The sequence below is a fragment of the Pelophylax lessonae genome (assembly GCF_965119305.1).
Source record: "Pelophylax lessonae genome assembly, chromosome: 1".
Taxonomy (NCBI): Eukaryota; Metazoa; Chordata; class Amphibia; order Anura; family Ranidae; genus Pelophylax; species Pelophylax lessonae.
In genome coordinates this window covers 258,013,303-258,157,481 of record NC_138768.1, presented here as the reverse complement: position 1 = coordinate 258,157,481, position 144,179 = coordinate 258,013,303, and the positions used below count along the sequence as shown (strand labels likewise).

Below are 144,179 nucleotides of genomic sequence, written 5' to 3'. Positions count from 1 at the left end.
GCTTATGCGTTTCGAGGGAGGACCCTCTTCCTCAGATCCAAAATCACCAAGAAATGGGCCCAGAGGAAGCGGACAACCCTTTCAGAGGTCCATCCGTGAGCACAAATAGAGAGTCTGACTTCCTGAAAAACTCCATAGCTGCCAGGTACACCCTTATTGCCCGGACCACATCCAAGGCATGCAAGACAATTTCCTTCAGATGTTTAAGCCTGGGACACAGGGAAGGCAACACAATGTCTTCATTCAAATGAAAATCAGAGACCAACTTAGGAAGGAATGATGGACACCACATAAGGTGAACAAACAGAGCACCTTCTGGGACAGTGTAAGCAGGGGAAACTCCTGAAGATTCTCAAAGGAAGACTGCTGGAGAACCGAAAGTACGAAATTGAGGTCCCAAGGCGGCAAAGGAGACATCACAGGAGGGACCAAGTGCCAAACACCCTGAAGAGAGGTACGCACCAGAGCTGTAGCCAAAGGTCTTTGGAATAAGACCGCCAAGGCCGACACCTGGCCCTTGATAGTACTCAAGGCCAACTTCTGTTCAACCCCCCCCCATTGAGGGAAGGTCAAGATATGAGCCAATAAAAAAGAGCGAGGAGGAACCCCAAGGGATTCACACCAGGCAATGTACATTTTCCATGTACGATGATAGATCTTTCAAAAAGTAGATTTCCTAGCTTTTAACTGTGTAGGAATCACTGATTCAGACAATCCCCTATCCTTCAGCACCTGGCTTTCAACAGCCAAGCCCCCAAAACCAGTGACTGTAAAGCAGGCTGGAAGATTGGCCCTTGGGACAGCAGATCCTCCCTGAGGGGAAGCCTCCAAGGAAACATCAGCAACCAGGTGCACCAGATCGGTGTACCAGGCCCAGCAAGGCCAGTCCAGGGTCACTAAAAAATGACTGGAATCCCTTCTGCCTCGATCCTGTAGAAGTCTTGGCAGAAGTTTGAGAGGAGAGAAAGGCATAAATCCGACGATACTGACCCCAGAGGGTCATCAGCGCATTTGTGGCATCTACCAAAGGACCCAGTGACTGAGCCATGTACCTTTCTGTTGAGCCGAGACGCCAACAGATCCACCTCGGGGGTGCCACACCGGAGACACAACTGATGAAACACTTCTGGATGAAGAGACCATTCCCCCTGGTCCAAGGCCTGCCGACTGAGGTAATCCACTTGCCAATGTTACAACCGGGGAAAGTGAACGACGAAGAGGGCTGGAACAAAACGTTCTGCCCACCTAAGAATGCCGGCTACCTCCAGAGCCGCCAGGACACTTCTTGTGCCCCCTTGGAGATTGACATAAGCCACGCTCGTGGCATTGTCAGACTGAATGCGCACTAGCCAGCCTTGTAGAGGGTCCATCCAATGTTCCAGGCGCAGCCTGATCGCTCATAACTCAGGACATTGATCGGTAGTCTGGATTCTTCCAGGCTCCAGACCCCCTGAGTAGAACTTCTGCCGAGGTCGGCTCCCCACCCAGACAGGCTGGCATCCATTGTGGCCACTGCCCAATACAAGGGTAGGAAGGATTTTGCCCTTGCCGGAGCGCCGGAGAACGAAGCCACCAAATCAGGGACTCTCTCGTACCCCGGCTCAGATGGATTGGGTTGTCCAGAGACGGCAAATTCTTGTCCCATGTGATGTAATGAGAATCTCCCGTTGCAGGGACCTCTTATGGAACTGCACAAACTGGACCGCCTCAAAGGTTGACACCATCAGGCCCAGCATTCACATACAAGGATGACCATCTGCTGACCAGACGAACTGCAACCTGCAGTGTCTGAAGTTTGTCCAGAGGAAGAAATACTCTGGCAAATGGCCAGAGTCCAGAGTCAGTCTACTCTAGGTTTATAGAAGAGACCAAGGCTGTCTTCCAAAGATTAGGAATCGAGCCAAACCCCTTTAGAGTTCATATGGTAAACTCCAGGTTTTCCGCCAGCGCAGCAGAAGACTCTGCTCTCAGAGGAGATCGTATAAATAGCCCAGGACCGCGATCCCCCTCTGGCGTAACAATGCCAGTACCAGGGCCAACACTTTAGTGAAGACCCGGGGAGCGGAGGCGAGACCAAATAGTAACGCCCCAAACTGAATCTTCCTCTCCCAATGCAAAGCGTGGGAAGCGTTAGTGACCTACACATTGTGGAATGTGAAGGTAGGCATCTTTGAGGTCTATGGAGGCAAGAAAATTCCCGCTATAGGGAAGCACCCACTGCGCAAATGGACTCCATCCTGAACTTCTGCACCCGCATAAAGCAGTTCAGCGCCATGAGGTCCAGGATTGGACACATCTTGCCCTTCTTCCTGTGGACTTTAAACAGGTTGAGTAAAACCCCTGAAAATGCTCCACAATCGGAACCGGGACAATCACCCCTTGAAGCAAGAGATCTTGCACCGGCCCAAAGAGGGCCTGTAAGCTAGGTACAGTCGCTATTGTTTGCTGGCTGCAGTGCGGAGAGGACGCCGATAATCGAACATTTCTCATCATCTAGATCGGCGGTACCTTTTTGTTTGACATATACCTGTCTTAAGAGATCGCTCCTGGCTCCTCCAAATTTGAGGACTTCAGATGTCCAGTGACTGTGTGGCACTCACCTGACCTAACAGCTGTAGTCCAGTGATCAGTGTATCTATTCATCATCAGCACTATATTATATATGTCGCCAAAGATACTCGCACCCACCAGATGTTTTTAATTGTGCAGGCTACCTAAGTACAGCTATGATTTAACCCTAGTACCGTTTTGAACCATCCCCTGAAGAAGGAGCAAACTTTTCTGGCTTTGAAACATGTCGGGTTTATAGTTCAAGCGGTCTGTGGTTATTCTGCCTGTCTTTATTTGCTTGCACACTGTTTTTTAACTTGTTCTATGTTGTTATCAAATAAAAATTATTATTTTTTCTAATATCTATTTTTCAAAATTTTATGTGCCTATAAAGTCCCAACCAGGGGAACCCCAACTTTCATGTTGGAAGGAAAGAACCATTCCAGAGGGTAAACACGAAACTGGATCTTGTATCTGGATCGTATGATTTTGTGGACCCACTTGTTTTGTACCAGGGAAGTCCACGGGTCTGGGAACCAGCGAAGATGTCCCCCCACCCCAGATAAGGGTGAGGGCACACCTTCATGCTGAAGGAGCCTTGTCTGAGGGTCTGGAGAAGCCCACCATCGACTTTCCAGACCAAGTTCGCTTGGATCCATCAGAGGAGGCCACGAAAGACTTTGATCCCTTGTCAGTCGATCCTGAGGGACGAAAAAACTTCTTATGAGCCGAAAAGGAGGGCCCACATCTGCGACGAGGTTCGTTGCCCTTAGTAGCCTATGGAAGAAAGGTACTCTTCCCCCCTGTGAGACCCTTAACAATCTCTAGGTCATCTAGGGGGACCTTCAACCAGGCTATCTCCTTGAAAAGGAAGAACAGCCAGGGCTTTTTTCTGGAAGTCTGGTCCGCAGACCAGCATTTTAGCCAAAGGACACACCGAAGGATCACTGCCGAAACAGAGAGCTGAGCAACTAGGGGAGCTGCATCCAAAGATGCAGCACAGATAAACTGCAGCCCCTGGACCAGCTGGTCCGCAAGCTCAGCAACGGTAGGTGGGAGCTGATCTCCCTCCAAGTCACAGCGTAAAAGCTTAGCCCACTAAGTTAGAATTTGTGACATCAGGGCAATGGTGAACACCAGCCTCAATACTGAGCCAGCCAGGGCGAACATATTGCAGGCTACAGCCTCTGCCTTTGTTGTCAGCCAGGTCCTTAAAGGCTGGAGACTCTTCAACCAGAATCATGGTTGCTTTGTTTAACCTGGAAATTGGAGGGACCACCACAGGTGGAACAGACATACTTTTTGAAAAGGGACTCTTCATAGGGGTATTGCCTAGCAAACCCCTTAGGAACCCCTAGGAGACCCTTCGGTCGACCTCACTCTTTCGCAACAATTCTGTCAAATTAGGTGGAGAAAGGGGAACACCTTTTGCCGCTCTGGGTGGTTTGTGAGCGCCAAAGGGAACCTGCGTCCCCATCTTTAGAGGCTCATGCACAAATACAATCAGTGCGTTCACCAGCGCTTTTTCGTGCGCGGTTGCAGACGTGGAGAAATCACCCTCGCTATCTGAGTATCCTCCATTAGCCATCCGGAGGACCCACAAATAAGTGTAAAAACACTATCAAGGGACACCCCTACCGCGCTGGCAGCACCACCAGGTCGCCAGCTACTTTTGCATTGCTGCCATAAAAAAATAGACCGCCCCCACTGTACGACCCCTTCCAAGTGAGGCCACGCTGTGGGGGCGGTCTATTTTTTGATGCCAGCAATGCCAAAGTAGTCTGGCCGCATGGCCCAGAAGGCCGCAAGCCGCGGCCCAAACTTTAGTGGAGGCCCAGCCGCAAGTGCACGGACCCCAGCCAATAGGGCCATCGGAGGAAAAAAGCAGATGCTCAAAGGAAGAGCGGGGGCTTCAGCTAACCTCGCTGGGCCCCCCCCCCCCAATGGAGGCGCCCTACTCGGCCGCATGGCCTAGTAGCCTGCAAGCTGCAGCCTAAATTTTTGTGGACGCCCAGCCGCTTGGGTGCAAGCCCCAGCGGAGCCAACTACACAGGGGCAGTGGAGGGGAGGGCAGATGCCCAAATGGAGGGTAGTAGCTTCAGCCGCCCTCACTGGGACTGCCCCACATAGTTCCTGACCAATAGGCCGCAAAGCCGCAGCCTAAATTATCAGCGCAAAACCCATCCGATCCCCCAGCCCAACAACCGCAGCAAGGAGCCCAGAGGACATCGCTGCCCTAGTCAGGTTGGCAGGAAACCCTGCTCAACCTCCTATTGCGCACCAGGAAAAAACCCGGCCAGCAGCAACCCTAACAAGCCCCCCTTAAGAGCATGTGGCAAAAGCCAGCTCATAACCTCACCCAGGGAGGTGGGGACCAGCAGATCCACAGTGACCACAGAAATTTAGAGGGGCTGGGGGGTAGGAGTGGAACCCAGGGATCCCACCATCCCAGGGAGGGGCCCACATCCACCCCAAAACCCTCCAGTGGAAGAGGGGGGGACATCTACTTACCATACCATGGAAACAGAGTGGGCACCACTCCAGACAGACCATCTCTCCATCAGAAATGGGGGGCTGTTGGCCAGGAGGAACGCTAAAACTCAGGCCGAAGCTAGGTCGTATGCGCCCCCGTCCAGTGGGGCTATGTCGCGGCTGACCTAGCGTGGAGCTGAGGCCTGCGCCAGACTTAGGGTACCCTCTGGATTTTGTAAAAAATGCCCAGTCCGGCAGTTGATTGCAGATTCTCACAGGAAAAAAATAACAATGACAGGAAAAAATTTCATTTAAAAAGGAAAGTATTGCCAAGACCGAAGATCCCAGCAAGGAACTAGGTCCTTACTCCTGACTAGGCAGAAAAAACTGAGTGGCTATAGCAGAAAGAGGGAGTATACTCCCTAGAACTGCCCATGGGTGTAGCCAGAATTTTTTTCTGCCTAGTGTCCTACTCCTGTAGGGGGCAGTATAACCCAATGGTTAAGACTACCAGAAGCTGTGTCCGTCAATGAACAAAAGACAAAAGGGTATCCCTCACTGCCTATGTTATCATAAGGGATGTTGTTCATCCCATGTGATAGCAATAAAGTTGATAAAAAAAAAAAAATATTTAAAGCACCAGTCTTCCCATGCTCATGCGCAAATACAAACACGCATGTAGGTCCTGCACGCATATATGAAAACGATAATAGCACCACACGTGATGTATTGCTGTGAACGTCAGACTGAGAGCAATAATTTTAGTGCCAAACCTACTGTTTAACTCTAAATTGGTAATCTGTTAATGCTTTATTCTTAAAAAAAAAAAAAGTTTTATTCATTTTTAAGTATACAAATAGAGGAAGTTTCATCAGGGTAATACCCAGTAACATCACCACTAAAAAAAGTCAAGAGGTTGACTGACTTCACATCAGCAAGAGGCAATAACAAGAAATCCTGCAAAGCAAAACAATTCTGGGTACACAAGAAAATAGTTAATGTACAACCTTGGTCCAGACCCTGGAACAGGGAGCATGAAAAGATGTTCGTCCAAAGTTACTTGTTGAGTGTGTTGCAGAGGTCTCTGTGTGGGTCTTGATGATAAACAACAGTTAATGGGTGAATGATGGGGGGAAATCCTTTCCCAGGAAGACACTATCAATATAGGAGTAAAATGTTTGTAGCTGAAGGATTATTATAGGAAGAAGATCAAATGGTTTGGGGGGGGCGGGGGCAAGATGGAGAGAGGAAGAAAAGAGGGGGCAAAGAACGACAAGTATAACTGTAAAAAAAAAAAAAATGTGCCTGCACAATGATATATTTACTTACAATCCTTATAATTTGAAATCAGTGGTATGCAAAAATAGGTCACGTGATACAGTGGCCCGAAACATAGGGAGGAGGAGCCGGTGATGTCACACCATAAACGGAAGTAAACAGACTGCCATTTTGTTGGAGGTACAAGGGTACATAAAGACTGCATCTATTTGAAATACAGACACAGGCAAATTTTTTTGTTGATACATTGTGAGTGCATCTATATATGTTTTTAAAAAATAAAGTTTAAAGAGCAGTAAACACTATGGGAATCTTTCTATTTTGGGTAGATTACTGGATAAAGAACACTAAGAGGAACCAGGATAGCACCATTGAGGAATCCTGTACAACAACGAATAGAGATCCATATTTATTAAGAATTAATGAAGTATTAACAACTGAGGCTTCAAATCCATCCTCAAGAGGGGAGGGATGTACCCGCTGCCTCTGACCCGGTGTCATTGCTTCCTTCGGGGCTCCGGCCTGGAGGCAGTGGATGCTACCCCTTTCCTCTTCCAGTTAGAAATGGACATGTGTGATATATTGCTATGACATTACTATGATACATGTATAAAATTCTTGTACCGTATTCGCTAATAACTATATGCACTCTACAAGCTCACCAATGGAAGATGTTCCACGACCCTGTTGTTTCTTATGTTACCTACATCACGTTGGTGTTTTCTTGTTCTCATGTATGTTTTCCTTTTTAAATGCAAATAAAAATGTATTGATTGAAAAAAAAAAAAAGAGATCCATATTTACCTGGAAGGACACATTAAAGAGCACAATAACCCTATGCAAAACAGTAGAAAGCGTGTTTAACCTGGTATATATTGGGTATATCTTGTGAGGTGAGAGCAGTATTATAAAGGTGGAGGGATAAGTGCACTACAAGTACAAGCAAATCTACATCAACCACTGATGGAGAGAAAAAAAATGTCACATGCACAAAAAACTTTTTCATTATCTGCTGCCAAAATACAACACATGAATGAAAATGGACACAGGTTACCGATATATGTACAGTATCTCACAAAACTGAGTACATCTTTCACATTTTTGTAAATATTTATTTATATCTTTTCATGTGACAACACTGAAGAAATGGCACTTTGTTACAATGTAAAGTAGTGAGTTTACAGCTTGTATAACAGTGTAAATTTGCTGTCCCCTCAAAATAACTTAACACATAGCCATTCATGTCTAAACCGCTGTTAACAAAAGTGAGTACACTCCTAAGTGAAATATCCAAGTTGGGCCCAAAGTGTCAATATTTTGTGTGGTCACCCTTATTTTCTAGCACTGCCTTAACCCTCTTGTGAATGGAGTTCACCAGAGCTTCACAGGTTGCCACTGGAGTCCTCTTCCACTCCTCCATGACAACATCACAGAGCTGTTGGATGTTAGAGACCTTGCGCTCTTCCACCTTCCGTTTGAGGGGACCCCACCGATGCTCAATAGGGTTTAGGTCTGGAAACATGCTTTGCCAGTCCACCACCTTTACCCTTAGCTTCCTTATCAAGGCAGTGGTCATCTTGGAGGTATGTTTGGGGTTATGTTGGAATACTGCCCTGCGGCACAGTCTCCGAAGGGAGGGGATCATACTCTGCTTCAGTATGTCACACTACATGTTGGCATTCATGGTTCCCTCAATGAACTGTAGCTCCCCAGTACTGGCAGCACTCATGCAGCCCCAGACCATGACACTCCCACCACCATGCTTGAGTGTAGGCAAGACACGCTTGTCTTCGTATTTCTCACCTGGTTGCCGCCACACACGCTTAACACCACCTGAACCAAATAAGTTCATCTTGGTCTCATAAGTCCACAGGACATAGAAACATAGAATGTGTCGGCAGATAAGAACCATTTGGCCCATCTAGTCTGCCCAATATATCTGAATCCTATGAATAGTCCCTGGCCCTATCTTATATGAAGGATAGCCTTATGCCTATCCCATGCATGCTTAAACTCCTTCACTGTATTTGCAGCTACCACTTCTGCAGGAAGGTTATTCCATGCATCCGCTACTCTCTCAGTAAAGTAATACTTCCTCATATTACTTTTAAACCTTTGCCCCTCTAATTTAAAACTGTGTCCTCTTGTGGTAGTTTTTCTTCTTTTAAATATGCTCTCCTCCTTTACCGAGTTGATTCCCTTTATGTATTTAAAAGTTTCTATCATATCCCCTCTGTCTCTTCTTTCTTCCAAGCTATGGTTCCAGTAATCCATGTCCTTAGTCTGCTTGTCTTCAGCGAACTGTTTGTGGGCTTCCTTCTGGGATGACAGCCATGCAGAACAATTTAAAGCAGTGTGCGGCGTATGGTCTGAGCACTGACAGGCTGACCTCCCACCTTTTCAACCTCTGCAGCAATGCTGGTAGCACTCATACGTCTATTTCCCAAAGACAACCTCTAGATATGATGCTGAGCACGTGCACTCAACTTCTTTGGTTGACCATGGCAAGGCCTGTTCTGAGTGGAGAAAAAGAAGTGATCACAATAGTGATAACTATAGCGCTTGCAGTGTCCCCTAGTGGAAAAAAATATATATATCTTACAATAGTGCTAACTTAATATATATATATATATATGATGCACTCAAATAAATACACTGATAAATAGGTAGTGATTAAATAAGCAGATAAATAAATAAACCACTTATTAAATAATGTCCTTCACAATGTACAGTGATACATAACTTGCAATGTGCAAAAAAGATGATTGGTAATAAATATATGTCATAAAGTCCAAAAGAAGTTGACTAAAGTGCTGGTGCTTGATTTCTTGGTGCTTCCTTCACCGTGAAAAATAAATGAAATGCCCACTCACCAAATGCTGTGGGTTCTATATGTCTTGCGACATTAGAACCATCTGTGCTTAATAGGAGATCCCTCTCGGTTCAGATATCTCTCCCTGGATCAGTGCAGCCACTGCAGGTTAAACTTCCACCTTCGGGTAGGACTCCTCCAGCCACGATCCCAGTCTTGGGATGTGCCCCACCTGCAAGTCACCTCCAGTCACAAGTTCGTGATGGGGAAATAAGAAGCGGATAGCGTGGTATTGTTTCCAATATTTTATTCACACCCCATGCATTGCAACGGTAAAATCCATAAAAATTCCCACAGGTGATTTAAAAAGGTGGCATGCTCATCCAAAGTTCAAAATACACAGCACAAAGTTGTGAGGTAAAACGTGCTCACTCCAAACAGTACAGGCAAACGGATAGGACCGTCATACGTGTAGACTCAGGAAGTGGAGAGCGGTAGTTCCGGTTTGCGTTCCACTCGAGTGCGTATGACGTCACGGCGTGCGTTCCACCTAACGCGTTTCGTCATTGGCTAGACGTCTTCAGAGGCACGTGCATTCAACTTCTTTGGTCGACCATGGCGAGGCCTGTTCTGAGTGCAACCTGTTCTGTTAAATCGCTGTATGGTCTTGGCCACTATGCTGCAGCTCAGTTTCAGGGTCTTGGCAATCTCCTTATAGCCTAGGTTAGCTTTATCTAGAGCAACAATTCTTTTTTTTTCAGATTCTCAGAGAGTTCTTTGCCATGAGGTGCCATTTTGAACTTCCAGTGACCAGTATGAGAGAGAGCGATAGCACCAAATTTAACACACTTGCTCTTCATTCACACCTGAGACCTTGTAACACTAACGACTCACATGACACCAGGGAGGGAAAATGGCTAATTGGCCCCAATTTGGACATTTTCACTTACGGGTGTACTCTCTTTTGTTGCCAGCGGTTTATACATTAATGGCTGTGTGTTGAATTATTTTGAGGGGACAGCTAATTTACACTGTTATACAAGCTGTACACTCACTACTTTACATTGTAGCAAAGTGTCATTTCTTCAGGGTTGTCACATGAAAAGATATAATAAAATATTTACAAAATTAGTTTTTTTATTTGTGACACACAGCTATTGAAAATTACATACAGAGCACAAGAAGCACTTTTATAGGGGTTTAAAAATGGTGGGTATTTTGTTTATTGTGTATTACCAATATTTGGCATTCCACCGATTTCAGTTCATAAGGATTATAAGTAAATATATCATTGCGCAGGAAAAATTTTATTTATAAAGTTGTACTACATAGGTAAGGTGTGAATTCTATTTCTGTGCCAGCAGCAGTAATGGTTTAATTTGAATTGTCTTTAATTGTTTTTATTTCCTGAACGCACACTTGTTAGCAGCAGTAATTTTCAGTTGTCTTTCACTAAACACAAACTTGTTAGCATGGGAGTATCCTACATAATTATTTTCAAAGAACGGCAAGTAGAATAATTAAAGACAGAGGGGGATAAAAACCAGGCATGCAAATAGGAGAGACACTGCTTGAACCTAGCACATGGGGAGTCCCCAATAAAGCAAAAACGGTTTGTAGCTGTGGAGAGTCCGAAAAGAATATCCAGATACACCAAGTGGCCATGGATGTGGAGAATTTGTCATGATATTGTGCTATTAGCGCCTCTACACGTTGTATGGGTGTAAGTTCAGCAATCTATTCTGTGACCATGGCGGTATCAATTGATTTCCAATGCCTGGCAATTACATTCCGGGCTGCAAGAAAAAAATGTATAAGCCCTTTTTTGGCTAAAGAGATAGAGCCTGGAACTAATGAGAGGAGGGCACCTAGGGGTGTGGGAATCTGCAACTACATCATAGATGTGGAATATACCCATCCAAAAACTGTGAATGGGTGTGCATTCCCACCAGATGTGGAGCATGGAGCCCCATGGGTGGTCTCTTTGATGAGGGGATGGGGGGAGTAAATTTTTGTATTTTGTGGATCATCCAGGGGCAATGACACCATCCCGTATTTTATAGCTCTTATCCTGAGCAGCTGTGGATATACAGCATTTAAGCATGAGGATATAAATCTTATTGAGGTAAATTCCTGGGAATTTAACATCCAACTCCCTCACCTATGCTCTGACATAGTACAGCGGCCCAAAGTGTCATTGGTTTAGAATGATGGCGTAGGTTTGTGCAAGAGGACATATGTGCTTTTCATCTTGTACACAAAGGTGCTCGAATGGGGACAGGCCCCCCTCGAGAGTGGCAACTCTTGAGAGGGAGGCAACAACTTTCAGAGTTGGAAGTATTGGCACCATCATCCAGGGCTATGAGGTTTATTCAATAGCATTGTGACCAGTGGTTGAGGTCTATTGTTGTGCATGGCCGAGAAAATGTGTGACATTTTGTTCAGAGACCACCTTAAGAAAGTAGGGTCTGTTTCTCCAAGAGCAAACATGGGGGTACCTAAGGTGTGGAGCAGGGGCCGTATATGTATGGAAAGACACAGGCCTCTAACCCAAGAGTTCCATGTGCATAAGAGAATTGGGATGCAAAATGGCATCAAAGCATAGCTGGCAAATATCCATCCTAAAGAGAGCCATCTGGCCAAGCTATAAGTGCCTTCATTTGGACCATTCCATGAGCCTAGCTAGGAAAGTTCATAAAAGAGGAGAGAGGTTGAGGCCATAAGTCCCATAAGTTCAATGAGATATGGATGTCAAGATATCGTATGGACTTAGTGGTCCAGAGCAATGGGAATGAGCTCCATGGGTGCTGAATTTCATCTGAGGAGAGAGTGATGTTGAGAGTCTTGGACATATGGGTTATTAACTTTGAAGGTACTGGATGCGTGAGATGTGGCGAATTCCTGCAAGAACAAGGGAAGTGCTAACCTAGGGTTGGAAATATACAAATCGTATCTTCGTCTGTGAACAATCCCATTTTGTAGTGAACATTTCGTGTACAAAGCCCCTGAATATTGAGGTTTGCACAAATGGCATGCGCTAGATGCCTTATTGCCAGGAAATATAGGAGTAGTAATAAAGGACAGCCCTGGCATGTCCCATTGCAGATTCATATGGGATGCCAATGGACTTTGTTTACATGAACTCTGGCTGTAGGAGAATTGATTTGTAAAGGATTTTAAATCGAAGCCTATGGAGGTTTTTAGATGCTGTCGTTTTTCGTCATTCCATGGGCTTATACAAGTTTAAAGCATGAAATTTTAGGTATCTATTTACTCGGCTTAACAGCTTTTTTTATTTTATCTTACCAAAAAATAAATAAAAATTGGCAATAAACTGTGTTATTTTCAGGAAAATCTGCGTTTGATACACAGCTGTGCAAATATTGTGTGACATAAAAAATTGCAACAACCACTATTCGATTCTCCAGGGCCTTTGCTTTCAGAAAAAATATAATCGTTGAAGTGTCTAAGTAATTTTCTAGTGAAATAGAAAGTACATTTTTACATGTACAGTGCCTTGAAAAAGTATTCAAACCCCTTGAAATTTTCCACATTTTGTCACATTACAAACAAAAACGTAAATGTATTTTATTAGGATTTTATGTGATAGACCAACATAAAGTGGCACATTTGCAAAAAAGCTATGTGAAATAAATAGAAAAAAAAAATTTTGAAAAAAATATATCCGACAGCCACCACCAGATAGTATTATCCACTTCCACAATATAAGTAATTCAAAACAAACAGATGCTGCGCCAGAAAAATGAATAGTGAATATGTAAAAAAAAAAAAATAATGTGTATAATGACAATATGTGTAAATAATAAGCAAACTCAATGACCTTAAATCATAAGTGCTTCCCAATATCACACAAAAAAAATCAAAAAATAAATGTCAATATCATATACAGTGAAACCTCGGTTCACGAACGCTTCTGTTCACAAACAACTCGGTTCACGAACAGAAAAGTTCATAAAAATATGCTCCGGTTCACGAACTCCGCTTCGGTTCACGAACAGGAGCCTCGGCCATTTTAAAGCTATTTCCAGGCTGTCACATGGTCGTGACTTCCTGTAGGAAGATCGTGGAGAGAAGAAGAGACACAGAAAGAAGTACTGTGAGTACTGTGAAGACACTTTGTGCTTTTTAGCACATACAGTACTGTACTGTTCTACTGTGCTGTACTGTACAATACTGTACAGTACTTCTGTACAATACTGTACTTACTGTTTTGTATTTCACAGCCTCCCACCTGCCTTCCTCCATGCCAGAAGTCATCTCAAGCAAGGTTAGTGTTCTCTCTTTATACTTTACTATACTGTACTAATGTGTATTGTAATATATTTAATATTTTTTTGCTTCAAAAAACTAAAAAAAAAAAGGTCAGAACGGATTAACCGGATTTACATTGAACCCTATGAGAAAATGTGCCTCAGTTCACGACCAATTCGGTTCGCGACCAGAGTCAGTTCATAAATTAAGTTCGTGAACCGAGGTATCACTGTATTGATTTATTGACACTTACTTATTTTTTGATTTTTTGTGTGATATTGGGAAGCACTTATGATTTAAGGTCATTGAGTTTGCTTATTATTTACACATATTGTCATTATACAGATTATTATTATTTTTTTTTTTTTTTACATATTCATTTTTCTGGCGCAGCACCTGCTTGTTTTGAATAAAGTGTCACATAATTGTGAAGTGAAAGGAAAATGATAAATGGTTTTCAAATTTTTTTTTTCAAATATCTGCATTGTATTTAATACGAGTCAATACTTTGTAGAACCACCTTTCACTGCAATTACAGCTGCAAGTATTTTCGGTTATGTCTTCACCAGCTTTGCACATCTAAAGAGTGACATTTTTGCCCATTCTTCTTTGCAAAATAGCTCAGGTTCTGTTAGATTGGATGTAAAGAGTCTGAACAGTAATTTTCAAGTCTTCCCACAGTATCTCAATTAGATTTAGGTCTGGACTTTGACTGGGCCATTCTAACACATGAATATGCTTTAATCTAAACCATTCCATTGTAGGTCTCTCTAGTTGTACAGTATGTTTAGGGTCATTGACCTGCTGGAAGGTTAACCTCTGCTCCAGTCTCACTCTCAAGTCTTTTGCAGACTCTAATTGGTTACATTCGAAGATTGGTCTCATCTGACCAGAGCACCTTCTTCCATGTTTGCTGTGCCCCCCCCCCCCCACATGGCTTTCTTCTTGCCACTCTTCCATAAAGGCCAGATTTGTGGAGAGCACAACTAAAAGAAGTCCTATGGACAGATTATCCCACCTGAGCTGTGGAACTCTGCAGCTCCTCCAGAGTTACCATGGGCCTCTTGGCTGCTTCTCTGATTAATGCTTTCCTTGCCCGGTTCCTGTCAGTTTAGGTGGACAGCCATGTCTTGGTAGGTGTGTAGTTGTGCCATACTCTTTCCATTTTCGGATGATGGATTAAACAGTGCTCCTTTAGATGTTCAAAGCTTGGCATATTTTTTTTTTATAACCTAACCCGGCTTTAAACTTCTCCACAACTTTATCCCTGACCTGTCTGGCATGTTCCTTGCCATTAATGATGCTGTTAGTGCACTATGGTTCTCTAACAAACCTCTGAGGACTTCACAGAACAGCTGTATTCATAGTGAGTTCAAATTAGACACCGGTGGACTCGATTTACTAATTAGGTGACTTTTGAAGGCAATTGGATCCACTAGATTTTAGTTAGGGTTATTAGAGTAAAGGGGGCTGAATACAAATGCATGCCACACTTTTTAGAGATTTGTAAAATTTCAAAGGGTATGAATACTTTTTCAAGGCACTGTAAGTTCACCCATGTAAACAAGGCCTAACGTCTGACTCCTACACTCTGTATGTTAAGAAGTGTCTGTCTTAAAAAAACAAAAAAAAAACCTTTCTGCTAGCTTAGAAAGAGATGGCTCTTGACTAAAAATAGAAACATAGAATGTGTCGGCAGATAAGAACCATTTGGCCCATCTAGTCTGCCCAATATATCTGAATCCTATGAATAGTCCCTGGCCCTATCTTATATGAAGGATAGCCTTATGCCTATCCCATGCATGCTTAAACTCCTTCACTGTATTTGCAGCTACCACTTCTGCAGGAAGGTTATTCCATGCATCCACTACTCTCAGTAAAGTAATACTTCCTCATATTACTTTTAAACCTTTGCCCCTCTAATTTAAAACTGTGTCCTCTTGTGGTAGTTTTTCTTCTTTTAAATATGCTCTCCTCCTTTACCAAGTTGATTCCCTTTATGTATTTAAAAGTTTCTATCATATCCCCTCTGTCTCTTCTTTCTTCCAAGCTATACATGTTAACCACTTGCCTACTGTGCACTTAAACCATCCAGGCCAATTTTCAGCTTTCAGCGCTCTCACACTTTGAATGACAATTGCGCGGTCATTCTACACTGTACCCATATGAAATTTTTATCATTTTTTTCACACAAATAGAGCATTCTTCTGGTGGTATTTAATCATCTCTGGGTTTTTTATTTTTTACAAAAAAAAAGAATAAAGACAGAAAATTTTGAAAATTTTTTTTTCTCCTTCACTGATGTGCGCTGATGAGGCGGCACTGATGGGCACTGATAGGCTGCACTGATGAGGTGGCACTTATGGGCACTGATGATGAGGTACTAATATGCCGCACTGATGAGCACTGATAGGCGGCACTGATGAGCACTGATAGGTGGCACTGCTGGGCACTGAGAGGTGGCACTGAGAGGCGGCACTGACGGGCACTGGCGGATGGCACTGGACACTGACGGGTGGCACTGATGAGCGGCACTGATGGGCAGCACCATCAGTGCCCACACTCAGTGCCCATAGTGCTGCCAGTCAGTGCTCATCAGTGCCTATATGAGCAGGCACTGATGGGCACTGACTGGCAGCACTATGGGCACTGATTGTGGGCATTGATGGGGGCACTGATGGCGGGCACTGTGGGCACTGATGGGGGTGCAATTTGTGTATGTTTTTACCTTTAGTAATCAGGGCACTGGTGATCAGTGCCCTGATTACATTCCTGTGTGTCCCCGGCGGCTAACGGCTCCCCCTCCTTCCTCACACTGCAGGCTCCGTGTGAGGAAGGAGCGCCGGCGATGAGAGATGATCTCATATGTTTACATATGAGATCATCGCTCATTGGACGGCCCGATCACGTGGTGAATGGCCGCTGTGATTGGCCATTCACCACGATCTGTGATCGGCCGTGTCCAAGGGACACGGCCGACACAGATTTTCCCCGCTGCACGCTCGCGGGAGCGCGCGGGGGGCGTGTCACTGGGAGGCCGTATAAAGACGGCCTCCCGAAAATTCAAGTCCGCGCTGCAGCCGTATATAGGCTGTAGCGCGGATGGGGGGAGGTTAAGGTCCTTTAACCTTTCCTGGTAAGTTTTTTCCTGCAATACTTTTAAAGAGTGCCGTGACTGAAAAAAAGATTAAGAAACAGTGGTATAGACTAACACCCTTACAATATATTTGAAGCAAGCAATAAGAAATATAGCCACTCTTAAGCCCCGTACACACGATACGGCCTTTAGCCTTGAGGAAATCTTCAGTCTTTCTTGAACTGCTGTCACACAAGTTCTGTACTGTAGCAGGATAAAAGAAAATCAGATTTGTACTCTGCAATCCAGAGCCTCAAGTAAAGGTTAAATGGTGTTTACTTCTGCTGATTGGGGATGAAAGAATGGAAGAAGTTGTGATCCGAACGGATTACACTGTATCATGGCATTTCAGCACAGGACTGCACCAGGTGACTTTTCCAGTGCCCTGCCTGTGCTTTTACAGTTCTTTGTGCCTGGAAAATAGAGAACGACCATGGCGTCCAAAAAGCGTTTTTTTTCACAAAACCGCTTTTAGACGAACTGGAAAACAGCGACAGCGAAAAGGAGTTACTTGAAAAACTAATCGATAGCGATTCGTGGGAAAATTCGTCCTCAGGTACAGAAAGTGACGACAACGACGATTCTGATGTCTCTTTCTGGCACATAGCTCCATTGGAAATTCTGAAGGATCATTTGATATACTTCCCAATTTTTTTTTTAGTTTTGGTGCAGAATGAGTAGTTTGAAAATAAGGGACAGTGCGCATGCGCGCGGGCACGAGAGAGGACATGTCCTAGACACGCTCCACACATCACCGGCTACAATCCAGCTATCATCAGCGGCGGGGGGACGATGTGTGTGCCTGAGGGTTATCCAAGGAGACAGTAAGTCTGTCATGAAGCGGGGGTCAGCGGGATTGCCCAGAAAGAGACCGTACAAGCAGGGCGGCAAGAGGAAAACTTTGGGGCCTACCTCGGCTGGCAAGCCGCCCTCACCTAAGATAGCGCCGGGCAAACAGACCGCACGAGGCGGCCGGGACCCCACATCTCCCACCTTAGCATCCAATCCCCCCTCTGGGTAGGACATCGGAGACCCCTTCTCCTCACAGGCATCGGGGGAATCAGAGGGGAGTGCGGGTGCCGTGGCGGGATTTCAGCCCCCATCCCCTGCCACCTCCCACAGTAGGCTCCCCGGGCTCATCTATGGACCGGAATATGGCTGATTTAGCGGACTCTCTATTTAGCCAACCTAGCCCTACGGGTGTGGATTTGCCCCCCCCCCTTATTCGGGAGATGCAGTCTTATTTGCACGCTTTTCTACTATGCTGCAGCAGGAATTGTCCAAAGCGTGCTCCATTATCACTGCTGACATCAAACAGGACCTGCAGAGTTTTGGGGCAAGGCTGGACACCATTGAAAGTAAGGTGGATGGCTCCCTGACAAGGGTCAATAAGAATACTAAACTTGTGACTGAACTGCATGAACGGTTGGAGGAGGCCTATTCAAAAATTGAGGATCTTAAAAATAGATTGCGCCGCTATAATGTGCGCATTAGAGGTCTCCCTGAGACACATCAGGATTTGGAGACGGTGGTGCATGACCTCATGAAGGACTTGATACCCGATATCTCCCCGCATCAACTAGAAGTAGATAGGGTCCATAGGGCCCTGACCACACCATGACAAGATGGTCTTCTCTGTGACATGATTTTGAAACCGCACTACTATAAAATTAAAAAGATGTCAGCAGCTAGGAACCGCCAGGACCTTACCCTGTTGGGCTCCCTGATACAGCTGTTCACGGATCTGGCCCCTTCCACGGTCCAGAAGCACCGAACCCTCAAGCCTTTATTGCAACAATTTATGAACCACCATATCAAGTATCAATGGTCCTTCCCTTTCCGGCTTTCGTTCACATATAATGGCAAAAACTATTCATTTTCCAATTTTCATGACGGAGAGGACTTGCTTCTAGAGTTGGGCATCCTATCCAGGGAACCACGCTCTTCACCGCAAGCTGCCCTACCTGATCGTCCTTTGTCCCCGGTTTGGTCCCGTTGGGGTATTCCCTCCACGAAGAAGGGCAAACGCATGACTTGAAGTGTAGTCGAGATCTCATTTCACCTACCTCAATTTTTATTTTACATACCTGCTTTATATATTTTATGTTGTTTTCTCCCGGCCCTGTCAATACTGGCCAGTGTCGCGTTTATGGCGCTGGTTGGGTGGGGGAGGGATGGGTGGTGCAGCTGACGGCCTTCTGTTACTTTTGCCTTGCCCTGGCGGCGTTGATTCAGCTGTCATGGACTAATTAAGCTTAGTTTTTTTTCTCACGTGGTCTCCTTGTTGGGGGGGGGGGGCGGTCGCCCTGGTGGACTCGCCCTCCCTCCTGCTCCCGATGGGGGTGGGGGGGCGCACCTCTGGGGTGTCCGGCCCTTCCTTTATACAAACTTTTTTGGGCTGGGGGGGTCTCGGGCCCCTACGGTTTATAGTTTTTTATTTTTCTCTGTTGTCCAATTCTCAGGTTTTATATATGTTTAGTTAACATGTATGCCATCGGGGGGCCTGGCATTGACCCTGCGCTCCAGGTTTTCGGGAGCGGGGGTGGCTGGGCCTCTTGGCTGTGTACACGTCTCAGGGACTCAGGCGGTCCTGGGGGTGAGTCCCTCCTGACCCTTCGCCTCCTTATGTTTCTCGGGTTGTAGCCCGGGGTGTTACCGTATGCCCTTATGCCCTCGGTGAATTTGCCCTTATCTGGTGATGGGGGCAACCTCACAAAACTTACCCCAGGTATGGAAACTGGGGGAATGCAAATCCCATATGTTTTATATTGTGTTTTACTTAATTGCCTTTTCGGCATGGGGGGGTAACTCCTCCTGCCCTCTTATGTACTCTCTCTAACTCTTTGTTTTCGTTCTTCTGTCCTTGGACCCCGACTCTGCGTACCGGCCCCGATATGATGCTCCCAGACTCTGTGGATGGCTGGAATTTGAATGTTGACCTGCTGAGACCTCCTGTACTGCAACCGGGTGAGTGTACTCTACCAAACCACCATGTCACCTCTGGGCTCCTCTAAATTCTCCCTCATATCACATAATGTCCAAGGTTTTAATTCTCCGATGAAGCACACCAAAGCTTTCCTACACTACAGACGTTTACAAGCAGACATTCTGCTGTTGCAGAAAACGCATTTTTCTAAAACTTCGGCCCCTAGATAGCTCTCCTCCTACTATCCTCAGTTTTTTTTATTCTCTGGCCAGGACAAGAAGCGGGGAGTAGCCATATGCTTTTCTCGCAGGGTTTTTTTCACCCCGGTAACAGTGGTCCGGGATAGGGATGGACGTTACCTTATGGTGGTAGGCCTTATTAATGACCAACTTGTTTCTTTTATTTCCTATTACACCCCTAACTCAGGCCAGCTGGCATTTTTTCATGATATGTTGCGAACGCTGCTTTCCAAGGCGCAGGGCAGGGTGATTCTGGGGGGTGATAGTAATCTTCCCCTTGAACACACACTGGATAAGTTCGTCCCGGGCAAACCCAGATTTAGACATTTGCAAAAGAACGGGCACAAACTGGCCCGCCTTCTTCACAACTGGGACTTACTGGACCTCTGGAGGGAATATAATCCTTCTCAGAGGGACTATACACATTTTTCCCATGTCCATGGTACCTACTCCCGAATAGACCACGTGTTTGCCAGCTCTGCTCTTGCCCCGTGTGTGCTCAGCTCGGATCCTGGCGACCCCTTGGTCTGACCATTCCCCGGTGTTGGTGCAATTCACAGCTCTGTGTTCTAAACCGGGCCCATCCCCGTGGCGGCTCAACGCATCCCTTTTGAACGACCCTGGGGTCCTGGGGGAGATTAAACGGGACATAAAATAGTTTTTTCAAGAAAATGGTCCGGATGATACGTCCCCAACCATTACCTGGGCGGCGCATAAGGCTACGGTCCGCGGTAAGTTGATTCAGATTGTGGCTAGATTAAAGCGTAATCGGGAGAGCACCGTAAAATTACAGGAGCAAACGCTGACTGCTTTACTCCGTGAACAAAAGTTACATCCGCAAGTGGACATTAGACATAAGATAGATGCTGCTAGACTGGCACTGAATCTGAGCCTTACGACCCAAGCTGAGAAATATCTCCGATGGTCCCGTCATCGCTACTATTCCATGGGAGACAAACCGACCACACTATTAGCGAGGAAACTGGCCCCCTGCCCCTTTACGTCTGTCTTACCCAGATTATGATTGCGGACTGGCGAGTTCTCCCGCAATCCTGATCTGCTAACGACGGAATTCACGACGTTCTATACTAAACTCTACCGGGCTCCAGCGAACTATGATTGGGGAATGGCTGATAATTTTTTTACGGATCTGAACCTACCGCCGTTGTCGAAGGCTCATATCGATCTTAAGAATGAGATGATCACAGAATCGGAGGTAGTACGGCCAATCAAGGGCGTACACCCCACCAAGGCCCCCGGGCCTGATGGTTTTTCTGGGGCTTATTATCGTAAGTTTCGAGACATATTATCCCCTCGTCTTTGTGCCTTTTTTAATGCGCTTCGTGACGGAGAGTCCCTCCCGCCTCAGGAAAACATGGCATATATTCATGTTCTTCCTAAACCGGGTAAGGACCATAGTACTTGTGAGAACTATCGCCCGATCTCCTTGATTAACTGAATTTAAAATATTGGCCAAAATCATGGCCACCAGACTTGGCTCTTTTCTTGCCAGCTATATACATCCCGACCAAGCTGGGTTTGTCCCTGGTCGTCAGACCTCGGATCAGACCAGGCAGGTCATAGACATCATCTCAGCTATCCACTCAAACTGGGACAGGGGGGGGGGGATTCTCGCAGGGGCATGCTCCTTTCGTAAGATATCCACAAGGCATTTGATTGGTCGTCATGGGATTATCTCTTCGGTGTGTTGCCCCGGTATGGATTTGGTCCTCCCTTTCTTACTTTGTTGCAGGCCCTGTATAGTACACCCAAGGCCATGCTTAGGTTGAAGAGCTATTCCTCAGGCCAGGGTTGCCCCCTATCTCCTCTCCTTTTTGTCTTAGCACTAGAGCCACTGGTGATCAAAATTTGCAATTCGCCGGACATCCGGGGGGTGGTCAGCAGGGGTATCGAACATAAGTGTGTCCTTTTTGCGGACGATCTTCTGGCCGTAGTTTCCTCACCTATCAAAACCTTACCCAATTTGTTTGCATTGTTAGATACCTTCTCACACGTCAGGATTGCACATTAATCAAGCAAAATCGCAGGCCATGAACGTTTCCCTTGATACAAATTTGTTTGGCACTCTGATTCTTTACCCTACTTGGGCATTAATTTGACTCCATCCCTGCTCACATTATACACGAAAAATTATCCGTCTTTATTTGCCCGTCTGAAGGTTGACATGGACAGGTGGTCGATACATCCCCCCTCGTGGTTTGGTTGACTGCACTCAGTTAAGATGAACGTCCTTCCGAGAGTGCTGTATCTGTTTCGCACTCTACCTGTTGCACTGAGAAGGTCTGACATGCTTAAATTACAGAGCCATGTTCTTTCATTTATCTGGGGGAACAAGAGACCTAGGGTGAACAAGCGAACGCTTTACACTCCTAAAATCAGGGGTGGTCTGGGGGTGCCTGACTTGATGAAATATTATTATACTGCACAGGTGGTGAAATTTCATACTCATCAGTCCCCTGCAGCCTGGATGAGAATGGAGGCTAGCTCCGTCCCTGGTCAGGACATCTCTCATATTAGGTAGTTGCCACCCAGAGATTGCCCTCCCATTCTCTGTCCGGCCTTGTCTCACTCCCTGGCCATATGGGATCGATTGTCCAAATCGCATGGCTTTCGGTCTCTGCATACCCCCTTAGCCCCCATTATCACCAATAGCAGGATCCCCCCCGGGTCTCTCCCCCAGATTGTTTCAGTGGTGGACGAATAAAGGACTGATCCGCATTGCAGACTTCTGTGATCATAGGGGTATCCTTAAGAGACAGCAGTTGATTGACAAATATGCCTTGCCTATTTCGGAATATTTTAGGGTTCACTCAAATTGAACATTTTCGGAGGTCCCTATCTCGCCTCTCTGACCTGACCACTATGACTTCTATGGAATTTTTATGCCGCAGGCATGACAAGTTACAGGGCTATATTTCCATGATCTACAATATGTTGACCGACTCACCCCTGAAACATCCTTATATGGAGCATTGGGAAGCTGATGTCCAGGAAACCATTGACTTGGCGGACTGGCGTGCCATGGCTCAGGAGGCCTCCAGATCGCTAATCAACACCTCAATCATAGAAGCAAATTATAAGGTACTACTGCGTTGGTACATGGTGCCGGCCAGGATAGCATCCTTTGTGCCCGGGGGCGTCTCCCCGGTGTTTTCGTGGCTGTGGTCAGGAAGGTACTATGTTCCACATTTGGTGGCAATGCCCCAAGGTGAGACGCTTCTGGATTAGAGTGTATAACTGCATATACACAGGTTAACCTGACAAAATCACTGCAGCAGGCCCTACTGGGCAGAAAGGTGGACAGGGCGACGAAGGCACAGAGACAGCTCATTTATTTTTACAGCAGCCAAAATTACGATTGCTAGATCCTGGAGGTCTCCTGCCCTGCGGTTTGAGCAGCTTAGGCATAAATTATCCTGGATCATGATGAATGAATGATTGTTGGCTCAACTAGATGATAAGATGCACATATTTGACAAAGTGTGGGAACCATGGCTCAGCTACCTTACTGGGAACGAGTGAGGGGTCCGTTTGGGTCTGGGGGCTTTTCCTTCCTTTTCTCTCTATCCCTTATACCTGTCTTCCTGAAGAATATCTTCCTAAGGTTTTCTCAGTGGTTACATACTGCTGCTTAAAATTTTGTTTTGGTTACAGCACAGTCTTCTAGCAGCAGCCCGTAAGGTTACTTATTTGCAGTAGGCATCAATGTTCGCTTCTAAGGTTGTGGTGCACTAAGGACCGATGTCTCTGAATAACTATTTGTATGGGAGCCTTCGGGTCCATACACTGCACAGCTTCTCTTGTTGAGTGGTGAAGTATGGTCTTTGGTGTATTTATTATGATTGCCTCCCTAAGGCTGTTACAGCCGACCATTGAGAATGTTATACCGATGTTTTCTATTATTGCTTTTTATATTTGTACTCTGAAAATTTTCAATAAAACCATGGAAAAGAAAATAAGGAAGAATTTGATGCAACTACTCATTATGCACAAAAACGAAAAAAAATTTGGGATAACAACTTTGTATCATGTCATTTGGTTTATTTACATTTTTTAAATTGCCACCGGTTCCACCCCCCTGCGTTGCGGCGCTCGCAGGGAAGGGAACCGGAAAAAAAGCGCCGGCGTCGGCTGAGCACACAGTGGGAGGATGGCTGGAGGACAGGCGGAGATCGCAGGGGAAGGTGAGTTTTATTGTGGAGTAATCCTGAGTGTGGCTCGGGGTTACCGCTTTTGGTACTCTATATTAACCCCGAGCCACACTCAGGAATACCACTAGGGAGGTTATTATAATTTATGATTTCGTGTTTCAAACTTTATCATACCCGGGATGTCTACTAGACTCTTGTTTGGACAGATTTAAGTGGGTTATTCCTAAGAATTACAGGCCTAAAATATAAAACAACATATTTCCATGCAAAACAATGTACCGCTTTTAGCACAGAAATTCTGACATAATCAGACCGCCAGGGAGGTTAAAGCACCCTAACTTTGCTAGGCAATTGTATAACTATGCAGAGCAATAAATCAGACATTATCACCCCTACCAGATAGCTGTCTATACCATTACGAATCCCCAATTATGACAAACAGTTGGCATCATATATAGATGGAAGGTATACTTTAGCTTTATTCAAACCTGTCCAGATATAGGAATTAATCACACTAATCCAATTCATATCGGAGGATATGCCCTAGTGGAATTTAGCAATTAGCCAGTTAAGTGTTATCCCCATTGTTGAATTCACTCTTGCAACCAATATACTGCTTTAGTATTGCAGTTTATTTTTACCTGTTTATGCTGTCATTTTTGAAGCCTCCCTTGTACACATGTCAAAAATGTTGTATTGATTTACCTGCAATTCGTGCACAGAGTATTCGGCCTATTTGGAACTATGAAATGAAAATATGCAACTCCACAAAGTGCCATCTGACACATCCCTTTTACAGATCATATATACTGGTAGTTGTCAGCTTAATATCAATCCACTTTGTAGTCAGGCTTAAGATTGTATTAAAAAAAAATATCTATTTTTTTTTTTTAATGTGGGGATTCTGTTAGTTGGTCATACCAGGGGTTGGCAAATATGTAGTAGAAGTGTATATCACTCAGGTTGAGGGGTTCACTGGTTTATTATAGGCTCTCCTACTAAGCTAGCCCTGCTTTGGTGCACTCCAGTGAATCAATTGGCAATGCAAATGAATTACCACACTTCAGACTGCAGCAGACTGAAGCAAACCTTTTGTTTATTTAAACAGCAGTAGTTGCCACATCTGGTATGTTTTGCTCTTCAGGGCAAACATGTCAGAGGTGATCCTTGCAACAATTTAAATAAACAAAAGCATTTCCTGGAGCCTGCACAGTGTGGGGATTCATTTTGGTTGCTGACTGCCATTTAGGGCTACATGGCTTATTTTAATCTCTTGCTACTAAGAGATTAAATCACCACTTGTTGACAGTCATCTAATTAGCAGCCCATGGAATTCAGTGAGCTGCAAATGAGATGACTGCCAACAAGTGGTTAAACCTTTCTAGAGCAAAAGATTAAAATCATCCATTTAACCCTAGCCTTACACTTACTCAGCAAGTTTGTTTACAATTTTAATAGAAATGGAACTATGTATTATAAGCATTTCTGAAACTAGGAATTTCAACAGCGAAATTAAAAAGTAAGGTATCAGAGAGAAAATAAGTAAAAGCAAATCACACCACATACACAGCTGTCCATAAAGTGGACCTTTGGAGTCTTGAAGACACATTCCACAAGCAATAACAATATTCAGCTATGCAGGTCACATACACAGGAACCTCAGTACAGGCAGGATGTTTCTTTTTACTCTAGCCCTTATCATAAAAAGAGAAGTGGATTGATTAAGTCATTATCATGTAACAAATAGTTGTCTATTACTTGAAAAGACCACAAAAGCAGACAGTACTGAAACTGAATAACGTAGCCAAAAAAGTATTATAAATAAGTAAACAAACAATAAGCATCATGTACAACAGTATATTGTTTACCAACATTAGCAATGCACAACAAAAAGCTGTTAAACCATTATGTATTTGCATTTAACTGGAAGAAAGGCATTTTGCATTGCATAAAGATAGCAGTTTTACTGCCTTCAAACCATCATAACTCAACATTTATTAAGGTGACTCCACTCTTGTGCTACAAGCATTTATCAGGAAACGATAAAAGTGTAAGCAGCCCAGCAATGTATCACTTAGAGCTGCAAATTACACCATGAGGTCACAAACTGCTGGCCAGAGGAGGCTCCCATTGCTCTGAGAAGGGACACACTAGGCCAAGGAGACTTTATTCTCTCCAATATCAAATTCTAATTTATTTCCAAGTACTTCAGTTCTTGAATCTTGTTTGTTCACAAATGTGGTTGAATTTCCTAAGAAAAAAAAAAAATACAAAAGCTATTAAACTGCATAATTTATATTTGATTAGTAAAAAAAGGTAAAAATTTTACAATTCTTCTTTGCCTTAAGCTGAAAGTGGTGCTATACTCACCTTCTCTCCAGCAATTGAGGTCCCGAAGCTCTCTTGCCGGCCGCTGACATCTTCAGCCCGACTGCTTCTGGGTATCAATCCCTGTCCATTTTAACTGGCCGCACTAAGACGATGTGCGTGCGCAGTGTACAAGTGTACAAGAGTGGAAAGGTAGGTAAGCAATTTTAATGCAGAAGAGCCATGGTATGTCTCTTTTGCATTAAAAATCCTGTGATAGCAATTTTTTTCCATTAAAAGTTCCACTTGAAACTCTACAGCTACATGCAGGCCCTATTTTACCTGTGAGCACACATTGGGTGAGTAGTGTCAGATGCAGATTTAAAACATAATTCAAAATAACATTACCTTCATTGGATCTGGTAAAAGCATTACAACTTTTGTTTTGATATTTCAATTTTGGGCAGATGCTGCAAACCTAAACCACCTAAAAGCTACCAGTGTCATTCTGGTACTCTTCCGTTGAAATCTTTGTGCTTAAAATAGAAATGTAAGCAAACCACCTAAATCACAGTTGAAAGAATAAAAAAAAAAAAAAAAAGGGATTTTTGTACTTATCGTAAAATTAATTTCTCTGAGTTCATCGACGGACACAGCACAGCGCTCTATAAATTATAAAATCATAACTAGTGGGTTATATTGCCTCCTCTAGGCGTAGGATTAGGCAGAACAAAAACACCCGGCTACAACCATGCGCCATCCTCGGCTTGGTATATAACCCCCCTCTCTGCTCTAGCTAATCAGTTTAGTAGCAAGCAGTATTAGAAGTATCAAAACCCCATAGAGGGGTGGGTGCTGTGTCCGTTGATGAACTCAGAGAAATGGATTTTACTGTAAGTACAAAAATCCAATTTTCTCTTTCGTTAATCGACGGACACAGCACTCCATAAATCATAACTAGTGGGACGTCCAAAAGCAATGCCAAAAGGAAAATAAAGGGTGGGGAAAAAACCCAAGGATAAACATAAGAGCCCTTAACCAGGACACAGGAGTTTTACCCGGTTAACAGGAGCCCCATCTGAAAAATAAAGGTTTAAAGAAAAAACACCTCAAGAGGGAACAGCCCCTCATAAATAGCAGCCTGCAAATCTCTGCGGCCAAAAGAAGCATCTGCAGATGCCAAGTTATCTACCTTGTAGAATTTTGTGATGTATACACGGACGACCAAGTAGCCACCTTGCAAACTTGCAATATTGAAGCCTGATGATGGAAGGCCCAAGAAGCACTCAGCGCCCGAGTAGAAGGCGCCGTGACAGGGAAAGGTGGAACCTGACCTTTATTGGAATAGGCCTGAGTCACCGTCTGTCTGATCCATCTGGAGATGGTAGTCGAAGCGGCCAACCCTTTTCTTGGTCCGTCTGTAACCACAAAAAAGCGGGTCTGAACTCCAAAAGGACTCAGTAGCTGCTAGATACACCAGAATTGCACAAACCACATCCAATGTATGTAAAGCAAATTCCTTGGGATGAGCCAGCTTGGGATACAAGGCAGGCAACACGTCCTCATTCAAATGGAAGTTAGAGAAAACTTTGGGCAAGAATGATGGACAGGGAAGAATAACCACTTTATCCCAATGGACTACCAAATAGGGACTGCAACAGGATAATGTCGCCAACTCCGATACCCTGCGGGCCGAGGTAATAGCCACCAAGAAGGCCACCTTCTGGGATAATGTAGGCAAGGGAATCTACAGAATATTCTCAAACGGAGGTTTCTGGAAGAACCGAAAGCACTAAATTTGAATCCCATGGCGGCAAAACAGACGGTACAGGTAGAGCCACATGTCAAACCCCCTGAATGAAGGTACGAACTAAAGAGTGCGTGGCTAGGGGTCGCTGAAAGAAGATTACCATCATGGGCCAGGTGTCTGTGCTGGCACTCAGGGCCAACTTCTTATTAACGCCCCGATAAAGAAATGTTAAGATCCAAGCCACAGAAAAGCATCGAGGATGAGCGCCAATCGACTCACACCAAGAAATGTACGCTTTCCACATACTATGGTGTATCTTGCTGGAAGGAGAGGAGAGGAGAGGAAGCCATAGTAAACATGCTGCATGCCACAGCCTCCGCTTTCAAGGTCGGCCGGGTCCTTAAAGGATGGGAATTCCTCTACTGCGATCACGTTTGCTTTATTCACAAATGATCATTTTGCTTGTTCCCATTCCTTACAGGAAAACCTGTCAAAGAAAAGCACATATGGAAACACCTTCCTTTGTCTGCTGCGACCATGGAGGAATCATCCTCACTATCGGATGGATCTGGGGGTGTGATATTAAGCCCTCCTGGACGGGCCACGTCCACAGTGGCATCAGGCTCAGAATAAGAAGACACAGACTAAGCAGGGGAAGGTGGGGGGCACTTCCTCCTGGGCCTTTGCCCACACGCCACTTCCACCCAGGACACGAAGGACTGCAGGACCACCATCAGTGCAACCATGGGAAGTTGGGGTTCCCAGGAACCTGCCACCTCCATGAGGGGGTCAGTGGGGAAGCCGTGACCCTGAGGTTCCCATAAGGAAAGCAAGACCTTGCAGTACAAAAACAATCTTTTTGGCATCACTAAAGGATCCCCCCCCCCCCCAAGGCTCAGGGTACCTATCAGCAGAGAGAGAGATAACAGGGACCCCCAAAGACTCACCCTACTAACTGGAGGAGTGCCGAGAATTCAAACTCAGCATCATCATGGACGGTATCCTTGTTCATATGTCCCAGGCACAGGAAGAGGAAACGAAGATGGAAGAGGAGGAGGAGAAGGAGCTTTGGCATCTCCAAAAGGCCTCAGTCCTTCAGCATCCCTGTGACATCATCCGCTACACAAACATGGCCACCAAACGGAGACCAGCTAGACTAATGGAAAATGGCCCTCGTGACATCATTCGGCTACAAAACAAGGACCAACCGGAGACCAGCTAAGGAGACTAAGGGAAAATGGCCCCCTTTAGCTACACTGAAGCATGTTGCCAGGATCTTTCCTGCACCCTCTGCAAGGGGACCCACCCCCCGAAGGTAGGACACACGTTTAGGGGAGACTCTGCTGTGCACTCTGCACTGGTACCCCCCGCACTATACCCACACTGCAAACAGCAGGGCATGCACCTATGGGTCTCCCACACTGGCTCCCCTTTCAGACTACCAGGGAAGGACATACACTATCCCAGGCCTCTTACAGAGTAAGGATAGCGGGGGAGATCCCAGGGGTCTCTGCTGCATTCTCTGCCCTAGGATACCCACCAAACTCCAGGTCCAGACAGAGGGGAAAGGGAGTGGGGGAAGCCCAGCTCCGTGAGGGATTTAAGGTTGGGAACATGCAGGCAGGTTCGACCGTCCCTGGAGGTTACCCTCGTGCCCCCCCCCAAAAAAAAAAGTGGAGGGGGGGCTGTACTTACCTTTCCATGGTGCGGTTAACGCACACAGACAAAAAAGGGACCGCTGCAACTCAGACTCAAGTCCGGTCGTATGCGACCCTGCGAGACAAAGGACTTGGGGGCCAGCCTCTGCCCGTGAGGCTATGTCCCGACCGACCTAGCATGTAGCTGCGGTCTGTGTGCGCTCGCTGGTTGGGCTGGGGGACCACTGAATCTAGATTATCCAGCTCGTCACCCAGCCTGGTAGTTGATTATAGATCTCCCGAGAGAAAAACAAACAAAAAAAGATGTAAGAAAGGAGAAAGTTGCTAGGACTAGAGATCCAAGCCGGGAGCCTAGCCTGACTATACAGATTAAAATTGATTACCTAGAGCAGTGAGGGGGGTTATATACCAGCTGAGGACGGCCCATGGGCGTAGCCAGGTGTTTTTTTGTTCTGCCTAGTTCTACTCCTGGAGGAGGCAATATAACCCACTAGTTATGATTTATGGAGCGCTGTGTCCGTTGATGAACGAAAGAGAAATTGCAATTCTGTTCTGCCAGTTATCCAATGAGGACATTCTTGTCGGACAGCACAGCTGGGTTCTGACGACACTTTTCTTTCCTACAGTTAAAGCAATATAGCTTAGTCAAGGATGACTTCTGCCTGCGACTGGCTAGTGAAGGAGGTGCCACACACTGATAAGAGCGTTGTACCTTCCCCTTCCAGTCTAAATTCTGCTGTGCAGAGAATTACAGGAGGTTGATTTAAATCAAGCAACATATAGGTATTCTGTAGGCTATAAAAAAAAAAAAAAAAAAAAAAAAAAAAAAAAAAAAAAAAAAAAAAACACAGCGCTGCAACCTTGCACAGATGTTTTTATAACAACTTTGCAATTCTTAGCATTTTTACAGAATTTTTGTATTTCATTTGCTTGTTTTCCCTTTTTGATTTATTTATTTATTTTTTTAACATACAACTGACAATATCAGCTGCGGAGTAAGACGCCATTCACACCTGGGCAATTTGGAATTGTGGGCGAAATCGTGAAATTATGTGATTTTGCCACGATAAATCAGACTGCAATAGCGGCAAATCGCAGCGCTGTCGACCAAAAGAAGCCCCTGCTCCTTTTTGAGCGACAAGCTTCAGGTGGTAAAAGAACACTTTGTGCACTGTTAGGCCCCTTTCACACCAGTGGACTGAGCGGGCCTGCCTGCCAGTTTTTCAGGCAGAGCCGATCAGACCCCCCATTGTTCTCTATGGAGTGGCGGATGTCAGTGGACACTGGCATCTGATTCAGTCCGCTAAAAACAGATGGATGGGGATCCGTTCTCCATCCATTGGGCAGTCCATTTCCATCTGATCCCCCAGAAACAACAGCAGGTTGTGTCCATGCCTGCTCTGCATAGGGGAACCGACCTATCATCTGCCTGCTCAGCGTAGATCGGCAGCGAGATAACCCACTGAGTAGGCTGATCCGCTTGACGGATTCCGCTCTGTCTGAAAGGGCCCTTAAACCGTGATGTCCTATGTAGTACTTAAAAAGAAACATGATATCCTATGAAAGGCCAACTTCCATCCCCCAAGAGGCCCTAAAAGCAAATGGCACAAGAAAAACTCAAATAGGAAGTCAATTTATGGTTGTGAGCAAAAACATTAGAATTTTCTAGACTTCAGCATGAATGGCTTTAAAAAATTCTAAAAATTCTAAAATATTTTTAAATAAATACAGAAAATGCAGAAAACAATTAATTCTGCCACATCTTTCCTGAACAAATAATTAAAAAAAAAATGGCATCTTGGAAAGATGATCACTGGGAACAGGTATTCAAATTACAATGTTGAAAAATTTAAAAAAAATAAAATTGATGACCTGATCTTCTCACAAGAATTCTACCGATGTGCAATATGGCCAGACCAAAAAGGTACAGAACTTCAAAGGAAAATATAGAATTTGTAATCTGACCTTGTTCTAATACAAGATACCCACTCAAAAGGAGGCTAGTGAAAGTGGAATTTTTCTGTATTCATGGGTCTACCAGAAAAAAGGCACCAAATAAAAGTGGGGTTCATGTGGTTACCGGTGAGAGAGTGATTGTTGTGTGAAAAAAAATGCTGTACAGACAAAGTAAGGTTTACCCAATCACTTTGGTTGGTTACCCACATCACAGGTAATGTGTGGCTAAACACCCCCCCCCCCCCACCCGCACAATTGCTCTTACATGCCCATTTAGGCTAGGGGAAGCTGAACAAGCATTACTACTTAGCACTCTGTTGTCCTAATTCCTAATTGTGGGTGGGGCCTCCAGGTTGCATGCAATGCAGGGATATTAACTCTGCTTTGTAAATGGTGGAGGCGAGCATGGGGCCGCAGTCTCAAGTGCATCAAAGGCTGTGCGGTTCCAAGCACGCCACACAGTACAGATTGCTGAATTAGGGGTCAAGGTAAGTATATGACCTAGTGGGCAATACTTAAGGGGTGGGAGCAATTATTAAAGAAAAAACTGTACAATGGTACAGTTGTACTTTTTGACACCCCAAATATGTCATGTCAAAAAAGTGTGAATATGTTAAGTGGCAGCGCAATCAAAAATAGTTGACATGATTTTATGGCTCTGTAGTCATTAATTCTCCACTAAAGCTCTCCCCCCGGTATATACCAATTTACTCCAGAGGTGCAAAGATTAGGGGAGAAATGCTTGCCTTACTCCTGCCTCTGGTAGGCTCCCTCGATCAATGTGACTGGTCCCCTGCAGTCTCTGATGAGGTTCTTTACCAGCAGCTTCCCATGGCCATCTTGATTGGCCGGTATGGGATGATATCACTCCTATGCATGCGCTGGAGTGCAGTCATCTCGGCATAGACAATGTGCCAGAAATGTAAATGGAGTCGTGCATGCTAAACTCAGTGTACATTCTGCAGAGGATTGCAAACAGGCAGGTAAATTTATTTTATTTCAGAAGAAACACTGCATGTCTCTTTTGCAATAAAGAACCTGCTGGTTTTTAATTTTCTTTAAGGCTTTAGTTCCACTTTAATCTAACAAGCTGAGCTTGAATTCAATTGGTTACTATGCACATTTGCTCTAGTTTCTGTCTGCTCCAGTTTTAGAAAATGACTTTGTCCCTATAACCATACTGCAGTTTAAACACAGCAAATAACCAGATTCAGCATACGGAAATACTTACATGGCATGGTGGGCTTTCACCTGAGTTCTGCAGTTTCGTCCCCAGTAGCAATTTGGTCGTGATGTCACTGCCACTGGAGAGAGCACAAAAAAAATGTATTAAAGACTAGTCATTGGAAAAAAAAAAAAAACAGTTACTCAAATGTGACCATTTTAAGCTGAAACAGCAAATGCTATTGCTCATTCACAGCTATAAAATTCCCCAACATTACAACACTAATTCAAGTGCATTTAAATCTCTGTCAGAGATTGGAGCAGTTCATACTTGGTGGCTTAGTTGTTGGCACTGCTGCCTTTCAGCACTAGTATGTTCCCCCTGTGCTTGCGTGGATTTCCACCGTGTACTCCGGTTTTCTCTCACATTCCAAAAGACATGCAAGGTAGGTTAAATGGCTCCTGTGTACAGTGGTGATCGAAAGTTTGGGCACCCCAGGTAAAAATTTGTATTAATGTGCATAAAGAAGCCAAGGAAAAAATCTCCATAAGGCATCAAATTACAGATTAGGCATTCTTAGAATAGGTCAACAAAAGTTAGATTTTATTTCCATCACACTTTCAAAATAGCAGAAAACAAAAAAATGGCGTCTGCAAAAGTTTGGGTACCCTGCAGAGTTAATATCTTGTACTGCCCCCTTTGGCAAGTATCACAGCAAACGCTTTTTGTAGCCAGCCAAGAGTCTTTCAATTCTTGTTTGAGGTATCTTTGCCCATTCTTCCTTACAAAAGTCTTCCAGTTCTTTGAGATTTCTGGGCTGTCACACTCTTAAGGTTTATCCATAGATTTTCAATTATGTTGAGGTCAGGAGATTGTGAAGGCCATAGCAAAACCTTCAGTTTACGCCTCTTGATGTAATCCCCCGTGGATTTCGAGGTGTGTTTAGGATCATTATCCATTTGTAGAAGCCATCCTCTCTTTAACTTCCGCCCTTTCACAGAAGGCATCAAGTTACCATCCAAAATTTGCTGAAATTTTATTGAATCCATTTTTCCTTCTACTCGTGAGATGTTCCCTGTGCCACTGGCTGCAATATAACCCCAAAGCATGATTGATCCACCCCCATGCTTAACAGTTGGACAGAGGTTCTTTTCATTAAATTCTGTGCCCCTTCTTCTCCAAACCTACCTTTGCTCATTCCGGACAAAAAGTTCAATTTTAACCTCATCGTTCCACAGAACTTGTTTCAAAATGCATCAGGCTTGTCTATATGTTCATTTGCAAAGTTCAAACGCTGATTTTTGTGGTGAGGACGTAGAAGAGGTTTTTTTCTGATGACTCTTCCATGAAGACCATATTTGTACAAGTATCTCTTTATAGTGGAATAGTGTACCACAACTCCAGTGTCTGCCAGATCTTTCTGGGGGGGATCATGCAGTCAACGTGGGTTTTGAATTGTTTTTCTCACAATCCTGCGAGCTGTTCGGTCTGATATTTTTCTTGGTCTTCCAGATCTTGCTCTAACTTCCACTGTTCCTGATGACTGCCATTTCTTAATTACATTCCGAACAGAGGATATTGACATCTGAAAACGCTTTGCTATCTTCTTATAGCCTTCTCCAGCTTTGTGAGCGTCAACTATTTTCAGTTTCAGTTTTCTAGACAACTGCTTAGAAGATCCCATGGTGCTGATTGTTGGGGCAAGGTCAGATGAATCTGGGCATTTAAAACCTTTGAGATTGACATCACCTGGTCTTCCCAGATGATGATTGAGAACAATCCATGACACTGGCAGGTCTCAGCCTTGCAAAGGGGGCAGTGCATGCTATAAATCCTGCAGGGTGCCCAAACTTTTGCAGATGCCATTTTTTTGTTTTCTGTCATTTTGAAAGTGTCAATGATGGAAATAAAATCTAACTTTTGTTGACATATTATAAGAATGTCTAATCTGTAATTTGATGCCTTTTGGAGATTTTTCCATCTTTCCTTGGCTTCTTTATGCACATTAATACAAATTTTTACATGGGGTGCCCAAACTTTCGATCACCACTGTAAAATGACCTTAGTATTTGTATGAATAAGGACCTTAGATTATAAGTTACTTGAGGGCAGGGACTTATGTGAATGTACAATAATTAAAGCGCAATATAAATACCTGTAAGGATAATAAATGGTGTTTTTACTGAATCACTTCTTTGCTGCATTCATAAGCCTAACACCAGGGGCCCAGCACAGTGGTTACATAAAAAAAAAAAAGTATACCCGACTTAAACCTAAAGTGAAACTTTAGTCAGAAAATTAAGTCCTGCTAGACCACTTCAGGCTGGCCCCTTTTGCAGGTACATATAGCGATGTAAAACATTAAAAATATAAGTGTCTATACTGTTTAAAATTCGGTAATACACAGTCTCATTCTGCTCTGCACATGGATCAGTTGCTCTCCATTAAAGCAAGTTTTCACACATCCATTTGCATTTACATGTGTTTAGTCACATGTTGCATGTCTAATTAGGTTCTGGACATACAGAATTCGATTTTCTCTAAACCGAGCTAAAATAACTGCACATAATACACAGATAAACGCAGTGTAAATGTCACCGTTGAAAAATCATTATAGGTCATTATATGCATTTAGAAATGTCATATAAATGGATTTAACACAGCTTTGATACTCCCAGTGTGACTGGGGTCTAAGGAGTCACACAATAATAACCAAACTGTTAATGTGATTACAGAGGCTGGCAGGTAGCGAATATGCAATTTTTAAAAAGCCATATATAAATATTAATAAATAGCAAAGCTAAAGTTTATCTTTTTAATTATAAAAATGAATGCAGATCAACCTTAGATATGAGGTTCAACGTTTTCAACAGATTCGTTTAATATATTAAAAATTGTACTGACTAGTGTCACCTATGTATTTTTCCTTTTAGCTATTCAAAAATTTCCCTTAACTGAAGCAACATTTAGATTGAAAGTCTTAGCCCCCGTTCACACCAGTGCGACTTGTCATGTGATTTGACAGTCTCAAATTGCATGACAAGTCTCACCCCATTGTTGGCAATGGAACTCTTCATATCGCCATGACTCATGTCGCAGCGGTTATGAACGTTTTCTGCACTACTTTTGACAGATTTCATTGTGACTGAATGAAATGAAGTCGCAAACCACAATGAAATTGGCAGTGCAAATTGCACTGATGCACAATTTTAAAAGCCGCAACAGTGTGAACCAGGGCTTAGAGGCTGCTAATTCCAATGTCCTAAAAATGTTAATTGCCTGGCAATTGTACTGCCTCTCTGGCTTAACAGTTTCTGAGCCACTGATCTGGAGCAAGTATTTAGATCACTGAATATGTGTTTTGGGTGAGTGACTCAAAAGCTGTTGAAGCTAGACAACTAGCATTTGCAAAAACAGATGTCAGCAATGGCAGTCTCCATGTTTCTCTCAGGAAAGGCAATTGTAAAGGAATCCTAGGAATGCTGTGCTGAGAAACCTACATGTATTGAGATATATGGAGGCTTTTATCACCGATCCTGAAGGCTGTATTTCCATAACTAGAGAATTTCTTTATATTAGTTGCATTACATAATATCAATGTGAAACAGCTACCTGGAAGCTCAGCAGGTGGTATGTTCTGCCTGTACTGGTAGGTTAGATCTCTAAAGTTACGCAGACCACAGAAGTAGCACAGAACAGTCGATCCATTAATCCGGTAATCTGTGTGCACAAGCATTTGAAAAGAAAAGCAAACATTATGTTCGATGTTAAAAGCGTCAGTTTACCATCAGTGAAACTGTAAATATAAAGACCAAAATCATGCAAGATGCCGATCACCACACTGATCCTGACCATACAATAGCCACATTTTTAGTCAATAGAAATAAAATTTTGGCATCACTTATTAAAAAAAACTCTCAGAATACAAGTGAGAAATCTTTTAATTGTGGAAAATGTTTTGTTCAAACATTAATTAATAACATTAGCTATTTGGTGGGTCATTGTAGTGACCATTGCAATGCACAAACTGTCACAAAAAAAAATAAACAGACAAAAATGATTAGGATTAAACTCATTATTACTGAAAAATACATCTCAGAAGATGGCTGTTCATGTTAGAACGGAATAACTGTTTGGGAATGGGCCAAAAGAATTAGGGCTCGAATAATTCTGTACAAAATCTGCAGATGTATGTTCCCCTCAATCTGAGTGCAAAGATAGAACAAAAAGCTAATTGTAAGCTGTTCCCTGAGTACTGGCTGCTTTTGTCAGTTGGGTTATTTATTGTCTTATTATCAAACATGTATTTTAGGATGCAGGCTTTGGAGCTGTAATTCTCATCTTTCATTACTAAGGAAATTTGTGCAAATCTTTGCAAATCCATATAATTTGTGCAGTTGAAGGTCTCTGAAAGGGATATAGTCCACATGAATGGAGCAGGTATTCTCCACAGTCCTCAGACAGCAAATAAAACCATACAGTGGCTTTAAGCTTTCTCCACTAAAACGGTTTTGGCTGGAGCTGGGCTTTAATCAGTTGCTGACCACCCACCGCACATTTACTGTGGCAAGGTGACTCAGCTGCGCGAATCAACGTACCTGTACGTTGCTCGTGGCAGCGGGTAGGGGGGCAAGCGTGCCCGCCAATCCAGTGGTGATCGGATTTATTTCAGAACCGATCACTCATCAGGTCCAGGGCAATGATTTAGGGCCTGGACCTGCTGGTCCGTTCTGGCAAATCACAGAATGTCCTTTGTCTGTTTAATGGAAATACAGGCACAAGAAATGATGCAATCTCCCCTCCTGGAGCCCTTTTAAGTTTCAGCGAGTGAGGAGAGAGCATCAGTGAGTACACAAGCACTACTCTGACACCAGTACACAAAGGCACATATTTCACCCCCTGATCACCCCCCAGTTAACCCTTCCACTCTCTGTCAAAGTATCACTATATACAGTGCACAGATATTTTACCGATCACTGTATTAGTGTCACTGGTGACTTCAGTTAGTGTGAGCAGCAGTTAGTGGTAGTTAGCGTCAGTCCCAGAAAGGGAATATATGGCAGGTACCCTAAACCTAATAAAGTTTTTACCCCTTGATCACCCCCAGTTAACCCCCTCACTGACCTGTCACAGTATCAATATTATAGTGTACAGATCTTTTTTCTGATCACTGTATTAGTGTCACGGGTGACGTCAGTTAGCGTTGGTGAACGGCAATGCAGGATAGCGTCAGATTGCCCGCCACATGTTCGCTAATACATTTTTAACCCTTTGATTAACAGTGACACACACACACTAGAAATCTGTTACTAGTATAGTGTCTGAATGAATCAATATAGTGTCTGAACGAATCAGAACTATACTAGCATCCCCAATAGTATAGAATAGTGTTCCCAAAATGCAACGTTAGCAGGATCAGCCCCGACACCTGCTAGCACCTGCCTTTACCTCTCCACCCAGCCCCCAAGATGTGCAGTAACAGAAGATCACTGTTACTTCCAATACACAGCACACAAAACCGCAGTGTTAGAGCCAGGCCTGATCTCTGCTAGCACTAGAGTTACATTTTTTGGTAGCGGTTCAAACAGTCCTTGACAACCAGGCGCTTTTTGTGTGAGTTGCACTAGGTACCTATAAATTTATTGGCCAGAATGTCCAAAAATCGGATTTTTGTAAGATCTTACCGTAAAATCCTTTTCTCTTAGCTCATTGACAGACGTAGTCCTCTTTGATTCACATCAATTGGGTTATGTTGTCTCCGCAGGAGGACTAGGCAGAAAGAAAAAACGTTCTGGCTCCACCCTAGGGGCAGTCCCAGAGGGTATATCCTCCCTCTCTCTGCTACAGGAAATCAGTTCTGTTGTAAAGCAGTAACAGAGAATTTAACCCAACCCAACTCAATGATAGAGGGGCGGGTACTACGTCTGTCAATGAGCTAAGAGAAAAGGATTTTACGGTAAGATCTTACAAAAATCAGATTTTCTCTGTCGCTCATTGACAGACGTAGTCCTCTTTGATTCACATCAATTGGGACATCCAGAAGCAGTGCCACAAATGAGGGGTGGGATTGACAGAAATCAAAATCCAATCTAGAAGGCCCAACCGGTGCCAACTAGAAGTTTTAAAGGCTCATTATAAACAAAGAATGAGACTCAAATAAAAATTTCCAACGGAAAAAAAAACCCTCGAGGTAGACCACTGGTCTCCTCAAATTGCGGCCTGCAAAATCTTGCGGCCAAACGAGGCATCCGACGATGCCATTACATCAACTTTATAATGTTTTGTAAAGGTATGCACCAACGACCAGGTAGCCGCCTTGCACACCTGGACCACTGACGCCTGATGGCGAAAGGCCCATGACGCACTAAGTGCCCGAGTGGAGTGCGCCTTAACAGGGAACGGGGGCTCCAGACCCTTAATAGAATAAGCCTGTACCACCGTCTGCCTGATCCATTTGGAAATAGTTGCGGCAGATGCAGGCAACCCCTTTTTGGGTCCATCCGGGACCACAAAAAGTGAATCCGTCTTGCGAAACGAGTCTGTCGTTTTCAAGTATACCCTGATCGCCCGGACCACATCCAAGGAGTGTAAAGCAAACTCCCGAGGATGACTGGGCTTAGGACACAGGGAAGGTAATACAATTTCTTCATTCTTATGAAATTCTGAAACCACTTTTGGTAGGAAGGATGGATTCGGACGAAGAACCACCTTATCTCTATGAACCACCAGATATGGGGAACGACAAGATAATGCAGCCAGTTCTGACACCCTGCGTGCAGAAGTGATAGCCACCAAGAAGTCCACCTTCTGGGACAACGTAGGTAGAGGAATCTCCCTAATATCTTCAAAGGGAGGTTTCTGAAGAACCGACAATACTAAATTAAGATCCCAGGGTGGTAACGGCGCGCGCACTGGCGGAGCCAGATGTCGCACCCCCTGGATGAAATTCCGCACCAAGGAATGAGTAGCCAAAGGCTTCTGAAAGAAGATAGCTAATGCTGAGACCTGACCCTTGATAGTGCTCAAGGCCAGTTTCTGCTCAACCCCTTGTTGCAGAAAAGCTAATATTCGACTAACCGAATAAGATCGTGGGTGGAACCCCAGGGGTTCACACCATGCAATGTAGGACTTCCATGTGCGATGATAAATCTTTCTGGAAGTCGCTTTCCTTGCTTTAACTAGAGTAGGAATAACTGAAGCTGACAAACCCTTGTCCTTCAGCACCTGGGTCTCAATAGCCAGGCCGTTAAAGCCAGCGATCGTAAAGCAGGATGGAAGATCGGTCCCTGAGACAGTAGGTCCTCCCTGAGAGGAAGTCTCCACGGGACGTCCGCCACCAGTCTGACCAAGTCGGCGTACCAAGCTTGGCGAGGCCAGTCCGGAGCTACCAGGATTACTGGAATGTGAAGATAGGCGTCCTTGATGTCTATGGACGCTAGGACATCCCCTGAATGCAGGAAGGCTGCTACTGTGCGAATGGATTCCATTTTGAATTTTCTTATGTTGACAAAGGAATTGAGTGCCCTTAAGTCCAGAATTGGACGCACTTTGCCCTCTTTCCTGGGTATTGTAAATAGGTTTGAATAAAACCCTTGAAAAACGTTCTGTCCAAGGAACGTGGACTACCACTCCTTGTTGTAGTAAATCCGTGAGTGCTCTCCGCAGATCTTCTAAACAATCCGGGGATAGTCGGATATTGGAAGGGAAGAATCGCGCCGGTGGGAGAGATCGAAACTCGATCTTGTACCCTGACCTTATGACTTCGCAAACCCACTTGTCCGGGATTCTGGAGAGCCATGGATCCGGGAACCGACGAAGACGTCCCCCCACCCCAGTTATGGGTGGGGGCGCACCTTTCAGGGTTTAGTAGACTTATCTTCAGGTCTGGAAGGGGCGGGCTTTTGCTTGCCCGACCAACGTCCCCTGAAGCCTCCTGAAGGAGCTTTGGAGGACTTAATTTTTTCACCCGCGGGACGAAAAAAGTTTTTGTGAGCAGAAAAAGAAGGCCCTCGTCTTTGACGAGGTCCTTTACCCTTAGCATTTTGCGGTAAAAAGGTGCTCATTCCTCCCGTGAGATCCTTAATGATCTCATCTAAGTTGGCTCCAAATAAACGCTCTCCTGAAAAGGGGATATTAGCCAATGCTTTTTTGGAACCTTGGTCGGCTAACCAACCTTTTAGCCACAGTGTACGTCTGAGAACCACTGCTGAAACTGATGCTCGCGCCAATAATGGAGTGGCGTCTAACGTCCCATCACACACAAACTGTAACCCCTGTATCATCTGTTCCAACAAATCTGATACCGCCTGAGGGACCTCTTCTAAGTCCCGGCGTAACCATTTGGTCCATTCAGTTACAGTCTGTGAAACCAGCCCAATAGCAATTATTGGTCTGAAAGCTGATCCAATCAAGGAAAACATGGTGCGAGACATAGCTTCTATCTTGCGATCCACCGGATCCTTAAAAGACGGAGCGTCTTCTAATGGAATAACCGTGGCTTTATTCAATCTAGCAATTGGTGAATCCACCACAGGTGGTTCTGTCCATTTCTTAATGAGGGTTTCCTCAAACGGATAACGCCTGTTAATGCGTTTAGAAATAGCAGAAGTGCGTTTTGGCAGATTCCATTCTTCTTTGATCGGATTGCCAAAACATTTGGGCAATGGAAAAACCTTCGCCACTTTGATGCGTTTTTTAGTCCCAAAGGGGATCTCAGTCTCAGCTACTTCCGACGGAAAACCCTGTAATCTTAAGGTTTCTTGAACAGATACAATTAGCGCGTTTACCAACGCTTCCTCTCGGGCTATGGCTGATGCCGAAACATCCTCCTCACTGTCTGAAGAGACAGTACCCGAGACACCAATCCCAGATGAGGTACCTGCAACTGCAGAAATAGGCTCAGATTCTGAATCCGAAGTTTCAGATAACATGGGGTTAGGCGGGGGTCGCTTCCTTGCGCCCTGTCCCTGACAAGCCACTTCCACCCGGGACACAAAGGTCTCCATAATAGCTGACAATGATTCAATCGTAAGCGGGGTGCTGGAGGATCCTGCAGACACCTCGAGGGGATCCGGTGGAGATTACATGAGTGGCAGGGTCCATGTTAACCCAGGACACTTTGCCAGAAAAAAAACTTTTTTTTTTTTTTTTTTATGTATCCCCCTAGCGCAATAGCGCCCCTCAGTGTACCTGCTTCTTGACCCCCACAGAGAGAGAGAGAGAGAGAGAGAGAGAGAGAGAGAGAGAGAGAGAGAGAGAGAGAGAGAGAGAGAGGGACCCTCAAGGCTCACCACCCGATGCAGAGAAGTTTCCTAACAACTGCAGTCAGCGTTTGTCTCTTACAGACTGGGAAGAACTGTGTTCGTTTTCCCGGGTAGAAGGAAGTGGCTCCGCCCCCTGTGTACGCCTTCCGGCGTTCCCAGCTCTCCTCGAGGTTAGCTGGGCTCTTCAAACATGGCCGCCCCCATACGGGAGACAATAGACTCCAAAAAAATGGCGGCCGGCGTGACCTGTGTACCTGGTCTACAGCAAAATGGCGGCGGATTGCCAAAGTATCGTCTTCCCAGCACATCCACCTGCATACCACGCTAATGGCGGTTTATCGCTCTGCAGGAGGTCCACTACAGTCAAGGTAGGATTATACCTCCTATGTCTGCTGTAATACTGCAGTCTGCTGGGTAGAGTGTTAGCTCCCAAACCAAGTCCGCTTGCCCACCAAACACATGCTGTATTTACAAGGGGGACTTTTAGTGTCAGAAAGATACTGACCATGTATGGAGGGGCCCATATTCCAAAATGCCTCATAACGAGGAAAAGGAAACATTTACTCACCATACCGAACCGACAGGCACCCTCTCTTCACAATACCCTCTCTACCGGGGTGGGGGGTTGTTGACCACTCCGGACGCCTCGACTCTCTGGTTCCTGGCGTCCAAGCGAGACTTTTAACTCGCAAGGTCAGTCCCTCCAATGGGACTCTGTCGCGGCCGACCCAGCGCAGAGCTCTGGTCTGCACGCGCTCGTAGGCAGAACCGGGGTGACCACTGGATCTCAACATCCAGCCCGTCGCCCGGCCCCGCATACTTACTTGAATGTGTCGCGGCCGACCAAGCGCGATGCAATGGTCTGCGCGCGCTCGTAGGCCGGCTGGGGTGACCACAAGTGTCGCCCAGATCCGGCGTAATTTGCTTGAAGATCTCACAGGAAAAAACACTGGAGAAACTACCTAAAAAAATATTTTTTCTAAAAAAAAAAAACTTGCCAGGACCAGAGATCCCAGCAAGGAACTTAGGTCCTTACTCCTGACTAGACAGAAAAAAACTGATTTCCTGTAGCAGAGAGAGGGAGGATATACCCTCTGGGACTGCCCCTAGGGTGGAGCCAGAACGTTTTTTCTTTCTGCCTAGTCCTACTCCTGCGGAGACAACATAACCCAATTGATGTGAATCAAAGAGGACTACGTCTGTCAATGAGCGACAGAGAAACAGAGGTATACTAGGAAGGATGACAGATGAGAGCGATGGGGAAGCCTCACTGTCAGAATCAGGCTCAGCATTCGAAACTGTGGAGAGCATCGGCACCCTGACATGATGACGTAGTGGTCCCTGCTAAGGTCAGGCATACCCCACCCCTTTCCCAGGTTGCTGAGGTGCAACAAATCGCATGGTTCTCACATGTGTCAGTACTAGTGCCGCTCAACCTTCTGGTGAACTGGCAAGCACCAGCGACCTAATACATCCTGGTCGTAGATAAACCAGCACTGCATTAACACTTGGTGATGTGGCCAGTCCAAGTTGCTGTGTTGGCACAAGTAGTGTCCCGCAGCCACCAAGAATTCAAAGACAGGCCGGTAGAGCCCATAGTGTCCTTTCTGATGCGCTTGCAAATCCTGATTTGGAGCCCACTACTTATGCAGTGCCCGTACAGCCCCCATTCATTAGCCAACCTGGACTTCAGGTGGAAACAGACAATTTTACTTGAGCTGTTTTTCACTGAAGATCTGTACAGATCTATTGTGGACCAAAGCAATTTATATGCAGATCAATTTATCACCGCAAACCCAAATTTGACCCTTGCCAGAGAATTTGCATGGAAACGTATCAATGTTTCAGAATTTAGAACCTTTCTGGGCCTATCTCTCATCATGGGCATAAAAAGAGCGAGTTGTGGTCATATTGGTCCACTGACCAAAATTATCATATGCCCAAGTTCTCTACTGCCATGGCCAAGACTAGAGATGAGCAAATCTTGCGGTTCATGCACTTCAGAGACAATGAACTCTGTCGCCCTCAGGGTGACCCTGGATATGACCGACTCCACAAAATTCGGCCCCTCGTAAATCACTTTAACCAAAAATTTGCAGCCTTGTATACGCCAACAAACTGTCTGCATTGAGTCCTTGATTCAATTTTCTGGCCGCCTTGTTTTCAGACAGTTTCTCCCCAGCAAGCGCGCCAGATATGGGGTCAAGATGTACAAGCTCTGCGACAGGGCAACAGGCTATACATGTAGTTTGCGGATTTAGGAGGGAAAAGATAGCAGTGTGGAGCCCCCTGACTGCCCAGACTACATAGGAAGCAGCGGCAAGATTGTTTGGGACTTGGGGTCACCCTTTCTCGGAAAGGGGTACCATTTATACGTGAACAATTATTACACTAGCGTGCCACATTTTAGTCACCATTTTGGTTCTGGAATTGGCGCATGTGGCACTGTGCGACCTAATCCCCGGGGCTTCCCTCAATGGTTTGTAGATGCCTGACTTAGATGGGGGGAGAGAGCCTGCTTGAAGTGTAATAAATTGTTTGCAGTGAAATGGGACACACGGAATGTTTTCATTCTGTCTTCCATTCGGGCAGATACGACCATCCAAATTACAACAGTGACTGGTGTTGTTGAGAAGCCCCTCTGTGTATCTGTGTACACAAATACAACCTTAACATGGGAGGGGTGGAATTCGAACGACCAGATGATGGCGCCTTAATTAAGTGCATGTAAGGCCAGACGCTGGTACATAAAAGTGTCTGTATACTTTTTCCAATTGGCTCTGCTGAACACTTATGTGCTATACAAAGCGTCAGAAAGAAGTGGATCCTTCCTAAAATTCAAGGAAGAGATCATCAAAGCCCTTCTGTATCCAAAATGTGCTGTGGCCCAAATTCACAATCCAGATGCAGTGAGCTGGCAGCATGAGAGGTATTTGTGGGATGTCCTTCCTGGTACCTCTACTCAAAGAGCACAGCAAATATGATGTTGTGTCGGTAGAAAAAACGGATATAGGCGTGACACCTGCTATTTTTATCCCTTCTGCCATGGCCAACCTGGTCTCTACATTGGGGACTGTTTAGGTCGCCACCACACACTAGTGGAGTATTAGTATAGGGTACAGCATGGCACAGTCTAGGGTGCACTTTCACACAGGGTCTCAAAATAAGTTAGATGGGTATCTCATTTTGAGAGACTCTAGCCTGGAACATTTAAAGTTTTTTACAGTTACAAAAAAAAAAAAGCCAAAAATAGTGGTCATTTTATTTAATTTTCTATTCTTACTGTTTTATTGTACTTTATAATTGAATGCTATACTGTAATGTTTTATTGTTACTGTTTTTCATTGTTAACCATAGTTTGCTTTGCAGACACCGCCATTCTACTGTTTTACTGTACTGTATATCTTTGCAATGTTTTATTGTTACTGTGTTTTATTAACCATTGTTTGCATTGCAGGTACACCCATCAGCTGCAGCACTGATCTGTTTATCCTGACAGCAACAGCGTTTGCGTTCAACATATACCTAAATCAATGATTGCAGCACTGAAGGAGGTGATTTCACCACCGCAGGTAAAAAAAGAGCATATATGGCGAAGCATAGGGGATGGAGCCCCCTATGCTTCGGGTGGAGCTCCCATATGCTTCACAATATTTTTATTTTTTTTTTCTCTTTTCTTGACCGAGATTTCTTCACACACATTAATCTATGTAAATGGAGGAACCGGTTATGTTCTTTTTTTTTTTCGTTCAGCCCATGGGCTGAATGAAAAAAACGGAACATTGCATGTATGCCCCTCATTAGAAGTGGGTGAATGCAGGGAGGTCTAATGGTGGGCATACCACACACTTTCTGGCAGAGATTTCTTCATCCACATTGATCAATGTGAATGGAGGAATCGGTTGTTAGGCTCTCTTTTTTGTTCAGCTCACAGGCTGCATAAGAAAAATAAAAAAAACACCTTACAATATATGCCCAGCAAGGACCAGCAACATACTGGTACTTCGCTGGACTTTGAATGATAATACCGGGGTGATGCCTGCAGGTTTAGGCATCATCTTGGTAAAGTTTTTTTTTTAAAAGCTGGCAGTACCTGTCACTACTTATTGCTATGAAAGGGGATATTTACATTCCCTGTAATAACCATAAAAGGGATAAAAAAAAAAAAAAAAAAAAAAACAGGAAGGTGTAAAAATAAAATAAAAAAGCAAAAAAAATGTAAAAATTAAAGCAACCTTGTATCCCGGGGTTTGCACATAAAGGCGAACTCAAGCATCGGTCTCGTTTCATATGTAAACAGCAATTGCACCATGCATAGGTATCACCACAAACTAGGGATAGGCCGATATATCGAGGGCCGATATGCACTTTCCCGATATATCGGTATCTGCCCAAGGCTGGCCGATATTTTTCTAACGTCATTCTGCCTTCTTAGGCCGCCTCCCTCGCCTTGGACAGCCTCGTCTGGAGTTGGGACTAGTCTCGTGGAAGTGTATCACAGCCATATACCCACCCACAGCAGCCCAGTGCCAGCCAGCCACCCACATCCACAGGCCCTGTACCAGCCAGCCAGCCACAGGCCCTGTGTACCAGCCAGCCACCCACTCACATGCCCTGTACCAGCCACACACACCCACCACAGGGTGCCAGCCACCCACCACAGGGTGCCAGCCAGCCAGCCATCCATCCATCACAGGGTGGCAGCCAGTCAGCCATCTACCACAGGGTGCCAGCCAGCCATCCACCACAGGGTGCCAGACAGCCAGCTACCCACCACAGGGTGCCAGACAGCCACCCACCACAGGGTGCCAGCCAGCCACCCACAACAGGGTGCCAGCAAGCCACCCACCCACCACAGGGTGCCAGCAAGCTAGCCATTAAGCATTAAACAAAAATTAACATGTTCAGTACCAGATTTGTGTCAAAAGTCTTCTTTATTTTTCAAAACTTTACATGTACAAAATATCGGCCGATACCAATACGTTGTGACCAAAATATCGGTATCGGCCCTGAAAAAACCGTATCGGTCTATTCCTATCGCGAACGTCAGCTCAAGGGCAGTAATTCTAGCTGCAGATCTCCTCTATAAATGAACCTATAAAGTCTTAATGTACGTAGTTTGTCGCCGATACACGGGTGTGTGCAATTTTAAAGCATGTCATGTTTGGTATCTATGTACTCAGCATAAGATCATCTTTTATATTTTATCAAACAATTGGGAAATATATTGTGTATTTGTGCATTAAATTTCAGCCTTTTTTTTGCGTTTGGAAATTCTCTGCGCAAATGCGGTGTGACAAAAAAAATTGTAACACCCACCACTTTATTCTGTAGGGCCTCGGTTTTAAAAAATAAATAATGTTTGGGGGTAATTTTCTAGTAAAAAAAAAAAGTTTTTTTTTCATGTAAAGAAAAAAAAAAAAGTGTCAGAAAAAATGGATTTTTGTAAGATCTTACCGTAAAATCCTTTTCTCTTAAGCTCATTGACAGACGTAGTCTTCTTGATTCTCAAGAGCTGGGTTATGTTGTCTCCGCAGGAGTAGGACTAGGCAGAAAGACAAAACGTTCTGGCTCCACCTTAGGGGCAGTCCCTGAGGGTATATCCTCCCTCTCTCTGCTACAGGGAATCAGTTCTGTTCTAAAGCAGTAACAGAGAATTTAACCCAACCCAACTCAATGATAGAGGGGCGGGTACTACGTCTGTCAATGAGCTTAAGAGAAAAGGATTTTACGGTAAGATCTTACAAAAATCCATTTTTCTCTATCGCTCATTGACAGACGTAGTCTTCTTGATTCTCAAGAGCTGGGACATCCAGAAGCAGTGCCACAAATGAGGGGTGGGATAGACAAAATCAAATCCAATCTAGAAGGCCCAACCGGTGCCAAACTAGAAGTTTTAAAGGCTCATTATAAACAAAGAATGAGACTAAAAGAAAAATTTCCAACGGAAAAAACCCTCGAGGTAGACCACTGGTCTCCTCAAATTGCGGCCTGCAAAACCTTGCGGCCAAACGAGGCATCAGACGATGCCATTACATCAACTTTATAATGTTTTGTAAAGGTATGCACCGACGACCAGGTAGCCGCCTTGCACACCTGGACCACTGACGCCTGATGGCGAAAGGCCCATGACGCACTAAGCGCCCGAGTGGAGTGCGCCTTAACAGGGAACGGGGGCTCCCGACCCTTAATAGAATAAGCCTGTACTACCGTCTGTCTGATCCATCTGGAAATGGTCGCGGCAGATGCAGGCAACCCCTTTTTGGGTCCATCCGGGATCACAAAAAGTGAATCCGTCTTGCGAAACGAGTCTGTCGTTTTCAAGTATACCCTGATCGCCCGGACCACATCCAAGGAGTGTAAAGCAAACTCCAGAGGATGACTGGGCTTAGGACACAGGGAAGGTAACACAATTTCTTCATTCAGATGAAATTCTGAAACCACTTTTGGTAGGAAGGATGGATTCGGACGAAGAACCACCTTATCTCTATGAACCACCAGATATGGTGAACGACAAGATAATGCGGCCAGTTCTGACACCCTGCGTGCAGAAGTAATAGCCACCAAGAAGGCCACCTTCTGGGACAACGTAGGTAGAGGAATCTCCCTAATATCTTCAAAGGGAGGTTTCTGAAGAACCGACAACACTAAATTAAGATCCCAGGGGGGTAACGGAGCGTGCACTGGCGGAGCCAGATGTCGCACCCCCTGGATGAAATTCCGCACCAAGAAATGAGTAGCCAAAGGCTTCTGAAAGAAGATAGCTAATGCTGAGACCTGACCCTTGATAGTACTCAAGGCCAGTTTCTGCTCAACCCCTAGTTGCAGAAAAGCTAATATTCGACTAATCGAATAAGACCGAGGACGGAACCCCAAAGGTTCACACCATGCAATGTAGGACTTCCATGTGCGATGATAAATCTTTCTGGAAGTCGCTTTCCTTGCTTCAACTAGAGTAGGAATAACTGAAGCTGACAATCCCTTGTCCTTCAGCACCTGGGTCTCAATAGCCAGGCCGTTAAAGCCAGCGATCGTAAAGCAGGATGGAAGATCGGTCCCTGAGACAGTAGGTCCTCCCTGAGAGGAAGTCTCCACGGGACGTCCGCCACCAGTCTGACCACGTCGGCGTACCAAGCTCGACGAGGCCAGTCCGGAGCTACCAGAATTACTGGAACTCCTTCCTCCTCTATCCTGCGAAGAAGTCTTGGCAGTAACGCGAGAGGAGGGAAGGCATACATTAGCTGGTATTGCCCCCACGGGGCGATCAGTGCGTCTGCGGTTTCTGCTAGAGGATCGCGGGAGCGAGCCACGAATCTCTGAACTTTCCTGTTGAATCGTGATGCCAACAGATCCACATCTGGGGTGCCCCACCGTAGGCACAACTGGTGGAAAACGTCTGGATGGAGGGACCATTCCCCCTGATCCAGAGTCTGACGGCTGAGATAATCTGCCTGCCAATTCTCCACCCCCGGAATGAACACCGCAGAGATTGCTGGAACAAATCGTTCCGCCCAGCGAAGAATGCAAGCCACTTCTTTGGCCGCTCGGACACTCTTGGTGCCCCCCTGGTGATTGACATAAGCCACGGCCGTGGCATTGTCCGACTGGATCCGAACCGGGCTGCCCTGGAGCTGCTCGGTCCAGTGAATCAGACAAAGTCTGATCGCTCTCAGTTCCAATACATTTATCGGTAACCTGGATTCTTCCGGGGACCAAAGTCCCTGGACAGATAACTGACCGAGAATTCCTCCCCATCCGGATAGACTGGCATCCGTGGTCACTATCGTCCAATATATTGGCAGAAATGACTTTCCCTGGCTGAGCATCGGAGACCGAAGCCACCAGACCAGAGACTCTCTGGTCTGTTTACTCAATCGGATCTGATTGTCCAGGGATTCCGGATTCCGATTCCATCTGAGAAGAATCTCTTGCTGAAGAATTCGGGTATGGGACTGGGCAAATTGGACTGCTTCGAACGAAGCCACCATCAACCCCAGAACCCTCATGCAAGTCCGAAGGGAAGACCAGCTGTTGGAAAGTAACAACTGGACTGCTGATTGAATCTTTCGGAGTTTCCCTACCGGAAGAAAAACTCTTGTCCTGACTGTGTCTAGAATTAGACCCAGATATTCGAGCCTCTGGGTGGGAACCAGAAATGACTTTTGCTGGTTCACCAGCCACCCGAATTCCTGTAAAGAAATCATAGTAATTTCTATGTTTTGTAGCAAGGTCTGAGGAGACTCTGCATGAAGCAGAAGATCGTCTAGGTAACCAAGGATCGATATGCCTCTTTGGCGCAGAAGTGCCAACATTGGGGCCAACACCTTTGTGAAGACCCGCGGAGCCGTGGCGAGACCGAAAGGTAACGCCACAAACTGATAGTGGTTCTCTTCTACGGAAAAGCGTAGAAACCGCTGATGTCCTGCGAAAATGGGAATGTGAAGATATGCGTCCTTGATGTCTATGGACGCTAGGACATCCCCTGGATGCAGGAAGGCTGCTACTGTGCGAATGGACTCCATTCTGAATCTTCTTATGTTGACAAAAGAATTCTAGACAGAAAAAAACTGATTCCCTGTAGCAGAGAGAGGGAGGATATACCCTCAGGGACTGCCCCTAAGGTGGAGCCAGAACGTTTTGTCTTTCTGCCTAGTCCTACTCCTGCGGAGACAACATAACCCAGCTCTTGAGAATCAAGAAGACTACGTCTGTCAATGAGCGATAGAGAAAGGCTTGGTCTTCAAGTGGTTAGAAGAGTTGGTGATGTGTGGCATAAGCTTATAATATTGGACATAAAATGCCAGGACAGTTCAAACACCCCCCTAAATGACCCCTTTTTGGAAAGTAGACACCTCAAGCTATTTGCTGAGAGGCACCAATCACAGCCTTCAGGTTTTCTAAGGGCGTAAATCGTTGATTTCACTCCTCACTACCTATCACAGTTTTGGAGGCCATAAAAAGCCAAGCTGGCACAAACCCCCCCCCCCCCCCAAATGACCCCTTTTCACAAAGTAGACACCCCAAGGTATTTGCCAAGATGCATGGCGAGTATTTTGCAGCTCTCAAAAAGCAAGATCTGCAAAATACTAAACATGCCTTTCAGCAAATAGCTTGGGGTGTCTACATTCTGAAAAGGGGTCATTTGGGGTGGTTTTGTGCTGTGTTTGATATTTCATGGCCTCCAAAACTGTGATAGGTAGTAAGGAGTGAAATCAACAATTTACGCCCTTAGAAAGCCTCAAGGCGGTGATTGAATTTTTGGGGTCCTGCAGGCGGCTAAGCTCCCAAAAAGTCTCACACATGTGGTATCCCCATACTCGGGAGAAGCAGCAGAATATATATTTGGGTGAATTCCACATATACCCATGACATGTGTGAGCAATACATCATTTCAATGACAACTTTGTGTAAATTAAAAAAAAAATAAAAAAAAAAATATATGTTTTTCAAACACTTGTGACAAAAAAAATGTAAATGTTCAATGGGTTCAACATGCCTCTCAGCAAATTCCTTGGATTGTCTACTTTCTGAAAAGGGGTAATTTAAGGGGGGGGGGGGTGTTGTACTGCTCTGCCATTTTAGCACTTCAAGAAATGAGATAGGCGGTCAGAAAGTAAAAGCTGCATAAATTTGAGTATACACACCATAGTTTGTAGACGCTATAACTTTTGTGCAAACCAATATATACGCTTACTGAGATTTTTGTTGTCATAGACATGTAGCTAAATAAAGTTTGGCCTAAATGTATGACAAAAATAAAAATCCTAGAGGTGATCCAAATACCACCAAAAGAAAGCTTTATTTGTGGGAAAAAAAATGACATGTATTTTGTTTGGGTACATCACTGCATGACTGCACAATTACGTTAAAGTCACGCAGTGCTAAATTGCAAAAAAAAAAAAAAAAAAGGCCTGGTCATTAGGTAGGTAAAACCTTCCAGTCCTTAAAGTGTTACTAAACCCACAACAGTAAAATCTGTCTTTAGATGCAGAATAGCATGCTTGTTATACTCACTGTGTAACTTAAGTAAAAAATCTACTGCATTGTGTAAAAAGGCTGTGTGATCCTGTATACAGTATAATGTATCCTGTATAATGATCCCCCGCGCACATTCACTCTTGACAAGTCCAGATAAGCACAGTAAGTGTTGTTCAGCTGCACATGCTCAGTTTGATCTCTATTGCTGGATAGGATACTTCCTGGTTTTAGCTGAGCTATTCAGGTCACATGGTATTAACATCACAAATTTGGGTGTGTATACAGATCCTAAATGACAGCCCAGTTCCTCCCTCCTCCTTCATGCCCAGTAACTAAAAAAAGAACACAGCGGGTGGGATGTCACATCTTAATTGATGGATCCTCTGCCTCACATTAAAAGCATGAGGACTATAGTGGATTTCGAAAGGCAGTAATTCCATAAAGGAGATAACACCACTGTACTGTACATGTTTTTGCAGTGTCCTTTTTTGACTTCTTAACAGCATCAGTTACAGCCTAAACTTTTAAAAATACATTTCCCAATGTCTAAATTCATAAATAATACAGATCGTGCCAAAAATGTTTTCATTTTCTTCATATTTGTGATCCTTCTTTCTCTTTCTGTGCCTTTCTTTTTTTTTGTTGTTCACGCTCTCCCCTGTCATCCTCCTCCCACCTGGCAACCAACACCCCACCCCCTGTCATCCTCATCAAACCTGGCAACCCACTGATACCTTAATACCCCCACCCCCTGCCATCCTCATCACACCTGGCCCCCCACGGATACCTTGCTAACATCCCACCCCATCATCCTCATCACATCTGGCACCCCACTGCCACCTTTCTAAAACCCAAACCACTGTCATCCTCATGTTTATCACACTTTGCACCCCACTGCAACCTTGCTAACACCCCACCCCCTCTCATCCTCACCCTACCTGGCAACCCACTGATACCTTCCTAATACACTACCCCCTGTCATCCTGGTCCCCCCTAGAACCCACTGACAGCTTCAAAGCACCTGCATTCAGAAGGCAGCTTATTCTAATGTTGAGAGGACAAGGATCTCTTCCCCACAAATGTGTGGTGGCGGGTAACCTAGTCTGTGGATGGGGGCATATTGAAATCTGGAACACTATGTGAACATCAAAGATGCCACCGCATGTAAATGATTAAGTGTTACTAAACCCAAAACAGGAAAGTCAGCCTGACTCTAAGCAGTAAAGCATGCTTGTTACATCCCTTAGTGTGGATCCTAAGGGGTTAATTCTCTGCATTGTGTAAAAATGCTAATCCTGTCTTCTCTGATCATCTCCTTCCTCCACAGACTCCACAGTTTGATGGATTTGATGGGATCCCACAAGAAGTCTTAGACCGTATACCCTCATGCTTGTGGTCTACAGGCCCAGAGGACATCGGTCACCTGAAAGTCCCACCTATTATCGTCAAAATGAAGCCAGGGGCCCCATATCCCAGGAAGCCCCAATACCCTCTTAAGCCCTCCCAGTCGGCTGCAATTGTTCTCCAAATAGAGGCCCTACTACAGAATGGAGCTCTTAAACATTGCACAAGCCCCTGCAACACTCCTCTCTTTCCAGTAAAGAAGAAAACCCCCAAAGGAGAACCTGTGAAATATCGAATGGTACAAGACCTCCAAGCAGTAAACAAAGCAACCATACTGGAAAAACCCATTGTACCTAATCCACACACCTTGCTGGCTGGAATACCGCTCACAGCAAAATACTTCACAGTGGTGGATTTGGCAAATGCCTATTTCAGTGTCCCCCTTGACCCTTCTTGTCAATTCCTTTTCGCCTTCACCCACGAAGGCCAAAGTTATACCTGGGCCGTAATGCCTCAAGGAGCACAAAATTCCCCATCTCAGTTTGCCAAGGCAATGACATTCATTTTGGACACATGGATCAAACTCCACCCGGAGGTTGTGCTCCTTCAGTATGTAGACGATCTCTTGCTTTGTGCGGACACCCAAGAAGAGGCATTGGCTCACTCAGAGCCTCCTTTGCTACTTTGCCGAACAAGGCTGTAAACACAAAATCCCGTGGTGCAAAGGTACAGTGGTCTTTCTTGGTCACTGCATCTCAGAAGGCACAAGACATCTTACCCAAGAACGAGTCGCCGCAATGAAGGCCATTCCAGTGCCAAGGGGTCAGAGATCCCTCCATGCTTTCCTGGGACTGATCTCCTACTGCCGTTCCTGGATTCCAGAAGCATCCCTACTGATGCAACCCCTGTATGATGCCCTGAAGACCAATCCTTTCCTACTGTCTCCAGAAGCCCTCACCAACTTTGAACTTCTGAAAGGAATCCTGTCCTTGGCCCCCGCCCTCCCAGACTATGAGAAGCCTTTCAAGCTATTTGTCTCAGAAACAGAGGGACATGCCACAGGAGTACTGGCTCAGGCCTGTGGCAACAGACTCAGACCCATTGGTTATTATTCCTGCCAACTGGACCCGGTGGCTAGGGGGGGGGCCCTCCTGTCTCAGAGCCGTGTTTGCAGCCCAAGCACTGCTGGACAAAACTGCTGACCTCATGTTGGGTCGTGATCTCGTCCTCCTAGCCCCTCATGATATTGCGGCCATACTGAATCAAGTGCAGCCAAAACACTTGTCGACAGCAAGACATCTCAGACTCCAATGTGCTCTACTCATCCCAGACAATGTTACCCTTTGCAGGTGTGACATACTCAACACGTCCACTCTGCTACCACTTCTCGAGGGGGGAGACGATCCTCATGACATTCCCCATGACTGCTTTGAAGTGATGAAAGTGGAAACTGCACATCTACCGACTGTAAGTAAGGTGCCCCTGGAGAACCCTTACCTAACTATCTAGGTTGATGGATCAAGGTATGCGGATCAAGCAGGAAGATTTCACACTGGATATGCTGTTACCACCAAGGAAACAATTCTCCACGACTCGGCTCTACCCTCCTCAAAGTCTGCACAGGAAGCAGAGCTCCAGGCTCTGATTATGGCATGCAAATTAGCAGAAGGAAAAAGAGCCAACATCTACACGGATTCAAGATATGCCCTTGGTGTTGCCTGCGATTATAGAGTCCTCTTGAGGGCTTCTAACAGCGGCAAGTACACCCGTGAAGCACAGTGCAGCAATCAAGGACTTGATTTTATGCTCTGCTTCTTCCCACCCAAGTAGCTATACTTAAGGTGAAAGCACATGGCAGGCTGAATTCTTCGGAAGCACGAGGCAATCATCTGGCAGACACTGCCGCAAAAGAGGCCGCATATAAATTGCGAGAAGTTGTCAACAGTATGGACACGCCTACTCCAGATGGAGCAACATCAGCACAAGACATGCAGGATACTGTAACTGCACAAACCACCATGATCCTACGAAACCCATCTGTGGATTGGACACTCCTTAAAGAACAACAGAAAGCAGCAAGCAAAGAGGAAAAGGAGACGTGGATTAAGAAGGGAGCCACATTGAAGGATGGACTGATAGAAGTGAACAAGAGGCTATGTTTACCACGATCTATGTTCCCAGCAGTGGCGCAGTGGGCTCATGGTGCCTCCCATCTGTCAAAAACTTTAATGAATGCCCTGATCAGCAAATACTATGTGGCCCAAGGAATCACCCCACTCATCAGCAGCTTTTGCATACAGGACATTACACAGGACAAGACTGAATCAGCTGAGAAATTTCACACTAGAATTTCACAGGTTTTTACAGATTTGGGATTCAGCATGCAGAATAAGGCACACACCCAAATGCTGTCCTCCGCATTTGTTTCAGGCCTTAAGGAACCTATCCGGAAAGGTCTGCTCTTCTTGTGTGTCACGCCCATCCAGCCTATGTTTTAAGAGGGAGGTGACACCACCATTAATTTACATGTAATACCCCACCCTCATGGTGTTTAGCTGGTTAGTGGGCATGGAGGAAGAGGGAGGAAGTGGGCTGTAATTTACCACTGTGTATACGCCCACAGTGTGACTCTATAATCGTATGGGCTGCTCAGATGTGATAGGGAGGAAATGTTCAGCATAGAAACTCACTGAAAACTGAGCATGTGCTAAGTTTCCATCACAGCTGCAAAATCCCCAACTGCATTGGGATATGAACAGAAGGTAGAGATAGCAAGTAGCAGGATCAACCAGGTTTTTTTGCAGAATACAAAAAACGCATCTCATAGAGACTAAGTATGACCAGCATGTAATACAGCATTTATTGATCGTTTATATTGTGGGTTTAGTAACATTTTAATACCTGCTCCGTTCAGAAGCCTCAGAAACTTCACTTCCATTTAACCCACCAGCACTAAACCTTTTCAAAAGGACACATGGGTGCAAGACCTCCACAAGCATCCAGTCTGACCAAAGAGCAAACCAAAAGGCTTCCATGGAGCGAGATATATTCTCCATAAGTGCCATCTTTGACTTAAGTCACTCAAAACAACTCTAGCAACAACTAGAGAAGCAGGAAAAACAAGGTTTACTACTTCTCAATTTCTCTCTTCTGCAATTAACTAATGAACCACTTAAATAAATCACCATCAAATATTACTACTGAGCAAGTCATTGACTTGAAACAGTCGCCCAGTGATTAGTAATCATTTATTAGTGCAGCAAGGATGAAGATGACAGCTGCATCTTTCCAAAAGTAGGGAGAGCTAGATACCATTTCTGGCACTTTTCTTTTAACAAATCTAGTTTTATAGTTCATACAGATGAAATAAATAGTGTTAACAGGGTAGATTTGTCTCTGACAAAACATACTCAACTTCATATTAAAAAAAAACAAGCAAATCATAAATTGACAAACCCATGCTTACATCTAAATCAGAAAGAAGATATTAAAGCAGTAGCCCCATCTTGTGGTCATGTGTTGCAGTTACACAGTAAACCATTCTATTAATATTTAGTAGACTTACCAGGAAGCATAAATACTCCTCTCTGAACTGCAGTAAGACTTTCATGTAACAAGTCTTTCCACGTTAAACCCCTGGATGCCAGGTAATTCTGAACACATGAAGAACACATGAAGTTAAAAAAGAAATAACGTTTTGAACCATAATACTTTAATAATACCACCAGTACACACTTGAATATCAAAAGCTTACACAGCAGAAAATGGAGGCTATAACAAATAGAAAAGGCTTTTACAACTACAGGTTAAAAAAAATGTACACAGTCACGGCCAAAAATATTGACACCCTGCTTTTCTGTCAGATAATACACCACTTCGCCAGTAATCGAAAATTGTTGCAGCTAAAAATGTTTAGGCATTCCCATGTTTATTTTTTTGTTTGTATTGGTACTACACACAAAAAGTGGAGAAACAAAAAGTCAAATCTGACATATTCCAAATAGAACTCCAAAAATGGACTGGACAAAATTGGCACCCTCAATTTAATATTTGGCAGCAAACCCCTTGGAAAAAATAACTGAAATGAATCACTTCCTGTAACCATCAATGAGTTCCTTACACCTCTCTACTGGAGTTTTGGACCACTCTTCTTCTTTCGCCAACTGCTCCAGGTCTCTCTCAGATTGGAAGGGTTCCTTTTCCCAAATGCCGTTTTAAGATTTCTCCACAGGTGCTCTACTGGATTTAGATCCGGACTCAATGTAGTCCAGTTCAGTACTCTCCAGTGCTTTGTCTTAAACCATTTCTGAGTGCTTTTTGACGTGTGCTTTGGGTCATTGTCCTGCTGTTAGACCCATGACTTCTGACAGAGACCCAACTTTCTGACACTGAGCCCTACATTGCACCCCAGAATTTTTGGTACACTTCAGATTTCATAATGCCATTCATACAGTCAAGACATCCAGTGCCTAAAGCAGCAAAGCAACCCCAAAACATCAGTGAACCTGCATTTTTGGCCAAGACTGTATATGCCCAAATTTATACACATCTGTACAGCTATAATATGGTGTTCAGCAAGCTTTTTATGTTGGTTTTTGCTATATAGACTATGACATGGACTTTGAATGGTTTTAATTGCGTGCCATCTACTTTACATAATCTGAGATAAAAAATGTCCCTTTTTAGGAGAAAGCATAACACAGAAAAACAGGATGTTATAAGCAGTCTGTGCTTCTGTAGGGCGAATCACCCTCTCTATTCATCCAAGTTTTGGATTGTCCCCTGACCTGTAAGGGAAATGTTTCAGTTTGGACACTAGTTGTTGTGAACCTAGTGAAAACCAAGGATTCCCTCACTTCAGAGGGATTTCCTCTGACTTCCTTTTTTAGCTATGGGACAGGAAGTGACGGGTAATCTCCCCAATGGGACAAAGAGGGCAAAAAAACCCTGAAGGGGTTTATAACTCTTCTACACTATATCCAAAAATAAATAAATATATCTTTAGTTCAACTTTGAAGCTTGTTAAGTTATATTGCTTGCGCTGTATAATCTGAATGGCTGTCAAACTGCCATGCTTCTTCTGTAACAAGTCTAAACACATCCCCATTCAGCTCCAAATGTTAGAGTAGCAGTACAGTGCGACAGTGCCGTAGCATGGAGGGAGGGCAGCCGTAGCCCCAGGCGTAACATTTGGAGGGGGCACAGAGACAGACCAACCATTTGGGCACTCTGGCAGTGATTTTTAAATCTGTCCCTGAATATGTTTTACAGACACACACACTGTAAAATGCTGGCCCTACAGATGTTTCGCCTCCCCAGCCAAAGAGAACGGCACTGCAACCCGCCCCCTTCCTTAGCCTGGCACATTTGACTTTTAGAGGAGGTGGGGAGGGGGGGGGGGGGGGAGAGAACAGAGCCTGCAGTGCTGGGAGTGTGCGACCGTCCTAATGCCACCAAAAATGTGAGGTAGATGCATGTAATCAGTAACAAGGCTTTTTGGGAGCACGAGACATGTAGCTATGGTCTTCCTCTGATGTTCAGGACAGGAAGAGAGAGTGGCTGAGCGGAGGCTGAAGACCGGAGTGGGGAAATAATGAAGAGCAGTGTGTCTAATGCTCTGAACGTGAATAAGGAGATGCCATTCCCCGACACGGGAATGTCAAGCCTACATTGCATTCTGAAAGTATTCACAGCGCTTTTCCACATTTTGTTATGTTACAGCCTTATTTCAAAATGGATTCAATCCATTATTTTCCCAAAATTCTACAAACAATACCCCATAATGCAATACCAGTATTTTTTCCAGAAAAATTTTGTTTGTAAGACCGCTGCGCAAATACGGTGTGACAAAGTATTGAAACGATCTCCATTTTATTCTCTAGGGTCTCTGCTAAAAAGAAATATATAATGTTTGGGGGTTCTAAGTAATTTTCTAGCAAAAAATACTGATTTTAACTAGTAAACAAGTGTCAGAAATAGGCCTGGTCCTTAAGTGGTTAAAGCATTACTGGACTAAAGAGTGGTTATTATATATGCTTCAAGGTATGTTTAAAAAACATTATTTGGCAATACTTTCAAACTTAATACAAGGTAATGGATAAAACTATTTAATATGAAGAAATTTGGCAGGTTTGGCAGGTGTTCATTTAAATAATAAGTTCACCTGTTTAACAAAAAAAAAAAAAAATGAAATGCACATCTTTTTGCAGGAAAAAAAAAGTGAATTATTTTTTTATTGGGAGCCTGGAAAGCATTGCACCCACGATCAGCAGATCATGGGTGCATTGTAGGGCTCTTGTACACTGTGTGTGTAAGCTGTCTGCTCGTACATCATACGGCCAAGCAGTTACAGATTAACAGGAAGCATCAATAAACTACCACAGCGCTCGATAGAGCCTTGGTAGTTCACTGAGAACTACAAGCTGACAGCTGTAAAGGCTGCAGAACCTTGTAGTTTTCCATTCACAGAACTCTGTAAATGAATGACGCGGATTGCCAAAAATGGGGAGCCAGGGGAGTGTAGGGGCCAGTGGATTTGTAACATATTACACACTGAATATGGGTGTAACATGTTACAAAAGGTGAACTTAACCTTTAATGTAGTTTTAATTAAGAATCAACTGAATTTTGAGTAAAATAAACAGTATGGGAGGCAAAGAAAAGTCAACAAGTATTCTCATTTAAATATTGGCATGTAAGATAAAAATAATCAGATATTAACATATAAAAAAGGCCAAAAAAGGAAGGGGGAAAGAAACAAACAACTTGTTGTAAACTTACTTTTAGAATGTCAGACTCATAATTATTGTTGTTTAAAACCGAGTCTAAACATTTTTCTCCAAGATTTAACTCTGTGGAAAAAGAGCAAAACAATTAGTGTACTTGGGGTACTTCATAAAGTATGCAAATTGTACTCCACTTACGTCAAAGCGAGCCACTCACTAACAAGCATCTAATATTCAAAGAGAACTCAAGTTACAGATATTTTTTAAATGGTTACATTGGTCCAGCGTCGACCAATATAACTATGCATAAACCAAAAGTTTGGGATCCCTCTAGAAGCTGGAAACCACTGTAGTCACCCCCCTTACTCCAGTGATCTCTGCTAGCTTCTAGGTCCCATGCCAAGTAGATGTCCTGCTGCACTGTGAAGACAGGAGAGGTCACTTGCTAGGCATGGGCACCCATTCAGAGAATGCTTTGCATTTTCTCAAGGAATGCCAAGCATTCTCTGATTGGAAAAGGTGAAGAGCATAGCACCACCACTGTCCAATCAGGAACTTCGTACATGACAGGGAACCCCTGCTAAATAGTGATATCTACAGTTCATGGTACATTACCATGATTAGCAAGTTGTAGATCTAACAAGAAAGGAATGTGGCAAACCTAGCATATTTGACAGCCAGAGTGGGTCATTTGTTTTTTACAACAACTTTACTTTCAATCAGAATGAAATTAAACAAACAATAGCAAGAAAAGGAACACAGGAAATGAAAATTGTAGTGTCCCTTAAAAAATGCTCTCTTACATAAGTGGTGAATGGAATGCACTTTACATTGATGGTCAGTGAAGGAATACCACCTTACAGTAATGTTTAATGACGTGCCCTTTTACATTGGCAGTCAGTGGAAAAGAGCCCCTACACATTGATAGTCAGTAGAACAGGTTCCACGTTTCACTGGTGATCAGTAGGAGAGGTGCCCCCTTACATTGGTGGTAAGTAATAGATTACACTGCTTAAAGAACTCTTAGTATTTGCTGGAGGAACCCTGGTTGAGAAAGGCTGCTTTAAAAACCTTTAGTTTGTGAATCAAAACAGGTTTCTTAGATGAATTAAAGAGGTTGTAAAGTTACAAAAACACAATTACTTGTATCCTCTCCGTTTTTGCAAGATATAAAAGTGCAGCGCATGAGTTTCTTTTAAATTAAAATCCTAAATACCTCTGTGCATGTCACCTCTGTGCAGTGACATGATTTCCCTGTGCTCGCCTTACTTGATCAACAACAACGTGAGGGGCTTAGATTCCTCAGTGATGTCAGCCAGCTGGCAGAGGGAAGTCATGAAAAAAAATCGCTCTTGCCAGACCAATCTATTAACCTTCTATGAAGAAATGAGCTGCCATCTAGATAAAGGAAGGCCTGTGGATGTGGTGTATCTGGAATTTGTAAAGACATTTAAAACCGTTCCCCACAAACTTTTACTGTACAAACTAAGGTACGTGGACCATAGAGTGAGTAACTGGATTAAAAGCTTGCTTCAGGGGCGAGTCCAAAGGGTGGGGATAAATGGGGAGTACTTGGAATTGTCTGGTCTGGAAAGGTGAAAGGGCCCCCCCCCCCCCAAGGATCTGTCCTGGGACCAATCCTGTTTAATTTATTAATAACTGGCATAGAGCAGCCATCACTAAATGGCGGCCCGTGGTCCATTGACAGACCGCACAATGCTTCTGCCCCGGACTGCGAGGCCGCCTCCTGTTATCAGTCATTGGTTTGCTGAGACCACGGGTATCCCAGCAACCAGTGACGTTCTGTGTGTGCGCCACGCCCCCTCCTTATTGCGGCTCTGGCTCATTCCCAGCCGGTGTGTTGTCGGGCCGCGAGTAGGGGCGTGATGTCACGCGCGCCCCGCTCCTGACTGCAGCTCCCCTTCAGCCCGGCAGCGAGTTGGGGCATGACATTATGTGCGTGCCCTGCCCCGCTGCTGCTGGCGGCTCCTGACTCAGCTACTGGCTCCAGGTATGTGGAGCACAAGGGGAGAAAGCAATGTGGTCCCCAATTTCATAGCTGCACTTAAAGCTAATGAGAGGTTTTTAAAGTGTGCAGATTGATGGGCATATTTTGTAGTGCTCATTACAGTGCCCCATAAAAAAAAAAAAAAATGTGCCCATCAGAGTGCCCCCTAACATAAAATGTGCCCATCAGCGTGCCCCTTATTTTATGTTAAGGGTCACACTGATGGGCATATTTTATGTTAAGGGGCACTCTAATGGGCATATTTTATGTTAAGGGGCACTCTAATGGGCATATTTTATGTTAAGAGCAACGCTGATTTACACGTTTTGTTTTGCCCATTAGCTTGCCCCCTAACATAAAATATGCCCATCAGCGTGCCCCCTAACATAAAACATGCCCATCAGAGTGCCCCCTAACATAAAATGTGCACATCAGCGTGCCCCTTATTTTATGTTAAGGGTCACGCTGATGGGCAGATTTTATGCTAAGGGGCACGCTGATGGGCAGATTTTATGCTAAGGGTCACGCTGATGGGCACATTTTATGTTAGGGGTCACTCTGATGGGCACATTTTATGTTAGGGGGCAGCTCAATCTTTGTATTTGCAGAGGATACTAAATTAAGCAGGGCAATAACTTCTACGCAGGATGTGGAAACCTTACAAGAAGACTTGAACAAAATAATGGGGTGGGCATCTACATGGCAAATGAGGTTTAATGTTGAAAAATGTTAATACATTTGGGTGCCAGAAATAGGAACGCAAGTTACTCAACTAGGGGGGAGAGCCTTTGCGGGAATCTAAGATGGAAAAGGACCTGGGGGTCCTAGTAGACGACAACATTAGGGGAATGGAGGACATCAGCTATGAGGAAAGACTACAAGCATTGAAATTATTCTCTCTGGAGAAGAGACACTTGAGGGGGGATATGGTATCAATGTACAAATACTGTACTGGGGATGACCCTAGCATAAGGAACAAACTTTTCAGAGAAAGGTAATACAATAAGACACGTGGCCACTCACTAAAACTAGAGGAAAAACGGTTTAACCTTAAAATACGTAAGGGGTTCTTTACTGTAAGGGCAGTAAGGATGTGGAATTCTCTTCCACAAGCAGTAGTATCAGCAGGGAGCATCAATAGTTTCAAAAAACTATTAGACAGTCACCTTAAAGACCACAACATACAGGGGTATACAATGTACGGTTAACAGCAAACATACACACACGTCATAGGTTGAACTGGATGGACTGATGTCATTAATTAACCTTTACAATGGTTTTAACCTTTAAAATGGCACACAATGTCAAGCTGCTGCAAGCAAAGCCAACAGAATACTGGCATGTATTAAAAAGGGGATTCACTCCAGAGATAAAATGATAATACTCCCACTCTACAAGACTCTGGTTCGGGCCGCATCTCGAGTATGCCTTTAAGTTCTGGGCACTGGTCCTCAGGAAGGATGTGCTGGAACTGGAGAGACTCCAGAGAATGACAACAAATCTAATAAATGGACTGGAGGATCTCAGCTATGAGGAAAGACTACAAGCATTGAACTTATTCTCTCTGGAGAAGAGACGCTTGAGAAGGGATATGATATCAATGTAAAAATATCATACCGGCAACCCTAGCATAGGGAACAAACTATTTTGCGAAAGGGAATAGGAAAGGACTCGCAGCTATTCACTAAATTTAGAAGAAAAGCGTTATAACCTTAAATTGCGTAAAGGGTTCTATACAGTCAGAGCGGTAAGGATGTAGAATTCTCTTCCACAACCAGTGGTGTCAGCGGGGCACATCAATAGTTTCAAAGAACTATTACATGGGCATCTTAACGACCACAACATACAGGAGTATACAATATACTATTACAAACACTTATACACACACTCATCATAGGTTGAACTGGATGGACTGGTGTCTTTTTTTTTTTAACTTCGCTATGCAACCACACAGGGGAGTTTTGCAAAACGAACGAAAAAAAAAAAAAAAAAAGCTGACATACTGCACTGCATATCTTGCTAAAACAGAGAGGATACAAGTAACTGTGTTATGTATATCGGAATAGAGGCAGGGGGAGAGGAGAGGGGAGAGGAGAGGGGAGGGGAGGAGATTGGCTCGGCAGACAGACTGGAGTTGAAAGGCAGGGAGGGAGGGGGGAGAGGAGTCAGAACAAAGCAGGATGACGGAATCATGTAAGCTGACCACAGTATCATGGATCAGCAGCCATGATTACCGTGGTCAGCACACACAGGGGGACACAGGAACATGCAGGATCAACCAGGTATTTTAGATCAAAGAAAGAGACAAATTACACTGCAACAGCACTATGCTGCTGATCATGCTTTAAAGGAACAGGAGCTTTTTTTTTAGGGTTATAGCCACTTTGAATCACTACTTAGAACTGCTTGCTTTTGACGGGATGATAAGCATTTGTGCAATTATAATGGGGTGATTTAAACAGTCCTAATTCTATAGGCCCTGCACCGAAAAATATACAGTTTTGTGAGCCTTTCACACGTTCGTAATGAGTATGTAAAAAGTAGGAAAAAAATAAAAAATTAGGAGGGAATGTCTGGCAGTAAAAAGGCTGAAATATCCGTGCACTCAGGAGATGTTGAATGGAGCAACACATAAATTTTCCTTTTGGCAGTAGTGATAGTGAGGCTGATTTACTAAGGGAGTGGAGAAATTCCGAACTGTGTGAATATTTACTTTAGTCAATCACGCGAGAAAGAAAATCCTGTTTACTAATTTTATTTGCACATGATTGGATTTTTAAAATAAATATTTCACACAAATTAGTCTTATTTAAATGTGGCTAAAGGCACGGCATATTAACCACTTCCCCTCCCTAGGACGTATGGGTACATTATGCCAGGTTAACGTGTACAGCTGCAGCCATAATCCTGGCATCAAAATTTGAAAATTGGGCTTTACTGTAAAAGTTATCTACAGCCACCCAACTTTTGTCGGCTTTTGCCGCTTTCAACACAACAAATTCAGGGACATATTCACTTGCTGCCTAATATAACTCACCCACTTTCAGAATCCATTTTAAAGAGATATTAGTATTGACTTTACCCATCAGTGGTCATAAACTTATGGCTGATTGGTGTATGTATTCTTTGTTATACAACTTACTATAAATTATGCATGTATAAAAAAAAAGTAGTATCCTGTGAGTTAGGCTTGTGAAAAGGGGTGCTTCCCTGAAACACATCTTCTACCAAGTATCAAAGTGGGCAGAGTCTCAATGGATTGTATTAACATGGTCTGAAGTTTCCAGGATGCTAGATCATCTCAGCCAGAGGAGACTGTAGCAGTACCAGAGAAGCCATGCTACATAGCAGAGAATTTTCCAGCACAAGAAGTGGAAGAAATTATCCCCAGTGAGGACACAAACAGCAATAAGAATCTGATCGTAGTGTTGACCTTTCGTCAAGAAACAATAAGAACTGCAACGTTGTACCAACAGTTGAATGCAAAAGTGTAAAAAAAAAAAAAAAGAAGAAAAAAAAGGTGTGTGTACTACTACTATTACTTAGGAAATTTTAATTTCTACCAGCAAGTGATATGCTGTACACATCTCTGCTAGTGAGAAAATCCCATGCATTCTAGCTCAGTTTTACAGTTTCTAGGGTCAGAAGAGGCTAAGCGGATTCATTCATTCTATTGAGCAGGGTGGACAGTTTCTAGGGTCAGAAGAGGCTATGCGGATTCATTCATTCTATTGAGCAGGGTGGAGGCAGAGAGATGACACAGGAACCAGAACGCTCAATTGCTATACCAGGAAAATAAAGTTATTCCCTGCCTCGCTTTGCAGCCTGGCAGAAGGTAAATAAATCACAAATTGTACAGCAGATAAAGCAGTAAACCTATGCGTTTCAACTGTATATTTAACCATGTCTCTGGAGTTCCCATTTTAATTGCAATTACCGAAAATACATCTTAAATCCGAAAAAAAAAAACACAGCTAAAGGCTGCTTACCACAAAATGGAGCCAGACAACCAAAACAGCCTATTCGCGTGCATCCCCAGTACATGTGACAGAAAGACTGCAAACATACAGTGCCTGTGAAAGCAAAACAGTGGGATGGAAAGTAGCAAGTTGGTGGAAATCAGGCTGTAAGTAAAAGGGCATACAGAATAATGCAAATATATTAGTGTGTTTAGGTGACAAGGCCATCCAAGGTATATTATGGCAAAAATGGCACCCAAAATAGGGCAGAGGATATAAACACTACTTCCCAAATTATTTAAAACATACTAATATTTATTTAGAAGCTACAGCTTACATTGCTGAGGTGGCACATGAGGGCTCTGTTCCCGCTCACTCCTCCGATCTGGCATTGGCTGGAAACAGCATGTACAGATCACATGACTTCCTTGGGAAGAGCATACATATTCCTGTGTCACTAAAGAAAAAAAAAAAATATTGATGGTGTTAATCCTGTGTGCTTAAAACTTCTCAAACAACATCATACTATCGGTTTCTTATACCATTGCCATAATACAGACAAATTACATGTTCTTTATGTTAGAATTATCCCTATTGCACCCTGTGATTGGACCGCTATGTACATTAAAAAAGTAAATAAAAATATAGGATAAAAAAAAAAAAATGGGTGACAATCAAATATTTCCAGAGCAGCTTTCACTAACTAAAAACACAAATGTGACATGGTTAAAGAAAGCAGGGCATCCCCTGCAATAAAAAAAAGTTTATTTTTGGTGAGATCTTCTAAACTTCTAAAGTAATGTAGACCCTGCAGCTTTTCTCCTCAGAACACTGAGAATGCACCAGGTGATTATTATGAGCTAGCCCTTCCAATTCAGAATTTGTATTTAAAAATCCAGTGTAAAAACAGCCATTTCTTCAATAGAAAAGGTAAAAGCTTGTGAAAAGCCTTGCAATGTATATAAAAAGAAATCACCCAGAGGGGTTTGGGATTTTTTAATGGAGGGGTGGAGTCAAATTGGATTTATTTTTCACATCCTCGTTGCTTGACATTTAGGTTTCCCACATTATGTTCCTTGGAAAATTGTGTTTATTGAAAACATTACTTTTTTTTTGTAAAGTTTTGCACCCTGGTATGCAGTCAAAGGATACTATTTGTCATATGTGTAAATGTTGGATCTTTGTACTTCATTTGAAATACTAAATAAAAATCATTGGAAAAGAAAATGTACATCAGTTTTTTAGTCATCTACAGTGCCTTGCCAAAGTATTCAGCCCCCTTGAACTTTGACCTTTTGCCACATTTCAGGCTTCAAACATAAAGATATAAAACTGTAATTTTTTGTGAAGAATCAACAACAAGTGGGACACAATCATGAAGTGGAACGAAATTTTTTTGGATATTTCAAACTTTAACAAATAAACTAAAAAATTGGGCGTGAAAAATTATTCAGCCCCCTTAATACTTTGTAGCTCCACCTTTTGCTGCGATTACAGCTGTAAGTCGCTTAGGGTATGTCTCTATCAGTTTTGCACATCGAGAGACTGGAATTTTTGCCCATTCCTCCTTGCAAAACAGCTCAAGCTCAGTGAGGTTGGATGGAGAGTGTTTGTGAACAGCAGTTTTCAGTTCTTTCCACAGATTCTTGATTGGATTCAGGTCTGCACTTTGACTTGGCCATTCTAACACCTGGATATGTTTATTTGTGAACCATTCCATTATAGATTTTGCTTTATGTTTTGGATCCTTGTCTTGTTGGAAGACAAATCTCCGTCCCAGTCTCAGGTCTTTTGCAGACTCCATCAGGTTTTCTTCCAGAATGGTCCTGTATTTGGCTCCATCCATCTTCCCTGTCCCTGCTGAAGAAAAGCAGGCCCAAACCATGATCTGCCACCACCATGTTTGACAGTGGGGATGGTGTGTTCAGGGTGATGAGCTGTGTTGCTTTTCCGCCGAACATAACCTTTTGCATTGTTGCCAAAAAGTTTGATTTTGGTTTCATCTGACCAGAGCACCTTCTTCCACATGTTTGGTGTGTCTCCCAGGTGGCTTGTGGCAAACTTTAAATGACACTTTTTATGGATATCTTTAAGAAATGGCTTTCTTCTTGCCACTCTTCCATAAAGGCCAGATTTGTGCAGTATACGACTGATTGTTGTCCTATGGACAGAGTCTCCCACCTCAGCTGTAGATCTCCGCAGTTCATCCAGAGTGATCATGGGCCTCTTGGCTGCATCTCTGATCAGTCTTCCCCTTGTATGAGCTGAAAGTTTAGAGGGACGGCCAGGTCTTCGTAGATTTGCAGTGGTCTGATACTCCTTCCATTTCAATATTATCGCTTGCACAGTGCTCCTTGGGATGTTTAAAGCTTGGGAAATCGTTTTGTATCCAAATCCGGCTTTAGACTTCTCCACAACAGTATCTCGGACCTGCCTGGTGTGTTCCTTGTTCTTCATGATGCTCTCTGCGCTTTAAAACGGACCTCTGAGACCATCACAGTGCAGGTGCATTTATACGGAGACTTGATTACACACAGGTGGATTCTATTTATCATCATTAGTCATTTAGGTCAACATTGGATCATTCAGAGATCCTCATTGAACTTCTGGAAATAGTTTGCTGCACTGAAAGTAAAGGGGCTGAATAATTTTGCATTGTGTGCCACTTGTTGATTCTTCACAAAAAATTACAGTTTTATATCTTTAGGTTTGAAGCCTGAAATGTGGCAAAAAGTCGCAAAGTTCAAGGGGGCCGAATACTTTCGCAAGGCACTGTATGTCCTTATTGAGGAGGAGATTTACCATTACTTCCCGTCAGGCCAGGATATAACAGGAAACCTCCCCAATGGGACAAAAAAACAATTTTATTAGAGTAGGAAGGGTTAGAACTTGTCACATTTTTTTTGCCCAGCGACACTCCTTTCTTATACTGAAATCAGAGAGTCTGGAACTACGGGAAACTGGTAGTGATGTAGCTACTGGCAGAAGAAAGCACAGCACACAATAGGGGAATTGTGAGACAGCAGCGATGCCGATATCTTTAAAATAATAATAATAATAATGAAAAAAAATTATATAAAATGTTTGCCCACTGGACAAGTATTCAACTTATTTTATTACGGACTGCTTCAGGCTTCATAGCCATCATTTTTTAATGGCTGGGTTGTTTTAAAACAAAAACTGGTCAAACTGGATAATGCATTTTACTTTTTTTTGCCTTCATAAAAAGTGAAATCATTTCAAGATAAAACACAAAAAAATCCTCAATCCTTAAGTCTTAACTAGTTTATCATCCCACCCCCAAATAATGGACCTCAAATCTCAAGTTTCCAAATTGACAGGTTTGTAGCAGAAATGTAAACCTTTCTCTGGCTCTAAAACCGCTGTGAGAGGTCAATTAGTAAAACAAAACAGCTGTGAGAGGTCAATTAGTAAAACACTAACCTGCAGGAAAAGTAGCAGAGGTAGATGGAGCATCCCCTGCAGACCGCGATGCATCAGCCTCAAGAGGTGGAGGATAAGGTGGGGGCTGCACATTGTGTCTCCCATATCCTGGACATTGGCGGCAGACAGTGTAGGGCTGGCTGTAGGGTGAAAATGTAAGCAAAGGCAAATGACTTGAAAAGCACCAAAAAGGAGAAGGGAACTTTTTCTGAAACATTAAAAAACATGATATTCCTTTATATTCTAGAGGATCAATTAAAGAAAGTAATGCTCAGCTTCAAGTGGTTGTTAGGCCATTGTGTGGTCTTGTAATCCTCTGCTGGTAATAATGTTAGGTGTTCCAGTGTCTGTTTTCTAACAAAACAAAAAAAAACCACGCCGTTCTATATCCGATTTCAGAGCACCGCCAAGCGCTCACATGACCGGCCCCACCTCTCCCCTCTCTCGATGTGACAGCTACAGCGGGAGGGGCCAAGAATCTCCTACTGACATCGGTCAGGAGGAGAGGAGGAGAGAGGCGGCCAGTCACATGAGTGCCGATCGGCGCTCTGAAATCAGGTAGAGAACAGCATTTCTTTTAAAATAAAACACAGACACTGGGCACCCAACATTAACCACAGAAAATGATATGAAAATAAAAAGTAATTCCAGCAGGAGGGGAGGGACGGGCACTGTCACTAGCTGACAGGCAGGGAAGGGGGGGGGGGGACAAAGGAGGACAGAGGAGAGCGGATGATGGAGGCAAGAAAACTGACCACTGTGTCAGGGCTCAGCAGCCATGATAAACCATGATTGACAATGCCTAACGAAGAGGCACGCATGCCTCGAACGCTAGCACCACCCCGCTTCCACCGGATGTGATGAGGGAGAAGCTGTGACGCCGACAGGACACCAGGAAGTGCCAGAAGCCACTGACACAGCCAGGACCCAGGGCTGTCTACACCTCTCCTGCCTCCCCTGCATTCGATCAGATGACTTGCAGTAAAGCCTGTTTCCCCATCACTCATGTGAGTGCATTACCTTTTATGCCAATAAAGGATTGTTTTAATACTACACTCAGGTGGCGCTGCTCTGTTCTCTCTCTTTTATGATAAACCATGGTTAATTTACAGAGGAGAGGGCAGACCCAGGCAGAATCAGCTAGGTATTTCAGATGATACATGGGGCCAAATTACACAGCACAAGCACTGTGCTATATAATATTTTTTTTTTTTTTTTTTTTTAGGATAACAAATGCTTTCAATTGTTGTGGATAACACTGATTTTGAAACAAACCATTTGCAGATATTACTGTAAAAGCTCGTACACACTATAAGAAAAATTAGGCGAACATTTGCATCCGAGGAACTTTCGTACGATTTTCTGATAGTGTGTACACAACGTTCAGAAGCAAATTCCAACCTTCCCAGCGAAAATTTCTGAAGGGACAAGCTCTCGTACAGGAACAGAACAAACAATTTTCATTTAATGCGTACCATTTTTGTATGAGAAAAATCAGAAATAGACTGCGCATGATCAGAAACAAACAAAAAAAAAAAAGCCTCGGTCGTACGAGAATTTTTGTACATTTATAGTAACCAATTTCAAATCAGGAGAAGCGGTCTATAGTGTTAAGTCGAAAAACTCATCGGTTTTGGGAAATCCAGCAATCTTTCTAATAAGTTAGTAAATGCTAGTTTGTTAAAAAGCATGTGATACAACCCAAATAAAAATAAGCCAAAAGCCAGCCAACACATGTGGTTAACCACCCACATCAACTAGATATCAAATATACAAAATGTGTAGTGCTAAAATTATGTTAAAAGTGCAAAAATGCAATGCAACTAAAAATAACATCTCTCAACCCAACAAATATATAAATACACATACATACATACATATATACGTGAACGACCGATATCGTTTTTTTTATGCCGATACCGATATTTTGGTCATCGGATAATCGGTATCGGCCAATATTTTCGAACATGTAAAAAAAAAAAAAAAATTTTCTTTTTTTTTTTTTTTTACAAAGGTACTCCTTGTGGGGGGATCTGGGGGTATAAAAGACCCCAAACCCCTTCTCTGCACCGAAAAACATTCAAAACACCAAGTTTGGCTGTTTTGAATGCTGTCAGTTTTTTTAATTCGGCGCCGAGTACCCGGAAGTGATGTCACGACATCACTTCTGGGTTTTTTTACATGGAGACCCAATCAGAGCTAAATGGGGCTTTGATCGGGGTCTTCTCTTCGGCGGCGGCGGAGGTAGTATACAGAAGGCTCCTTCTAATGACAGCAGAGTGGCTTCTCAGCTGCATTGGTTGTCATTACAGGTCAGCCAACCGTCGGCTATGGACACTGGTACCAGGGTGATGCCTCTAGCTGCAGGCATCACTCTGGTACATGCCCTTTCCCTAAATATCGGTAACCTCAGGGGCCGATTCCGATATATCGGGGGAAAGTGCATATCGGTGTTGCCGATAATCGGTCAATCCCTAATATATATATATATATATATATATATATATATATATATATATACACTACACTTTTTAATCAGAGTATAGCATCAAGTCAAAGTCCTGGGATATTGGGTTAAGTAGAAGAGGAGGTTGTTAATCAGTTTCAGCATCTTTGGTGTTGATGAAATTAACAGGTGCACTAGATGAGCAACGAGACGACCTCCAAAAACAGGAATGGTTTACAGGTAGAGGCCACTGACTTTTTCCCTACTCATCTTTTTGGTTTTTCACTAGTTTTGCATTTGGATAGGGTCAGTGTCACTACTGGAAGCATGAGGCGATACCTGGACCCTATAGAGGTTCCACAGGCAATCCAGTTCCTCCAGGATGGCACATCAATATGTGCCATTGCAAGAAGGTTTGCTGTGTCTCCCACCACAATCTCAAGAGCATGCAGGAGATTCCAGAAGACAAGCAGTTACTCTAGGAGAGCTGGACAGGGTCGTAGAAGGTCCTTAAATTCATCAACAGGACCGGTATCTGCTCCTTTGTGCAAGGAGAAACAGGATGAGCACTGCCAAAGCCCCTCAAAATGACCTCCAGCAGGCCACTGGTGTGAATGTCTCTGACCAAACAATCAGAAACAGACTTCATGAGGGTGGCCTGAGGGCCCGATGTCCTAACTGCCTGGCACCGTGGAGCTCGATTGGCATTTGCCATTCAACACCAGAGTTGACAGGTCTGCCACTGGCGCCCTGTGCTTTACACAGATGAGTGAGAGCAGGTTCACCCTGAGCACATGTGACAGACGTGAAAGGGTCTGGAGAAGCCATGGAGAACAGTATGCTGCCTGTAATATCATTCAGAACGACCGGTTTGGTGATGGGTCAGTGATGGTCTGGGGAGGCATATTCATGGAGGAATCCACTCTACGGGCTAGACAATAGCAGCCTGACTGCCATTAGGTATCGGGATGAAATCCTTGGACCCATGGTCAGACCCTACGCTGGTGCAGTCGGTCCTGAGCTCCTTCTAGTGCACAACAATGCCCAGGCTCATGTGGTGAGTATGCAGCCAGTTCCTGGAGGATGAAGGAACTGATACCATTGAATGGCCCCCACACTTGGCTGACCTAAATCCAATAGAACACCACAGGGACATTAGGTTTTCGGTCCGTCCTACGCCGTCAGGTTGTACTTCAGTCTGTTCAAGAGCTTAGTGATGCCCAGGTTCAGATCTGGGAGGAAATACGCCAGGACACCATGCGTCATCTCATTAGGAGCATGCCCGGACATTGCCAGGCATGCATACAAGCACGTGGGGGCCATACAAACTACTGAGTACCATTAAGAGTTGCTGCAATGAAATTTCAGCAAAATGGACTAGCATACTGCATAATTTTTTCACTTTGATTTTTGGGGTGTCTTTGAATTAAATGCAGCCCCACAGAACACTGACGCCACCATGTTTTACAGTAGGCACCATGCATTTTTCTGTGTACTCCTCACCTTTGCGACGCCATACAGTTTTACAGCCATCAGTTCCAAAAACATTTATCTTGGTCTCATCACTCCAGAGTACCAGTAGTCTTATTTTTCAGCATGGGCCCTGGCAAATTCTAGGAGGGCTTCTTTGTGCATGGGCTTTAGGAGAGGCTTCCTTCGTGGATGACACCAATGCATGCCATTTCTTTGCAGTGTACGCCGTATTGTGTCAAGTGAAACAATCACCCCAGTTTGGCTTTCTGCTTCTTTAGTTAACTGGAGTGAACTTGCATGGCAATTTTCTTCAACCCTTCTCTTTAGAAGATGCCCCTCGAGGTGTTAACTTCCGTGAATGGCCTGGACGTCTTGGAGATGGTTGCAATTCCATCTTTGTTAAATTTTTGTATGACTTTTGCTACAGTATTCTGACTGATAAGTTAAGCTTTGCTGATCTTCTTGTAGCCTTCACCTTTGTGTAAAGAAATTATTTTCTCTTCCTCAGCCCTTGTGACATTTCTCTTCCATGTGGTGCCATTGCTGACAGCATGGCATGGGAAGGGCTTACTGCCCTTTTATAATCAACTGTCCGATGAACATCTGTTTAATGAACAATTAGACTCACCTGTAGTATTATTCTTAATTAGGATTTTGTTGTCTAAAATTTAGCTTGGTTTTTAAGATTTTTATTGGGGTGTATTCATTTTTGCAAGATGGTCTTGCATGAATTTGTTATGAAAAATACTTTTTTTTGTGTGTGCAAAATAACAAACCTTGGTTGCAATCAATGGAAATTAACAAATTTAAAAAAAAAAATATTACCAAAAATCAATGAGATCAGTGGCCTGCATTTGTGGGAGTATTTTGTAGTATAGTGTCCCATAGAAAATGTTGACTCTGAAAGGAAAGTAAAGGTTTTCTGACAAATCTCTTGCGGTGTACTCATTGATGCTGAGCACGATAGATAGATAGATAGATAGATAGATAGATAGAGCTATTATAGATTTTCATTGGTATTAGTTTCATTGCATTTTTGCACTTTTAACATTTTAGCATTGCACATTTTTTTATTTTTTAACCACTAGGTTGTCCTTATGTATGGGTTATTTAATAAAATTCTTTGTTGTTATAGAGAAGTCAACATAAGCAACGGCATAAAATAAAATGCAGCATCAGGTCTAATTTTAGGGATATTGTCTGTCACAAACCTGATGTCTGAGGATTCACTATCAACATCTGATAGCTCAAGTAGGTCTTCTGAACTTCCCTCTTCATCAGAAAATGATCGTCGTACTTTAGGCTGTAGCATGTCTTGAGTGATCTTATTGCGAGCATCCATACTGCGTCTGTCTTCCTCACTGCGGCATTTTTCTGTATTTTGCAGAAAAAAAAAAGCAAACATAAAATTACTACAGTACCAAGTCAGTTTCAAAATATAATGAATAAATACATTTCTATGTATAGTCAATGGCACTGTCCTTATCTGTTCTATTTTTTTGTGCAACTCCTTCCAGTGCTATTGGCACAGTTGTATTCATGCATTTTGAATGCAAACTTAACACACATTTAAATTACACCTTTACATGTGTTTTGCCACATAGGTGTGATTGGGCCATTATAGTTTCTCTTTTTTACCACAAAGGATGTGCCCTATATGCCATTGCAATGAAGAAGTTACCAATCTTACAGCAACCATTTTGAAAAATAGTTAATCCATTTTGTAGACCACTTCAACACAGTGAGACACAGTGGGGTTTATTTACTAAAACTGGAGTGTGCAAAATCAGGCTCACTTCTGCATAGAAACCAATCAACTTCCAGGTTTTATTGCCAAAGCTTAAGTAATTGTAAAAGGTTTGTTTTTTTTTTTTTTTTTTTCCTTTTTTTAATAAAAACAAACATGTTATACTTACCTGTACTGTGCAAGGGCTTTTGCACAGAGCAGCTGCGATCCTCATTTTCTGGGGTGCCCAGTGGCGCTTCCTGGCTCTCCCTCTTCATTAGGTGCCCCCACGGAGAGCCGTTTTCCATGGGGGCACCCATGCGGGCGCGCTCACAAGTTCTGCTGTTGCGTCTGACACAGGCAGCAGGACACAGCCCCACCCCCGCTCCCTTGTCACTGGATTTGATTGAGCCAATGGCTCCCGCTGCTATTAATCTATCCAATGAGAATCCAAAACAGCGGCTGGAGCTCATGCTCATCACTGGAACATTCGGGTTCAGGTAAGAATAACGGGGGTTCTGGGGGACAGCTGCAACCAAAAAGGCTTTTTACCTTAATACATAGAAAGCATTAAGGTGAAAAACCTTGAGACTTTACAACTTTAATTGAACAAGCTGAAGTTAGAAGTTGATTGGTTTCTATGCAGAAGAGAGCCTTATACTGCATTCTCTAGCTTTTGTAAATAAACCCCAGTATTTCATTGGGGAACACAGTCAAACAATCTTCTACTAATAGCTATAGCTGCCATCTCTAGATGGTTGAACACTAGGCAAAGGAAAGAGCACAGTCCCAGCAAGTGACTATATCCCTACGTGTCCAAGCAGTAATGGAAGAGAACCTGCCTGTCTCCCCTAATGAAATGCAGGCTAAAAAGGATTTTACAGTAAGTAGAATAAAGTTTATTAGTTGGGGTACACAGGCAGTCAGTCACTCTTTTGCTGATAGGACATTCAAAAGCAGTCTCAAAAAAGAGGGAAGAGCGAAAAACTAATGCAACCTCAAGGATCACATATCACAACACTGTTCAGAGCACATTGCATCAAAAGCTGGCATCTACCAGTGCTTTAAGAGTCACATGGTAAAACATGAACTTGAACATAAATTGAAGGCCAAATAGTTGCCTTGCATACCTGAGAAATAGATCCCTGGTGCCAAAAAACCTAGAATGAGCACAGTGCCCTGGTAAAGTGGCATCCATTCAGGGAAAGGTCTGTGTCAATCTGAAAAGTCTTGAACTAGCAGGGCTGGGAAGAGACATCCTACCTAAGGACACTAAGGTCAATTGAGCTTGTACAGTATATGCAGGTATATGCAGGTATATGCATATGCCTAGTTTCCAACCTCCTAGAGGCAGCAGCTATACCCATCAGTAGAAGATGGACCGTGTCCCCAACAGATGCTAGCAGAAATAATATAATAATTTTTTAAGCACTTAATATGGGTTTTCAGCAGCAGACAAAAGGGGTTAAAACACTAAACTGCTACACGTAGATAAAAACAACCTATATGCACAAACATGAATAGGCTCTTACCTGCACCAACAATGCACATATGTTAACAGGAACTCAATCTATGCATTTGAATATCTGTAGCTAGAAATTCCATCCCCTATCGTAATGAAATACAAACACTAGTTCGGTAAGCCACATGTTCTTAAAACTTGCCTGGATGCTGGAGAAGGTAGGCCTCCACTAGATTGTTAAGTATGTGGTTTTTACAGATACGTTCCACAGGACATCGGCAGGTAGGGCAGAGGGAAGAGCGTTCCATCCAGCCAGAATAGCAAGCAGCACAGAATGTGTGCATACAAGGCTGCAAACTAACAGAACAGAAACAATTCAGACACAATTAAGGTCCAACTAAAGGCTCTATTTTTCCCCTTATAGTGAGTGACAAGCAGACATTTTCAAGGCAAACTGGTGCGTTAAATTAAAAGAAATATACCGTACCTATTTTGTAATGATAAATGCAGCTAAATTTCTCATGTGCCCTGCTAGACAGTGATAGAGAATGTGGGAAGGACTGAGCAGGGCACTTACATCGTTCCCCTAAACTCCCGCAGATAAAGCAATGTGCTGTCAACCTCAAGGCTGGGGACAGAGCTTGTCATAGCTCTTCACTGAAAGAACTATGATTGGTGCGAACATCTAATCAACTACAATAGCAGAAAGAGCAACGATGCTGCAGTGTTTTCACTGCAGAAGGAAATATTTTTTTTTTAAGAACTTACCGTAAAATTATTTTGTCTGAGTCCTCTGACAGTCGCCGCACTAGCCTTCACTAATGGGTAATGGCGCACTCTGCAGGAGCAGGCTAGGCAGATAATTGATTATCAGGTTAAAACAAAAAAAGTTTTTTGTACCTCAGCACGCCACTAGGGGGCCATCCCTCAGCCATTACCAGAACCCAATCTGATATTACTTCAGTTTGTAGCAAGCAGTACCGGAAGGCAACAACCCCCAGATCCAAAAACCAGAGGGGTGGGGGCGGCGACTGTCAGAGGACTCAGAGAAAATAATTTTACGGTAAGTTCTTACAAAAATTATATTTTCTCTTACGTCCTCGCCGCCTGGTATTACCTTTCAATAATGGGACGTCCCAAAGCAGTGCAGGTATGAGGGGTGGTAAAGAAACGCAACCAAATTATAAGGTAACGCAAATAACCGGGCCAGTAACAACCTGAGCCCGCAGGAAAAAAAATGTAAAACTCAGAACCAACACTCCACAAGGAGGGACAGAAAAATAATGTCCCCTTAAACGACTGCCGCACTCAAAACTTTGCGGCCAAAGGAAGCATCCGAAGATGCCAAAATGTCAAGTTTGTAAAAGTGTAGTGAAAATGTGCACGGACGACCAGGTCGCAGCCTTGCACACCTGAGCCACAGATGCCTGATGGCGAAAAGCCCAAGAGACACTAACGGCTTGAGTAGAAAGAGCCTTTACCGGGAAAGGAGGAACCTGACCTGTGATGGAATAGGCCCGAACAATCGTCTGTCTGATCCACTTAGAAATGGTTTCCGCGTAGGCGGCCAATCCCTTCCGAGGTCCCTCAGGAAGAACAAACAGAGAATCAGACTGCCGAATCGACTCCGTGGCGGACAGGTAGACCTTGACCGCCCGGACCACATCCAGAGAATGCAAGGCAAACTCCTTAGGATGCTTGGGTTGTGTACCCAGCGAAGGCCACACAATATCCTCATTGAGGTGGAATGAAGAAAACCACCAAAAGATTGACTCGGTCGCAGAACCACCTTATCTCTATGAAGTACCAGATAAGGAGAATGGCAGGACAAGGCCGCCAATTCAGACACTCTGCGAGCCGACATGAAAAGCAACTTTCCGTGACAACACAGACAGAGACATCTCCCTGATGTTCTCGAAGAGAGGTTTAATGTAACAATGACAAAAACCAAATTCAGGTCCCATGGAAGCAAGAGAGCTCCCCTCAGGGGTGAGCCAAATGCCGCACCTCTTGAATGAAGGTGCGGACCAAAGAAAGCGACGCCAAAGGTCGAAAGGTCGTTGAAACAAAACGGCCAAGGCCGACAACTGACCCTTGGCCTTATTCAGCACCAGATGCTGATCCACGCCCTTCTGCAAGAAGGCCAAGACCTTAGCCACTGAGAAGGAACGAGGGTGAAAACCATGCACTTCTCACCAAGAGATATACACTTTCCAGTTGTGGGGAAAAAAAACTTCCTTGAAGTGGCTTCGCGAGCCTCTTACAAAGTAAGGGCGACCGCCTGAGGAAGACCTCTATCCCTCAGGACCTGGCTTTTAACAGCCATGCCGACAAAGCCAGCAACTGTAAAGCAGAATGGAAGATCGGTCCTTGAGACAGATCGTCTCGGAGTGGAAGCCGCCATCGTGGTTCGACGACCATCTGAACGACGTCCGCGTACCAGGACCGTCGAGGCCACCAGAATGACTGACATCCGTTCTGACGCCAACCTGCGGAGGAACCTGGATAACAGTGGAATTGGAAGAAAGGCATACAGTAGCCGATAGCGGTGTCAAGGCACCACCAACGCGGCCGCTGTGTCTGCCAGAGAATCGCGAGCCCTGGCCACGAACCTTACCACCACTTTTGTGGAGACGGGATGCAAACAAATCCACGCCTGGGGTCCCCTGGGGATGCCTGGGGAACTGCTTTGAAGGCCGAGACCAGCCATCCCAGAACCCGCATGCAGGTCCGCAAAGTGGAGAGATCGTCATTCCTGAGAGCTATAAACTCCTCCCGCAAAGTCCCGATTTTTGTCCTCCGGAAGGAAGACCCGAGATTGAGCAAAGTCCAGGACCATCTAGGTACTGGAAACGAGTAGAGGGAGTCAGTGCCGACTTCTGAAATTGATGGCCCACCCAAACTCCTGAAGTGTCTGAACCTTCACAGCCAGATCTTTTGCCAAGGTTACACAGGAGTTCGACCTTACAAGAGGTCGTCCAGGCATCAGAGGACCACAATGCCCTGTAAATGCAGCGAAGCTAGAACGGAGCCAACACCTTGGTGAAAACCCTGGGAGCCGAAGCGAAACCGAAAGGCAACGCCACGAACTGGTAATGCTCCCCAGCCACAGCGAAGCGGAAGCAACTCTGATGACCCTCAAAAATAGGGATGTGGAGATATGCATCCTGCAAGGCGACGGATGCAGTAATTCCCCAGGCCTCAACGAGGCCATCACCGACCGGATGGATCCCATCCTGAACGTCCCGCACAAAGCAGTTCAGGGACTACCAGTCCAGAATCGGACACACTGTGCCCTCTTTCCTGGGCACCGTGAACAGGTTGGAGTCAAAACCGCAAAAACTTTTTCCGAAAAAGAACGGGTACAATGACTCCGTGTGAAAGCAAACCGTGCACAGCCCCCATGAGATCTGAGACGATCAGGGCACAGCTGAAGAATGGACGGGAGGAACCTGTCTGCGGGGCAAGATCAACTCGATCTTGTGCTCTAAACGAATTGGTTGCCGGACAACCAGGGTTCCTGAAAAGAAAGCAGACGTCCCCCCACCCTGACAACGGGGAGGGCTTCCCTTTAGGGAGAGGTGGACTGGGCTGCCGAACCAGACTGACCGGCGTTTGGCTCTTACCTCCCGTGAGCCCCTTATCAACTCAGCTAGAGTTACCCCAAAAAGACGATCCCCCCCTCATAGGGGACCTCAGATGCCGTCTTATAGGACGCGTGGTCAACCAACCAGCACTTTAACCATGTAATGCGGTGTATCGCAATCCCCACCGCCGACAACCGGGCGACCAACGGAGCCACGTCCAAGGCCGCGTTGCCCAGGAACATCGCAGTGTGGATGAGCTGATCCTGCTGCGAAGCCCCTTGCACCATGTCATAAGCGCCTGAGAGGCCAGCGCTGAGGCAAAACACAGGTTGCAACAGGGAACCCGCCACTAGATAAATGAGGTGGGCAAGCACTTCCACACGCCTATCAGCCAGATCCCTGAATACGGGAATCCCCTACTGGCAGCAAGGTGGACCTATTCAGCCTAGACCCAGTGTGATCCCCTGCTTGGGGACACCGAGCAACGTTCGTCTACCGCCTCCAAAAAACGGAGAGCGGGTGGCAAAATGCTTAGGCCCCACCAACATGCGCTAAATGCGCCGCCACTGGCCATTCACAAGCTCGTGAAAATCCACCGGGCAGGAAAAAGGCCTGACTTGACTGTCTGGGGTCTGCAGAACCCGAGCAAAACAGACCGCTCACTTGACTGAGCTGGCGCATCGTTAAGATAGAAAGTTTCTGTTATGACGCCCATGAGAGCATCCATCGTAGCGCATTCCCGCGCTACAGAGGAGGAAGATTCCCCCTCCTCCTCTCCCTCAACGTGGAGGACCGGGACCCCTCATCATCCATGGCAACCGATTCGGGATCAGAATCAGAGGGCAAAGGCCGTTTTTTATGGAGGAGCGTGCCGACATCAGCAGATTCACCTGGGACGCCAAAGTCGCCAGAGCAGCAGATATGGGTGCCAGGGGAGAGGATTCAGGTGTACCTGAAGTCCCCACGAGGCCTGCGGGGGATTTATTATCACAGGAGACCATTTTTGCCTTAAATGAAAAAGGGGCGCTGGCCCTTTAAATCGGCGGTTCCCGCGGGCTAGCAAAAAAATTTGATTTGGTTGAATAATGGCCGAGATATAAGCAAAAATCCCCAGCTTGTCAGCACATTTTACACAGGATAAAAATGGAGGAGGAGGAAGTGACCTCACATCGCTAGAGGTCAGCCCTCGAACCCAGAGAAAAGGTGCCTATTGAAAAGCAATGACAAAAGTCACAGGGAAAATGGCCGCTTGCTCTTACTAGGCATGTTGCCCACATCCAAGATGGCGCCCGACCGGGAGCCTGAGCAGAATTCTCACATGGCTTAGAATCTGCAAACCACTAAAGTGGCGGCCGCTCCAAACGGCTTCAAAATAAATGCACCAAACACATTTCTGGCTATTAGCAGGGACCCCAGGGAGACCCCCACAGCATTCCCATGCAGCACCCGCAGCGGGGGCAGGGAGGGGAGGGAAAACCACAACCAGGCCAGAAGAGGGATCCTAAAGAGACCGCCAGCCCTGCTATTCCCTAGGAGTGGGCCCACAACTCCCCAAACGTCCCCAGGGACAAGGGCGTTCAGTACTCACCAGTCCAGCAGCGGGCACCGCTCAAAAACGGGAGACCTCCCACCCTAAGTGGGGGTGCCGTCAGCCATGGAGAGATGCTGGCAACACGCGGGAGATCCGGGTTGAGACATCCTCTGCGAAGCACAGCTCCGCTGGCTCGTCCCCATATGGAGGGGCACTGTCGTTGCGAGGCCTGGGCGTACCAGTAACCTGCGATGCTCGTTGGCAGGCTGGGACTCCATAAGGATCTAGGATACCCAGTCCGAGGCCCAGCTCTGCAGTCACTTGTAGTCCTCCAGGAAAGGAATCCCTGACTAACTAGTGATAGTGAGAAGAAATAAAAATCTATTGTGTAAAGAAAAAAATAAGAAAGCCAAGACGCTAGGTCTTAGCAGAGAAGACCTAAAGCTCTGCTCCTGATGCTAGGCAGCTTCAAACTGAAGTAATATCAGATTGGGTTCTGGTAATGGCTGAGTGATAGCCCCCTTGTGGCGTGCTGAGGTACAAAAAAGTTTTTTTTGTATTAACCTGATAATCAATTATCTGCCTAGCCTGCTCCTGCAGAGTGCGCCATTACCCATTAGTGAAGGCTAATACCATCGGGCGGTGACTGTCAGAGGACGTAAGAGAAAGTGCTATTCCCCTATCAAAGAAAATGCTACTACTAACAGGATCGACAAGTATTTCGAAAATGTTCCAGAATATTCAGAAAAATGGGGCTCAATTCAGATTTTTTTAGCGTTGGGTCTCCATTTAATATCATACAAAACCTAAATGGCTTGTTATAGCTTCTAGGGAGAACCTCCCCCTTCGGTTTTTTTTACATGTCCAGGCTGCTTTGTTTACGTTCTGCTGTCAACAGTCCAGCCAAGTATTCATTTCATACATTCAATAAACAGCACGTGGCTAGAACACAACTTATTTAACAAATGTATATATTTTTTTGTTAAAGGACTTCTAGATCAGTTAATAAAGATATTTACTGCATGTTTCTTATTTTTGCACAAAAAATATGTATACACTGATAATGAATTGAGATTTTTAATATTGCATACGATATTTGGATCAAATAAGTCATGTGATCTAAATATCGCATGCAACATTGCTTTGTCAACTGAGCCCACAGGTAGCCTGATCTTACTTACATGTGCATTCTGACTCAAATAATGGGGACTGCCCTGAAAGATGAAAGTGAAGGTAATTTTTGAGGGTACGATGTTGGTCCCCTCTACAGCGTACATCCTGGGATTAGTTGGAGTGACTTTTTCAACGGTTTCATCCAGTTCTCTTAAGCGCTTCCATCTTTCCTGTTGCTGATGCCTAGTAGGTCTTCCCTTAAAGCAGTAGTATGCATCGCATACTAGCACATTATGAGAGACTTACATTAAAACAAAGCGCTTCAGTGGCGCACTGTCAATCGGTCTTCCTTACCTTACGTGATGATGTCACTCCCGTGCATGCGGCATGGGCTCTGAAGGTCCAGCACGGTATGGCGGACCTTCAAAGCGCATGCGCTGGTGATATCACTGGCTGCATGCACTCTAAATGTCTCCTAAACAGTGCAACAGTGAGTTATAGGCTTACCTGTAGGTATAAGTGGTAATACAGAATTTGTTACCACTTTAAGGCCCCTTTCACACTGTCCGTCCGTCGGACGGACTCCGTTTAGCTCAGCGGGGGATCGATCCGCCGATCCCCCGCTGAGCAGGAGGATGACAGCTGTTCTCCGCACTGTGTGCGGAGACACAGCTGTCAGTTCCCCATACATCTCTCTGGGGGAATCGGATGGGAACGGACCGACGATCCGATCCGCTGGACGGATGGAAAATAGGGTTTCGATCCGTCCAGATTTGACGGATCGGATGTCATCGGACATGTCTCCGCTGACATCCGATGCCCCCATAGGGATGCATGGGGGGGACCGCTCAGATCCGCCAAAAAAAAAACAAAAAAAAAAAAAAACGGACAGGCGGATCTGAACGGTCCGCCTATGTGTGAAAGGGGCCTAAAAAAGGTGTGTCTCCTGGTTTTATATCCTGATCAAGTCACTACTTTGCAAGACCAATTTTATTATTTTTGTTGATTAAAAAAAAAAAAACTGTTTTACATGAACTATTCTGCTAAACTTTGCTTTTCTCTTAACGTTCAGTTATAGATATAGATATACACCGAGCTTGCAAAGATAAGCAGTCTTGCCTAGGGGTCAGTGAATCATGGTATATTTAAAGCTTTATTTTTATTCAGATCTGACCAACTAAATAGGAGGTACCAATGAAATTAGTAAACATTCACTCAACTTCACAGCTTTCGACCTTGGTGACTACTTCCTGTACTAGTCCTTGTTCATTGAAAATACCGGTCACCCTTTTCTTAAGTGCAGCCATTTGCACTTGAGAAAGAAAAAAAAAAAAAAAAGATAAATGGTCTCTGTCTAATAAAATACAAAGTAAACATAAATTTCCTTATCTGGCATTACCTGACACAGTCGTGAAGCAGCTCTTGGCAAATTATGCAGGTCAGCGTCTCTTCCATCTTGTCTGGTTTCACACTAGATGGTTTAGCATCCTCTGATGTGCTCTTTAAATTACTGGACAATGGAGGGGCATGACTACTTGCACATTCTACTTCTTAGAGAGAGGAAAAAAAAATTGAAAATATGCACTTTCAGTTTTGGAGAGAAAAAAAAAAAAAAAAACACGGGCAACTTGTGTTCAGGTTCACCATATATTTCAAACATTTTTTTGACTAATTTTAACCTGCTTCTTGTTTGTAGATACTGCATTTGATAGCTCATATCTTTCAATATGAGTATTACCTTGGAGGATCTCCCTTTACAAGAATTACGTGGTCAGTCTCCGAGGTGTATTACAACCCCTATTCCAAAAAAGTTAAGCACCCGGACTCTTCTACTGTGAATCCATGCTGTTATATACTAGTATGCAGTTTAGCACTGTACTGCTGAAATATGCAAGGCCTTCCCTGAAAAAGACAGTCTGGATGAGAGCATATGCTGCTCTAAAACCTGGATATACTTTTCTCAAGAAAATTAAAAGGAACACTTTTCATCGGAGTATAGCATAAAGTCAATTAAACTCCCGGGATTTTGATCTGGTCAGTTAAGTAGCAGAGGGGGTTGGTAATCAGTTTCAGCTGCTTTAGTGTTAATGAAATTTAACGGGTGCACTAGATGGGCAACAATGAGACAACCTCTAAAACCGGAATGGTTTTACAGGTGGAGGCCACTGAAATGTTTTTTTCTACTCCACTTTTCTGACTGTTTTTCACTCGTTTTGCACTACTGGTAGCATGAAGCGATGCCTGGACCCCATAGAGGTTTCACAGGCAGTCCAACTACTCCAGGATGGCATATCAATATGTGCCATTGCCAGAAGGTTTGCTGTGTCTCAGAACACAGTCTTAAGCGCATGGAGGAGATTCCAGGAGACAGGCAGTTACTCTAGGAGAGCTGAACAGGGCCTTAGAAGGTCCTTTACATATCAGCAGGACTGGTATCCGATCCTTTATGCAAGTAGGAACAGGGTGAGCACTGCCAGAGCCCTACAAAATTACCTCCAGCAGGCACTGGTGTGAATGTCTCTGACCAAACAATCAGAAACAGACTTCATGAGGGTGGCCTAAAGACAGACATCCTCTAGTGGGCCCTGTGCTCACTGCTAGGCACCGTGGAAATCAATTGGCATTAGCCATTGAACACCAGAATTGGCAGGTCCACCACTGGCGCCCTGTGCTTTTCACAGAAGAGAGCAGGTTCACCCTGAGCACATGTGACAGACGTGAAAGGGTCTGGAGAAGCCATGGAGAACAGTATACTGCCTGTAATATCATTCAGAACGACCGGTTTGGTGATGGGTCAGTGATGGTCTGGGGAGGCATATTCATGGAGGAATCCACTCTACGGGCTAGACCAGTGATGGCGAATCTTGGCACCCCAGATGTTTTGGAACTACATTTCCCATGATGCTCATGCACTCTGCAGTGTAGTTGAGCATCATGGGAAACATAGTTCCAAAACATCTAGGGTGCCAAGGTTCGCCATCACTGGGCTAGACAATAGCAGACTGACTGCCATTAGGTATCGGGATGAAATCCTTGGACCCATTGTCAGACCCTACGCTGGTGCAGTGGGTCCTGAGCTCCTTCTAGTGCACAACAATGCCCAGCCTCATGTGGTGAGAGTATGCAGCCAGTTCCTGGAGGATGAAGGAACTGATACCATTGAATGGCCCCCACACTTGGCTGACCTAAATCCAATAGAACACCACAGGGACATTAGGTTTCGGTCCGTCCTACGCCATCAGGTTGTACTTCAGTCTGTTCAAGAGCTTAGTGATGCCCAGGTTCAGATCTGGGAGGAAATACGCCAGGACACCATGCGTCATCTCATTAGGAGCATGGATCAGTGATTGTCTGGGGAGGTTCACCCAGAGCGTGTGACAGATGTGAAAGGGTCTGGAGAAGCCGTGGAGAAAATGATGCTGCCTGTAACATCGTTCAGCATGACCAGTTTGGTGGTAGGTCAGTGATTGTCTGGGAGGCATATCCATGGAGGGACGCACAGGCCTCTACAGGCTAAACAATGGCACCCTGACTGCTATTCGGTATCGATAAAATCATTGGACCCATTGTCAGACCCTATGCTGGTGCAGTGGGTCCTGGGTTCCTCCTGGCGCACGACAATGCCCGGCCTCATGTGGCGAGAGTATGCAGACAGTTCCTGGAGGATGAAGGAATTTATACCATTAAATGGCCCCCACGCTCCCCTGACCTAAATAACATAGAACATCTCTGGGACATTATGCGTTGGTCCATCCAACACCACCAAGTTGCACCTTAGTCTGTTCTAGAGCTCAGTGATGTCCTGGTCCCGATCTGGGAGGAAATACCCCAGGACACCATCTGTCTTCTCATTAGGAGCATGCCCCGACGTTGTCAGGGATGCATACAAGCATGTAGGGGCCATACAAACTACAGAGTACCATTTTGAGTTGCTGCAATGAAATTTCAGCAAAATGGACTAGCCTACTGCATCATTTTTGAACTTTGATTTTCGGGCTGTCTTTGAATTTAAGCCTCCTGTAGGTTGATAATTTTCTTTTCCATCAAAGGATGTGGCATATTTTTATTCCTAACACATTACCCAGTCCATATTAGTATAGATATCCAGCATGATATTTTTCCCCATTGAGATGTGTTTTCAAAGTGTTCCTTTAATTTTTTTTGAGCAGTGTAGATCTTTCAGTATTGATGGTGCTTTTCCAAGTGTGCAAGCTGCCCATTCCATACGCACTAATGCACATCCATACAATCAGAGATGCTGGTTATTGAACGGAGCACTGATAAGCCGGAAGGTCCCTCTCCTCTTTATGCCAGAGAAGCAGCGCCCACGATTGCCTAAAAAGAATGTCAAATTTCAATTCGTCCAACCACAGACCAAAGTTTTCCACTTTGCAACAGATTGTTTTAAATGAGAATTCACCCAGAGAAGATGGTGGTGTTTCTTGATCATGTTCAGATATGGATTCTTCTTTTAAAAATTGCGAGTATAAAAACTTGCATTTTTGGATGGCACGATGACCTGGTTACGGACAGTGATTTTTGAAAGTACCTCTAAAGCGCATGCAATCCTGTCCGTTACAGAATCATGCATGTTTTTAATGCAGTGCTGTCTGAGGGTCTGAAGGCAATATTGCATTTCAGCCTTGTCCCATGCGCACAGAGATTTCTCCAGATTATCAAAATCTTAAAACATTATGTTCAGTCGCTGATAATATATTTAAAGTCTTTGCAATTTACGTTGAAGAACATTATTCTGAAATTGTTCAACAATTTTTAGACACTGCTTTTAACCACTTTACCACTAGAGCATTTTGCTGTCTTACGTCTGGGCCACTTTTTGCGATTCGGCGCTGTGCGACTAACTGACAATTGCGCGGTCATGCGACGCCGTACCCAAACGAAATTTACGTCCTTTTTTTCCCACAAACAGAGCTTTCTTTTGGTGGTATTTGATCACCTGTGCGATTTTTACTTTTTGCGCTATAAACAAAAAAATAGCGTTTATTTTGAAAAAATAACAATATTTTTAAAATTTTTTATATGAAATTCCCCCCAAAAAAGATGTAAAAACCAAATTTTTTTTTAAATTTTTGGCCAATTTGTTTTCTGCTACCCATGTTTGGTAAAAAAAAAAAAAAAAATCGCAATAAGCGTATTGATTGGTTTGCGCAAAAGTTATTGCGTTTACTAACAAAGGGAAAGATTTCTGTCATTTTTGGTGTTTTTTTTTTAACGAGTAATGGCGGCGATCTGCGATTTTTTTTTGGGGGACTGCGACATTGCGGCGGACAGATCGGACCCTTGACTGACATTTTTTACACTTTTGGGGGTACCAGTGACATTACTGCAGTAATCAGTGCTATATATATGCACTGTTACTGTAAAAATGACACTGGCAGGGAAGGGGTTAATTTTATTGGAGAGGGAGGGGTTAATGTATGCCTGGTGCTTACTGACGTGTGTGGGGGGAGGTGACTGTGTGAGACAGGGACAGATCGGATGTCCAGCTATGCTGAACACAACGATCTGTCACTCGCTGTCACTGAGGAGATCTGCCCGCTCTGTTTACACAGGCAGGCGGATCTCCAAACTGGATTCCCCGACGATCGGGGCAGAGCAGCGGCGATCGCCGCTGCTCCTCCCCTGGCCCGACTCCCGCTGTGAATGAAAACAGCGGGAGCGCCCCTCCGGCGGCGCGCGAGCACCGCCTACAGGGGAGGAGTCTGGCGACGTAGGTCTATGTCGTCAGACGGGATCGTGCCACTTTGCCGCAGTACTATTCCAATACTCAGTGGTAAAGTGGTTAAACAGATTGGTGAATATTCACTTTACTTCTGAGACATTCTAAAATGCTATTTTTATACCCAATCATGTTACTGACCTGTTGCCAATTAACCTAATTCGTTGCAAAATTTTATTTTCCTTGTTAGTACTATGCCAGCTTTTTGATGCCCAAGATGTGTTGCTGCCATCAATTGCAAAATGACCTTACATTTTTTCCTAAAATGATACATTTTCTCATTTTAACCACTTTAGCCCCGGAGGATTTGGCTGCTCAATGACCAGGCCCTATTTTGCGATTCGGCACTGCGTGACTTTAACGGACAATTGCGCGGTCGTGCAATGCTTTACCCAAACAAAATTGACGTACTTTTTCTCACAAATAGAGCTTTCTTTTGGTGGCATTTGCTCACCTGTGCAATTTTTATTTTTTGCGCTAAAAACAGAAAAAGAGCGACAATTTTGAAAAACAATATTTTTCACATTTTTTTTTATATGAAATTCTCAAAAAGAAAAAATTTAAAAATCAAAATTTTTTAACATTTTAGGCCAATTTATTTTCTGCTACATAATTTTCGGTTAAAAAAAAAAAAATCGCAATAGGCTTATTTTGATTGGTTTGCGCAAAAGTTATTGCGTTTACTAACTACGGGAAAGTTTTATGTCATTTTTATTTATTTTTTTTTTTTTTTACTAGTAATGGTGGCGATCTGCGATTTTTTTAGCAGGACTGCGACATTGCGGCGGACAGATTGGACCTCCAACTGACATTTTAGACACTTTTGGGGGTACCAGTGACATTACTACAGTAAATCAGTGCTATAAATATACACTGTTACTGTAGAAATTAAACGAGCAGGGAAGGGGTCAACATTACTGGTGATCAAGGGGTCAGGTGTGACCCTAGGGGCGTGATTCTAACTGTAGAGGGGCGTGGCTTGTGAAGTAATCACAGAGACATGCGATCCTATATAGCAGGATCGCATGACAGACGGCTGTGTGTACATCAGCTGTCTCTCCTTCTCTCACTACTGCGGGAGATCGAGAGTGGCCGGCGGCCATCGGAGCCGCGGGTCACCTGCACTGGCTCCCCCGGTAACTAGCGGGGGCGGGACCCCGACGCGCGCTCGCCTCCTACAGTCTCCTGAGCAAGCGACGTAGGGCTACGACGCTTTGCCCAGCAGCGGCAGAGTGCCGCAGTAAATGTGCGGTGGGCGGGGCACAAGTGGTTAAACATTATATAATATGTTATGTTTTCTATCGTGAATAAAATATGGGTTCATGAGATTTCTGTTTTATGCAGATTTTACAGAGCATCCAACTTTTTTGGAATTTGGGTTGTAAAAAACACCACTGCCATTCCCATAGAGATGCAAGTACCTTACGGAAGATGGAACTCACAGTACAGTAAACCGAAGAACATTGCTAGGGGTGCATTTCTCATAACTCACTGGCCATAAGTCAAGCTATATAAAGATTTCTGGAAGAGGCAGTAAACAGGTTATAGAAAGCATAGGGAAGACTATTCTGAAAAGCAAACGGAACACTAACTATGGCTGCAATGAAGAGAAAATGGGATTTTTGACATACCCTAAAATCCATTTCTCTGATGTTCATTTACGGACACAGCTCCTTATCTTCTTGACCACTGGATTATACCGCCCCCTACAGGAGTAGGACACTAGGCAGGAAAAATCTTGACTACGCCTATGGAGCAGTCCCAGGGGGTATACTCCCACTCTCAGCTATAGGCACTCAGTTTTGTTACAAGCAGTATCAGAAGAAAGCCAACTCCACAGAGGGGTGGGTGCTGTGTCCGTCAAACATTAGAGAAATGGATTTTACGGTAAGCCAGAAATCCCATTTTCTCTTTCGTTCATTGACAGACACAGCTCCAAATATTCTTGACCATTGGGATGTCCCAAAGCAGTGTCAAACATGAGGGGTAGGAACAGCAAGAAAAAATTGCCAAGCCAAAACTGTAGCCGACCAGGTACCATGGAGCTCAACCATAAACAACTAGAGCTCAACCGAAAAAAAAAAAACACAATACACCCTCAGAGGACCACGTCCACTAAACAGCAGCCGGCAAAACCTTGCGGCCAAAGGAAGCATCCAAAAATAACAACACATCCACTTTATTGCACTTTGTATAAGTGTGCACAGACAACCAGGTGATGAAAGGCCCAGGAAGCACTATGCACCCGAGTAGAGTGCGCCTTAACAGGGAAAGGAGGAACCTGACCCTTAATTGAATAGGCCTGAACCACTACCTGTCTGATTCATCTGGAAATGGTCGCAGCAGAAGCAGTCAACCCTTTTCGAGGTCCATCCATGAGGACAAATAGGAGTCTGACTTCCTAAAAGACTCCATAGCTGCCAGGTACACCCTGATTGCCCGAACCACATCCAGGGAATGCAAGGCAATTTCCTTCGGATGTTTAGGCCAGGGACATAGGGAATGCAACACAATGTCTTCATTCAAATCGAAATGAGAGACGACCTTTGGAAGGAACGACAGACAGGGACAAGAACCACCTTATCTCTGAGAACCACCAGTAAGGTGAACCGACAAGACAACGCCGCCAGCTCCGACACCTTGCGCGCAGAAGTAAAAGCCACCAAAAAGGCCACCTTCTGGGACAATGTAACCTCCCGAAGACTTTCAAAAGGAGGTTTCTGAAGAACTGACTGGACCAAATTGAGGTCCCACGGAGGCAATGGAGACCACACTGGAGGAGCCAAGTGTCGAACTGGCTGGATAAAGGTACACACCAAAGAATGTGTGGCCAATGGACAGAGGATAGTACTCAAGGCCAGGCACTGCTCAACCCCCCATTGGAATAAAGCCAATATCCCAGCAACCGAAAAGAAGTGAGGGTGAACCCAAAAAGACTCACACCACGCAATGTACATCTTCCAAGTACGATGGTAGTGCTCCTAGAGGTTGATTTTCTAGCCTTTAACAGCATAGGAATCACCAATTCAGACAAACCTCTATCCTTCAGCACCTGACCGTCAACAGCCAAGTCGTTAAAACCAGCAACTGTAAAGCAGGATGAAAGATTGGCCCTTGGGACAGCAAGTCATCGGCGACCAGCCGTACCAGATCTGCGTACGAAGACTGGCGAGGCCAATCTGGAGCCGCTAGAATAACCGGAATTCCTTCTGCCTCAATCCTGCATAGGAGTCTTGGCAGAAGTTTGGGGGGGGGGGGCGTAAATCAGATGATACTGACTCCAAGCAGTCATTAAGACGTCTGTGGCGTCGGATAGAGGATCACGAGACCATGCCACAAAACTCTGTAACTTCCTGTTGAGTCGAGAGGCCAACAGGTCCACCTCGGGAGTATCCCAACGGAGACACAACCGATGAAACCCCTCCAGATGAAGCGACCATTCCCCCTGGTCCAACACCTGTCAATTGAGGTAATCCGCTTGCCAATTTTCCATCCCTGGAATGTGTACAGCAGAAAGGGCTGGAACGCATCGTTCTGCCCACCTTAGAATACCAGCTACTTCCCGAGCTGCCAAGGCACTTGTGCCCCCTTGATGATTGACATAGGCCACGGCAATGGCATTGTCCGATTTAATGCGTACCAGACACCGCTGAAGACACATTTTCTAATGATCCAGACAAAGACTGATCGCTCAGAGTTTCAGTACATTGATCGACAGGGGGGGTCTGGATTCTGGAAGATTTCAGACCCCCTGAGCACAATCTGTGCCAAGGGCGTCTCCCCACCCGGACAGGCTGGCATCCGTGGAGACAACTGTCCAGTGCAGGGGAGAAAGGATTTTCCCTGTCAAAGTACCGGAGAACGAAGCTACCAGATCAGGGACCCTCTCATACCCTGGCTCAACAGGATCAGATTGTCTAGAGACTGAGGATCCTTGTCCTATTTCACCAGGATCTTTTTTTTCCAGAGATCTTGTGTGGAACTGCGCAAACGGAACTGCCTCGAAGGTAGACACCTTCAGGCCCAGCACCCCTGGAGTTTTTCCAGAGGAAGAAACACTCTGGCTGAGGCAGAGTCCAGAGTCAGACCCAGTCTTGTGGATGGAACCACAGCAGACTTCAGAAGGTTCAGAATTCAACCAAACTCCTGCAGAGTTCCCAGGGTAATCTCCAAGTTGTCCATCAGAGCAGTCCAGAGACTCCGCTCGCAAAAGATCGTCCATGTACCCCAGTACCACGATCCCCCGCTGACACAACAATGCTAGTACCGGGGCCAAAAATTTTGTGAAGACCCGAGGAGCGGAGGAGAGACCAAAGAATAAAGCCACAAACTGATAATGCTCCTCGCGCACGGAAAAGCGGAAGAAGCGCTTGTGACCGGCACATATTGGAATGTGAAGGTAAGCGTCCTTGATGTCGATAGAAGCAAGAAAATCCCCCTGGGGTGCATGCGAATGGACTCCATGAAGAACTTCTGTACCCGCACAAAGCAGTTTAGCGCCTTGAGGTCCAGAATTGGACGCATCTTGCCTTCCTTACTGGGAACTGTAAACAGGTTTTAGTAAAACCCCTGAAAACATTCCGAAGTCAGAGCCGGGACAATCACCGAAAGACAACAAGAGAAGAACGCACCGAACTTGTGCATTACTACTAAAAAAGTTCATTCAAATCCAAAAAGGGAGCATATATTATACTCACAAACGTAAGATGTATACATGCATGTAGGAAATAGGAACCAATTGCCTCCAGGACACTTCTATACTGCTGGATGGCGTCCACAATAACCTGGCTTACACGTTTCGTGGGAGAACCCTCTCTCTCAGAGCCAAAAATCGCCACTCGCCATGGGGACAATCACCCCATAAAGTAACAAGTCTTGCACTGCCCCAAAGAGACCCTATAAGGGTGGAGGCCCTGAAGGGCTTAGATCCCCTGTCTTGAGATCTTGAGGGATGAAAAGACCTCTTATTAGCCGAGAAGAATGGCTCCCCGTCTACGACGGAGCTCCTTGCCCTTGGAAGCCTGCAGAAGAAGAGTAGTATTCCTCCCTGTGAGGCCCTTAATGATGTATTCCAAGGAAGCTCCAAACAGGCGATCCCCCACAAATGGGAAATCAGATAAGGTCTGCAGACAAGCATCTCAGCCAGATAATACGCCGAAGGACCACAGCTGAGACAGTCTAGAAATCAAAAGGAGCTGCATCCAAAGAGGCATTACAAACTGTAGCCCCTGGACCAACTGATCCGCCAACTCCACAAAGGCAGGGGGAAGCTGTTCCCCCTCCAGGTCCCGGAGTAAAAGTTTAGCCCACTTGGTCAGAGTTTGCGACACCAGGGCAATAGTAAGTACTGGCCTTAGTGTCGAAACCAGCCACCGTGAACATATGGCGGGCCAGAGCCTCCAACCTTCAATCAGTGGGATCCTTAAAGAGGAAGTAAACCCTCCTCTACAACTTGTACCTATAGGTAAGCCTACGATAAGGCTTACCTATAGGTACTGTAAATATCTCCTAAACATGTACCATTTAGAAGATATTTACCTTACAAGCAGCCAGTGACGTCACTGGCGCATGCGCTCTGAAGGAACGGCCGCTCGTGCCGTTCCTTCAGAGTCCCATGCCGTGACTGTAGGCTCTTGCGCGTGTGCACGCACGAGTGACGTCACCGGACATGTCGCCCGTCATAGAGGTGAGTGAGTGGCATGGTGGGGGCTCGATCTAAGGTAAGTTTTGCTTAATGAGCTAGTATGCGATGCATACTAGCTCATTATGTCTTTCTCTTGCAGGGTGGAAAAAAAAAATGCGAGTTTACAACCTCTTTAAAGGCCAGGGACTCCTCAACCGGAATTAAGGTGTCTTTTTTTAACCTGGAGACCGGCGAGTCCACTATAGGGGGGAATGTCCACTTTCTGAAGAGACAGATGAAGCAGGTGAAGGCAGGCTAACCCGTTTTCCCAGGACCAAATCCACCTTGGACACTAAGGACTCCAGGACTGCGGTAAAAACTCACAACCACCAATTAGGCACTTACAGCACCAAGCAGCGATCAGAAAGAGAAAGATCTAGGGGTCAGCACTAGGGGATGAGGAGGGGCTCCCACCGTCAAAACACTGTCATATAGCTTTAAAAAAACATGGCCGTCCCCATTTTCAATATGAAAACCATAAGAAAATGGCCCGAGGCTACACAAACTTGGCCCCCGATCTACAGCAAAAAAGGCTACAAGAAAATGGCGGCTCCTGAGGGCCCAGGGGGGACCCCAGGAGCTCCGAAAACAATCCCAGCAGGAAGGGGGGTCCACCACCAGGTACAGCCCCTTCACAAAAGTTGATCGCGGGGTTGCCAGCAGCACTCCCCCCCCCCCCCCCCGTCGCCAGACCAACCTAAAAAAGGTATGGCCACCCCAAACCCACAGGGGACCACCGAGAAAAGGGGTGGGATGCTGCATGGGAAGGAGGGGAACCCCGGGGTCCGACCTTCCAAGGGAGGGGCCCATGTCTCACCCCAAAATCCTCCAGTAGTAGAGGGGGGGACAGCTACTTACCATACCAGGAACAGGGTGGGTACCGCTCCTGACAGACCACCGCTCCATCGGAATAGGGGGCTGTCAGCCAGAAGGAACGCTGCGAGTCAGGCCGAGGCCAGGTCGTATGCATCCTCGCGAGACGTTTAACTCGCAGGCCAGCCTCCGTCCAGTGGGGCTATGTTGTGGCTAACCTAGTGTAGAGCAAAGGCCTGCGTGCTCTCGCTGGCCAGACTGGGGGGACCCTCTGGATCTATATTATCCAGTCCGTCGCCCAGTCCGGCAGTTGATTGTAGATTCTCACAGGAACAAATTAAAAGATAGGAAAAAGTTCCATTTAAAAAGAAAACATTGCCAGGAACAGAGATCCCAGCAAGGAACTAGGTCCTTACTCCTGACTAGGCAGAAAAAAAAACTGAGTGCCTATAGCTTAGAGTGGGAGTATACCCCCTGGGACTGCCCCATAGGCGTAGTCAAGCTTTATCCTGCCTAGTGTCCTATTCCTGTAGGGGGCAGTATGACCCAATGGTCAAGAAGATAAGGAGCTGTGTCCGTCAATGAATAAAAGAGAAATTCGTTTTTTCAGAAAATGTATGGCTGGCAGCAGTTAAACATGGCTAGGCAGTTTTCTGCAGCATACTATTACAAAATATCCAAATCAGTTATATATTGTACAAAACAAACATTTTTAACAGAACTGAATTTCTCCATTCAGATGAAATACATCTAGTAGCAGTTCAAGAATTCAGCAGCACATCTTCAGCACAATTACATCCAAAATGTATAGTGTCAGTTTGAGCAGGATATTACATTTAAGAAAAAATAAATAAAAAATCACAGCTGAACAAGAAACATGAAAACCTACACAGCATGCCAGCAATCATAAGCATCATAAAAATACAATTTGCTATTCTTGGTAAACGTTTCTGAGCATGCATTTTGCAACTGTCAATATGTAGTAGCAAATAATCCTTGGACAGTCACAAATGTTCCTACCATAAGTGATGGCAACAGTTCAAACACTGCACCCCCTTGCCGATAACCCTTTCTTACCACAATGTAGATTGAGCTTAGTAAATAAGTGAGCTGTGTTCCTTGAATCAACCAATCATGTGCTAATATGCTATTTTTTTTCCCTTGCAAATAAATGGGTATCAATGTGAGCACAGTTTCACTTTCTTTTGTGCCGGTTCACATTTCTGCGATCACAGAGATCACATGTAATTTTAGGAGCAGTGCGCTCCGAATTACATGCGATCTCTGTGCGATGCAAATTCAGCCAAACAGTTTGTATGGCTAAATTCACACCGCAATCGCACCCAACTGGCACAGGACCCTTTTTTTGGTCCACAGCAGAATCGTTTCGCATGGTGGTTCACACTAGTGCGATCCGATTCTGTGCGAACTTTCAGATTGCACTGCGATATGCGATCTGATCTTGGGGGACACCCCCAGCATATCGCATATGGCAGTGTGAACTGCCAGGGGTACGGATGCGATGCGGGAACACGCTGTATATTTGCAGCATTCCCGCATCGCAGAACTGTGATCCGGCACTTAAACGTTAAGTTCACCTTTGTGTAAAAAATAAATAAAAATAAGTAAAAGAATAAAATGTGCATTTATTTTATTTTTTTCTCAGGAGCCTGCAGAGCATTGCACCCACGATCAGTGGATCACGGCTGCAATTTCAGGTTCCTGCAGACTCTTCGCACAGCTCTCTGTCCTTACCTATGTACTGGCAGATGGTTGCAGAGTTGCAGGAAGTGTCAATGGACTATGAGAGCACTGATCAGAACACTCGTAGTCCATTCAGAACAACAAGTCTGTCTACCTCAGTGGCAGATGGGACTTTCACAGATCGCTGTGAGCAAATGATGAGGCTGTGTGAGCAGAGCCACACAAAGCCTGCCAATTTTAAATGTGACAGCAACATTGGTGGAGAGGAACCCCCGACCACGGTTATTGATGAGGACCGGCGATCAACAACATGTTACACCCTAAATATGGGTATAACAAGTAACATGGTGCTAAAGGTGGGACTTAGCCTTTATTAGCATTCACTTTGCAATTTGAACAGCCTTTACTTCTTTAGTATATCAATCCAAGAGTACTATACTAGCAGGAAACAGCAGTAGACTTTGCTGTAAGGAGAACAAAACTCAAAACAAAACTCCTAAGGCAAAACAATTTCTTACCTCATGGCACTAAAGACAACGCAGTCACTTATAGGATAGATCATCTTGCTGGACGAAAAAGGCCGACCTACCCAAATGTTCAAAGCCAAATTTTGCAAGCACCATCAGACAGTAAGGTAATTCTGGAAATGCATGCGTTTTGTTTTTTTCCTGCATCTTTAATATTTTGCACTGGAAGATGTCATTTATGTTGAAACATGTCGGGCGGTGCCGCATGCTGATGTCATTGCATTTACACTGATCCCAAAAGTGCAGGTGTATTGTTTGCCAGCAAAAAAGACTGTACAGTTTGGCGTGTTTATTAAGTGCAATTTCAATAGTTAAATAAAACGACTGAGCGTTTTTACACTATTGGGGCATCTTTTTCCTTTTATACTTTGGTCAATGGAGGTGGTGGTTTTCACAGAAGTTTTCATCACTCTTGGTGTTGGATTTTTTTTAAACAAACAAAGAAGATTTCTTCAATAATCTTCACTTTTTCACGTGGATTTTATTTAACAATTTGGAGGAGTTATGTTTAATTGAATATTCATTTCACTCACTTTTTTTTGCATTAGAGCGGCTTTGTTGTTTTATATTTAATATTTTACATGCAAGGTTCCTGATGGAATACAATGAACACTAACCATATTTCAGCTTCTTTTTAGGAGGAGGCTGACCATCTTGCTCTGTATCACTTGTGAGAGAAGCGACCCTGGCTGTCTGCATGCTCGGTCCATCAAGTCCTGTACAGAGATGCTGCTCAGGTTGATTCTTCATTACAGTCACAGTAGAGACATTGTCTAAAAATACCATGAAGAGCATAGTTTGGACAGTGAAGTATAGAGGTATAACTATCTATTACCACATACAAATATACAATATAATTAGTGGAAAATACACTTATTTTATAAACACTAAATGCATAGTTTGACAGTGAAAAATTGCAAGGTAAAAAAAAGGCATCAATCACACACATATAAATGTACCAGACCTTTCATGGAAAAGTCAGAAAGCGAATTTCCGGAAATAAACAAATTATTGATTGGCTAATTTCAAAAAGCTAGCCAACACACGTTTATGGAGGTACAGTTTGCTTAATCAGAGATCAGTTAAATTACATGTCTGAATCTCAACTGATCAGTTGTGATCACTTTCTTCAAACTATCTTCAACCATGGCCAAAGTGCCAAGTAGCAAGTTGTGCAATTACAGACAGGCTTAATGCCACTGTACACTTTCAAAAATGTATGCATCTGAAAAATAAAGGACTGCATATATACAGCTGTGACAACAGTTCACAGAGGAAACCTTAACATGGGGTATTTCAATGTTGCATAGCATAATCTGTAAAAGTACAGTGAGTGTTCGAGTATTAATAGGGAAAGCAACTGTAGGTGCGGACTGTCAAGGTATATCTATTTAGAATTATAAAAACTGATTAACTATGATTTTGCAATAATTGAATTTGCCCTTTTCATTAAACATTTAGGACAAGGACAGGAAGAAAACCTTGAGAAACTGGTCCTTCATACAATTATATTGCCAAACCTAAATAGTGTCAAGCAAGCTCCAGGGGCTTGTGTAGCCATTCAACCACAATTGACAACGCTGAACGGTCCCCCCCACCTTTGAGGTCAGAAAAATAAAAGTATGTGATTAAAAAAAGACCTGAAAAAAGGCAAAGAACTCTCTGATGATCTAAAAAAAAAAAAAAAAGATTTGTTGCTCTACATAAAAAGAGGCCTGGGTTATAAGAAGATTGCCAAGACCCTGAAACTGAGCTTCAGCACGATGGCCAAGACCATACAGCGGTTGAACAGGCCTTGCCATGGTCAACCAAAGAGATTGAGTGCACGTGCTCAGCGTCATATCTAGGGGTTGTCTGGGAAATAGACGTATGAGTGCTGCTAGTCTGATGAGACCAAGCTAAACCTGTTTGGTTCAGATGGTGTTCAGCGTGTGTAGTGGCAACCAGGTTAGTTACAAAGACAAGTGTGTCTTGCCCACAGTCCAGCATGGTGGTGAGAGTGTAATGGTCTGGGGCTGCATGAATGCTGCTGGCACTAGGGGGCTACAGTTTATTGAGGGAACCATGAATGCCAACATGTACTGTGACATACTAAAGCAGGGCATGATCCCCTCTTCTCTGAGACTGGGCCGAAGGACAGTATTCCAACATGATGACGACCCATAAAAAAAAACCTCCAAGACGACCACTGCCTAGCTAAAGAAGCTGAGGGTTAGGCTACATTCACACCTGAGCGTAGCGTTTTTCGCGCGTTTTTTTACCGCGATTTTACCGCGATTTTTGTGCAGGCGTTTTTAGATTGAATAGAGATCAATGGAAAACGCCTGTAATCTGCCCAAAAAGAAGCTCATGTACTTTTTTGAGAGTTGGGCGTTTTGTATACAGCGTCAAAACGCTCAGATGTGAACAGGGGCCATTGAAATGAATAGGATTTGTCTTGTTGGGCGTTTTGAGAGCTGATCCTAGAGCAGAAAAACGCCCCAAAACGCCTAGATGTGAACGGAGCCTAAAGGTGATGGACTTGCCAAGCATGTCTCCAGACCTAAACCTGATTGAGCATCTGTGGGGCATCCTCAAACAGAAGGTGGAGGAGCGCAAGGTCTCCAACATCCACCAGCTCCGTGATGTCGTCATGGAGGAGTGGAAGAGGACTCCGGTGGCAACCTGTGAAGCTCTGGTGAACTTAATGTCCATGAGGTTTAAAGGCAGTCCTGGAAAATAATGGTGGCCACAAAAAATATTGACACTGGGCCCAATTTGGACCTTTTCCACTTAGGGGTGTACTCACTTTTATTGCCAGCAGTTTAGACATTAATGGCTGTGTGTTGAGTTATTTTGAGGGGACATCAAATGTACACTGTTATACAAGCTGTACACTCACTACTTTACATTGTAGCAAAGTGTAATTTGTTCAGTGTTGTCACATGAAAAGATATAATAAAATATTTAAAAAAATGTGAGGGGTGTACACACTTTTGTGAGATGCTGTATACTGTATATATTTTAAATGACGGTGCTTGCTATGTGCAAAAGACAGTGCATACCAGAAATAATTCACTGAAAATGATAAGTATGATAAATTCATATCTTCAATGAAGAGTCCCATTATCTTTAAAAGAAATAACTCATAAACAGCAATGTTCCACATATCAAATCACAAGTATTCTACTAAACACCAAACTACAAAAAGGACAGGATATAGTCCTCAGAAGGTATTGTAATGGAACTTTTTCTACAGAAAGATTATTGGGAAAAGGGAAGAAAGTTCCCTCCAGGAATAAAATGACATTCGCATAATTAATAAAGTTACTACATTTTCCTACAACCAGCAAAGTACACGATATTGGGACAGTGAACCGAAGAGTTATAAAGGCGGGCAATTACCAGATCACCGTAAATATGACTCAAATCAACAATCTGGTTTAAAGCAATGCCCGATTACATGATCAATGACAATCAATCTCATTTATGTGACTGAACTGTTTAACCAATGGGCAAATGAGAAATAACCAGTTACAGCCGATTTTTGAACCCACCAATTAGAAAACAGTCAATATTCTTTGGGGAGTAGTTAATACGATCAATGGTTCCTCATCAAATAAAAGAGGAAAAAGTAAAAGGGGGGAGACAGGGCCGGCCCTACCATGGGTACCGGTGGGACCATGGGACCCAGACGGCACTTAGAGAGGGGCGACCCCCGGCCGCCTCTTCGACTAGCTAAAAAAAAAAAAAAAAAGGTCCGCGGCCGGCCTGACATGCCCACTGCGCATGCGCCGCCACCACTTGGAAAAGCCTGTAAACGTTCGGCTATTTCTGGGAATAGCCGAACATGTACAGACTTTACCGAGCGGCGGCACATGCGCAGTGTGCATGTCAGGCCGGACGCGGACCTTTTTTTTGGCGCCGGGCGGCGCCATTTTTAAATCCTAAGGCGCCCTTTAGGAACAGGTAAGTGAGACTGCTTCACACACACAGCCACACTACCTGCCATTATGCGAGGCTGCAGGCATACTATGGAAGATGCAGTGCTGCGGGCATGGTACATGCCCACAGCACTGCATCTCTTGTAGTATGCCCGCAGACCCACATTCTCCTCTACCATGCCCGCAGCACTGCATTCTCTTGCACCATGCCCATAGCCCTGCATTCTCATGCACCATGCCCGCACCCCGCATTCTCCAGTACCATGCCATAAGCCCCGCATTCTCCTGTACCATGCCCGCGGCCCCGCATTCTCCTGTACCATGCCCGCGGCCCCGCATTCTCCTGTACCATGCCCGCGGCCCCGCATTCTCCTGTACCATGCCCGCGGCCCCGCATTCTCCTGTACCATGCCCGCGGCCCCGCATTCTCCTGTACCATGCCCACGGCCCCGCATTCTCCTGTACCATGCCCACGGCCCCGCATTCTCCTGTACCATGCCCACGGCCCCGCATTCTCCTGTACCATGCCCACGGCCCCGCATTCTCCTGTACCATGCCCGAAGCCCCGCATTCTCCTGTACCATGTCCAGGGCCCCGCATTCTCCTGTACCATGCCCGAAGCCCCGCATTCTCCTGTACCATGCCCGAAGCCCCGCATTCTCCTGTACCATGCCCGAAGCCCCGCATTCTCCTGTACCATGCCCGAAGTCCCGCATTCTCCTGTACCATGCCCACGGCCCCGCATTCTCCTGTACCATGCCCACGGCCCCGCATTCTCCTGTACCATGCCCACGGCCCCGCATTCTCCTGTACCATGCCCACGGCCCCGCATTCTCCTGTACCATGTCCGCAACCCTGCATTCTCCTGTACCATGTCCGCAGCCCTGCCTTCTCCTGTACCATGTGCGCAGCCCTGCCTTCTCCTGTACCATGTGCGCAGCCCTGCCTTCTCCTGTACCATGTGCGCAGCCCTGCATTCTCCTGTACCATGTGCGCAGCCCTGCATTCTCCTGTACCATGTCCGCAGCCCTGCATTCTCCTGTACCATGTCCGCAGCCCTGCATTCTCCTGTACCATGTCCGCAGCCCTGCATTCTCCTGTACCATGTCCGCAGTCCCGCATTCTCCTGTACCATGCCCGCAGCCCCGCATTCTCCTGTACCATGCCCGCAGCCCCGCATTCTCCTGTACCATGCCCGCAGCCCCGCATTCTCCTGTACCATGCCCGCAGCACTGCATTCTCCTGTACCATGTCCGCATCCCTGCATTCTCCTGTATCATGCTTGCAGCCCTGCAGGGCACTGTGGCACTATAGACAGTAGAAAGCCTGGTGCGCTCATCTGCCCAGTGTCTACTGCTCTGTCCTGCTCTTGCTGTCACTCCGTACACACTCACACTCCTCTGACTGCTTTCATAGTCCTATAGAATGTGGGGGCCTCTTGGAGGGCATGATTTTTTTTTTGGGGGGGCAGCATTTCATTCTTGGACCCAGGCAGCACAATGTCTTGGGCCAGAAGAGAAAAAGAGAAACACTTTGAGAGACTTCCTGGATGACACTGAGAAGGCTGCTGCCCGTTGACCACTGCCAATGTTGCTGATCTGTTGCTGCTGAGACAAATCACCATCCCATCACACCTTGAACATTTTCTCTTTTGACACCGTGGTGAGATATAGACTAAAGTATCTTTACTAACTGCTTTGCTTCCAAGTTCGTAGGAACTGTATTTACTGTTTTTTTAATATTTTATTGTGAAGGGCACATTTATCTGCTAAATTTTTTCCCATGTATTTAGTCTATTTTATACATTGAAATCTTTCTGCGAATGGTTAATCGGTTACAGATCTGTGTTGAAACTAGGGCTATTGTTAGTAGGGTAATTGTCTATTCAAGCTAATTCAGCAGATCTACTAAACTTTAGAACTTCTTTAATTATAGTAGTGTTTTGCTCTTTGAGACGTTTTTCTACGCCTGCGGAAAGTGAGAAACTGCCTTAAGAGCATTTAGGCATTTTATTTTGAATCAAAGTTTATCCCATTTTTTTGGCTGATTGTATCTGCTTCTGTGTTTGGTCTTTAAAATTTAAAAGTAGTCCCATTTCAATAGTGTTGATATTCTTTGATTGTGTGTGTGAAATATAAAATCACCAGTAATTGTAATGTGTATGTGAATATATAATTATACTTGTTATTATTTTAATAAATTATCTTTATTAATTTAATTGGGAGATATTTATATATTGGTAAGAAATCACTATAAGCTTCAAGAACTCTTGTTGTGGTATACTATTGAATGTCTGAACAAAATTCATCGTGTTTATTAGGTTAATTAATTTAAATCGGCAGGAGGCACTGTGTATTAATTCTATTTATAATTCAGGCAACGCCTTTTTATTAATAATTTATAATTTGCCAAGTCCCTCCTTGTTAATTACATTTCCCAATATTTATCATAATCAAATTTTATACCACACACCCACTGCATAACAAGGTTGATACATAAATGTCCCAGGGACAACTTTCTGGGTTATGATCAAAATGTGTTTGGGGTACAGCAGGACAGTGCAAGAGCAGTGTGGGTCAGGTGAAACTGCATAGTCAATGCACATCTTACAGTATGCAGATGAAAAACCACAAAGTGCAGATTGGAATGTTTACAATGATTTTAAATGTAAATTATACATGTATATGACCAGACAAATATATAGAAATACAGTACTGTGCAAACTTTTTGGACAGGTGCCAAAAAATGCTGTAAATCAAAAAAAGCTTTCAGACATAGAAAGTGTATTTTTATAATATAACAAGTGCCAAAGGGCCGCATGAGTTTCCCCAGCTTGCAGACTGGATACCAGGGCTTTAGATCATCCTTCTTTCTAAAATGTCTGAAATTTTATTAAAAATACAACTGTGCAATGCCAAAAACACCATTTACAGCATATTTGTTTGTGACTGCTTTGCTCTCACCATCAATGGATGACTGAACTTTCAAGGAAGAATCTGGCTCTTTAGTGGAGGTAGTGCGTGTGTTAAAGAGGCTGGATGTGGAAGTGGAAGGCTGAGGTTCCTCACAGGCAAAGGAAGAATCTTGAAGTGGAGACAAAACCTGTGTCTCATCTGCAATCCCTGAGGTATCTGTAGATGCATAGGGGAGTAAAAAAAAAAAAAAAACATATTATATAAAATGCATGGCCAAGTCACTTAAACATGGGTCAACTGACAGAAGCAAGAGCTGATTGCTGCTGCAATAACTGGTCGGTGTATGACCACTACACTGTTACCTGTTCCTTGATAGACAGGAAATAATGCACTTGGGGCAAAAAAGAAAAAAATGGATTTTTGTACTTACTGTAAAATCTATTTCTTGTAGTTCTTTGATGGATACAGGAATTAAGATTTAGTCAGAGTATAGATTACTACTGGTTTGGACACAAACAAGCCAGCCTCCAGTAAAACCCCTCCTATTCCCAACATGCCTCAGTTTTGCCTCAGTACTACTAAGGGCACAAACAAAAAACCCAGAGGGATGGACCGGTGTTCCTCAATGTATCCTGAACAAAAACTCTTGGGATAATCCCCAGGAAGAAAAGATCCCAAAAAGGGAAGAACCAAAAACGGATCCATGCAAGGACAAAAAAAAAAAAAAAACCAACAGCTGGTCTACATTTTAAAGGCCCAATGCCCAACATCCTTAACCCTTAGGGTCAAAGGGAACATACTCTATGAGTAAAAGGAAGTTGTCTAGCCAGGCAAGCAACCTTGAGGTATACCAGAGAATATACAGTTTTAGTAGAACACAATAGCCCAATGAGAGCATGAAGTGAGGATGATCCCACAAAATCAACTAACCGAGATAAGCGAGGACACAGCGTCAAATAGGCAGGAATGAAGATTTGGCCTCAGCCCCAGGCTGTTGGGATGGGAACCACCTAAAGACTCTGAAGGTGATAATTGAATGCCCTTTCTGATATCCCCAAGTGACACTGGGGCATGCAGAAGAATGCTGCAGACCCTGCCTTACCCTGACCAAAGCATTTATTCTTTGAAGTTCCTATCCCTCCAGGCCCAGCAAAGCAAAAAAAGTCCTGGAGAAAGGGTTATAAATCTTAGCCAAAGCACTAGGAGCAGGTGTCTAACTAAAGCTGGCCATAGACTGGTACTTCTTTTTTTGGTGGCTGAACAGACTCCTCTATCCACAAAAACGAGGTGGATGGAGGAACCCCTACCCACAGGGACATTGAATTCAGACAGTGGGACTTGCTGATGTCAAAATACACCAATCAGCAGCTGCAGCCACTGAACGACAAAAGTTTTCCAGGATGTCCCTTTATCCACAAAAGTGGATAAAATTATCAACTTCTGTCAAGTGGGGATGGCAACACACTGAACAAAATGTGTCCAGTCTCTGATGAACCAGTATAATTTTTATCAGCCTATGGCCGGCTTAAGAGCAGGCCAAGGAAAGGTATCTTGGGGACACTTACCAGAAAACTGCTGATATCCATCAAGGAGGGGGGACAAATTCTCTTATGAAGAGGTCCCACAGAGCACTCTGGAAACCATCTGTCAGCAGTAGTCACTGCCTGCAGTAGGTGATCTGCCTGCGAACAATCCAGGGAGGCACAAGGCTTTACTGGCCCAACCCACAGCCCAGTGCACAAGCCTCTACTCTCATTGCTGACACTGCTAGTTCAGGAGAGCTAGTTTCCAAGGCAATGTAAGGTGGCCAACTCTTGAATTCAGCAAGGTCTGATGCAGCCAGATCTTACAAGAGTTACGTTTGGGAATGTGCAAAACTACAAAAGGATCCATAAAGACTCTCTAGAAGGTTGTCTGAGAATTCTACAATTGGGATGCCAGGAGAGGGCATTACACTAAATACAGGAGCCAATGCTATAAGAATCCACACTGAGGATCCAGGTTCTTGTCCAAATAGGGAACAGCTAGAGCTGGTCTCAGTTGAGCATGTGGGTCAGGGGGCCCTTCTTGAGAGGGGAGACCATGGAGAGGTACCATGTACAACGAGGGGCACCCTGGCTGTGGTGAGATTCCTTTGGAGCATACTAACCCCATCTGACTCTTAAGCCTGGTACACATTATTAGTTTTTTTCTGTTCAACTCAGTCGGTTGAACGAAAAAAAATAAAAAATAACTGTCAGCTCCGGTCAGAGCCACTGTACTAACAATCCGACGTTGGTACAGTGATCTCCCCTGCTGAGCTGTTGTGTTCTGACAGGGGGATGGCCCCCCTGCCAGAACACTTTATTCAGCGATCTGCGCCATTGGCTTACAGCGCTGATCGGGAGCCGTTCAGCTGCTGGTTTTCCAGCATGCTCATATGACTTCTGTCGAACTGAGTGCCTTACACAGGCTGAATGTCAGCCAGTTTTTATTGAGCCGGCCGATGTTGGCTGGCATTCCACCCGTGGGTGCGGGGCTTAAGGGTGCTTCAAAGTGCACACAGAGGAATACATTGGACAATAGGTGTAGGAGCATTAAAAGACTCAAGGCTGTAGACGGCAGGCTGATTCTTTAAATGCATTCATTATGCATGTAAATACACTGTCCAACGGCCCCCAACAATTCTGAGGTGACAGCAGTAGACTACATTGCCTCAAAAACTCTTTTCAGAATTAGACTGCAGGGACTCAGAGTCAGAAATGGGCACAGAAACCATGGGTCCGGTCAGAGATGGACTGTGCAGAGGATGGTGCTGGAGTTCATCTAGAGCCTCTGCGGTCATTGTATTGGAAAGGTTGAGTGCATGTGGTCAAAAAGTCCTGAGTGGAAGCGGAGGTCCCCAAGGACAGAAAGCAGTCAGCCCTGCACAATGGAGCCGAGGAAGACTCTGAAAAGATGACGCTTTGACTATAGGGGGAACCAAGTTCCAGATTACAAATGTTGCTCTCCTCAGAGGGTAACAAGTGGATGCCCACAGAACCACTAGATAAGTAGGGGATGGGTGTCACACAGAGCAGGAGGACTGTGGTCACCCAGAGCAGCAGGACTATTCCCTCTATGTTTATGTACAAATGACATGTTGCCCCCACGCAGCAGTAATGCAACTACGCACAAAGTGTGAGAAAAGGCCACAATTACTCACAAACCCAGGGCCAGGAGGGCAGTGGTGACTGTAGACAGAAAATCAGAAAGACCAAAGATCAGAGTTCCACGATGTGCTTGAAGTAGGACGGTGCTTCTACGCTGAATAGAGGGGAAACTAGTGCAAAGTGCACTTGACACTTTGTTCCGTAGGTAGACAATGCTCAGTCCTTAAGCGATGACCATAACTGTCGTGATAGAAATCTTGAAAAGGCACCCAGCAGTGCCAATAGTGAGGTAGCTCCCAGTGCTTCAGTCCAACCGGCTCTATTCACAAAGGGAGTATTTAGAGACCGGGTCACACTTTGGACTATCCCAAGGCTCTGGACCTGGAAAGCGCTTTGTTTAACTTATACCAGTACAATCAGATCAAGAAAGTATTACAATGCATAACCCAGGGCCTGAAGATCACACATCTATTCCCTCATGGTCCAAATACAGCCTAGAAAGCAATGCTAAACACACACTGATCTGGATAGCCGCTATACAGAGACCAGGTTAAGCAGAGATGTAGCAAGGAATCGCGATTTAAGTGGATTGAAAAAGAAGAATTACATGAACAATTAAACATTAAGGGAAAAAAAAAGGCTAGCACACAAATGTGTTAGATTTTTGGAAAAAAGACATCTAGCCACTAGCAAAAAAAAAAAAAAAACAAGGCACACCACATACACACACCAAGGTATGCTGGGTACAGGAAGCAGTATACTGGGGTCTGGTTTAGGAGTATTCTGTTTGCCAGTGTCCGATCATCCAGTAAGCAACAGTACAACCCAACTATATCTGAATTTCTGTGTCCCTGAACGAATGAGAAAGAAAAGCATTTTATTAGTCAGACATTAGCTAAAAATTGCATTGTTAGAAAAACTGAAAATCCCTAGGTTGTTCAAGTCAACTTCTGTTGTAACAAGCAATGGTACTGCTTCTTCTGTATACCCCAGATTTCAACTATAATAAATGGATTTTTGTAAGATCTTACCGTAAAATCCTTTTCTCTTAAGCTCATTGACAGACGTAGTCTTCTTGATTCTCAAGAGCTGGGTTATGTTGTCTCCGCAGGAGTAGGACTAGGCAGAAAGACAAAACGTTCTGGCTCCACCCTAGGGGCAGTCCCTGAGGGTATATCCTCCCTCTCTCTGCTACAGGGAATCAGTTCTGTTTTAAAGCAGTACAGAGAATTTAACCCAACCCAACTCAATGATAGAGGGGCGGGTACTACGTCTGTCAATGAGCTTAAGAGAAAAGGATTTTACGGTAAGATCTTACAAAAATCCATTTTTCTCTATCGCTCATTGACAGACGTAGTCTTCTTGATTCTCAAGAGCTGGGACATCCAGAAGCAGTGCCACAAAATGAGGGGTGGGATTGACAGAATCAAAATCCAATCTAGAAGGCCCAACCGGAGCCAACCAGAAGTATCAAAGGACTCATCGAGTAAACAGATGAGACCTACCCCACAAATCCTCGAGGTAGACCAACAGTCTCCTCAAACAGTGGCCTGCAGGAACCTTGCAGCCAGAAGAGGCATCTGACGATGCCATCACATAAACCTTATACAATATTGTAAAGGTATGAACCGACTACTAAACAGTCGCCTTGAAAACCTGAACCACTGACGCCTGATGGCGGAAGGTCCAGGAAACTCTAAGCGCCCGAGTAGAATGCGCCTTAACAGGGAACGGGGAATCCCGACCCTTAGATAAAATAAGCCTATACCACCGTCTGTCTGATCCATCTAAAGATGGTTGCAGCAGAACAGGCAACCCCTTCTTAGGGCCATCCGTGATCACAAACAGTGAATCCGTCTTACAAATTGAATCCGTAGTATTCAAGTATATCCTGATCGCCCGAACTACATCCAAGGAATGCCATGCAAATTCTCGAGGATGATTGGGCTAAGGACATAGGAAGGACAATACACTGTCCTTAATCAATGAAACTTTGAAACCACCTTAGAAGGAAGGATGGATTCGGATGAAGAACAACCTTATCCCTATGAACCACCAGATCTGGGGAACAACAGGATAATGCAGCCAGTTCTGACACCCTGCGTGCAGAAGTGATAGCCACCAAGAAGACCACCTTCTGGGATAAAGTAAGCAAGGGAATCTCCCTGATATTTTCAAAGGGAGGTGTCTGAAGAACCGACAGCACCAAATTAAGATCCCAGGATGGTAACGGTGTCGCACCCCCTGGATGAAATTCCGCACCAAGGAATGAGTAGACAAAAGCTTCTGAAAGAAGATAGCAAAATGCCGAAACCAGACCCTTGATAACACTCAAGGCCAGCTTCTGCTCAACTCCCTGTTGCAGAAAGCCAATATTCGGACTACCGAATAAAGATGTAGATGGAACCCAAGGGATTCACATCACACAATATAAGACTTCCATGTACGATGATAATCTTTCTGGAAGTCGCTTTCCTTGTTTTAACTAGAGTAGGAATAACTGAAGCTGACAATCCCTTGTCCTTCAGCACCTGGGTCTCAATAACCAGGCCGTTAAAAAACCAGCGATCGTAAAGCAGGATGGAAGATCGGTCCCTGAGACAGTAGATCCTTCCTGAGAGGAAGTCTCCACGGGACGTCCGCCATCAGTCTGACCAAGTCGGCGTAACAAGCTCGACGAGGCCAATCCGGAGCTGCCAGGATTACTGGAATTCCTTCCTCCTCTATCCTGCGAAGAAGTCTTGGCAGTAACCCAAGAGGAGGGAAGGCATACATTAGCTGGTATTGCCCCCACGGGGCGATCAGTGCGTCTGCGGTTTCTGCTAGAGGATCGCGGGAGCGAGCCACGAATCTCTGAACTTTCCTGTTGAATCGAGATGCCAACAGATCCATATCCGGGGTGCCCCATCGTAGGCACAACTGGTGGAAAACGTCTGGATGGAGGGACCATTCCCCCTGATCCAGAGTCTGACGGCTGAGATAATCTGCCTGCCAATTTTCCACCCCCGGAATGAACACCGCAGAGATTGCTGGAACAAATCGTTCCGCCCAGCGAAGAATGCAAGCCACTTCTTTGGCCGCTCGGACACTCTTGGTGCCCCCCTGGTGTTTGACATAAGCCACGGCCATGGCGTTGTCCGACTGGATCCGAACCGGGCTGCCCTGGAGCTGCTCGGTCCAGTGAATCAGACAAAGTCTGATCGCTCTCAGTTCCAATACATTTATCGGTAACCTGGATTCTTCCGGGGACCAAAGTCCCTGGACAGATAACTGACCGAGAATTCCTCCCCATCCGGATAGACTGGCATCCGTGGTCACTGTCGTCCAATATATTGGCAGAAATGACTTTCCCTGGCTGAGCATTGGAGACCGAAGCCACCAAACCAGAGACTCTCTGGTCTGTTTGCTCAATCGTATCTGATTGTCTAGGGATTCCGGATTCCGATTCCATCTGAGAAGAATCTCTTGCTGAAGAATTCGGGTATGGGACTGGGCAAATGGGACTGCTTCGAAGGAAGCCACCATCAACCCCAGAACCCTCATGCAAGTCCGAAGGGAAGACCAGCTGTTGGACAGTAACAACTGGACTGCTGATTGAATCTTTCGGAGTTTCCCTACCGGAAGGAAAACTCTTGTCCTGACTGTGTCTAGAATTAGACCCAGATATTCGAGCCTCTGGGTGGGAACCAGAAATGACTTTTGCTGGTTCACCAGCCACCCGAATTCCTGTAAAGAAATCATAGTAATTTCTATGTTTTGTAGCAAGGTCTGAGGAGACTCTGCATGAAGCAGAAGATCGTCTAGGTAACCTAGAATCGATATACCTCTTTGGCGCAGAAGTGCCAACATTGGGGCCAACACCTTTGTGAAGACCCGCGGAGCCGTGGCGAGACCGAAAGGTAACGCCACAAACTGATAGTGGTTCTCCTCTACGGAAAAGCGTAGAAAACGCTGATGTCCTGCGAAAATGGGAATGTGAAGATAGGCGTCCTTGATGTCTATGGACGCTAGGACATCCCCTGGATGCAGGAAGGCTGCTACCGTGCGAATGGACTCCATTCTGAATCTTCTTATGTTGACGAAAGAATTGAGTGCTCTTAAGTCCAGAATTGGACGCACTTTGCCCTCTTTCCTGGGTATTGTAAATAGGTTTGAATAAAACCCTTGAAACCGTTCTGTCCAAGGAACGTGGACTACCACTCCTTGTTGTAGTAGATCTGTGACTGCTCTCCGCAGATCTTCTAAACGATCTGAGGATAGTCGGATATTGGAAGGGAAGAATCGCGCCGGTGGGAGAGATCGAAACTCGATCTTGTACCCTGACCTTATGACTTCGCAAACCCACTAGTCCGGGATTCTGGAAAGCCATGGATCCGGGAACCGGCGAAGACGTCCCCCCACCCCAGTTATGGGTGGGGGCGCACCTTCAGGCTTTGGATGGTTTATCTTCAGGTCTGGAGGGGGCGGGCTTTTGCTTGCCCGACCAACGACCCCTGACGCCTCCTGCAGGAGCTTTGGAGGACTTAGTTTTTTCACCCGCTGGACGAAAAAACCTCTTGTGAGCAGAAAAAGAAGGCCCTCGTCTTTGACGAGTTCCTCTACCTTTAAAATTTTGCGGTAAAAAGGTGCTCTTTCCACCGGTGAGATCCTTAATGATCTCATCTAAGTTGGCTCCAAATAGACGCTCTCCTAAAAAGGGGATATTAGCCAATGCTTTTTTGGAACCTTGGTCGGCTAACCAACCTTTTAGCCACAGTGTACGCCTGAGAACCACTGCTGAGACTGATGCTCGCGCCATTAATGGAGTGGCGTCTAACGCCGCATCACACACAAACTGTAACCCCTGTATCATTTGTTCCAACAAATCTGATACCGCCTGAGGGACCTCTTCTAAGTCCCGGCGTAACCACTTGGTCCATTCAGTTACAGCCTGCGAAAACAGACCAATAGCAATTATTGGTCTGAAAGCTGATCCAATCAAGGCAAACATGGTGCGAGACATAGCTTCTATCTTGCGATCCACTGGATCTTTAAAAGACGGAGCGTCTTCTAAAGGAATAACCGTGGCTTTATTCAATCTAGCAATTGGTGAATCCACCACAGGTGGTTCTGTCCATTTCTTAATGAGGGTTTCCTCAAACGGATAACGCCTGTTAATGCGTTTAGAAATAGTAGAAATGCGTTTTGGCAGACTCCATTCTTCTTTGATTGGATTGCCAAAACATTTGGGCAATGGAAAAACCTTCGCCACTAGATGCGTTTTTAGACCCAAAAGGGATCTCAGTTTCAGCTATTTCTGACGGAATACCCTGTAATCTTAAGGTCTCTAGAACAGATACCATGAGTGCGTTTACCAACGCTTCCTCTCTGGCTATGGCTGATGCCGAAACATCCTCCTCACTGTCTGAAAAGACAGTACACGAGACACCAATACCAGATGAAGTACCTGCAACTGCAGAAATAGGCTCAGAGTCTGAATCCGAGGTTTCAGATAATAAGGGGTTAGGCGGGGGTCGCTTACTTGCGCCCTGTCCCTGACAAGCCACTTCCACCCGGGACACAAGCTTCCATAATAGCGGACAATGATTTAATCGTCAGTGGGGTGCTGGAGGATCCTGCAGACCCCTCGAGGGGATCCGGAGGAGATACATGAGTGGCAGGGTCCCTGATAATTCAGGACACCTTTGCCAGAAAACACAAAAAAAAAAAAACTTTTTTTTTTTTTTTTTTTAATTTTTTTTTTTTTTTTTTTATGTGTCTCCCCCTAGCGCAATAGCGCCCCTCAGAGTACATGCTTCTCGATCCCACAGAGAGAGAGAGGGACCCCCAAGGCTCACCAACCGATGCAGTGAAGTTTCCAACCAACTGCAGTCAGCATCTGTCTTTACAGACTGGAAGGAGCTGTTGCTTTTTCCAGGGTAGAAGGACGTGGCTCCGCCCCCTGTGTACGCCTTCCGGCGTTTCCCAGCTCTCCACGAGGTAGCTGGGCTCACAAAACATGGCCGCCCCCATAGAAGAGACATAAGACTCCAAAAACATGGCGGCCGGCGTGACCTGAGGACATACATGCATTCGGTCTACGGCAAAATGGCGGCGGACCGCCGAAATCGTTTTCCCAGCACATCCACCTGCATCTCTGCTAAGAGGCGATATATGGATCTACAGAAGATACACTACACATAAGGTAGGATTATACCTCCTATGTCTGCTGTAATGTTACAGTCTGCTGGGTAGAGTGTTAGCTCTTAAACCAAGTCCACTTCCCACAAACACATGCTGTATTACAAGGGGGACTTGTAAGTATCAGATATATACTGACCATATATGGAGGGGCCCATAATACATACTGCCTCATAACGAGGAAAAAAGGGAACGTTTACTCACCATACCGAACCGACAGGCACCCTCTCTTCACAATACCCTCTCCACCGGGGTGGGGGTTTGTGGACGCCTCGACTCTCTGGTACCTGGCGTCCAAGCGAGACTTTTAACTCGCAAAGTCAGTCCCTTCACTGGGACTCCGTCGCGGCCGACCCATCGCGGAGCTCTGGTCTGCACGCGCTCGTAGGCAGAAACCGGGGTGACCACTGGATCTCAACATCCAGCCCGTCGCCCGGCCCCGCATACTTACTTGAATATGTCGCGGCCGACCAAGCGCAATGCCATGGTCTGCGCGCGCTCGTAGGCCGGCTGGGGTGACCACAAGTGTCGCCCAGTCCGGCATTTTTGCTTGAAGATCTCACAGGAAAAAAACACTGGAGAAAACTACCTAAAAAATGTCTTTTTCTTAAAGAAAAAAAGTCTTGCCAGGACCAAAAGATCCCAGCAAGGAACTTAGGTCCTTACTCCTGACTAGACAGAAAAAAACTGATTCCCTGTAGCAGAGAGAGGGAGGATATACCCTCAGGGACTGCCCCTAGGGTGGAGCCAGAACGTTTTGTCTTTCTGCCTAGTCCTACTCCTGCGGAGACAACATAACCCAGCTCTTGAGAATCAAGAAGACTACGTCTGTCAATGAGCGATAGAGAAAAGACATTTCACTTGCAGCACCACCTGCTAGAAAAAAAGTCTGTTAGCAGCACAGCCAAGCACAGATAACAAAATTGTAGCATTGATATATCAAAAAGTTGAGCTATCCATATCCAGTGTGTTATTTATTAAGAAACAGGAGAATAAAGAGAAGTTAGAAAAACATTATTCAGAAACAATACAATACATGCAATGAAGGATGAAAAATCACACTGAAAAAGGAACACTATACTCTAGGTGTTCTTCAATACTCTATTACTCTATAGTAATACTGGAATATATTTGGTAAAAACATTGCTAAATATATCAAAACTATATTTAATATACACTGCTAAAAAAAATTAAAAGGAACACAAATCAGAGTGTAGCATCAAGTCAGTTAAACTCCCAAGATATTGATCTGGTCAGTAAGTAGCAGAGGGGGTTGTTAATCAGTTTCAGCTACTTTGGTGGTAATTAAATTTCCAGGTGCACTAAATGAGCAACAATGAGACAACCGCCAAAACAGGAATGGCTTTACATGTGAAGGCAACTGACATTTTTTTTCCCTTCTCATCTTTTCTGATGGTTTTTCACTAGTTTTGCATTTGGCTAGGGTCAGTGTCACTACTGGGAGCATGAGCCAAATACCTGGACCCTACGTCAATACGTGCCATCGCCAGAAGGTTTGCTGTGCCGGCAAGGAGACAGGCAGTTACTCTAGGAGAGCTGCAAGGGGCCATAGAAGGTCCTTAACCCATCAGCAGGGCAGGTATCTGCTCCTTTGTGCAATGAGGAACAGGATGAGCACTGCCAGCGCCCTACAAAATTACCTCCAGCAGGCCACTGGTATGAATGTCCCTGACCAAACAATGAGAAACAGACTTCATAAGGGTGACCTGAGGGCCTGATGCCAATCGAGCTCCACAGTTCCAGGCATTCAGCACAGGGCCCACTAAAGGACATTTGCTTTAAAACACCAGGATTGGCAGATCCGCCACTGGCGCCCTGTGCTTTTCACAGATGAGAGCAGGTTTACCCTGAGCACATGTGACAGACGTGAAAGGGTCTGGAGAAGCCATCGAGAACGTTATGCTGCCTGTAACATCATTCAGCAAGACCGGTTTGGCGGTAAGTCAGTGATGGTCTGGGGAGGCATATCCATGAAGGAATACACAGACCTCTACAGGCTAGACAATGGCACCCTGACTGCCATTAGGTATCGGGATGAACTCCTCGGACCCATTGTCAGACCCTACGCTAGTGCAGTGGATCCTAGGTTTCTCCTGGTGCAGGACGATACCCGGACTCATGTGGCGAAAGTATAGCAGCCAGTTCCTGGAGGATGACGGAGCTGATACCAATGAATGGCCCCCCATGCTCGCCTGACCTAAAACCAATAGAACACCTCTGGGACATTTAAGTCTGGTCCACCTGACCCTGCCAGGTTGCACCTCTGTTTAGGAGCTTTGTGATGCCCTGGTCCAGATCTGGGAGGAAATACATCATCCCATTAGAAGCATGCCCCAACGTTGTCAGGCATGCATACAAGCACATGGGGGACATTTTGAGTTGCTGCAAAGAAATTTCAGCAACATGGACTAGCCAGCTGCATCATTGTTTCACTTCCATTTTCATTTTTCTCAGATTTTTCTTTGGTTTTTGTCTTTGAATTCAGCCCTCTGTACGTTGATAATTTCCCTATACATCAAAAGACATGGCAACCTTTCATTCCTAACACATTACCCCAGTCTATATCAGTATAGATATCCAGCATGATATGATGGGTTTTCAAAGTGTTCCTTTAATTTTTTTGAGCAGTGTATATATACACACACAAACATGAAGCACCTCTCTAGAAATACTAAACACATCATAGACAGTAATTGAGTTTAAAGATAACTGCTGGGCACTGCGGTGTAAGCTTCAAGTTTGCATGCATGGAAAGCACAGAATGAGCATTCAATTTATAGACTATTTACAGTCTACAAATGTGTAAAAATGCAAGTATGAGCCCTATTTTTTGTGTACAGTGAGGCTGTGGGGATGGGGACTGCAGTTTTATTAGAAAACCTCTAAAAATTGTTGAATTCATGTTTATCTAATAGATATCTGAATGTTAGAGAATATGCTGCTACTGTGTAGAAGACAACCATCTGCAGCCCAGCTGACATACCTGCTGGTTCTTGCATATTGTCTTGTGCTGAATTCAAAGACTTATACAAATATGCAACATCTGGAAAAAATAAAATATAGATTAACAACTGCATCATTTTACATTAACAGCAAATATTGTATTTTAGGGTAATAAGCAGGATAATTTGTGATACAACATTTTGAGGCCTCTTACACGCAGTAAAAAAAATAAAAGCCAAATTTGTAGCCGTTTAGAGTTTTTCTTTTAAGGATCTGAGTACAGTCTATGCGACAATGCACACAGCTGTATGAAGATCGAGAACGTACAGTCAGGTCCATAAATATTGAGACCGACAAAATTCTAATCTTTTTGGCTCTATACACCACCATAATGGATTTGAAATGAAACAAACAAGATGTGCTTTAACTGCAGACTTTCAGCTTTAATTTGAGGGTATTTACATCCAAATCAGGTGAAAGGTGTAGGAATTACAACAGTTTGTATATGTGCCTCCCACTTTTTAAGGGACCAAAAGTAATGGGACAATTGGCTGCTAAGCTGTTCCATGGCCAGGTGTGTGTTATTCCCTAATTATCCCATTTACAAGGAGCAGATAAAAAGGTCCAGAGTTCATTTCAAATGTGCTATTTGCATTTGGAATCTGTTGCTGTCAACTCTCAATATGAGATCCAAAGAGCTGTCACTATCAGTGAAGCAAGCCATCATTAGGCTGAAAGAACAAAAAAAAGAAAAAGAACGCACCAGTGAGCTCAGCAACACCAAAAGACCAAGAAGACCACGGAAAACAACTGTGGTGGATGACCGAAGAATTCCTTACCTGGTGAAGAAAACGCCCTTCACAACAGTTGGCCAGATCAAAAACACTCTAGGAGGTAGGTGTATTTGTGTCAAAGTCAACAATCAAGAGAAGACTTCACCAGAGTGAATACAGAGGGTTCACCACAAGATGTAAACCATTGGTGAGCCTCAAAAACAGGAAGGCCAGATTAAAGTTTGCCAAACAACATCTAAAAAAGCCTTCACAGTTCCGGAACAACATCCTATGGACAGAAGAGACCATGATCAACTTGTACCAGAGTGATGGGAAGAGAATGATCCAAAGCATTCCACCTCATCAGTGAAGCATGGTGGTGGTAGTGTCATGGCATGGGCATGTATGGCTGCCAATGGAACTGGCTCTCTTGTATTTATGGATGATCTGACTGCTGACAAAAGCAGCAAGATGAATTCTGAAGTGTTTCGGGCAATATTATCTGCTCATTTTCAGCCAAATGCTTCAGAACTCATTGGACGGCGCTTCACAGTGCAGATGGACATTGACCCGAAGCATACTGCGAAAGCAACCAAAGAGTTTAAGGGAAAAAAGTGGAATGTTATGCAATGGCCAATCACCTGACCTGAATCTGATTGAGCATGCATTTCACTTGCTGAAGACCAAACTGAAGGGAAAATGCTCCAAGAACAAGCAGGAACTGAAGACAGTTGCAGTAGAGGCCTGGCAGAGCATCACCAGGGATGAAACCCAGCGTCCGGTGATGTCTATGCGTTCCAGACTTCAGGCTGTAATTGATGCAAAGGATTTGCAACCAAGTATTAAAAAGTGAAAGTTTGATTTATAGTGAAACGGAAAGTTAATGCTGCGCTATGGTGATATGTAAAAGTAATTCCAAAAGTGCTGCTGTGCATAAAAATCAAAGTGATTTTAAAAGTGCAAATGTAGAAAAGACAGCGCAGATTTGGGTGTAAAAATTACTTATAAAGTGCTCAAAGTGCTAAATAATGATGCTTGGTGCGTATATAAATAAGTACCACATATAAACTTGAATATATAAGTATGCAAGTAAATATAAATAGGTAAATAAATAAATATGAAAACCTCTTAACGTATATAACGCACTTCTAATATATACGTTAAGAGGTTTTCATATATATTTATTTATTTACCTATTTATATTTACTTGCATACTTATATATTCAAGTTTATATGTGGTACTTATTTATATATGCACCAAGCATCATTATTTAGCACTTTGAGCACTTTAAAAGTAATTTTTACACCCAAATCTGCGCTGTCTTTTCTACATTTGCAAAGTTTGATTTATGATTGATAATCTGTCCCATTACTTTTGGTCCCTTAAAAAGTGAGGCACATATACAAACTGTTGTAATTCCTAAACTGTTCACCTGATTTGGATGTAAATACCCTCAAATTAAAGATGAAAGTCTGTAGTTAAAGCACATATTGTTTGTTTCATTTCAAATCGATTGTGGTAGTGTATAGAGCCAAGAATGTTAGAATTGGGTCGATGTCCCAATATTTATGGACTTTACAGTATATACAAGATTACACACATACATTGCGACACTGGCAGTTTGAAGAGGATGAAGACGAACTATACGCATGTATTCATACGTCCATTTACAAAAAGGTAACTTGTGTTTTTTTTTTTTTACTACTATGATTCTGTATATCCCTGAGGAAGTCATGTGATCTATGACACAAGTCACTTTAAAAACTCGATTTTTGTAAGAACATACCGTAAAATCCTTTTCTCTATAGTTCATAGACAGACGCAGCTCCATCTAGTCAGAGACCTTTGATAGTGCCCAAAGCCAACCGCTGTTCAACCCCTATTCTGCAGGAAGGCCAAAACCCTAGAGATCGAAAACAAGCGAGAGATAGAGTCAGAAAGACCTCTATCTCTCAACACCTGGCTTCCAACAGCCATGCCATTAAAGCCAGCGACTGTAAAGCAGCATTAAGGATTGGGCCTTGAGACAGTAGATCTTTGAGAGGAAGTCTCCAAGGAGCATCGGCGACCAACCTTACCAAGTCCGTGTACCAAGACGGACAAGTCCAGTCTGGAGCCAACAGAATGACCGGAATGCCTTCCACCTCTATCCTGCGGAGAAGCCTCGGCAGAAGTTTCAATGGAGGGAAGGCATAAATCAGTCGGTACCGACCCCAATGGAGCCACCAGAGCATTTGTGGCGTCGACCAGAGGATCCCGAGACCTGGCTAAAACCTCTGAACCTTCTTGTTGAGGCGAGAAGCAAACCGATTGATCTCGGGTGTCCACCACTGAACACACAAGAGATGAAACACCTCTGGGTGTAGGGCCCACTCCCCTTAATCCAACACCTGACGACACAGGTAATCCACCTGCCAGCTCTCCACACCTGGAATGTGCACAGCAGAGAGGGCTGGAACAAACCTTTCTGCCAAGTCCAGAATCTCAGTCATTTTCTTGGCCGCCAATACACTCTTGGTGCCACCCCTGGTGATTGATATAAGCCACAGCCATGGCATTGTCTGATGTAATCCAAACCAGATAATCTTGAAGACGAGTCGTCCAATGGCTCAGACAAAGCTTTATAGCTGTCAGCTCCAAAAAGTTTATCGGTAGTTTCGACTCTTCCACTGTCCAGGAACCCTAGGCACAGAGCTTTCCCAGCACCCTGCCCCAGCCTAACAAGCTGGTGTTCGTGGTTACCACCATTCAAAACAACGGGAGGAAGGACTTGCCCCAGCATAGTGCTGGAGAGTGAATCCACCACACCACAACAGAGCAGACTGTTGTGGCTCAACCGAATCAAAGAGTTCTAGAACTTCTGATCCTTGTTCAATTTGACAAGAATCTCCCTTTGCAAAGGTCTGGTATGGAACTGAGCAAACGGAACCCCCTCGAAGGTTGATACCATCAGACCTAAGGCCCGCATTCAAGTCCGCAGTGAAGACACATGGTTTACCAACAGCAACCGAATCTCCCCCTGAAATTTTTGCAGCTTGTCTGGGGGGGGAGGGGTAAACCCTTGTCAAAGCTGAATCCAGAGTCCAGCCCAGAAGATAATCCAGTCTCAAGGAAGGCATCAGGGTGGATTTCTTGAAATTGATGTTCCAACCGAACTCCTGCAGGTTTGTGACCGTGATCGTCAGATCACCCATCAAGGCTGAATGGGAATCCGCTCTAAAAAGGAGATCATATAGGTACCCCAGTACCACAATCCCCATTTGCACAGCAAGGCCAACACTGGAGCTAGTACCTTGGTAAACACCCTGGGAGCTGAGATGAGACCAAAGGGTAATTCCAGAAATTGACAATGCTCCTCTGCTGCTGCAAAGAAACCGCTAGTGCCCAGCGTAAATGGGGATGAGTAGATATGCATCCTTGATATCTACGGAGGCTAAGAAGTCTCCCTGGCGAAGTGACGCCACTACTGTGCGGATGGATTCCATCTGAAACTTCTGTACCCGCACAAAGCAGTTCAGGGCTTTGAGATCCAGGATTGGACGCACCTTGCCCTCCTTTCTGGGCACAGTAAATGGGTTTGAATAAAATCCCTGACAACGTTCCCGAGAAGGAATCGGTACAAACACTCCTTGCGACAGCAAATTGAGTACCCCCCCTCGCAAGTCCCTTAACCGGTCTGCAGAAAGGTAAAGATTGGACGGGAAGAATCTGTCCGACAGTCGAGATCAGAATTTGATCTTGTACCCTGATCGGATCAATTCGCGAACCCATCTGTTCTGAATCAAGGAGGTCCAGGGTTCCGAAAAGAAACAAAGACGTGCCCTCACCTCAGAAGTGGGTGAGGGCACCCCCTTCATGCAGATGAGGACTTGTCTGCAGATCCGGACCGCCCAGTCCTCGATTTTCCCGACCATGGCTTCTTAGAACCCCCAGAAGACCTGAATGATTTACAATTACTTGCGACCCGGAGGCACGAAAAAGACGTTCATGAGCAGTAAAGGAAGGCCCCCGCCTAGGACGTGAGGATTGGCGAAGAAGAGTACTCTTATCCCCTGTGATACCTTTGATCAACTCATCCAGAGAGGATCCAAACAGCCTCTCCCCTGTGAAGGGAAGATCAGTCAAGGCCTTTTTGGAGGCCTGGTCAGCAGACAAGCTTTTTAGCCACACCATGCGCCTAAAAGCAATCGCCACTGCTGACCCCCTGGCCACCAACGGAGCTGAATCCAGGAACGTATCACACATGAACACCAAGGCTTGATCCAACTCGTCCAGTAGTTCCAGCACCGCAGGGGGGAGCCGTTCAGCTTCCAAGCTACTTTTAAGTAACTTCATCCATTCAGTTTTCACAAAGGCAGTCTTTAAAATGGACCCCGTTATCACATGGAGATGGTGGGACAAAGACTTCACAAAAGTCGGTGACTCTTTCAATGGTACCAGAGTCACTTTAACCTGGAAACCGGGTGATCCACCTAGTGAACACTGCCTCCGCAAAGGGGTAACCGCATGCAAAACACTTAGGCACCACAAGCATACGCTTAATGCTCCGCCATTGTTCATCCACAATATTGTGAAACAATTCTGGACAAGGGAACACCTTGCCCGATTTATGGGATTTGCGGGAGCTAAAAGACACCTGCGTACCCGGCGCTGTGGGGTCATCAGCCAATTTTAAAGTTTCCTGCACTGAAACTATAAGGGCTTCCTTCCCCAGCGAGGCAGCTGAGGACAATAGGTCCTCTTCACCGTCAGAATGCAAAGACACCAACCCCTCAGGGTGGGCTATGTCTGCGGCGGCCATATCTGCCTCAGAGTCTGAGAACCCCGTAGATGGAGGGGAGGGCAGAGGGCGTTTGTGGCTGGCAACACTTGAAATGACAGGACCAACCCTAGACATTAGATTTTGCAAAAAATCTGCAATTTCAGGCTGGGACTGTGACCCAGAAGATTCAATAGTCACTCCCAGGGGGTCTGCAGGTGAAAATTTATCCTGGGACTCCATGTTACACGGATTTAAAATTTGAGCAGTGTCCCTTTAAAAACCGCCAAAACACGATCTCACCGCTATTACATCGGACCCTCAATCCCTGACTAATAGAATGAATAGCAGAGTGGAGGAGGAAAAAACTACAGGGAACCCTAGAAAAACGTTACCAGACCATACAGGAGACTGCCAGCATGTTCTATGCAAAACGAAAGAGACACTGACTGCACAGGAAGAGGAAAAGGAAACTCTGCCTCTATAATTAAAAAAGCCATGCCGCACACCTGTCCAGCTGTTGGACCTCAGGAAAATTGCCGCTTAATGCATTCATAATGGGGAACTATAAAAAATGGCTGCCCATGCAATACAATGGGAACAGAAATATACATTATCCACAGCAAAATGGCGGCCCCCATGGCACGCCATGCCGTCTCCAGGACCCCCAAAAGGGGTCCCAGAACAGTAGGCATTGGAAGGTCCCCAAGCAGGGACCCCCATCAGGACAAACCACCCCCACCAATGCAGGGCCACAAGGTAAAACAAGGTAAAAGGGGGTGCTGAGGGGTATACAGGCCCAGTCCTCCGAGAGGCCAGGGGAACCGAGGTAGCCCCTTGGATGCAACTATTCCAAGGAGGGGGCCCACGTCCACCCCGAGACCGCCAGAGGTTTTGGGGGGACAATCTACTCACCATATCACGACACCAGGTGTGCGCCACACCGAAAACAGATCACCCCCCACCCGGGATGGAAGTGCTGTCAGCCAGGAGGAAGCTGCGACTCAGGGCGTTCCAGGTCGTCGCGTCACAGCGAGATGGTCCACTCGCAGGCTCGTCCCCACCTATTGGGGCACTGTTGTGCCGAGGCCTAGTTCTGCTCACGCTCGCTGGCCAGGCTGGGAGACCCTAAGGATCTAGATTATCCAGTGCGAAACCACAGCCGGCTGTTGCTTGTAGATCCTATGGTTCTTGGTCCGTTAGGAACTAACTTGGGCAAAAAATAAAAATATACCAACTAACACAAATGACCCTATTAAAAGCGAAGACCGAAGTCCCAGCAGGGAGCTAGGTCCTATTACTAAAACTAGGCAGAAACAAACTGATTGCTGATAGAGTGTGGGATTATGCCTGCAGAGACAGCCCCATAGGTGTGGTTAGATTTTTTTTCTGCCTAGTGCCTATTCCTGATTGGAAAAACCCAATGGTCTCTGAAGAGATGGAGCTGCGTCTGTCAATGAACGATAGAGAAATACACACATTCTTCTATCTCACATGCTTTGCAGCAACCTAAAAATAAAGTAAAAAGTTGGAAATATAAAAATTGTGACCAGGCAGGCTTACCTGCCTGTTCACAATACACTGTAAAATGTACACTGGGCTGCTTATCTCAGTTTACATTCTGGGAACACACTGAGTTGCGATGACTGCACTCCTCCGCATGCACAGGATTAACGTCATCCTGCTTTGGTCAATCAAGACAGTTGAAGACTAGCACCCAGAAAAAAACAGAAGATATCACCACAGACGAGGGACCTCGCTGGTATTAAACTGTTGAAACAAAAGTATGACTGCCTTTAGTTCCACTCTAAAATGACCTCAAAAGGGGTATACAAAATCACAAAAGAACTAGAGACAGCGTTAAACATACCGGTCGGTTGGCCCATTTGCTAATATTCATGCTGTAGCAGAGCCCCCGGGCACCAATTCAATTCCACTGCTCAGCCTGAACAATGGCTTCCCCCTCCCTAGCCCCCTGTAGTTCCTCATGATGACTCCTAGCGATTGCAGGACACATTAGTAATGTAGGGAATCAATGAAAGAATCCACAATAGCCAGAGGTGGATGTGCTTTTCCACACACAGAAATGCGTGGAATGGGCTTGGTGCTGGGAAGTCTGCTAGAATGTGAAGTTTTATGTACAGGCTATAAGCTATTTTATGTACAGGCTAATTCTTTTGTAGTTAGATTATAGTTTATTCACTTTACATTTTATGGTATGCAATCCATAAGAACTGGGCTGGTTTCTCTACAGTGCAGAGATTAGTTTGCATATAATTCTTTTGTAGACTGTACAAAAGTACTGTACCCGTTTTCATATTTCAGTGTCCTTGGGGTGCTGCCTTGGATCACAGACCCAGGCTGAACTCAGGGTTTAAATTTCTAGGCAAGTTGACACTCATCTTGCTTAAGCTTGGTCCCAGGAACAAAATGGACATAATGTATATTTGACCAAAAGTTAAAAGCCTAAGCACAGCAGAAGCGAAGGACGCAGAGGGCCCCACAATAACAAAAATTTGATCTGAAGAGTAAAGCTGAACTCCAGGCACAAAAACCTTACAAATATTTAAGAGCTGTAAAAGATGTACAGTTAACTAAAGTCTTGGTGACATTATCACTGTGCTGTACATAGCCTGTGAGGAGCTGTAGGTGGAACCCAGCTAGTCCTCATACTACAGGCTGCCTGTAAAATACCTGGCGGGTGGGGGTGCGGAGACAAGGCCAATCACCCTGCACAAGGACACAAGGAGAGAAAGTCGCAGTGACCGGTGTGTATTAAGGGAAGCTCCTACACCGGGGGGGGGGGGGGGGGGGAATGTGCAAAAGTCGTTTCATGCTGGATTACTGCACAGATCTGGAAAAATACATAAAAAGCACCAGTATCCCAAAGAAAATATATTGTACATGTCTCTTGTATTTAGATAATTCTTTTAGCCTGGAAATTACCTTTAAAAGGCACAACCAGTTTGGCTACATTTTAGGCCATGTTATTTAGGGGCCCTACCATAGATTTTTTTAATTGTACTTTTAAGAAAAGTTTAATTAATAAGAAAAAAAAAGTAGTATAAATGAATACCAGCAGAAAATGAGTAAATCATACATTTTTTGTATTTCCACTAGAGAATTCTATGGAGTCTCCAGTTCCAAAACCTTTTTAAAGGCGAATTCCAGGAGAAAAAAAAAAAGAAGTGCATTCATTATTTTTTTCTGTAGGAGCCTACAAAATATTGCACATGCACGGATGCAATATCAGGCTCCTGCAGCTTTCTTGTCCATTAGTCTGTAGGGACTTTCTATTTAAAAGCTGGAGGAGTGTCAATGGACTAAAAGGGCTCGTCAGTGCCCTCTCAGTCCATTGAGAACTGCAAACCATCTGCTGTGGTGGCAGACAGGACTTGTAGTTTGTTAATTTACAGATCTCTGAATGAAGTGGGAATGTAGCGGCTGTGGGGGAGAGGAAACCCCACCTTCTGTGATGGGGGAAGGTTGCTGAACTTGTTACATGATACACCCTAAATACGGGTAAGGTAACATATTAATAAGGAGAACTTAACCTTTAAATTCTTCACTTAGCTATCATAAAAACAAATTTTATTTTTTACTGTAAAAAACTTGTAACTTACTTTGTTCTGGCTCATTTTTCTTATAAACAACATAGATAACATCACCATTCTTTAAGGGATATGTCTGTTTCTTTACAACCTTCTGCTGGTTGATCACAGTGCCATTTGTGCTGCAAAAAGTGCATAACAAGATTGATATTCAAAATGTTATTACTGCAAAAACACAGAACAGTATTTGTATTCCTTTAACATACCATATAAAATCAACAACTTGCCAGGCTGCTAAACAGGGAGGAAGATATAGATTACATTTAGATACTGCAGCTAACAGTTTATGGCATTAGGTTTGCATTGGAAGGATGGCAAGTGAAAGCATGAAACTAAACTAGATAGGTCATAACCATAAACACTGTTGTCGCCCAAAATTATCTTAGACAGTTCCCTGAAAAGTAAGTTGCATTATACCTGCCTCTTTACCAGGGCGTCACCAACTTTCACTCCGCTGAAGCACTACTGCCTCTGCCAGAAATGTCACCATTTAAAGATGTTTTTTTGCCATCTTTGTCCCATTAGGGAGATTTCCCTTCACTTTCTGCCCAATAGCCAAACAGGAAGTGAGAAAAAATACCTGCAATGGATCTCTTGGATCCCCGCAGGTCACCAGAACTAGCGTCCCCATTGGAAGATTTAGCCTCTAGTACTTTTCTGGGGGCTAACCAAAACATGGGATTTTCATTTTACTTTCTATGATGGTAAACGGGACAAATGGAGAGCTCTGTTGGTTTCCCAAGGACAGTGTCTGTGACAGTACCTGGACCTAGCAGCCAATTGCATTGGTACTTGTGACAATCTAACAACAGAGTTCTTAAATGGGAAGTTTTAAACATTTAATCACTACATTAGACACTTTTGATGATGTGTCCACTGCAACTTCATTTTCTTGTGTTTCGTGATGCTAGAGGATCCTGTTTCAATAGCGAATATTCTTCAAAGTTCTAAATGTTGTTTTAAACACAGTGGGTTTTTAGCAGTTGTAGATTTCTTATTGTCACTCTTCTGTCATCTCTCTTAATTACCATTTCTGACAACATAACTGCTGCTGTCTCAGTTTTCTAGTTTATGGCACCATTTTCTGTAAAATCTAGAGACTGGGATGTCTGACAACTACAGGAACTCAACTATATCTGTACTACTCATTTTTCTATATTTTAATTCCTTTAAAGACCCTACAAGTACAAAAAAACCCCAATGATCTGACAAAACAAGCACTTCGCTCCCAATCTTCTGCTGAAGGCTGACAACACTCATGGTTTTTTAGACTGAAATCACAAGAAATTATGTCAGCCCTGCCCAGTTGTGTTTGTCAAACTAATGAATGCACATCTCTCTCCACATCTCAACTACATAGAGAGAATGTGATCTGCAGTCCAAGGTAAGAGGTGGCAATAAAGTAAAATTAAGATTAACACAGAAAGTAAGCAAGACTGCTCTACATTTCTGGCAAGATCTACAGATATACAGGTCAATTGTAAAATTTAAAGAAATATCAACTCAATGTAAAAAAAATATATATATTTTATTATATTATATATATATATATATATATATATATATATATATATATATATATATATATATATAAAATCCCCAGGGGACCAAGTGCATGTAGCTGTAGTTCCAACCACAGACTGAAGCCCAAATTATGGGTGCTTCAATGGGGGAGTTACAGACAACACTGAAGCAACCAACCTCTCTCCGATTCTTGCTTTGCAAAATAAAATGGTAAAAAGGATTACTGACTGCGATGCAATCCCACTACACAGGAGGCTTCACTGACTGCAGATGAAGGTGGAATTATTGCACACAGCACCCTGACAGGGGTCAACACCCCAGGCGACGTTACGGAATATTAAAGCAGCAGGCGACCTGAAGATGGAGTCACTGCACCGATGGAACGCTCACTTATCTGAGCAAGCTTCTCTGTGATATGGCCGGCTGCAAGTAAACCCACTGCACTGAGAATAGTGTGAGATAAGTTGATGCTGATGGGCCTGTGTAATTAGCTGATAATTCACACAGCCCATTCAACACTGACTTATTATGCAATCTGTTTACTAGCACCCAGTCAAATCACAGAGATGCTTGCTCAGCTAAGCTGTAAACATTTCCTCAGTGCGCCACCTCCCACCCTTACATTATCTTGATGCCGCCTGCTGCAAACCCAGCTGCATGGAGTTACCTGGAGGTGTCAGTCCCCTAGCAGCCCTTCTGTCAATGGTATCAATGCTGTTTACACCAGCAAGAAAGAACGGCAGCATCCTGCTCTCCGGGATTAGTAAAAAAGGAAGTTTAGGGTTGAGAGTTTACCTACACTTTACCTAAAGTAATTGTATACCATTTTGGATAGAGTAAGGGAGGGTTATAATCCCGTTATGTTATGTAGGTAGAGCGGTAAGGATGTGGAATTCTCTTCCACAAGCATTGGTATCAGCAGGGAGCTTCGATAGTTTCAAAAAACTATTAGATGGGCACCTTAAAGACCACAACATACAGGGGTATACAATGTAAAGTTAACAGCAAACACACACACACACACACATCATAGGTTGAACTGGATGGACTGATGTCTTTTTTCAACCTCACTAACTACAGTGGGTACGGAAAGTATTCAGACCCCCTTACATTTTTCACTCTTTGTTATATTGCAGCCATTTGCTAAAATCATTTAAGTTCATTCTTCTTCCTCATGAATGTACACATAGCACCCCATACTGACAGAAAAACACAGAATTGTTGACATTGTTGCAGATTTATTAAAAAAGAAAAACTGAAATATCACATGGTCCTAAGTATTCAGACCCTTTGCTGTGACACTCATATATTTAACTCAGGTGCTTTCCATTTCTTCTGATCATCCTTGAGATGGTTATACACCTTCATTTGAGTCCAGCTGTGTTTGATTATACTGATTGGACTTGATTAGGAAAGCCACACACCTGTCTATATCAGACCTTCCAGATCACAATGCATGTCAGAGCAAATGAGAATCATGAGGTCAAAGGAACTGCCTGAAGAGCTCAGAGACAGAATTGTGGCAAGCCACAGATCTGGCCAAGGTTACAAAAAGATTTCTGCTGCACTTAAGGTTCCTAAGAGCACAGTGGCCTCCATAATCCTCAAATGGAAGACGTTTGGGACGACCAGAACCCTTCCTAGAGCTGGCCATCCGGCCAAACTGAGCTATCGGGGGAGAAGAGCCTTGGTGAGAGAGGTAAAGAAGAACCCAAAGATCACTGTGGCTGAGCTCCAGAGATGCAGTCAGGAGATGGGAGAAAGTTGTAGAAAGTCAACCATCACTGCAGCCCTCCACCAGTCGGGGCTTTATGGCAGAGTGGCCCGATGGAAGCCTTTCCTCAGTGTAAGACACATGAAAGCCCGCATGGAGTTTGCTAAAAAAAACACCTGAAGGACTCCAAGATGGTGAGAAATAAGATTCTCTGGTCTGATGAGACCAAAATAGAGCTTTTTGGCCTTAATTCTAAGCGGTATGTGTGGAGAAAACCAGGCACTGCTCATCACCTGTCCAATACAGTCCCAACAGTGAAGCATGGTGGTGGCAGCATCATGCTGTGGGGGTGTTTTTCAGCTGCAGGGACAGGACGACTGGTTGCAATCGAGGGAAAGATGAATGCGGCCAAGTACAGGGATATCCTGGACAAAAACCTTCTCCAGAGTGCTCTGGACCTCAGACCTTCCAACAACACAATGACCCTAAGCACACAGCTAAAATAACGAAGGAGGGGCTTCACAACAACTCCGTGACTGTTCTTGAATGGCCCAGCCAGAGCCCTGACTTAAACCCAATTGAGCATCTCTGGAGAGACCTAAAAATGGCTGTCCACCAATGTTTACCATCCAACCTGACAGAACTGCAGAGGATCTGCAAGGAGGAATGGCAGAGGATCCCCAAATCCAGGTGTGAAAGACTTGTTGCATCTTTCCCAAAAAGACTCCTGGCTGTATTAGATCAAAAGGGGGCTTCTACTAAATACTGAGGGTCTGAATACTTAGGACCATGTGATATTTCAGTTTTTCTTTTTTAATAAATCTGCAACAATGTCAACAATTCTGTGTTTTTCTGTCAGTATGGGGTGCTATGTGTACATTCATGAGGAAGAAGAATGAACCTAAATGATTTTAGCAAATGGCTGCAATATAATAAAGAGTGAAAAATTTAAGGGGGTCTGAATACTTTCCGTACCCACTGTATGTAACTATGTTGTTTTGCCATCTGTGCCTCAGAGGAGATTTATCTTAATTTTCTGTCCGATTACCAAACAGGAATTGAGAGAAAATCCCTCCAAAAGTGAGGGAATACCAGGTAGTCACCAGAACTAGTGTCTTCAATGGAAGATTTCCTCTCTGTTATTGTTCTGACATGAACCCAAAATTTGGGATTTACTCTTACTTTCACTTTTGATTATAACAGTAAACTGGGCAAATAGAGAGGGTGAATCTCCCCTACAGGGGCACAGACAACAATCAAACCTGACAGGTATGCAAATCCCTCTCTGCTCTATCCAAAACTTTAAAAAAGTTTGCCTTTAGTTACACTTTAAGCACGCATACCCAATAAAGTGGCCACTGACTGCATGGTTTAGAAGAGAAAACAGAGGTTTTGTCTATGTGAGTGCTATAACTCACAGTAACCCAACAGCTATCTACTAAAATAGAAAATGAAAATCAATAAGACTGGAAAATGAATTACAAGAAAGTAATATTCAGTACACTTCAAATTAAAAAAAAAAAAATACTCAGTTTGGTTTAGTTGGCTGAGCCATGAACAATTAATGCCAAATTACCTAGTGTCCTCTAGTGATACAAGGCCAGACTGTTCATCCACTATGATTTTACAGTGTTCTCCAGACACCAACTTGTTTCCAGGGAATGACAGATCACAGCCTGTAGGAATACATAATCAGATCAGACCTACCATATGATACAGAGCAGTGTTAGGAATACAGAATTCAACTTCAAATGACTTTCCCCCTTAACAAATCACCGATTGATTCACTTAACCATAGTTGCCAACATTTGAAAAAAAATTTCCAGGGACACTTTGCAGCACAGCTATCAATTACTTACCACACCCACTTCCCCAAAGCTCCGCCCACTCCACATAATTAATTTCCGCCTACTTATCAGATTATAGGGTCTACTTCATAAAGAGAGAATTACAGGAAATTGAAAACTTAAGGCCAAAGTAGCAGAGTTGGAATAATTCTCCCATTCAGCTGCACTACTTCTGCCTAAAGTTTAAAATTCTCATCACAATTCCCTGCAATTCTAAAGTGTGAAATGTGCTCAGGTGTGACCATAGAAAAAATGTAATATGGAAATATAAATAAAGTGCAAGGTGTAAATAAGTATGATTATACTATCTGGTATAATTAGATTTTATCGTACTTATTTACACCTAATACTTTATTTAGATTTACATATTCCATTTTTTGTATGGTCACACCTGAGCACATTTCACACTTTATTCCCCTGTCTTTGAATTCAGCCCTCTGTAGGGTGATAATTTTCATTTACATAAAACAATGTAGCATCCTTTCCTTCCTAACACATTACCCAGTCCATACCAGTATAGATCCTAACACATTACCCAGTCCATACCAGTATAGATCCTAACACATTACCCAGTCCATACCAGTATAGATCCTAACATATTACCCAGTCCATACCAGTATAGATTCTAACACATTACCCAGTCCATACCAGTACAGATCCTAACACATTACCCAGTCCATACTAGTATAGATCCTAACACATTACCCAGTCCATATTATCCTAACACATACCAAGTCTATACCAGTATAGATATCCAGCATGAGATTTTTCCCATTGAGGATTGAGGTCTGTTTTCATTTTTTTGAGATATATATATATATATATATATATATATATATATATATTATATGCACACACATACACGGATATGTACACACATTTATCTAGAGCTAGAAAACTATATATATGTATCAATTAACAGGTGTATAAATTAGTCAAGTAAGAAGGGTGGTATTTGTTAGTGGCCTATTTTTTTAGCAGGTGCATATGCAAAAAAAATAAATAAATAAAAAGGAAGACAGATAGATCTAACTGGGAGCAATAGGGGGATTTTTGGAGCACTATATAAGCATAAGTAGACTAATTTTGCATGAAGGAACTACTGTTTCCTTTTCTGATTTGTCAACCACAAACAAGAGTAATAATCTTAAAGTAATTATAAAGCTTTAAATGTTTTGTCATTAAAATAAAAAAACATGTCATGCTTACCTGCTCTGTGCAATGGTTCTGATCCTCCTCTTCTGGGGTCCCCCACCAGTGCTTGTGGCTCCTCCCTTCCATCGAGTGCCCCCACAGGAAGCCGCTTCCTATGGGGTCAACTCCTACTTTCCTACATGCTTGATCCTGAGCCAGCCTGTTTGCATCTATTAAGACACAGCCTGTCTCAGCCCCACCCCTAGGTTTTGACTGACAGCAGCAGTAGTCAATGGCTCCTGCTGCTCTCAGCCAAGCCTGTGAGACAGAGGAGAGAGGAGAAGAGCTGCTGCAGTCGTGTACAACGCTATCAAGATCAAGCTCAGGTGAGTATTTGGAGAGGGGGGGGGGGGGGGAGGGTTTGTGGAGGTATGGGGCTGCTAGTAAACATTTTTCTATCTCAATACAGTGAATGCATTAAGGATAAAAAAAAAACAAAACCCTTTACAACCACTTTTAAGTGAAGAAGGCTTAATTTGTTACAAAAAGAAAAAAAAAGGTAATTCAGAAGCCAGCAGTAGTGTTGGATTTCTGATAGGTAAAAGCAGTCAGAACCTTGATATAATTCGTCTTGGACTGTCAGGTTCAGAGATGAGAAGCTTACAGATGCAGCTGTGATGTTTAAGTATACTGTTCCATTCCTCTTGATCGCCCATCTAACATGACCTGTGCACAGAGGCTGTTGTCAGCTCTTTATTGTTTCTGCTCCATCACAACTTTTGAGTAATGTGTCCATAATAGTTGTGAATACCTTGTGTAAAAATACACTTTACATACTTTCACTTGCTTCATTCATGCTTTCCTAATTGGCTGGAGGTCAGCCAATAAAAACAAAACTAGTTCCAGCCATTTGAGAAAGAAGAGATTAAGTAATTGTATTCAGGCAGACTGTATAACATTTGACTTTAAAGTGGGACTACATTTTATCTAAACACCACAATCAAAAATGCCATTTATTTTTAATATTCAAAGCAACTTCCCCATCCATTTAAGTCTACATGCTTTATTTTGTTGAGAAGTCACTTTGAAAAACACCACCCCCCCCCCCCCCCCAGCATTTCAGGCAGTAGCCATGTTAAATAAGGGCAGATGATTCATTTAGCATTTACTTCCTGAAATCTGGAATCTACCTGCATTTAGCTCAGGCATGCAAGCAGGAGAGGGTGTGCTTAGTGGAGAAAGCCCCTCCTCTACTCCTTCCCTACTGGAGACCTGTGGGATGTATGACATTTGCCTAGGCATGCAAACCAAGTAGTAACTGATAAAAAAAAACAAAAAAAAAAAAACAATGTAATACAAGCAAATATGCTTTACTTTCCTATCCATTTACTAACGCTAGCAGCATAAGGATTAAAAATAGTCAATGTTGATTGAGAGAGTGAAGTTCCACTTTAACTTAAAAAAATCTGATCTCCAGTCTGAGTTTTTGCAGCTGTTCCAGAGTGAGTGCTAAAGAGTTGCGACATGAGAGGGGAAGATCAAGAAAATCATACAACAGTCTCTAAGTAGATACTGGTAAATGGCCAGTAAAAGAATGGTATAGTTAACTTTAAATTAAAATGCTTTGAGAAGCTCACAAACTGGCCTGTCAATTATATAATAAAATACAAGCAAAAAATACTGGGTATTAAAAGATTTACAAAGACACCAAACAAAATAAAAAATGTATAGACTATAAAAACCTAATCTCCAAAGTGGCCATCATCAGTAAAATTAAAGGATAAGTTCACCTTTTGACAAACATAATAAATGCAAATTTTTTTTTTCTTGCAGGTAAAAAAAAGTGCATTTATTATATTTTGTTTTGGGAGCCTGTAAAGCTTTGCATTTGCGATGCCATGTAGATTTCTTGCAGATCTGGCAGCGAATAGGTGCTCGTACCTCATATGACAAAGCCGATACATTCTGACAGGAAGACTCCATGAAGTACCACAGCTCCATGGTAGTTCACTGAAAACTACAAGCTGACAGCTGGACCTTGTAGTTTTTCATTCACAGAAGATTGTAAACGAAAGACGCAACCAAGTGAGCGGAGTGCCACCTGGCAACATCTTTTTTAATTTGTGGCAGCAGACAAGGGGAGAAGATCCCCAGTCTGCTGTCACTATGAGATCGGGAGTAGAGGGGGGGGGGGGCTTCGCAGGTGCCGATGCATTCATTACACCCCGAATATGGGTGTATTTGGTATAAACCCAGTATATGGTAACATGTTATGATCTTATCCTTTAAGAACCCTGCTAAGCCCTAGGTCAGGGGTGGGGAACCTGCGGCCCACACAATGGTTGCGTCCAGCCCCCCCCCCGTGCCGCTGTGTCAGAAGGAGCCGATGGCTCCGTCCTGACAGTGCGGGTCTCAGAAAAGGGTGGACAAGGGGCATGCTGTGGTCTTTCTGGTGTGGAAAAGGGGCAAGCTGTGGTCAGTCTGCGTTGAAAGGGGGCACGCTGTGGTCAGTCTGCGTTGAAAGGGGGCACGCTGTGGTCAGTCTGCGTTGAAAGGGGGCACGCTGTGGTCAGTCTGCGTTGAAAGGGGGCACGCTGTGGTCAGTCTGCGTTGAAAGGGGGCACGCTGTGGTCAGTCTGCGTTGAAAGGGGGCACACTATACCTTGATTACTGAAGGCCCCTTTCACACTTTTGTGACCTCAAAGTCACGCAATTTTTTACAGCGTTTTTTGCCGCAAAGCAATGCCTATTACATTTATGCATACATTTTGTACGGCCCCCGAATGATGCTACAAAAATCCAAATGGCCCTTGGGAGAAAAAAAAAGGTTCCCAACCCCTGCCCTAGGTACATCTTGAATGAAAACAGCATAATCTGCATGCAATTTCAGAAAAGCAGCAACCCTCTTTATATAGGAAAAAAAAAAAAAACACTGGGCGTGAGGATAACATGCAAAATACATGTGTAGGAATTCAAAGAACCAAGGGTAAGGCCCCCTTCTGCACGTCACAGCAGCTGTCAAGCACAGATACAGCACTGCAAGCAGGGAAACATAGCAGACAATTTATTCTGGTTGTCTAGTTTGAGAGATCAGCTAGTTTGCATATTAGCAGCCATCCCAGTTTCAGAAAAGATAATCATTTTTATTAGGAAATAACCAGAAATCTGAACAGACAGCTATTAAAGAATACGTTTTTTTTTTCCATGCACACTGTTAATCTATGACCTTCCCATTGAGCCTTGTGTTGTATAGGTTACAGAATTACCTTTCTTTCTTCCAATTGTCCATTCCTTCTTGCACAGGAAAAGCTCAGAAGCAGCCTCTGTCTCCGCTCCAAGCAATCGGCTCAGCTTCCCCCAGGGCTTCTTCTCCCCTAAGCCTTCCATCTCAATTCACATCTGAAACAATCAGGAAAAAGCCACAATGAGTTGGGGGCAGGGAGAACCAAACTTATGCATCAGAGAGACGAGAGAGGTCCCCTCCCCACCAACCAGACACAACAGTAGCAACGGCTCAGACTAGAGTACATGCTATTATTCCATCGAGCTGACATCCAAGGTACTAGACACAGGCATAATAGCATTAACCCTTACATCGCAAGCAACAGTGCCGCAAGCCTAACGTAACAAAAGAGCAATATTGCAATATCTTTTGTGGATGTATCCCTGCCTGCTAAGCAAGCGCGGCGATGCAGCTTTTCAGCAAGATGCAGAATGTACAACACAGCCCCCGCTTCATTTGTGAAAGTTTCCTGTACCATTCTATTATTTTATAATTAATTGATATCAATGCACCTTCCATATTGCTTATTGTAATCACTGAAAAAATTAGTACTGACTAGAATCAAGTACAGCGTAGTAAGAAGGCACTGAACAGAAGATGCCTGTGACAAAGGATAGAATCGGGGGTTATTTTTCCATGCTTTGTGCCACCAGTGACTACTACTAACACGATGGGATGTATAAGGCAGCAGACATGCAAACATTATTGTCTGTTGCATTATTCTCCGAGGTTTTGCTATTCCAGTCTGAGAGTGGGGGTTGGTGGCAGCTGCCTGTGAATGTGGGAGTATGATTGGGTGATGAGGTGCCATGGAATTTGAGTCCATGGTGGGGAGGTGCAGGATTAAGCGAGGCAATGTTCTTATGTATGTGGGAAAATTTCCTAATGAACACTTTGGTTCCTGTTAAAATAATAACGCCTGCCCAGAACAGAAACACGTATTCTCTGCACCTTGAATCACAGCCCACAATAGAAGGATCGTTTTCACATACACACACTATCTAGGCAGTGTAAGGTTGCTTGTTCCGGATTTGCGCGCATAAACAAGAACTGTATACATAACCACTGGAAAAGCAACAAAATAAAGACAAGATGACAAATGCATAAACACACATCTAAAATTTAAAAACATCTGTACTGATCAAAGCAATGGAAAAATCTGAGTACTTCTGACTTTTCAGAAAGGCACATGATCCATTTAGATAGAACTAATCCTCGCCAGGCATCACATCATCAAACTCACCACAAACAGTATTTCTCTGTGGGGCAACTATATGGTACCAGGGCCTGTCTGATTGGAAACAGACTGATTATAGGATACAGATTCATTCATACCATTACAATGTTTTATGTCAATCTATAGGCGGCTAAATAAAACTGAATAATTAGCCAAAACTATTGAATTGGACACTGTTCGAGTGTCATTGCCAAGCGATGAGCGACACTTTCAATCAACCCAAATCAATCGGTAGTTGCAGAAAAATAACACATTTTATGGGGTTGATCAGTGATGTTTTTTCACACCCTTACAATGTGGATTGATAAGTGGATTCAAGCAAAATGCCATAGATCTGTTTTTTTTTTCTGGCCATAATCTACTGACTTTGATCAAATGAAATCATTACTATCTGTGCCATTTTTGTCTTGCGTGCCCATTGTCCTGATGGCTACCAGAAAATTGACTGTACAAAGATTGTACAGTCAGAATATAATGAGTATGGTGACCTTAAAGCAAAACTACACTGCATCTGAGCACTACAACCCAAAAAAAGTCATTTAATTAAATTTTTAATATTCAAAACAAACTCCCCCATTCATTTATGTCGCCATGCTTTATTTTGCTGAGAAATCTGTTTGAAAAAACACCCCCTTAAATTTCTGGCCATGACCATCTTGAGTAAGGGCGGATGATTCCTGTAGCATTTACTTCCTGGAATTCATCTTCCCTTAGCTCAGGTATGCAGGCAGTGCTTAGCTGAGAGAGCCTCTCCTTCCCTCCCTGAAGACTCCTGTGATGTATTTCATGATTTGCTTAAGCAAGAAACCAGGAAGTAACTGGAAAAATGTAAAAAAAAAAAAAAAAAAGGAAGTTTAACACAAGTAAATATGATACACTGTCCTATCTTTTTACTAATGCTAGCAGCATAAGGATTACAAATTGTAAATGTTAATTGAGAGGGTGAAGTTCCACTTTAAAGCAGAGTTCCGCCTTCCCCTTCAAAAATTAAAAGTCAGCAGCTACACATACTGAAGCTTCTGACTTTTAATAGTAGGACACTTACCTGTCCTGGAGTCCAGCGATGTCGGCACCGCAGCCGATGTTTCCATCAGCTGTCGGGTGCTGCTGTCGCCGCCATTGCCAGTAAGGGAAGCCGGCAGTAAAGCCTTGCGGCTTCACAGGCGGGTCCCTACTGTGCATGCGTGACGCGCGCTGCGCATTCTTATTGGCTCGACAGCGGGGGAAGGAGGAGGGGGGCAAACTTCCGAGGGACGGTGCCGCGGCGCCATATCCTGGAAGTGGGGAAGGGTACCTGTCAAAAACAGGTACCCGTTCCCCCCTCCCCCCTGAAAGGTGCCAAATGTGGCACCGGAGGGGGGAGGAAGCGAATTTTCCTCAAAGGACATAAATGAATCCGTTTTACAGCCGTTTGGTCATGTATGGGCAGTGTGAACAGCTGAATTTTTAATGGGTGAGAAATAAATGTTCAATTTAACTTTTGGCATAAGTTTTCCAATCTGTTCCTTTGATTTTTTTTTTGGCTCTGAAAAGTCAAATATGATTTTATATTTGTGCCCAATGAACGAACGGTCCAAATTACAGATTTTTTTTGTCTAGTGTATGGGCACCAAAAGCATCTGATCTGCAGCTGCTCTGGCGATGCACATGTGATCAGTTACGACACCAGCCATTTGATGGCTTGACAGTACAGCTGAGATAAACAACAGTTTTGAATAGCAGTTAAAATCAGAACTAAACCCTCCTATTGTTTTCAGCCAAGAAAGCTGCCATCTTGGCCTTTGATCTGCAATGGCCATGATGCTGCACATGTGATCATTTAAGACAGTTTGGTTTAGAGCACACCCAAACATGACAGTTACATTCCCAGAAATGTAACTGTTTTTTTTTAAATGTTAAATTGATGGGTTTAGTTCCACTTTAAAGTGATACTAGAGCCATTTCATGAGAAAAAAAAAAAAAGGAGATGATACTTACCTGCACCGTGCAAAGGAGGTATTGCACAGAGTGGTCTCTTACCTCCTGCTATGAAGTACCATGCTGTTGCTCTCCACTCCTCTTCTTCTCTTAGTGCCCACATAGCAAGCTGGGTACTTATGCAAGTGCAATCCAGAGCTGAGCTGTGTGCGTCCATAAACACACACAACACACATAGAATGCATTAACCTAGTTCAGCCTAAAACTAAAATATCTAAGGCTGGGTTCACATATATGTGAACTTGATGCATTTTAGATCACATCCAATTCACACGACATGTGAATGTGACTGGCTCTCAGTGGAGCTGGTTCACACATGTCTGGGGTGGCCACGGTGCGGTTTTGAAAAGGGTCCCGTGCATTTTTGTGTTCGGTTCAGGTGCAAATTCAAGGGAAAATTCGGCCCTGAACACAAACGCTCTGGACTGCAACCAGACCCCCCCCCCCCCCGAATCTACTTCCAATGCAAGACTAACCTATCTAGCCCTGTATAACAAAAAACGTTATACATGCTCTCCTCACTTAATGACCAGGTTCCGTTCCAGCGACCAGGCTGTTAAACAAATTGGTTGTTAAACGAGGAGCCACAAGTAATCAATATATTAGGCATTCCTAACTACTGTACTCTGGAAAAAAAAAGGGTCTAAACACTAAGACCCCATTCAGACTAGCGCGACTTGTCAGCCTGACAAGTCACGGTCGGTCGCTCGCCCGCCATTGAGTAGTACAGGCCCCCGTTCTAATAGGAGCGACACAAGTTGCTCCGACTTAGAAAAAGGGTCCTGTACTACTTTGGGGCGACCTGGAAGCGACTTGCATAGACTTCCATTATGTAAGTCCCTGCAAGTCGCGCCAAAGTCGCTGTGCACAGCGGTGCACGCGACTTCACAGGTCACCCCCTAAATTCGGATCGCCTCAGTGTGAACCGGCTCTAAGGCCCCGTTCACATACAAGTGACGCTACTTCGCACCGCGACCTCCACGGACTTCATAACATTGAAGTCTATGGCGGTCGCCTCCAGGTCGCCCCAAAGAAGCTCCGGACCCTTTTTCTAAGTCGGAGCGACTTGTGTCGCTCCTATTAGAACGGGTCCGCAGCTTCCCTATGGAAGGCGACCTGTGAGGCGACCAGGTCGCCTCACAGGTCACCTTAGTGTGAACGGGGGCTTAAACTCCAACTCCATAACATTGTTTTAATTTGGATAAATACAGAAAACAAAAATATAAAACAACAAAAATCCTGTACTGTACTGTACAATACAATGATGTACAGTGGCCAAAAAGCTGGTCGTAAGTCTGAGCGGTCGTTAAACAGGTAAGTCGTTAAACGAGGAGTGACTGTACCTACCTTTTCTGAAGCAGCTCCGGTCCCACGCCGAGCTGTCAGTGGTGGCTTCTCTGTGAAAGTGATTGCAGATGAAACGGACAACAGAAGCCCCATAGTAACTCTATGGGTGAAGTCATTTCCCAGCCTGCTGTCTCCTGCACAGAGCTTCCGCTGCTTGAGACCGGATCAGATCAGTTATAGAAAAGGTACGTATAGCGATATTTGCATTACAGGGCTAGATAGGTTAGTCTTAGATTGTATCTGCGAGTAGATTTAGAGATTTTAGTTTTAGGGTAAACTTCCAATTTAAGGTTAAAAAAAAATGCTTAGACTTTAGAGCACTTTTACAGAAAAAAAATGTAAAAAGGTGAACTAACACCGAACCCCCCCCCCCCCCCCCGGTCCCCGCTGTACTTACCGCCAGGGCTGCTAAGCTGTCAGCACCCCCGCAGCCACTCCAGCAGTCCGTAGATTCAAAATCTCCGCTCTTCTCTGTCAGTGCTTCCAGGATGGACCAGATAGATTCTGATAGGTCAGCGCTGTCAACGTTCAACACTTCAGCAAACCCAAACGGTAAGTAGTAAGTACAGCTGGGGTGTTAGTTTTTCTGTAAAGGTGGATGGATGGGTTTAGTTCTGCTTTAACTGCCCCTGCTTCCTATTAAATGATGACGATTTGGGAATAGTTATCAGGAAAGATAGGAGAGCAAGACAAGCCAAGGCTGAGGTTGTGATGGAAGATGTGTGGGAAAGTGCAGACACTTGGTAAGTTTACAGACAGCTGACACTTAACTTCCTAGTGTACTGAGTGCAGCTACAGATGGAACTTAGTAGTATGAGGGGGGGGGGGATACAGAGGTAGAAGCCAGGACAAAGGGGGCGCTACACTTCCTGAGCAGAGCCTAGGGCAGCCAGGTAAGAGGGCACACTGGGCCAGGAAGTACTCGGCACAGGGCTCGCCTGGCCCTGGGCCTGTCCTCCCCTGCCTCCTCCACCACACTGACACTTCACCAAAGCTACAGGGCGGCAGCCTCCTGCCGTGCAACTATCCCGGTCACAGTCCCCGTCCCCGGGAGAAGATTACCAGCTCTCCTGTCTTCTCCGCCGTCTCATCCGCGGCCGCCTCCCTGTCCCTGTCACAACACAAGCCAGGCAGCGTCAGCTGATCAGGGGGCGGGGCCTATCCGGAACGTGGCGTCTTCTGTGAAAACCCCCCTTTCACCGTCGCCTGGGCGGGGCCTAGCTTGGATCCAGTAGGTCGTCCCACGTCTACCTGAACGGAAGTTCTGTGAGGTGACAGGGAGCTGTGCAGTGGTTACTGCTGGCTGCTGCTTCTGGTGGTGGATATCGTGCCCATACTGGATCCCAGAGCAGGCGGAACTGTGACTTCACTTGCTGCATGCTGAGCTTGTACAGGGACTCCATAAGTACTGGAGCCACACAAAGCCAAAAAAATAGCATTTTAACCACTTCAATACACTTTCACCCCCTTCCTGCCCAGGCCAATTTTCAGCTTTTAGCGCTGTTGCATTTTGAATGACAATTGCGCAGTCATGCAACACTGTACCTACACCAAATTTATGTCATTTCCCCCCCCCCCCCCCCACAAATAGAGCTTTCTTTTGGTGGTATTTGATCACCGCAAGGTTTTTTTTCTTATTTGCTAAACAAATAAAAAAAAGACCGAAAAGTTTGAAAAAAAAAAGTTTTGTTTATGTTATACAATTTTGTAAATAAATATTTTTTTTTCCTGCACTGATGGGGTGGCACTGATGGGGTGGCACTGATAGGTAGCACTGATATGCAGCATTGGTGGGCACTGATAGGCGGCATTGATGGGCACTGATATGTGGCACTGATAGGCGGCACTGGTGGGCAATAATGGGCACTGGTGGGTGGCAATGATGGGCACTGGTAGGCAGCATTGATGGGGGGGGCACTGGCGGGCAGCACTGATGGGGAGGGCAATGGGGGGCTCCCTGAGCCCTGATTGCCATCCCTGGTGGCCATAGTGGGCATCCCTGGTGACCGTAGTGGGCATCCCTGGGGTCATGAATGGGCATCCCTGGTGGTTCTAGTGGCACCCCCCCCCCCCCGCGTGTCTGCACTTGTAATCAATGATCTGATTACCAGTGCAGACCCCCCTGTCAGGAGAGCCGCAGATCGGCTCTCCTTTACTCGCGCCTGTCAGGCACGAACTAAGGAAAGCCGATCAAAGGCACTTCCTATTTACTATGTGACCAGCCGTGATTGGTCACAGCTGGTCACATGGTAAAGAGCCTACGTCAGTAGGCTCTTCACCGAGATCGGAGATGCGGTGTGTCAGTGTGACACCCCGCATCATCAGGGGGCGCGCAGAGCGCATTATCCCTCCGCCGTCATATGACGTCCGGTCAGGATAATGCAACCACATTCCCGCCGTCATTTGCCTATAGGGCAGGCGGGAAGTGGTTAAAGTTTTACCCCCTCCCCCTTAACGATCAGGCCATTTTTTTGCGATACGGCACTGCGTTACTTTAACTGACAATTGCGCAGTCGTGCGACGCTGTAACCAAATAAAATTGATGCCATTTTTCTTTCCCACAAATAGAGCTTTCTTTTGGTGGTATTTGATCACCTCTGCGGCTTTTATTTTTTGCGCTATAAACAAAAATAAGAACATTTTGGAAAAAAATATATATATTTTTTACTATCTGCTATATAACATACCCCCAAAAAAAATGTAAAAAAATCGAATTTATTCATCGATTTAGGCCAATATGTATTCTGCTACATTTTGTTTGGTAAAAAAAAATCCCAATCAGCGTACATTTATTGGTTTGCGCAAACGTTATAGTGTCTACAAACTATAGGATAGATTTATGGAATTTTTAATTGTAGTGAGGGGGGTAGTGAGTCCTGATGGGGTCCTTCCCTCCCTCTGCTGCAGGTTGCGGGGTGCTCTGTTCTGGTGCCCCTACGGTAATATGGATACTGTGCCTTCGAAAGGGGAGCCCCCTAGCGGTGCTAGACACATTTTTCTGGTGGGTTCCCCTTTTAACTCATGGAGTTTGAAGAGCATGTTTCCCCACCTGACCCCCTCTCGGAGGCAGCAAGTCCCTCTGGGTCCCAGGCCTCTATTGATGCACTGACGATGGTCCTGAAGTCCTGATGGAGGTGGCCTTTCTGCTAGCCCGCCACCCTCCCCTGCCTCACCTGTCTCATCAGATCCTGAATTTGGCTCTACCACTGCAGACATGGCCCACCCCCGGGACTTGTAGCCATGCTCACTGATCTATCAGATAGTGGGGATGATTCCTCCACAGCTGTAACTGCGCATGAGAAGGCGCTGGTTGACACACTGATCACATCCCTGAGAGGGACTTTGAAGATGGAGGATGCAGCTGAGGTCGGCTGCGCAGGGGGCGTCCCTTTTGGCACTCGCAAGCCGTCTCGCATGGCAAAAGTGTTCCCTTATCCCTCCTATTTCGACAAGTTTGGAGCGTCCAGAATGTCCCTTTGTGGTTCCTAAATCCTTTGCGGTGAGGTACCCCTTTGAAGAGTTGCTCCTCAAGAAGTGAACTATCCCTTGAGTGGTGGACCCCCCTGTCTCCAGGTTAAACAAGGCAACCATGATTCTGGTAGAGGAATCCCCAGCCTTTAAAGATACAGCCCACAAAAAAGCGGGGTCTGTGGCCCGCAATGTGTTCACTATTGCCGGTTTGGCGCTACGGCTGGTCCTGGCCATTGCCCTGGTGTCGCAAATTCTAACTGAGTGGGCTAAACTTTTGCGCCATGATCTGGGGGGTGAGCAGATTCCCCCTGCCTTTGTTGAGTTGGTGGACCAGTTAGTTAGGGCTGCAATTTGTCTGCAATGCCTCTCTGGACGCAGCCCCTTTAATTTCTAAGCTATCGGTTTCGGGAGTAGTGCTTAGGCATGTGTTATGGCTTAAGTGTTGGTCTGTGGACCAAACCTCTAAAAAAAGCTCTCACTGATTTGCCCTTTCAAAGCGATTGCCTGTTTGGGGCTGCCCTGGGTGACATCATTAAGAGTCTCGCGCGCGGGGGGGGGGGGGGGGGGAGTACTTTTCTTCCGCAGTCTGTGAAGGGGAAAGAGTCTCGTTGCAGACGCGGCTCTTCTTTCTCGGCACACAAAATGTTTTTTCGTCCCACAGGGTCCACTGACAAGGGTTCAAAACCTTTCAAGCCCTCCTCAGGTCCTTTTCAGGGGCTCGGATTTTGACCTTTCTTCAACGTGGCATTGAGCAGAAGTTTGCCTTGAGTACTATCAAGTAGAAAATAGAAATATATGGTGCTCAAGGTAACTTTTACATGAAAGAGCATTAAAACCTGGATTATAGGTACGAATAGAGAGAGACTATTGTATATAGTCATATATAGTCCAAAAGTCAATGGGTAGGTGAGTCTATGAAAGGAGATGGATGGGCTTCAGATGGATGTAAACAATTACATGCAACAAGGGCAAGCTCTTCACAGGAGTGAAGTTGACTCTGTAGATCAGGAGGACAAACAAGGACAAGAAGAGCACTTCTAAGTGCAATAGTTTAATAATGGATAAAAGCACAAATTTACACTCACATTGGGTAAATGATAATCAGCTTGTCAGTGCAGTGTATAGTTGATCTGTGTAGCGGTGTGTCTGAAGATCACGCTGGAGCTGGG

The 144,179-nt window shown here is 44.6% G+C and overlaps 1 protein-coding gene across 1 annotated transcript; it reads right to left on the bottom strand.

The window, feature by feature from the left end:
- Positions 1-25,700: 25,700 nt before the first annotated feature.
- Positions 25,701-140,739, bottom strand: CHFR (checkpoint with forkhead and ring finger domains). Its single transcript, XM_082243520.1, has 18 exons — positions 140,602-140,739; positions 134,962-135,094; positions 130,291-130,390; positions 125,489-125,598; positions 116,373-116,432; positions 104,106-104,273; positions 97,837-97,992; positions 84,152-84,302; positions 76,724-76,878; positions 74,545-74,707; positions 69,415-69,554; positions 66,308-66,427; positions 66,001-66,084; positions 60,059-60,129; positions 56,844-56,931; positions 36,306-36,413; positions 32,760-32,832; positions 25,701-26,108 (listed from the first exon to the last, which is right to left on the bottom strand). The coding sequence occupies exons 2-18, from the start codon at positions 135,080-135,082 to the stop codon at positions 26,066-26,068; spliced, it is 1,911 nt and encodes a 636-aa protein (XP_082099646.1). The 5' UTR covers positions 135,083-135,094; positions 140,602-140,739; the 3' UTR covers positions 25,701-26,065.
- Positions 140,740-144,179: the final 3,440 nt, after the last annotated feature.

Coding starts and splice junctions, on each gene's coding strand:
- CHFR (XM_082243520.1), bottom strand. CDS start 135,082: ATGGAAGGCTTAGGGGAGAAGAAGCCCTGGGGGAAGCTGAGCCGATTG. Junction 130,391..134,961: donor GACAATTGGAAGAAAGAAAG/GTAATTCTGTAA, acceptor GTATTCCTACAG/GCTGTGATCTGTCATTCCCT. Junction 56,932..60,058: donor ATGAGTCTGACATTCTAAAA/GTAAGTTTACAA, acceptor TCATGTGTTCAG/AATTACCTGGCATCCAGGGG.